Source organism: Erpetoichthys calabaricus, chromosome 8 (assembly GCF_900747795.2).
Source record: "Erpetoichthys calabaricus chromosome 8, fErpCal1.3, whole genome shotgun sequence".
Classification (NCBI taxonomy): domain Eukaryota; kingdom Metazoa; phylum Chordata; class Cladistia; order Polypteriformes; family Polypteridae; genus Erpetoichthys; species Erpetoichthys calabaricus.
Genome location: NC_041401.2, coordinates 184,254,687 through 184,398,865, shown reverse-complemented (window position 1 = coordinate 184,398,865; position 144,179 = coordinate 184,254,687). Strand labels below are relative to the sequence as shown.

At 40.5% G+C, this 144,179-nt stretch overlaps 1 long non-coding RNA gene across 1 annotated transcript; it reads left to right on the top strand.

Moving 5' to 3' along the window:
• Positions 1 to 45,529: 45,529 nt before the first annotated feature.
• Positions 45,530 to 111,837, top strand: LOC127528943 (uncharacterized). Its single transcript, XR_007935620.1, has 2 exons — positions 45,530 to 45,687; positions 111,746 to 111,837. It is a non-coding gene; the product is annotated as an uncharacterized LOC127528943 (long non-coding RNA).
• Positions 111,838 to 144,179: the final 32,342 nt, after the last annotated feature.

Here is a 144,179-nt window from a genome sequence, read left to right as displayed (position 1 = left end):
GCATCAGTCACAAAGTTGAAGTTACACAGAGGTTGGATATTCCAACAAGACAATGGCCCAAAACACACTTCGAAATCTACAAAGGCATTCATGCAGACGGAGAAGTACAATGTTCTGGAATGGCCATCACAGTCCCCTGAGTTGAATATCATCGAAAATCTATGGGATGATTTGAAGCAGGCTGTCCATCAAATTGAACTGAACTGGAGAGATTTTGTATGGAAGAATGGTCAGCAATATCTCCATCCAGAATCCAGACACTCATTAAAGGCTATAGGAGGACAGCGTCTAGAGGCTGTTAGATTTACAAAAGGAAGCTCAACTAAGTATTGATGTCATATCTCTGTTTGGGTGCCCAAATGTATGCACCTGTCTAATTTTGTTATGTTGCATATTGCATATTTTCTGTTAATCCAATAAACTTAATGTCACTGCTGAAATCCTACTGTTGCCATAAGGCATGTCATATATTAAAGGGAAGTTGCTACTTTGAAAGCTCAGCCAATGAGAAACAAAAATCCAAAGAATTAAGAGGGGTTCCCAAACTTTTTCATATGATTGTATATATATATATATATATATATATATATATATATATATATATATATATATATATATATAGATAGATAGATAGATAGATAGATAGATAGATAGATAGATAGATAGATAGATAGATAGATAGATAGATAGATACTTTATTAATCCCATATATATATATATATATATATATATATATATGTGGATAGAGTTATTTTTTTTTACTTACATTTTTCATCAGTATCATTGTTTTTGGGATAATTTTAGATCCTTGTATTGCACTGTCAAACTTGGTACATTTGATAGTGATACTTGCTGCAGTAAAGGCCAACCGTCTTCACTATCCCTCTTGTCTGTGCCCGTCACTCACACACTGGTAAGTTCAGTCATAGCTACAAGACGCTCTTGGCACAGTCTGTGCATGGGATGGAACATAAAGCGCTATATAAATGTAATGAATTATTTATTATTATTATTATTATTACAGTGCACCACACACCCCTTTTTATCCATCTTATGTTGCTGTGCTCACAACAAGTACCCTCTAAGTGCATATGTTGCCTTTTTATCGAACAGAACTTTAACGTTTTATGAAGAGTCTCCTTTTAGCCTGTTCCGTTCATTAATGTTTTATTCTGTGGTGTGTCACAGGGGTCAGTGCTGGGGCCGCTGCTGTTTTTAACATATATAAATGATTTAGATAGGAACATAAGTAACAAGCTGGTTAAGTTTGCAGATGATACCAACATAGGTGGATTAGCAGATAATTTGGAATCTGTTAAATCATCACAGAAGGACTTGGACAGCAGACAGGCTTGGGCAGATTCTGGAAGATGAAATGTAATGTCAGTAAATGTAAAGTATTACATGTAGGAAGTAAACATGTGAGGTTTGAATACTTAATGAGAGGTCTGAAAATCGAAAGTACCCCTTATGAGAAGGAATTAGGAGTCTTAGTGAACTTGGCACAATCAACGTCCAGACAGTGTTCAAAAGCCATTAAGAAGGCTAACAGAGTGTGAGGTTATATAGCGCCCTGATGTGTGCAGTACAAGTCCAAGGAGGTTCTGCTCAAGCTTTATAACGCACTGGTGAGGCCTCATCTGGGTGCAGTTTTGGTCTCCAGGCTACAAAAAGGACATATCAGTGCTGGAAAAAGTCCAGAGAAGAGCGATGAGGCTGATTCCAGGGCTACAGGGAATGAGTTGGGGGGAAAGATTAAAAGATTTTGGAGTCGTAGTGGACTATCAACTGCTAGACAGTGTTCAGAAGTCATGAAGAAGGTTAATAGAGTGTCATGTTATATAGCGCCCTGATGTGTGGAGTACAAGTCACAGGAGGTTCTGCTCAAGCTTTAAAACACTCTGGTGAGGCCTCATCTGGAGTACTGGGTGCAGTTTTGGTCTCCAGGCTACAAAAAGGACATAACAGTGCTGGAAAAAGTTCAGATAAGAGCGACAAGGCTGATTCCAGGGCTACAAGGAATGTGTTGGGGGGAAAGATTAAAAGATTTTGGAGTCGTAGTGGACTATCAACTGCTAGACAGAGTTCAGAAGTCATGAAGAAAGCTAACAGAGTGTCAGGTTATATAGCGCCCTGATGTGTGGATTACAAGTCACAGGAGGTTCTGCTCAAGCTTTAAAACACTCTGGTGAGGCCTCATCTGGAGTACTGGGTGCAGTTTTGGTCTCCAGGCTACAAAAGAACATAACAGCAGTAGAAAATGTCCAGATAAGAGCAACTAGGCTGATTCCAGGACTACAGGGGATGAGTTATGAAGAAAGATTAAAAGAGCTGAGCCTTTAAAGGAGATTAAATGGAGGCATGATTGAAGTGTTTCAAATTATGAAGGAAATTAGTCCAGTAGATCGACACGGTGACTTTTAAGTGAGTTCGTCAAGAACACGGGGAAACCATTGGAAACTTGTTAAAGGGAAATTTCGCAAAAACATTTGGAAGTTTTTCTTCACACAGAGAACCACAGACACTTGTAATAAGTGACCAAGCAGTGTGGTAGACAGCAGGGCTTTAGGGACTATCAAAATTCGCCTTGATGTTACTTTAAAAGAATTAAGTGGACAGGACTGGTGAGCTTTGCTGTGCTGAATGGCCTGTTCTCATCAAGTTTGTTCTAAAGTTCTAAATACTTTCTCATCTGTCTGGCTCAGGTTTACTTGCATTCAGTGTTGTCTTCAGCCTTATCTTCGTCCTCTTGCCTATGACTCTCCCCTGTCTCATACTGAATGCAGTAATCGCACTCTGTCATTATGGCTATAATTTTCCTTATAATTGTTCATGTATTATTACTTTTTTTTTTAATGGTATTGGCAATATCAAGAATGTGTCAAATTAAATAAAGCTCATTTAATTAATTATAGACTCTTTGATTTGTTTCAGGGTCCTGCTTATTTTAACAAAGCTGCAAAATCATGGGCCTAAATCGCTGGGCACACCCTCCATCAAAGGGCAATCCACTTCAGCATAGAGCCAACCCCAATCGGAATATTCCACAACTCTAGGAGATGAAAATGGAGAAAGCCAACAAGATCGGAGGAGCACATACAAACTCTACAAGAGCAGGCAGATTTGGCCCTATTACCCCGGAGTTGTGAGGCAGTAGAAGTAACCTCTGTGCCACCATGCTACTCTTTCGTGTAGTCAGTTTGTTGAAAGAAAAAGGGTTGCCTTAATTGAATTGCTGTTCTATTTTTACATATTAAAAAGGGCATTTTTCTTGGGTTTGCACAAAAATCAACTTTCTTGCATCTGAGCTCATAATACATTAGCAGCTAAAACAAATCTCTTACCGTGTACATCTCTGTGGAGTTTGATCAAATAGCACTGTGCAAACATAATTCATCAGAAGGAAAAGTGCAGAGGCCTATAGATAAAGTAACAGCCGCTCAAAGGGGTGACACTTTGTGTATCTGGTGGTACTGATACCTGTACTTTTTAATGACAGTGTAAGTTTAAGGTTACTCTCTTTCACAGCCATTATATCTTTACTACAGTCAACAGAATTAGGTGTACATGAGTTGCATGTTTGCAGCATTCCTCTCTCCAGCACCGGTGAATATAATTTCCACATGTCTAAAAACAGCAGGGGAAACATTTCCTGTTTGAAATTATGAAAGGTCAGTGCCCTAAACAATAAGTTATACTTATATATGTTTAACTGAAAAGAAAAAAAAAATGCTGGGCATATAAATAGCGCAGGTCGAAGGTCAACAGGAAGCTTATTATAGGCCTGAGACTTCAGCTTTAGAAGAATAGTGGAGAGCAGACACAACAATGTGACAATCAGTCATGTGAAAAAGGCAGGGCTACAGAAGGCAATAGTGCAAAGTTGGGGAACGAATTAAATATCTGAAGATAGACCTTTGATGGAAGAATAGGAAGAAAATCTAAAAGAAGAGCGGGGAAAATCAACGATGCCTAGAACAATACAATACAATACAATTTATTTCTGTGTAGCCCAAAATGACCCAATGGGCTTTCACAGGCCCTGCCTTTTGACAGCCCCCCCAAGCCTTGACTCTCTAAGAAGACAAGGGAAAACTCCCAAAAAATATGAAGGAAACCTTGGGAAAGGCAGTTCAAAGAGAGACCCCTTTCCAGGTAGGTTGGGCGTGCAGTGGGTGTCAAAAAAAAGGGGGTCAATACAAAACAATACGCAGAACAAAACACAAGTAATCCTCAATACAATATAAAAATAAAAAATTACAAGTATGGAGCAGAATTTAACAGTAGATGATATCACATAATATGATTTGGAATGTAGGAATGAATCTAACATCGTCAAACCCTAACAGCTAAACAAAGAGTTCATTAGACAAACACAACTAGGGCACCTAGGCTGGGAGAACAATATTCACTCTTGAAATATAATATACGAGTCACGTCAAGTCAAGTTGGGGAAGCATGCACTGGTACAGTGTGTTGACCAGTGGCGTATTGCGTATAGGCACTGTGGAACTGCAGCACCCCCTATTTCCACTTGATATTATCGATAACATTTAATACAATGAGTCCTTTTTTCTTTAATTCTTTCTTTATACTTGTACAATATATAATCCTTAAGCTTAATGTCAGTAGCCATCCCCCAGTTCATGAAAAAGATACAAAAATCTTTGTATGGAACTGTGCGCTTAACGTGGTGTTTGGCTGTTGTGCGCATGCACAACATGTGTATGTGAATTTCCCCTTGGGATTAATAAAGTATCTATCTATCTATCTATCTATCTATCTATCTATCTATCTATCTATCTATCTATCTATCTATCTATCTATCTATCTATCTATCTATCTATCTATCTATCTATCTATCTATCTATCTATCTATCTATCTATCTATCTATCTATCTATCTATCTATCTATCTATCTATCTATCTATCTATCTATCACTTAAATGTAGGCACCTATGAGAGGAAACAACTATGTATCTATTGAACATGGACGTGATTAGTAGGGGCACACACACCAGTCTATAGAAGGTCCCACAGTACCACAGCTGAGGAAAAACTACGCCAAGAGGTCAAAGGAATTGCCTGCAGAGCTTAGAGACAGGATTGAGTTGAGGCAAAGATCTGGGAAAGGCTACAATCTAACCATCTAATGGACTTTCAAACTGTGAGAAACAATTCTTCTGGTCTGATCAAACCAACATTAGCATTACATCGGTAAAAATCCAGGCACCGCTCATCACCTGGGCAATACTATTTGAAACTGAAGCTTGATGGTAGCCTTGTGGGGCTGCATTAACTCAGGTGGGACTATCTATCTATCTATCTATCTATCTATCTATCTATCTATCTATCTATCTATCTATCTATCTATCTATCTATCTATCTATCTATCTATCTATCTATCTATCTATCTATCTATCTATCTATCTATCTATCTATCATATTGTACCTTTCATCTATCTATCTATCTATCTATCTATCTATCTATCTATCTATCTATCTATCTATCTATCTATCTATCTATCTATCTATCTATCTATCTATCTATCATATTGTACCTTTCATATCTATCTATCTATCTATCTATCTATCTATCTATCTATCTATCTATCTATCTATCTATCTATCTATCTATCTATCTATCTATCTATCTATCTATTTTATAGTTTATATAGTGTATTTACATATCTATCTATTATTTAGTGTCTTTCAAATCTATCTATCTATCTATTCTTATTATAATGTGAATAGTGCATTTGCATATGTATCCATCTATTATATATGGCCTTTCATTTCTATCTATCTATCTATCTATCTATCTATCTATCTATCTATCTATCTATCTATCTATCTATCTATCTATCTATCTATCTATCTATCTATCTATCTATCTATCTATCTATCTATCTATCTATCTATCTATCTATCTATCTATCTATCTATCACTTAAATGTAGGCACCTATGAGAGGAAACAACTATGTATCTATTGAACAGTGTATCTTTAACTGGATTCCTGTTGTGAAAGAACCCGAGTTTCTTGGCAATCCTAGTCAACCAATCAATTTACAAAACTTTGAAACAATTTAATTTGGAGCCTAATATTTCACTTTCCCTTAAAGTTTCAGTTGACAAAATATGGTCCTCCTTCCCCAGTCCACAGAACACGTAGTCACTTACAGCACAGCACATACATATTTGCCTATCTATGACATAGTCCTTTCATTGCAATATATCCATCTATGTAGCTATTTATTTAATTTATAGTGCCTGTCCTACCTCTCTAGTATATAATTCCGTCCATATATACTCTACCCAATGTAGCAAAGAGCCTTGACTGGACTGTCATAGTGGAAAAAAGGAAGCTGCACGCGAGGCTGCGATGGAGAGAGCGCACTGTCGCTCCCGCAGTGCTGACCCTGGCGTGCTGGTGGAAGGTAGTGTTTTTTTTTTTTACTCCACATGTGTTGTGCCTTAAAACCGTCTACCATATTCTTGAATGTGATAAAGTGTAGAATTAGATTATTATCCTGCTTCCAGCTATTCTATTTGATTCATTTCTTTTTCAGTTTCTGAATAAATTTTCCTTTTATATATGTTTGTTTTCTTTTACCCAATTTTAAAACAAAGGCCAAAAATTTTCTGTAGCCGCACTCCCACTAATTTTAGCTACAAGCCGCCACTGGTGTTGACCCACCCACTACATGACAAAACAACTCGGGATCCCGGTTGGCAACCCCCTCCTGGCAGACACACAGTCCAATCCCATCCTCCGGAAATGACCCTCTATCTGCCGCAGCCAGGTGTTACGTGGGTGACCCCTTGGCCTGGTCCAGCCACTCGGGTCTTCAAAAATGAGGATCTTACGAGCCGGATCACCCTGGGGGAAACGCGTCACATGGCCATAGTGCCGTAACTGACGTTCCCTCACAATGCAGGGAATGTGACTCCTCCGGGACTCCATGAGCAACACAAAGTCAAACGTACGGTTCCCAAGGATTTTTCAGGGAGACACAGTACCGAAGGAGTCCAGTCTTCGTCTCAGGTCACTGGATAGTGTCCATGTCTCGCAACCATATAGCAAGACAGGAAGCACCAGGACTCTAAAGACTTGGACCTTCATCCTTTTGCAGAGATATTGGGAGCGCCACACACCCCTTTCCAGTGACCTCATGACCCCCCATGCTCTCCAAATCCGTTTACTGACTCCATAGGAAGAGTCACCAGAGACATGAATGTCACTGCCAAGGGAAACTATAACTCTATTTATTTAGAATTTCAAAAACAAATGACATCACTTTTCTACATCGTCACCTTCCTTTGCAATGCAATTTTCACAGTCACATGACACTCTCAGACACGACCAATTACTACTCCTCCCGCCTTCACCGTTTCCAACGGAAATATAAAAGTGCAGAACATTTTTGAACATCCCTCGTAAAATGTGAACTTATGACATATGTACACATAGGGGACAGTTTGAGGGCTCTGGTGACGGTAATTCTCTGCCACTCCAGAGGCCTGGCACTGTATAATAATAATAATGATAATACATTTTATTTATATAGCGCCTTTCCCATGCTCAAATGAGCATGGGAAAGGCGCTACATAAATAAAATGTATTATTATTATTATTATGATGACACCTTCTGCTTCTCTCCCTCAGCAGACTGGAAGATTGATGGCTTTCCCACCACTCATGTCACTTCCTGTGTCAGACAGCCTGGACCCACCTCTTCCTGACCAGAACGGTCTTAACAGGCAGAACCGCTGTCTTTAGACTCCTATCCATACTCCCGTCTGAAAGGATGCAACAAAACACTTAACCCGCATTTTATTTCTCTTTATTTCGTGACATCAATTATATGGGGTTTGCCTACGGCTGCCCCAAAAGTTCTCATTGTCTTTGCTTTGTGATTAATAAATCAATTTAATTATGGAACCGTTTACAGATTGTAGTAGGCATACGGGATGAACAGGCATTACAGCAGAAAGTCGGGAAGATCTTTTACCCGGATGGGAGACCCCAAGAATACAGAAAGGCATCCCAGCCAAGAGAATGAAGGAGGCTGTACCCGGACAAGGCCAGCCTAGGGGTTAGGTGGACATCCCAGATGGACGTGGTTCCAATACCTTCCCAGGATGGGAGAAAAGGGAAGAACAGTGAAAGTCTGTCACATAGGAATATCTAGTTCCCCCAAGAGCTAGATGGCAGCAGCCCTCCATTCGGGAACCAGCAGGGAATGCTAGGAGATGTAGCCCGGCAATACATCCCTGCTGGGGAACATGTGTGCCAAAATGGGGCGCTGTAGGGAGATGCGCTCCCCAATTTATAGGACTTCCTTATAACCCAGAAGCAATTCCATCGGGCATTGGCCCTGGCACCGGAAACACTCCCGGGTCCTCAATTAAAAGGGACTGCACTCCTTTACCCAGGTGAGTCAGAGCTGGGAGAACATTGAGCAACACTCGACTGGAGGAGGGCAGTGCGGCGGTGAAAGGAGACATGATTGAGAGAATATTTATATAGAGAGAAGACCTGTGTTTGTGCTACTTTGTGGAGGTACTTTGTGGATATTAAACCCATCCATTATTTGAACCCAGGACTTTGTGTATGTTTGTGTTGGGGTTTGGGGTTCGCTAACGGCCCTTTTCCATTACAAAATAAATAAATAAATGACGGTTCTTTCTGGAGCATTCATTTGGATGATTCTTTTGGGAACCTAAACTGGTTCCCCTATGGCATCAATCCGAAGAACTACTTTGGCACCTTTATTTTCAAGAATATACCTATCTGTCTATTATATAGTGCCTTTATGTGTTTATTTATACAAACCTTTTTGTTCATTTTAGAACATTCAAACATTTGTAAACATGACGAGTGTCCTGGCTCAGCAGGAAACAGATAAACTCATTTTTTGAGATGAGCCGAAAGATGCTTGCAAAAGGCAAAACAAAATTACTTGAATATAAGGGAAGCAACTGAAACCTCGATGAGAGTCAAAAAATCAGGCAAGACACGAAAACCAAAGGCAAAGAGAGAGTGTTGTTTGTGTGTTTATAGGATTTATCTGCAGATCTGATCAAGCTTGGTGCAAATGCTGACTTTTTATTCAGCCGTGCCGATGAACTCGAGGTTACGACCCCCGAGACCACGCCCCTAGAAATGCGGGATGCAACCCTAACAACAATTATACAAAATGGCATCTAACATAGAAAAAGCAAATAACACTCTGACATTCAGCCCTGATAATAACAACGAGAACATGACATTCAGTCCAACAAACTTCTCGTTTCGGCTGCTCCCGTTAGGGTTGCCACAGCAGATCATCTTCTTCCATATCTTTCTGCTCTGTCAAACCCACCTCTCATACCACATCCATAAACCTTCTCTTTTCATCTTACCTGGCAGCTTTATCCTTAGCACCCTTTTCCCAATATACCCAGCACATGTCCAAACTAACGCGATCTCGCCTCTCTGATTTTGTCTCCCAACACGGTCTGGGATCGCAAAGCCCTACAACAGATAGTGAAGACAGCTGAGAAGATCATCGGTGTCTCTCTTCCCTCCATCATGGACATTTACACCACATGCTGCATCCGCAAAGCCATCAGCATTGGGAATGATCCAACACACCCTTCACATTCACTGTTTACACTCCTGCCATTGTGAAAAAGGTGCCAAAGCATTCGGGCCCTCGCCACCAGAATGTGTAACAGTTTTTTCCCCCAAGTAGTCAGACTCCTGAACACTCATGGACCGGACTGATATCTGATATATGTGTTCTGTTCTTGGGCGGCACGGTGGCGCAGTGGGTAGCGCTGCTGCCTCGCAGTTGGGAGATCTGGGGACCTGGGTTCGATTCCCGGGTCCTCCCTGCGTGGAGTTTGCATGTTCTCCCCGTGTCTGCGTGGGTTTCCTCCGGGCGCTCCGGTTTCCTCCCACAGTCCAAAGACATACAGGTTAGGTGGATTGGCGACTCAAAATTGGCCCTACTGTGTGCTTGGTGTGTGGGTGTGTTTGTGTGTGTCCTGCGGTGGGTTGGCACCCTGCCCAGGATTGTTTCCTGCCTTGTGCCCTGTGTTGGCTGGGATTGGCTCCAGCAGACCCCCGTGACCCTGTGTTCGGATTCAGCGGGTTGGTAAATGGATGGATGGATGTTCTGTTCTGCAGTGTTGCACATGTCTGCACATTTGACTCACATGCACCTTGTTATATACAGTATTATGTGTCTTTATGTTGTGTGTCGTGGATTCTTTGTTGTCCTGTGTTTTATATACAACCATGGTCCTGGAGGAACGTTGCTTTGTTTCACTGTATGCTGTACTACTGTATATGGATGAAGTGACAATAAATATTCTTGAATCTTGATCTGTCCAACCTGAGCTGACCCTCTAATGTTCTCATTTCTAATCCTGTCCATCCTTGTCACTCCCAATGCAAATCTTAGCATCTTTAACTCTACCACCTCCAGCTCTGTCTCTTGAGCTGGAGCAACTCTTGAGCAACCCATATAACATAGCTGGTCTCACTACTGTCCTGTAGACCTTCCCTTTCACTCTTGCTGATACCCGTCTGTCACAAATCACTCCTGACACTCTTCTCCACCCTGCCTGCACTCTCTTCTTCACCACTCAATCCCCGTTACTCTGTACTGTTGATCCCAAGTATTTAAACTCATTTACCTTCCTTGCATCCTCACCATTCCACTGACCTCCCTCTCATTCACACACATGTATTCTCTCTTGGTGGTCCTACTGACCTTCATTCCTCTCCTCTCTAGAGCAGATCTCCACCTCTCCAGGGTCTCCTTAACCTTCTCCCTACTCTCACTACAGATCACAATGTCATCAGCAAACATCATAGTCCACGGGGATTCCTGTCTAATCTCGTCTGTCAACCTGTCCATCACCATTGAAAATAAGAAAGGGCTCAGAGCCACTTAATCCATGCTAATAGATAGATAGATAGATAGATAGATAGATAGATAGATAGATAGATAGATAGATAGATAGATAGATAGATAGATAGATAGATAGATAGATAGATAGATAGATAGATAGATAGATAGATAGATAGATAGATAGATAGATAGATAGATAGATGCTGCTGCTGGAGTATTATTAATCCCAAGGGGAAATTCACATACTCCAGCAGCAGCATCTATCTATCTATCTATCTATCTATCTATCTATCTATCTATCTATCTATCTATCTATCTATCTATCTATCTATCTGTCTGTCTGTCTGTCTGTCTGTCTGTCTGTCTGTCTGTCTGTCTATCTATCTATCTATCTATCTATCTATCTATCTATCTATCTATCTATCTATCTATCTATCTATCTATCTATCTAGTTCTTTAACTCTACTATGTCAGGTAATTCTCATAATCTAGATATTCTTCCCCTTTCTAAGTTTATCATCCAAATGATTTGAAGGCTAAAATGGATGAGTACTTCTCAGTCCTTCACTTTTTTCTCTTCATTTTCCTTCCAAGTATTTAATTAAACCTAATAGTGCCTGATAAATACACACAGGTGTAAATGGTAACAAGCTAAATGGAGAAATGCAGGTCTTTTTTGTCATTTGCATGTTATTGCTAATTAGGAGCAATTAAAACCAAGAATACAGCCGTTTAAGACTCAAATAAAGTGAAACAGAAGTGTTACTTGAACAGTAAGTGCTTCTTATTAAGCAATTGGGTTGGAGCAAAAACCTGCAGCCACTGCGGCCCTCCAGGACTGTGATTGAGGACCCCTGCTCTAGACGAGAACAGGCCATTCAGCCCAACAAAGTTTGTCAGTCCGATCAACTTATTTCTTCCAAAAAAACATTAAGTCGAGGGTATGTCAGATTTTACGACTGCTGTTGCTGATCTTTTTGCAATTTGAGCAACTGAAAATCGATGGCCGTGACACATTTAGCGATCATGTGCCAACCTTCCAGTAGAGTCATGCTCACCTCTTTTTAGCGTGCTGCATGATGGAGCTCATGCCTTAAGAAGTATGGTGAGTATTAGCTGCAATCTTGTCCCTTTTTTTTCCTTTTGCCTAGTCTGTCCTGGTACATAAGACACAAGACATCAGACAGAATACTAGCAAATCCTTATTAGAATTATTTTCCAGAAACTATGAAGACTCAAAGAGAGGCCAGAGTGCCTTCGTATAGACCAGGGGTCAAGTCCTGGAGGGCCGCAGTGGCTGCAGGTTTTCATTCTAACCCTTTTCTTAAATAATGACCTGTTTTTGCTGCTAATTAATTTTTTTTTGAATTCCTTTTAATTGACTTGCGCTTGAAGACTCTGACCCCTTAATCGTTTCTTTTTTCCTTAATTAGCAGCCAAATAATAATGAGATACAAAGCTTGACCAGCAAACTTTGTCGATCACACAACATCTGAAATTAAAGAAAGGTGAAGGTCTCAGGAATGTTGATCTGCTCAGGTCCCCAAAACATTTCAGTGGTGCTCTTAGACAAGAGAAAATAAAAAATTTTGGAAATGTCTGCTATTGCACAATGAGAGCAGCAACAAGCCATGTAATCAAAGAACGGGTTTAATTAACGACAAGAATTGGCGCCTCATTAACCAACTGGTTGGAGTGAAAATGGTTGGAGTTTGAGGCCCTGACTTAGTTGGTCTTCTGTTGGGTCACTCACATCACATTTCATTTCTGTTTGGGTGCCATTTATGGAAAGGAATCTTAATACATAATTCGCCTGCCTCCTCACTCACTCACTCACTCACTCACTCACTCACTCACTCACTCACTCACTCACTCACTCACTCACTCACTCACTCACTCACTCACTCACTCACTCACTCACTCACGTCCATCCGAAGCCGAATGCGCAGTCGCCTTCTGCGCAGCTGCCCGAAAAACCTTACGAGACCGACATCCAACCCCAACATCACAGCAGGCAGCGGATTTACAGCCGCAAAAATTCAAAGAGAAAGGCGACTTCGATTAAAGCTCTAGAGGCCTGAAAGGCGATTTCGACTACAGCTCGAGGCCTAATTACGCATTCTGATTCAATTATGCATTCATTCAATACACCTATATCAGGTTTGTGGTGCTTATACTTATTACTATTCCATATTGTACTGGAACATTTATCATTCAGTATTATACTATAGGCCTGGAAAATTCATCAACTAACAGTACAAGCCTGTACAGTAATGAGTAAAGCGGACTACAATCATTACAAAACAACTTCTTCGTTACTTATCATTTGTTCTTCATACACTGCTGACACAAACCCGTGCCCGTTTCATCTTACGTTGTCGAAACGGGCTCTTTGTCTAGTGAAGCAATAAAGAGGAACAAGGAAGAAATTCAGAGAAACAAATCTTAAAAAACAAGTCAATTAAAATGAATTCAGAAGAAGTTAATTAGCAGCAAAAACAGGCCACTAATTAAGAAAAGGGTTAGAATGAAAACCTGCAGCCACTGGGGCCCAGTTGGGGATTCCTGGTATGGACCCCCTCCTAAAACACACATTACTCTCTTAATAACAATTATAATTTATTACACTCTTAATAAATCTTTAAAGTTGTGTACTCATAACAGTTACTCCTACATGGTGCCTTTCATATCTATTTTCAACTTACTTTTATGATTAACCTTTAAATAAATGTGCTGGTTCATGAATGAAAATAAACAAAAACACATAAAAGTGACAGTATAAGAATAAGAAATAACATGGGGAAAAAAGTGTAGGGAAATTGAGCTCACACCCTGCCTGCAAGGTGATCTCCGTATCGTCAATAAAAATCAATAAAGTCGATCAGTGTGTTTTGCAGTAGTCAAAGCTCCACTCTGGGAGTCGGCGTGTGATTGAATGAGCTGTCAGCTGGATGAAAGGCCTACTGTTCACTTTATTCCTTGACTTTCCATCTAAAGCTCCATTTATGAACACTTGTTTATACAGTGCCTCATGGTAAGATCTTCCACTTCCTGGGAAGGTTGGCCCTGATTCTCAACTCAAATCAAATCAAATTTTCTTTATCACGCACGATTTTACTCACAGTACAATAAGCAGTGAAATGCTTAGTGGTTAAGCTTCCAAGACTATGAATTAAGTAGAAGGGCATCAAATAATAATACACAACTTATCAATAATATCATTGTGTTAAATGACAGCAATAGCATGCACTATATTAAATTTATAAACATATATAATAACTAGCCATGTGCGCCCAACTACGTTGCGCGTGTTAAAGTTGTCCGTGAAGGGCTCCCTGTTTAAACGCGGCTGCCAGTCGTGAACTGGGCCCTTCGTCGCACAGCATTATGATTTTTTATAAGGGAAACAAAATTACAAAACAAAACCCTTGGACATTGATTCGATAGGAACGGCCTACTCGGAATCACTGTCCGAACAGTAATTATGTGGTGGTGGAGGAGCATTTCTGCTTCTCTCCGTTCACAGTCCGTCTCGTTTTCACGACGCTGTCGTTTCCTCTCACGATCTCTTCTCAACCTTTCTCCAATCTCGCAGGTTGCTTTGCTGCAATCCAAAGAGTAAGGAAGAACCAATGCTTCTTTCTTGAACTCCAAAAGCCGACTGATGGAAAAATCACAGAAGTGTGTCCGACTTATATACTCTGACTGCTGACTCCAAGAAGAGGGTGAACATTCGATTTGGACGAAGTGCTGCCAACGACGGTCGATAGAAACAGAAAAAACCACAGTCTCGACAACGAAGCAGGTGTCAATGCCAGATCTAAACACAAAGCACGGTGTCGACGTCAGATCTAAACACAAAGAGTGCTATCGACAGTGTTTGTAAAGAAAAGTGACAACCAAGGTGTTGTGTATTCAGCAGTACAAACAGCACGTAGTCTCCTTTAGTTCAATCCTCTTTAATCACCACACTCCAACCTCATCCAACGATACTCCCCCTCACTTCCTCTCCTCCTCCATCACTACTACCCTCTACTGAACACAGCAGGAACACCACACAAGGCAGTGAATTCACGGACAAACAAAGATCAAGATCCAAATAAAGATTATATATAAAGATAAATAATCTAATAAATAAGCATGAAAGTTTGTCAGTCCTGATGTCCATCACAATGCAATCACCAGGTGAGAGGAAAAGTAAATAACTTTATGCCCAGCTGGTATAAAACAGACCAGAGGAAGTCGAGAGTCGAAAGTAGTTCCATCCCCCATATGGCAGGGGTGCTCATGTGGCAACCCATTCAGGACACCTGTGCTTGGGAATTGGAGTCTGGAAATGCAGCCCTGTTAGTGTTCCAGGGTGCCGACAGAGGGCGCTGTCAGGAGAGGACCCTCCTACTTTATATATGTGATGTATCATGGAAGCATTCCTGGGTTTGGCTCACATCGGATGAGTCAGAATTGGTAGGCAGCAGGCAACACTCAACTGGAGGAGAAAGGAGGAGGATTTGGTTTAACTTTTTGAGGGCTGAATATTTTTTCCAAAAAACTCAGTTTTTTGAAAAGCACACAATGCATTGGTGTCACACATAGATTAACATAAAAAATCTGTTGCTATGTGCTGTGGCTGCTGTTGGCGCTTGTTTGGCATCTCTGGCAACAGTGGCTGCGCAGGGGTGGCTTGATGGCAAGCAGGAATGCACGGCGGGCTGGCTACCTCTCTGTCTTCGCACAGTAGGTGGGCGACGGTGGCAGTCACAGTGTGACGCAATATGGTTTGTACCTCTTGTTTTCATAAGTGGTGGTCCTCCTAGACGAACGCTGCTGTAAGCATATCAGCTACACGAACATGTTCAGCACCACGATCAGCTGGGGACCGATAGTCTGATGCTGGTACCTCACTTTCGTTTTAGATATCCATTCTCCAGATCACTTGCATCAAACTCAGAGTCTGATTCAGCAATAATACGTAAAACATCCATGGGGTATTTTTGCTTTGCACATTTGCTTTAGTCTCGGGAGATGTTGATGCCATTTTAGAGGCTTTTTGCTCTTCACTACTCATGCACACGCAGGGAATCGAGGTCAAATCAACAAAGCTATGTAACTTTCCTTCAAGCAAAGAGAGTCGAACTAAAAAGTAAGGGTGAGTTTTGTTGCAATTTACAGCCCATTTCCATCCTCTACCCGTGAATTTCGACAAAAGTCAACATCAGCCCTGAAAGAGTTAATTGTTATAATTAATTGTTTGTTGTGGCTGATTTTTGGAAGGGTGATTTTGTGAATGTCTTTGTTGACAGATGAATGAATATCTTTTATTTTATCCCAAAAACATGTTGGGATTTACTGTTCCTGTGGTTTGGGGCTGAGGGGTACCCCCTGGTGGTGACAATGTATAAAGCGGGCCAATATTCTTGAAGTGTATTCTAAAACAGGAGGTAGCAGAGATAAAGATGTTAAGATTTGCACTGGGTGTGATGAGGATGGACAGGATTAGAAATGAGGACATTAGAGCGTCAACTCAGGTTAGACGGTTAGGAGACAAAGTCAGAGAGGTGAGATTGCATTGGTTTGGACATGTGCAGAGGAGAGATGACGGGTATATTGGGAGAAGGATGCTAAGGATAGAGCTGCTAGGTAAAAGGAGAAGAGGAAGACCTAAGAGAAGGTTTATGGATGTGGTGAGAGAGGACAGGCAGGTAATGGGTGTAACAGAACAAGATGCAGAGGACAGAAAGATATACAGTAGAAGAAGATGATCCGCTGTGGCAACCCGTAATGGGAGCAGCCGAAAGAAGAAGAAGAAGGAGGTATGGATAGAGTTGCCAAGGAAGAGGAAAAGAGGAAGGCCTAAGAGAAGGTTTATGGATGCGGTGAGAGAGGACATGCAGGTGATGGGTGTAACAGAACAAGATGCAGAGGACAGAAAGATATGGAAGAAGATGATCCACTGTGATGACCCCTAACGGAAGCAGCCAAAAGAAGAAGAAGAAGAAGGAGGTATGGATGGAGTTGCCAGGGAAGAGGAAAAGAGGAAGGCCTAAGAGAAGGTTTATGGATGTGGTGAGAGAGGACAGGCAGGTGATGGGTGTAACAGAACAAGATGCAGAGGACAGAAAGATATACAGTAGAAGAAGATGATCCGCTGTGGCGACCCCTAATGGGAGCAGCCGAAAGAAGAAGAAGAAGGAGGTATGGATGGAGTTGCCAGGGAAGAGGAAAGAGGAAGGCCTAAGAGAAGGTTTATGGATGTGGTGAGAGAGGACATGCAGGTGATGGGTGTAACAGAACAAGATGCAGAGGACAGAAAGATATGGAAGAAGATGATCCGCTGTGGCGACCCCTAATGGGAGCAGCCGAAAGAAGAAGAAGAAGGAGGTATGGATGGAGTTGTCAGGGAAGAGGAAAAGAGGAAGGCCTAAGAGAAGATTTATGGATGTGGTGAGAGAGGACGATGGGTGTAACAGAACAAGATGCAGACGACAGAAAGATATGGAAGAAGATGATCCGCTGTGGCAACTCCTAAAGGGAGCAGCCAAAAGAAGAAGAAGAAAAAGAAGAAGAAGAAGAAGGAGGAGGAGGAGGTATGGATGGAGTTGCCAGGGAAGAGGAAGGCCTAAGAGAAGGTTTCTGGATGTGGTGAAAGAGGACATGCAGGTGATGGGTGTAACAGATCAAGATGCAGAGGACAGAAAGATATGGAAGAAGATGATCCGCTGTGGCGACCCCTAACGGTAGCAGCCAAAAGAAGAAGAAGAAGGAGGTATGGATGGAGTTGCTAGGGAAGAGGAAGGCCTAAGAGAAGATTTATGGATGTGGTGAAAGAGGACATGCAGGTGATGGGTGTAACAGAACAAGATGCAGAGGACAGAAAGATGATCCGCTATGGCAACCCCTAACGGGAGCAGCCAAAAGAAGAAGAAGACAGTAGGGGCCCTGGCGGTAGACATTGCACTTTATTACTTAGAAGCCAAAACATGTTCTTCAATAACGTGGTGGCTCGTACAGGAAGTGCCCTCATTATGACACATTGGATATTTTTTTGGCTGAGGAAATTCCAAAACGTTGTATGGAAGCAAACACATAGGACTTCCCAGTCTTTCGTTTTTGTATTAATTAATATTAATTCTTTGTGATAAATACAAACTGGTGCAAATGAAAGCATCTTATGTGGTTAGTTTTTTCTTTGTGTGTTATTTGCATTTCATTGTTACATGGGAGCTGGTAAAGCAAAATAAATAAATAAATATCAACTAAAGATTCTGAATGCAGCTTTTTAAAACTGAAAGAAGTAAATGAGCATTCTGAATTTTAACAAGAAAATTAACTAAAATTGAAGCAAAACTAAAAAAAAAATGTTTCATTTGTGGCAGTAATTAGGAAATTGGCTGAATGAACGCGAACAGAGTGTGCAGCCCACCAGGAACAAAACCAGGGACCCCCGTAGTATGGATTTTGATTTTTTTGGGACAATGCAAATAGGAATCTGTTCACCCATGCTGATTTTATTTAATCTGGATACTTTGGGGTTTCTAAATGAGATATGGATTTTATAGATTTATGATTTTATCTGCCACGTCATTAGGAAATGGAAATGACCAAATAAAGCACTACTTTGCATTTTAAAAGAGATGTCTTGAGATAAAGCTCAATGCCCCAAAGCTTTGTGATGTTTTTGTTTCTCTGCAGCCAATAACATTTTCAAAAGACCGAGTCCTCCATGTGCTGGAAATGATCAATCTTGTTGTAATTTGGCTTTGTACCGCAGTTCCTTTTTTGTAACGGGCTGCCAGTTTTGTAGTCTGGCTCAACTGCTAGCTACCAAATGCCTTTCAGTGGTCTTTTGTTGCTGCAGTGCCTCCCCTGGGGCTAAACCTGTCAGACTGTGCCTAGAGGTACAATACACTCTTCAAAATGGACAATTTGTTATTGAAATATGTTCTGCTATAAAGCTTTACATCTAAGGAGACATTTTTTTTTGTAATATACATATGTGTCTCTGAATTTTGTGCATTGCTTATGGCGGTGCTATCACCTTAAACTAAGCAAAGGAAAAGTAAAAGACTTATTTGAAATGGTCAGGATTTTTTACATGCCAGTGATCCGAACTGAGGATAATCTTGCAGAATTTCAATGAATGCGTACGGTATCATATTTACAAAACTGAAATAAATGAAACACACACGCGCACAGAAATGCGGCATAATAAATATTCATGTACTACATAAACCCATAATGTAAAGTTTGGGTGACAGAAATAATAAAATACTGTAGGAATGATGCAAATGTAATTGAATCGGAAGCAAAGCAGTTTTTATATATCCGATTACCAAAAAAGATCCTTCCGTTGTGTTCTAACAATATAGCTGTGTCTTAATGCGCATGCAAGATTATTTTATTGTGATATGATGGAGTATTTTTTTATAAAGCTTTAATCGCGTAAAGATTTTTCCTTTCCTTTTCCTTTTAAAAGTCAAGTATATTCATTATTGTATAGTTTACGTATCATTGTGAAACGGCCAGAAACTGAAATTATAACACAAAGGTAAACTTTATTCAAAAGAAAGCAGCTATTCATGGGTATACAATGTAATTTCAAATAAATAAATTGTAACCTCCTGATCTAATGTGTGGGATTTAAAAAGAGTTCAATTAATTGGGGTGCAAGAGTGTCATAAAACTGTTACGCAAAAACTGATGTGTACGTTTTTTGGACGACATAGATGACCGTCTAACAATAAATATTTAGAGAACGGCACAGAATTGATTGTTTTCTCACTGCTGACGTCCTAAGTGAACACCAGCACAACACTGCGTAAGGAACGGCTTCGGCGCGACCGCCCGCTGAAGGCCACTTGGAAAAGGCGCAAGGCGACTGGCTGGCTGGCTGGCTGGCTGCTCCAGACGGCTTACAAACAAACGGCGACGAGGCCGGCTTTTCAGAAGGATCAAGGAAACATCTACATAACGGAGCTACCGGAAAATATCTACGTGTGTAACTTCTTGTCTGTTGTCTTTGTTTTTAAGCTGTTATCGATAGCGCTGTTTACCATACGGGAACACTAGGGGCGCTGCGCTGCTGCCAACCGATAGCGGCATGTCGTCATTGTAGTGAATGTAAACTACGAGTCTGTTTATGTTGTTTATTCATGATCGCTCTCGAAATGAAGTCAACCCTTGCGGATAATGAAGTACTTCTACTGATCTATACTACACAGCAGTAGCGTAGCCAGAGATATGTTTGTGGGTGGTGCAGCAGCGTTATATTCCACAGTAGAAGTGTCTTCGTTTTTAAACATTTCAGTGAAATTCAAAGCAAACAGTTCACACAAAAAATTAGAGAAAAAGAAAAGGGCAAAAAGGGGGACTTCTAATATTCTGCTTAAACGTCTAGGTTACATTTCTTAAGGTTTCTATGCAGGGCCGGATTTATATGAAAAGAGGCCCTAGGCTATTCCACTTATGAGGCCCTTTCACCTTCCATTTTTAAGTTTGTAAATTATATGAGAGATAATAAAATACGTAATACGTGTTGATCTTAACCAATACATTTTTATGTTTGTTTATTAGTCATATGCGTAGAATTTCTCCTTATTTTCGGTTCAGTGTTTTAGTGTTCACTGTTTTTAGAATAGTGTAATTTTAATTTTGCTAACAATTTGAATGTAGGCCCCTCTTGATCTTGAGGCCCTAGGCTGAAGCCTAGTTAGCCTATAGGAAAATCCGGCCCTGTTTCTATGTATCGTTTTAGGTAACGTTATATACAAAGTTCTATGCAGAAACGATATCTGCTTGACCATTCAGGTTTCTTTCTAGCAGTCTAACTTCAATCTATGAGTATTCTACTGTCACACAGAGTTAACATTATGAACATTCCACTTTCTGTCATTTATAGGGAGCAAAATGGAATCTCCCGCTTCTGTGCTAAGCTATTTCATATTCAAGTTCAAGCTAAGCAGGCTAAGGAAAATTTACCATTATTTGGTATTTGGGTCTTATAGGTGGGCATATGTGAAACTAGGTGGGCGAATAAAATTTCACGCAGATAGGACAGTTTACAGAACTCGATCATCAGCGAACAAACAAAAGAAAACTGAAAATGGATTGGGTAGGCGGAGACTCTAAGTGAGCGTGACTACGGTACTGTTATACAGTGATATCTATCTATCTATCTATCTATCTATCTATCTATCTATCTATCTATCTATCTATCTATCTATCTATCTATCTATCTATCTATCTATCTATCTATCTATCTATCTATCTATCTATCTATCTATCTATCACTTAAATGTAGGCACCTATGAGAGGAAACAACTATGTATCTATTGAACAGTGTATCTTTAACTGGATTCCTGTTGTGAAAGAACCCGAGTTTCTTGGCAATCCTAGTCAACCAATCAATTTACAAAACTTTGAAACAATTTAATTTGCAGCCTAATATTTCACTTTCCCTTAAAGTTTCAGTTGTCAAAATATGGTCCTCCTTCCCCAGTCCACAGAACACGTAGTCACTTACAGCACAGCACATACATATTTGCCTATCTATGACATAGTCCTTTCATTGCAATATATCCATCTATGTAGCTATTTATTTAATTTATAGTGCCTGTCATACCTCTCTAGTATATAATTCCGTCCATATATACTCTACCCGATGTAGCAAAGAGCCTTGACTGGACTGTCATAGTGGAAAAAAAACCCCTCAATCCTAGCAATCCCAGTCCAGTAAACACTTAAGTATTTGAACCAATTTAATTTAGATCCTAAATATCACTTTAAATTAAAGTCAGAGTCATCAAAATATGATCCACCTTTCTTCAATTCATGCAGTAAATGCAGCATAGCATATGTGTAAATATTATTTTCAGGTTCAATACTTTTCATAGATTTTCTTTCTTTCTTTCTTTCTTTCTTTCTTTCTTTCTTTCTTTCTTTCTTTCTTTCACATCATTTCTGAGCTTACCTTTAATGGAACTCTCTTTCTTTCTTTCTTTCTTTCTTTCTTTCTTTCTTTCTTTCTTTCTTTCTTTCTTTCTTTCTTTCTTTCTGAGCTTGTCTTTAATTGAATTTTCTTTCTTTCACATCATTTCACTTTTTCTTTCTTTCTTTCTTTCTTTCTTTCTTTCTTTCTTTCTTTCTTTCTTTCTTTCTTTCTTTCACATCATTTCTGAGCTTGTCTTCAATGGAACTTTCTTTCTTTCTTTCACATCATTTCTGAGCTTGTCTTTAATTGAAATTTCTTTCTTTAATATCATTTCACTTTCTTTCTTTCTTTCTTTCTTTCTTTCTTTCTTTCTTTCTTTCTTTCTTTCTTTCTTTCTTTCACATCATTTCTGAGCTTGTCTTTAATTGAAATTTCTTTCTTTAATATGATTTCACTTTCTTTCTTTCTTTCTTTCTTTCTTTCTTTCTTTCTTTCTTTCTTTCTTTCTTTCTTTCTTTCTTTCACATTATTTCTGAGCTTGCCTTTAACAGAACGTTTTTCTTTCTGAGTTGATTTTTCTTATTTGACATATGAATTAAATATTGCTTTCCTTTTGGGGTGAGTTGGGGTTTTCTTGGTTTGCTTTACTTCTGATATTGTCAATGATTTGTTTGATTCAAAATTCTTTCTTTCTTTCTTTCTTTCTTTCTTTCTTTCTTTCTTTCTTTCTTTCTTTCACATCATTTCTGAGCTTGTCTCTAATTGAAATTTCTTTCTTTAATATTATTTTTCTTTCTTTCTTTCTTTCTTTCTTTCTTTCTTTCTTTCTTTCTTTCTTTCTTTCTTTCTTTCACATCATTTCTGAGCTTGTCTTTAATTGAAATTTCTTTCTTTAATATTATTTTGCTTTCTTTCTTTCTTTCTTTCTTTCTTTCTTTCTTTCTTTCTTTCTTTCTTTCTTTCTTTCTTTCTTTCTTTCTTTCACATCATTTCTGAGCTTGTCTTTAATTGAAATTTCTTTCTTTAATATGATTTCACTTTCTTTCTTTCTTTCTTTAATATGATTTCACTTTCTTTCTTTCTTTCTTTCTTTCTTTCTTTCTTTCTTTCTTTCTTTCTTTCTTTCTTTCACATCATTTCTGAGCTTGTCTTTAATTGAAATTTCTTTCTTTAATATGATTTCACTTTCTTTCTTTCTTTCTTTCTTTCTTTCTTTCTTTCTTTCTTTCTTTCTTTCTTTCTTTCTTTCTTTCTTTCTTTCTTTCTTTCTTTCTTTCTTTCTTTCTTTCTTAACTGCATATTATCACATTGCTTTTTCCCCTGATACATTTTGTCATTCCACTAATTGAATTCTTACTTTTATATTCAGTGATATTTAAAAAGAGTGTCAGTAATGAGGCTGCTCCATTTGTGTGTCTCCATTTAAAGTTTTTTTTTTTTTTTTTAAATTAATTGTAACTTTTCCTTTTCAGAAAATGAAGACATTGCGTCAGATGCTGAATAGGAAATTGCATCAGAAAGAGGAGGTACAATGAAAAATTAGCCCAGTGAATGATCCTCGTCACCTTACAAAGCGTCCAGGATGCCATGCGCTGCTTCCTTCAAGGGCCACTCTCACCCGGCCATCTGAGAGGACGGCTTTCCTGTCATGGAGGTGGAGTGGTGCTCGGTGTCCCTTTCACAGGGTGACTGATGGCTGTTTCAAGGTCTTTCACACCATGTATGCCATTCAACAACAAAAGCACAGATAAGGTAAAACAAAAAGGATTCTAATTGTCTCATCATCCTGCCTGATGTCAGCCTGAAGAACATTCCCCACATTCTCCCTCAGTTGGGGTTTGTTGTTTGTGAGCCTGCAGCAGGACCTAACACTCAACACACAATGATAGATTGGGGGCACTGGTGGCCTGTAAGTGGACACTGACATGGGATTGATTTGTCCCTTTTGTTGTGCTTTCTTTTGCTGGGAGCTCCTCATCACCACAGGGGTCACTGCCCCACACCTGACAGAAATGTAGGCCATGGCCGGCCATGACAAGGGCCTGCAGAAGTGGACAGCTGCCTCAATTAGCACTTAAATATCTCTTGCTGAGTCCTTGGGCCAACTGAAATTATTTTTTTTGTGTTATTTTTCATTTAAAATCAGTGGCATCAATACATGTTTATCGGAAAGGAAAAAAAAAAAACGTTTCATTTTTCAGAGAGTTTTAGAGCAGTTTGCTGAAAAAAATAAGAAAAGCGGAAAGACTTTCAATCCTAAAAAGAATTTTTGCAATTGTGATAAGTAATTATATCTGATCATTCACTAAAATTGTTAAGATTAAAAAGATAGGATACATCTGCCAGTAGGATATGAGTACAGTATGTCAAGCAGCACAATTTGCAGTGAGAAATCCCTTCAGAAGGTGTTGATGTGTAATGTCTACCAATGTCATTTGTTAGTTGATCTACGAATCACCAAGAGCAACTGTAACGCAAGAAACCAGAATAAATAAATACAATTTTAGAATCATTACTGATCATTTTTTTACAACCTAAGCTTTATATACCAGGAGTGGCCAACTCCAATCCTGGAGGGCCGCAGTGGCTGGAGGTCATCATTCTAACTATTTTCTTAATTAGTGACTAGTTTTTGTTACTTCATTTCATGGATTTTCCATTTAAGATTCAGGCTCTTCAGCGGTGGGTTGGCATCTTGCCCAGGATTGGTTCCTGCCTTATGCCCTGTGTTGGCTGGGATTGGCTCCAGCAGACCCCCGTGACCCTGTGTTCGGATCCAGCGGTTTGGAAAATGGATGAATGGATGGATGGATTCAGACTCTTGGGTGGCATGGTGGCGCAGCAGGTAGCGCTGCTGCCTCACAGTTTGGAGACCTGGGTTCGCTTCCCAGGTCCTCCCTGCATGGAGTTTGCATGTTCTCCCCGTGTCTGGGTGGGTTTCCTCCCACAGTCCGAAGACATGCAGGTTTAGTGCGTTGGCGATCCTAAATTGTGCTTGCTGTGTGTGTGTGCCCTGCGGTGGCCTGGCACTCTGCCCAGGGTTTGTTTCCTGCCTTGCACCCTGTGTTGGCTGGGATTGGCTACAGCAGACCCCCATGACCCTGTAGTTAGGATATATAACATGTTGGATAATGGATGGATGGATGGATTCAGACTCTTTAAATCAGGGCCAAGCAACATCGATCCTGGGGTAGCCGCAGTGGCTACCCAATCACTTCATGAGAATTCACTCATTGCTGATGACGCACTTTTGCTAAAGTGCTTCATTTTCGTGGTCTCGCCCATTAAGATTTTGAACCCTGGATTGCTTATTTTCGTGTTAAACAGTTGTATTCATTGTCTGAACTGATCCTTATTAGCAATAAGATGCAAATGACAAGCAGGTCTCCATTTCGCTTGTCTCCATTTCCACCCGTGTGTGTTCATCATTCACTATTTGGTTTCATTAAGCACTAAGAAGGAAACCAAAGAGAAAGAGAAGAACTGGCAACGACTCCTCCGTTTTAGGTTTCAAATCAGTTGGATGATACCTGTATCATTATAAAAGGAAAAAAAAATCTATAATTTAAGAATACAATACAATTTATTTTTTTGTGTAGCCCCAAATCACACAACAAGTGCCACAGTGGGCTTTAACAGACCCTGCATTTTGTCAGCAAAGCCTTGTCTCTTGTGATAGACGTCTGGAGACCTTGCCCCAATGGGACGCCAGGAGTCGGGAAGGACCGGGAGAGGGGCTATATCTCCCCCGGAACGCAAGAGGGCAACCTTCCTGGATTGTATGGGGGCCACAGAGCATGGAAGCTCAACCTTATGGAAGGGTGTGGCTACCACCAGCTCCAGAACTGTGATCCACAGCACTTCCACCACAACCGGAGGTGCTGCCAGAAGAGGAGCTTGATGCGTATGCAACACTTCCGCCACACCCGGTTGTTAATTGGGGAGCACCTGGAGTACTTCCGGGTGAACTATAAAAGCGGCTGCCTCACTCCATTCTGGGAGCCGGAGTCGGGTGGAAGAGGACGAAGCTTACGAGAGAGGAGTGGAGGCGTCAGAAGAGAGAGAAAAAGAGCATAAATGTGGCACTGTGGCTTGTGCTGAAAATAAAACGTGTGTGTTTTGGAACATTTGGAGTCCATGTCTGTCTGTGTCCGAGTTCAAGGTTCACACTCTCTAAGGACAAACCCTTGTAGGGAAAAAATGGAAGAAACCTTGGGAAAGGCAGTTCAAAGGGAGACCCTTTTCCAGGTAGGTTGGGCGTGCAGTGGGTGTCAAAAAAAGGGGGTCAATACAATACAATACAATACACAGAACAGAACAAATCCTCAACACAATATAATAGTGCAATAGAAACATTACAAGTACAGAGCAGAATTCAACAGGAGATGATATCGCATTAGAGGATTTGGATTTGTTCAGAGTCCTGGAGACCTTGGCCATCAAGCTGCCTCCTCCTATTGGCCATTCCACAGCTGAGTCACCACTGGGCCAGCCAATCCAATGAAAGGACCCCTCTACCCGACGATTCCTGCGATCATCCAGTTAAGAATGAACTGACATGGTAGAGTTAAAACACGAAAGAGCCATGAAATTAAATAAGATTTGATAATGAGGACGATTGGCTTCTAATTAAGCAACTGAGTTGGAACAAAAACCTGCAGCCACTGTGGCCCCCCAGGATCAGAGTTGGGCACCCCTGTTATATACAGTTGGTGATTATACTGAGGTGCACTGCAGTTATTAAGATAAACCACAAATGCATTAATCAATTTTTATAAACTTCAATTTTACCTATTCTTTAATCAGATTAAATGTGTTGCTTTTATGGAGGTAAACCCTAAATTAAAGTCAATGCTGATCAGACAACAGCCATCCACTGACCCACCTGTTTTCTGGTGCCACTTACAGTACCTGTAAAAAGTATTCACCCCTTTGGATACAATCTCTTCCAGGATGGCCCAGGAGCACTAAGCTTTAAAGCCTTTTTTTAAATACAGCCAAATTATCTTTACTTACGGTTGTGTCCCACAAATATTCAAATTAGAATATTCTCATTTTCGAAACAAGTAGTGATGAAAGGATATACCTGTGACAGTGCAGTTTTAATAGGATGTTTGTGGCATATCTAGGCAGAGCTGGATTATCCATTGAGCAAAATAAGCAACGTGCTTAGGGTATCATGGGAAGGGGGGCACCACAGAAAATTTTCATTACCAGATTTACTATATAGTGCAAAACTTAACCACGTGCCACAAAATGGGGTACCCACATCAAATGAAAAAAAAACATACATATACATACAAATATATATATATATACATTTTGTTATGTTACAGCCTTATTCCAAAATGGATTAAATTCATTTTTTTCCTCAGAATTCTACACACAACACCCCATAATGACAACTTGAAAAAAGTTTACTTGAGATTTTTGCAAATTTATTAAAAGTAAAAAAACTGAGAAAGCACATGTACATAAGTATTCACAGCCTTTGCCATGAAGCTCAAAATTGAGCTCAGGTACATCCTGTTTCCCCTGATCATCCTTGAGATGTTTCTGCAGCTTCATTGGAGTCCACCTGTGGTAAATTCAGTTGATTGGACATGATTTGGAAAGGCATACACCTGTCTATATAAGGTCCCACAGTTGACAGTTCATGTCAGAGCACAAACCAAGCATGAAGTCAAAGGAATTGTCTGTAGACACAAATCTGGGGAAGGTTACAGAAAAATTTCTGCTGCTTTGAAGGTCCCAATGAGCACAGTGGCCTCCATCATCCGTAAGAGGAAGAAGTTCGAAACCACCAGGACTCTTCCTAGAGCTGGCCAGCCATCTAAACTGAGCGATTGGGGGAGAAGGGTCTTAGTCAAGGAGGTCACCAAGAACCAGATGGTCACTCTGTCAGAGCTCAAGAGGTCCTCTGTGGAGAGGGGAGAACCTTCCAGAAGGACAACCATCTCTGCAGCAATCCACCAATCAGGCCTGTATGGTAGAGTGGCCAGACGGAAGCCACTCCTTAGTAAAAGGCACATGGCAGCCCACCTGGAGTTTGCCATAAGGCACCTGAAGGACTCTCAGACCATGAGAAAGAAAATTCTCTGGTCTGATGAGACAAAATTGAACTTTTTGGTGTGAATGCCAGGCGTCACGTTTGGAGGAATCCAGGCACCGCTCATCACCAGGCCAATACCATCCCTACAGTGAAGCATGGTGGTGGCAGCATCATGCTGTGGGGATGTTTTTCAATGGCAGGGACTGGGAGACTAGTCAGGATAAAGGGAGAGATGACTGCAGAAATGTACAGAGACATCCTGGATGAAAACCTGCTCCACAGCGCTCTTGACCTCAGACTGGGGCGACAGTTCATCTTTCAGCAGGACAACAACCCTAAGCACACAGCCAAGATATCAAAGGAGTGGCTTCAGGACAACTCTGTGAATGTCCTTGAGTGGCCCAGCCAGAGCCCAGACTTGAATCCGATTGAACATCTCTGGAGAGATCTTAAAATGGCTGTGCACCGACGCTTCCCATCCAACCTGATGGAGCTTGAGAGGTGCTGCAAAGAGGAATGGGCAAAACTGGCCAAGGATAGGTGTGCCAAGCTTGTGGCATCATATTCAAAAAGACTTGAGGCTGGAATTGCTGCCAAAGGTGCATCGACAAAGTATTGAGCAAAGGCTGTGAATACTTATGTACATGGGATTTCTCAGTTTTTTTATTTTTAATAAATTTTCAATAACCTCAAGTAAACTTTTTTCACGTTGTCATTATGGGGTGTTGTGTGTAGAATTCTGAGGAAAAAAATGAATTTAATCCATTTTGGAATAAGGCTGTAACATAACAAAATGTGGAAAAAGTGATGCACTGTGAATACTTTCCGGATGCACTGTATATATATATACAGTATATATATATATATATATATATATATATATATATATATATATATATATATATATACGTATACTTATATATAATCCTAAGCTTACAAGTTAAAGATTTTCTGGAATGATTTAATGTTATAGTTTTTGTCACACTTTAAATCAGGCTTATTTTAAAACTTAGATACAGTGCATCCGGAAAGTATTCACAGCGCATCACTTTTTCCACATTTTGTTATGTGAAAAAAGTTTACTTGAGGTTTTTGCAAATTTATTAAAAATAAAAAAACTGAGAAATCCCATGTCCATAAGTATTCACAGCCTTTGCTCAATACTTTGTCGACGCACCTTTGGCAGCAATTCCAGCCTCAAGTCTTGTTGAATATGATGCCACAAGCTTGGCACACCTATCCTTGGCCAGTTTCGCCCATTCCTCTTTGCAGCACCTCTCAAGCTCCATCAGGTTGGATGGGAAGCGTCGGTGCACAGCCATTTTAAGATCTCTCCAGAGATGTTCAATCGGATTCAAGTCTGGACTCTGGCTGGGCCACTCAAGGACATTCACAGAGTTGTCCTGAAGCCACTCCTTTGATATCTTGGCTGTGTGCTTAGGGTCGTTGTCCTGCTGAAAGATGAACCGTCGCCCCAATCTGAGGAAGATAGTAATAAAAATAATTATAAAAATATAATAATAGAGTCAGGCTGGATGCCTTATCTCTACTAAGCATAGAAGCAGTTCTCTTAGCTAAGATTAACATTAGTTTTGAGGATCTGATCAAAGTCTTTGCAATTAGAAAGAGTTAGAGAAAACTTTTCAAATATAAATAAAGTGGAAGTATACAAAAACAACCATTATTATCTTACTTACTTTTGTTTCCTTTCAAAAAATGAAATTTTATTTTACGGTTTATTATTTTTTTATATTTTGAATTAGATACACAGTATATGGGGGCACCAACATCTTTTAAGTCCTTAGGGCCTCTAATGGTCTTTATCTGGCCCGTGTCTAGGAAATAAGAATCTGCTGTTAATGTGAAATTGAACTCCACTTATGTTGCCTATTCACCCCTTTGGAAGTTTTCACATTGTATTGTTATGCAGCACTAAATTCTTGTGGATTTAATTGGGTTTTTTGACACTGATCAACAGAAAAAGGCTCTTTAATGTCAACGTGAAAACAGATCTCTGCAGAGTGTTCTAAATTAATTACAAACATAAAACACACAATAATTGATCACATAACTATTCACGTACTTCAAGTGGGTATTCAGTAGATGGCAGCCATGCCAGCCTTGAGCCTGTGTGCTCAGGTCTCTCTCTGTCAGCTCTGCAAATCTCCACACTGCCATTCTTCTTTGCTAAACTGCTCAAGCCCTGCCAGGTTGCATTGGGATTGTGAATGAAGAGCCTTCTTCAAGCCCAGCCACAAATTCTCAACTGGATTGCCATCTGGACTCTGTCTCAGCCACTCCAGGACGTTCACATTGTATTCTTAGATAGCCGTGGCTTTATGCTTAACGTTGTGGTCTTGCTGGTGAAGCACTCTCCTCCCAAGGCGTCTGGCTTACCTCTAGGATTTCCCTGTATTTGGTATCATTCATTTTACATCTACTTATTTAGCTGACGCCTTTATCCAAGGCAGCTTACAACATTTACTATATAATTGGATACATTTCATTTGTTTTTCCAATTGGAGCACAGACAGTTTAAAGTCCAAAGCCTTAACCCCTACACCACACTGCCTGCCTATTTTACCCTCACAAACCTTCCAGGGTCAGCTGCAGAGAAGCATCTCCACTGCCTCATGCCACCACCACCAGGCTTCATAGATGGGATGTTGTATTTTTGATATTTTGTAAAGTTTAGGTAATGACAATATGCCCAATTTTGGTGTCATCAGACCGTCAAACCTTCTTCCAGCTGACTTTGGAGTCTCCAATGTGTCTTCTATCAATCTGTGAGAGTTCATTTTAACAGTGGCTTTCTCTTGTCTATCTTAAAGACAGACCTCAGTATGTGCGTCTCGGGAACTGCAGCTCTGACATTGTGGTCAGCAACACAGCGCCACAGGGGACTGTACTTTCTCCAGTCCTGTTCAGCCTATATACATCGGACTTCCAATACAACTCGGAGTCCTGCCACGTGCAAAAGTTCGCTGACGACACTGCTATCATGGGCTGCATCAGAAGTGGGCAGGAGGAGGAGTATAGGAACCTAATCTAGGACTTTGATAAATGGTGCGACTCAAACCACCTACAACTGAACACCAGCAAAACCAAGGAGCTGGTGGTGGATTTTAGGAGGACCAGGCCCCTCATGGACCCCGTGATCATCACAGGTGACTGTGTGCAGAGGGTGCAGACCTATAAATACCTGGTTGTGCAGCTGGATGATAAACTGGACTGGACTGCCAATACTGATGATCTGTGTAAGAGAGGACAGAGCCGACTATACTTCCTTAGAAGGCTGGCGTCCTTCAACATCTGCAATAAGATGCTGCAGATGTTCTACCAGATGGTTGTGGCGAGCGCCCTCTTCTACGCGGTGGTGTGCTGGGGAAGCAGCATAAAGAAGAGGGACGCCTCACACCTGGACAAACTGGTGAGGAAGGCAGGCTCTATTGTAGGCACGGAGCTGGACAGTTTGACATCCGTGGCAGAACGACGGGCGCTGAGCAGACTCCTATCAATCATGGAGAATCCACTGCATTCACTGAACAGGATCATCTCCAGACAGAGGAGCAGCTTCAGCGACAGACTGCTGTCACCGTCCTGCTCCACTGACAGACTGAGGAGATCGTTCCCCTCTTCCCCCCCCCCCCCCACTATGCGACTCTTCAATTCCACATGGGGGGGTTAAGCGTTAACATTATACAAAGTTATTGTCTGTCTGTATACCTGCATTGTTATCACTCTTTAATATTTTCTTTATCAGTATGCTGCTGCTGGAGTATGTGAATTTCCCCTTGGGATTAGTAAAGTATCTATCTATCTATCTATCTATCTATCTATCTATCTATCTATCTATCTATCTATCTATCTATCTATCTATCTATCTATCTATCTATCTATCTATCTATCTATCTATCTATCTATCTATCTATCTATCTATCTATCTATCTATCTATCTATCTATCTTTGCCACTTTCCCATAAAGCTGCCACTGGCAATGGACCCAGGCAACAGTGTTTACCCGCAGAGTCTCTCCAATCTACAAAGTACCCCCACCCCAACCCACCTGGCTGTCTGTACCTCATGTAATGACCTTGAGAAATGTGATACTTCATTTTGGCTCACCCTGGACTATGAAACTGCAAGACACGAATTGTAGCTTTTTCTATTTTTTTCATTTTAAAATCCCTGTGTCTATATTTTCTGGGTTGTACTCCTAAATAGATAGATAGATAGATAGATAGATAGATAGATAGATAGATAGATAGATAGATAGATAGATAGATAGATGTGAAAGGCACTATATAATAGATAGATAGATAGATAGATAGATAGATAGATAGATAGATAGATAGATAGATAGATAGATAGATAGATGTGAAAGGCACTATATAATAGATAGATAGATAGATAGATAGATAGATAGATAGATAGATAGATAGATAGATAGATAGATAGATAGATAGATAGATAGATAGATAAGTAGATGTTAAAGGCACTATATAATAGATAGATAGATAGATAGATAGATAGATAGATAGATAGATAGATAGATAGATAGATAGATGTTAAAGGCACTACATAACAGATTATTTGATTTAAAAGGTACTGCTTAATATAATTAGTATAATTTTACAGAAACCGTTATTTATATTTACAGTATGTAATAAACAATCTGGAAATTCATAACAACTTTTTCAGAAAGGGATTGAAATTTAAAATGCAAAACTTCAACAGAGCAAAAAACATCATTAATTTCTTCTTTTTCTCAAAGTTCTTTAACCTGATGTGTAACTTTATAATAGGCAAAATCCAAGTTCATTCTTCTATGAAACAGAACCTTTAACATTAACGTAGCATCAGTGATTAGAGTGTTCTTTATTTTATTATACCTTCTTTTGAAAATTGGCAGTTTAAGTTGGCCTAGCAAAAAGCGCACATTTATTTTGGCTTTTTCTAGACACATCTATTCCAAAAATAAAATAACTTCTGAAAAAGCAATTTCAACAACAACCCACAAAGAAATTTGAATAAAGGTGTTTTTTCTACTGATAGATAGATAGATAGATAGATAGATAGATAGATAGATAGATAGATAGATAGATAGATAGATAGATAGATAGATAGATAGATAGATAGATAGATAGATAGATAGATAGATAGATAGATTGTGAGAAAAGCACTATATAAATGGAATGTATTCCAATGGAGTCAGCACTGTAGACGTATTCCTGAACACACTCATATTGGTTTTCCAACTATTTTACTGGAACGCAGTCAACTTACGTCATTCACAGCTCTGACATCGAAAGTAAATGGAACACAGCAAAAGTCCAGGTTTAAAAAAGAACAACCTGTGTAATCAAAAGTTCAATCCAGTATTATGGAGCTGTGAATCACATCACTAATCACTGAGCCCCTGTGCAACAAATGCGGACAGACGTTTTTATATGATCATGTACATGTATGTTCACTAAATTAATATAATAATAATACTATAAGAAGAAGAAGAAGAATTGATATATGTGTGAAGAAAAGTAAACAGACAGGATCAGGGAGTCATCTTGATGTCACTTAGCCTTATAAGCAAAACTGAAACTGTCACAGTCACCAATGGAGATCCATGCACAAATCTGTCAGCTGGAGTAGAGAGCGGAGGTTACCTCACTCTCCCTGAAGATGGTTTACACTCAAGCCATATTTGAGTTGATATTTTTATTTTTGTCTGCTCTATAGCCATAATGATTCATTTAATGATGTTGCTTATACAGAAATGAAATCCGCACAAGGAGGAAAGACTGCTTGGAGTTGCCTCTGTCACTTTATGTTTAAGCCAGAGGAGCCCACGATCGCTATAGGCTATCCGCTCACCCACTAGGGAATGACGCTCGACTGATTATCATTTTATATTCACAAATCTATCTTGGGATCAAGCGGAGATACTTGTAATATTGCCGCCACACTTAACTTTTCTCTTGATTTAACCCGCTGCTCATCACTTTCTTTGTGTAGCTCGCACCTGATCCTCGTGTCTGGATAAGTGCGGTTGTATTATTGTCCCGCATCACAAATGCTTGTAAGTGGAGTCTGCGATGGCTTAGCATCCTGTCCATACTTCGCTCCTAGTTGCGCTCAAACCCGCAGATGAAGAATTTGGCTGAACGGCTTTGGAAAGGGTTTTTAGCTATTTTCAAATCGAGTCACGTTTGCGTTTAAAATAAAAGACAAACATGCAAATACAAGGAAGACTTTGGAGTATCGACTGCCGGACAAAGGGGCATTCGCACTATTTGGCTGGCTTGTTGACCATCACTAAGATGCTTCTAACAGACCCCATTACATGCACTAACAAAATATAGCAGTTTTGTTAGTAAACCCTATTATGAGTAATACACCTAAAAACACGAATTAGGCAATGCATTCACGACTCCTTTATCCCGTGATGAACGTTAAAAATCAATCGGTGCGAAATAGGCCAGTCTTTTAAAGAGGTGCTGCAAATAAATTAGACCTTCTGTTATTCTACTATTTAGGTTTTATTGGATTGAATTTTCAGGGCAACGGGGATGTCATTAAGTTTTATGATTTGTGATTTGCCTTATATGATGTGTTATGATAAGCGATTAGCCTTTGCGTATGAATGCTTTGTAATAATTATTAGCTGTAGCAACGTAATTCAAAAAATGTTTGTTTTGATAAACTTATTTATAACGTGGATTGTTGTACGATGACTGATTTTATTTATTTATTTGTTTCTTTGTTTGTTTATCTATTACTTTACTCTCTGTTAAATTCTTTTAATGTATTTATTTTTTGTGAAACATGCCATTGCTATGCCTCATACCTTGTTTATACACGGGGCTTTGTGATGCCAGCCTCATCCTCGTTTTCATATCGACTTTCATATTTGAGTCCGCCACAGAATGAGGTGGCGTGTCACTAAATATAAATATGAGGTCAGTTTTTGGCTTCTGAGTCTTCCAAATACTGACACAGACACTTACACTTAAGCACTACAAAGCCAAGGGGTCTTCCTCGCAGAGTACTTTCTTTCTGCAGATCCTCCCAATTAATTTAATATATTGATAAATCCGTCCTTCCATTTTCCAAACCCGCTTAACCAGTGCAGGGTCGCGGGTGAATCTGCAACCTATCCCATCATGCACCGGGCGCCAAGCAGGAACAATCCTTGGACAGGGCGCCAGTCGCTAAGGGCGCGCGCGCGCGTGTTCACAAACACACACGCACACACAGGCGTAGCAGGAGCGAAGTTTCATCGCCAAGCCAAATAAATTAACTAACTACCAAAAAAATAAATACATACATCCATCCATACATATAAACATAAATAAATAAATCACATTCCTCTGACTAATGATATGTTTAAATCTTTCGCATCTCTGGGGCGCGGCAGCATCAGAACCAACCCTGGATCAACTTTAGACACAAACCTGCATTTATATGATGGCAGGTAAGAATTGCTAATTATACTAACACGCTGTGAGATGTGGGAAGAAAAACGGAGAAGACAGACACAAATCGAAATATATTTTGCTATATGTATTCAATATTTCGGGGTTTTATGTTTAGATCGGGGTGCAGGTAACAATGGGTTCAATGTTGTGACTGGAGTGTAAAAGATGATATATTAACTATCTTGGAGGTTTTCCATAACCGATTCAATAATTATCAAAACACCTCAACTGAATCCATTTCATGGTGACCGGCAGCAGAGCAAGGCAAGAGCCAACACTGGACGGGATGCAGGGCACACTACGGTTCACAGCGGAGTTGCCATGTCCTATAACGCAAGCATTCCTGTTCCCAATATATATATATATATATATATATATATATATATATATATTCACGGCATTGTCACAATCTGATTGTATGGGTGGTTACCTACATATATATATATATATATATATATATATATATATATATATATATATATATATATATATGACAATAAGGATCCTATACACACACAATAAGCACGTCTTTAGAATGTTCGAGAAAAGCAGGGCTACCCGAAGAGAACCCCCCTCAGACCGGAGTCCAACTCCACACAAAAGTGAAGCGCCGGTGACCCGAGCCAGTGTCCTGGGGCTGTGAAGCTGCCGCAACAGCGCTAAATGATGCCGCCGTCTCCGCCGCCATTCATCAATTATGTCTTGGCTTATCTTTGAGGTGATCTTTATCTTTCAAGTAGTATTTATTGAATAACAAGATAGACACCAGGTCAAAAGTTAGAGGGTAAAAGCAAAATTTCGTTAGCAAAACAAATACAAAAATAACAATCAACTAAATCCAATTAGCGAGCTTAGTTCCGTCCATTGTGTTTTACTGTTTGTCGATTAATTAAAGTGAAATGTCGCATGAGTTGAGTAGATATTACTATTACTACGCATAATATGCTTTATTTTGCCTCAAATGTTGTCCTGATCAGTTCTCATGCTCACCATTTAAACTCGTCTTCTTTTTCTAATACATTTTAGTGAAGTACACAGATTTTAAAATTAATTTATTTTCACTATACATCAAGATGGACTGTTTTAAACTATTTTAATTTTTATATTCAATGAAATGCTGTTGTTTGGAGCACATTACCACTTGCGGTTTTTGGATTATTAATGATTATTCTGCAAACAAAATAAGTAATTTAATTTATCTTTATATTTAATATTATTAAGGTTAAATCAATCAATTAATCATAACCAATCACAGTGTTTTTATTCATTATACGACAGAGAAGCGTCTTCCATACACGCAATCAAATGAACAATAAGGAGTTGTTAAATTGTTTCAGTGGCATAAAGAGCAAATTACATGTATTTAATTACTTCAATTGGTTATGTTGTGGAGTAACAAAATAATGAAAATTATAGAGTTGCTACTGCTGCATTGTTTTTTTGGACCCCTGTGATTGATTCTCCCCCATGTCACTCTGTGCTGAGTGGGCACAGGCTCCCCATGTCTTTATTTTTCTCCTCTGGGTAACCAACCCAGTTTCTTTCATTCTCTGTGCCCAGTCATGGACTGTCTTCCAATTAATAAAGATATGTCCTGATATGGGTCCTGCTCTGCCACCATAGTCATCATGCCCCCTTCAAAGCAGGTTTGTGTCCTGATGGTACTGAGGGATAGACCGACTGCCCCATTCTAAAACTGTAGGATTGTATGACTCATAAACTGACAAGAAGTTAGCACATCAAACCACAAACCTTGCAAAGCAGAGCCCCATGTGGAGTGTAGCATGGAGAAGGAGCTTTATAGTAGAAGTAACAGATACGTGTATTTAGGTAGAGGCATTAAGGCACTATATACTGGATCGACAGAAAGTCTGAAAGGAGTAAAGGCAGTTAACAACATACTGAGACATCAATACTCTGTTTCTACTCTTATGTTTCAGATTGTGATTTCTGCTCACTCGATGATCAGTTTTATATTTCATAAATTTGCTTATAAACTAAAATGATGTTACATTTTCTCCAAAGAAAATGAATGAAAATAATCAGATTAATTAATTTTTTTATAACTTTGTTTATGAAACTGTTGTCAATTAACTCTTATGTTAATGGTTTCCATTCTTTTTTCCCAATTCTCATCATTTAAAAGAATGTATGAAATGAAAAAAAAAATCTTTCTTTCTTTTTAATTGAACACCCATATAAATAAAGAAACCCCAAAGATCTTACTGACCAGACAGCATGCATTACACACTCAACACAATGACAGATAGCTATGCAAAACTTTATAAAGATACTATAGACAGACAATTAGTAAAGACGGACACTATATGAAAAACAGATAAATAAAGAGCCATGATGCTCACTGCTGAAAGGCACTATATAATAGATAGATAGATAGATAGATAGATAGATAGATAGATAGATAGATAGATAGATAGATAGATAGATAGATAGATAGATAGATAGATAGATATGCAAGACTTTATAAAGATATACTGTAGACTGACAGACAGAAAATTAGTAACGATGGGCATTAAAAATAGTGATAAATAGCTATGATGCTAACTAAGAAAGGCACTATATAATACATAGCTAGACTCTATGAAAATATTGATAAACAATTAGTAATGATGGCCAGTCTATAAAATAGAGATAAATAAACAGCCATGGTGCTTACTATGAAAGGCACTATATAATATATAGCTAGATAGATATGTAAGACTCTATGAAGATATTGATAAACAAACAATTAGTAATGATGGGCACTATATAAAATATAGATAAATAAACAGCCATGGTGCTTACTATGAAAGGCACTATATAATATATAGCTAGATAGATATGTAAGACTCTATGAAGATATTCGTAAACAAACTATTAGTAATGATGGGCGCTATATAAAATATAGATAAATAAACAGCCATGATGTATACTATGAATGGCACTATATAATACTGTATATAGCTAGATAGATATGTAAGACTCTATGTAGATATATGATAAAATAACAATTTGTAATGATGGGCGCTCTATAAAATATAGATAAATAAATAGCCATGATGATCACAAGGGAAAAGCACCCTAAAATAAATATCTAGATAGATATGCAAGACTTTATAAAGATATACTGTAGACTGGAAAACAGAAAATTAGTAATGATGGGCTCTGAAAATAGAAATAAATAGCTATGATGGTAACTATGAATGGCACTATATGATATTTATCAAGGTAGATATGCACAACTCTATGTAGATATATGACAAAACAACAATTAGTAATAATGGGCACTATATAAAATATAAATAAATAAATGGCCACCATTTTCACTAGTGAAAGGCACTATAAAATAAATATCTAGAGAGATATACAAGACTTTATAAAGGTATACTGTAGACTGACAGACAGAAAATTTGTAATGTTGGACACTAAAAATAGAGATAAATAGCCATGATGTTAACTATGGAAGGCATTATATGATATATAGCTAGATAGATAGGTAAGACTCCGTGAAGATATTGATAAACAATTAGTAATGATGGGCACTATATAAAATATAGATAAATAAACAGCCATGGTGCTTACAATGAAAGGCACTATATAATATTTAACAAGGTAGATCTGCAAGACTCAATGTAGATATATGATAAAATAACAATTAGTAATAATGGGCACTATATAAAATATAGATAAATAATTGGCCAAGGAGCTCACTAGTGAAAGGCACTATAAAATAAATATCTAGAGAGATATGCAAGATTTTATAAAGATATACTTTACACTGGCAGACAGAAAATTAATAATGATGGGCGGTATATAAAATATAGATAAATAAAGAGCCATGATGCTTACTGTGAAAGGTGCTTCAGTATACAGTAGCTAGATGGATATGTAAGACTCTGTGAAGATATTGATAAACAAACAATTAGCAATGATGGGCACTATATAAAATATTGATAAATAAAAAAGCCATGATGCTTACTGTGAAAGGCACTATATTAAGGATAGATAAATAAACATGCAAGGCTCAGTAAAGATATGGCTAGGTATTAATAATGGGCAGTATATAAAATATTGATACTATATAATAGATATATGTGAAATATGCTGTTTAAAAATGTAGATACTATTTGTGCTGTTATATTTCAGATTGTGATTTCCACTGAAATGCAATTTCAATTTTTTAAAAAAGCTATTACTCATTTTTGAAATTTGATATAGTGTTTTGGTAGAATAAAAGCAGCAAGAAGATTATGTTTTTCTGACTACACCTATAAATCTTTTAAGGTTAATATGTTTTTGCATGAATTCCTATGATTGTTGAAATACAGTAATTTGTTAAAATACATCTTTCTTTCTTTCTTTCTTTCTTTCTTTCTTTCTTTCTTTCTTTCTTTCTTTCTTTCTTTCTTTCTTTCTTTCTTTCTTTTTAGATTAGATTTTAAACAGACCTTGATATACAATTAAACTCCAATTAAATGTGCATTAACAGGCGCAGGTCTCAGAATATAAAACATTTACATTTGGATCGTCAGATCTGAACGAGTGAGTAATTAAGCTGAAGGCTGGGAGAAGCGTGTCTGTTGTGTTGTTTAAAGCCACTAGACAGTGCTCTTGAACTGATTATAAGGGTGAATTCCCGGCTTGTAACTGAAGTCCTTGGCTAAAGCTCTGGTTCTAATTTGTAAAAGAAGCAGAAAGAATGCAATTTATAACTGTGAAAGAAGTGTACCACCAACACAGCCACTGCTTATGAAAGCCAGTTCTCAAATCTGGTAAAAACATACAGAATATAAATCACTTCCCTGGACGCTGAGAACGCACTGAAGACCACTGAAAAACAGTTGTGCTGTCCATTCATATTTCTCTTTTTTTTTTTCGATTACAATGGGTAATACATAATACGGTGGATTGAAAAATAACTTTTTTCCCATCTTTGTCTGTATGATAGTCCTGCGGGTTCTGCACGTCGCACACATAGTCTTTCCTAATTTGAGAAGAGGGCGAGGGGCAGTGAAGACACAACGTGAATTAGAGAGCGGCAGCACCAAGCATGTCGTTGGTAGAGACGGTCAGTAGCAATATGACGCACCATATTTGTGTGCTTAGTATGCCAAGGATAGATAACTCGTTTTAAATTTGGGACCCTCTTAAAGCCTTTCAGCCCCCCGAATGTTTTATGCTTCTAGCGCCATGGTAGACTGCTCTAGCAATTGAAATTTGCAGATGAGGTGAATCAAAAGCACCAAATGTTGGGCAGGCTTTTTTTATTCTGTTTTAAATGACCAATCTATTTAAATTAATTATTGGCTTTAAATGTGCAGCCTGATCTAATTATGGTTAGCCCCCAGTGGAATAGGAGACACCAGGCAGACCTCATATCCAACAGGGCAGCATTTGAGTGACCAGAACAACACAATGAATTCCTAAAGGATCCGAGGCCTTCTAAGTGCTTTATCAAGCAGAAGACTACAAAACACCAGAAAATGGGTTTAGAGAGGCTTCCGTTTAACTCCTTCTCCGTGATCGAGTCGCACACAATGCCTTCTTTTAAAATCCCTTTCAATCGAGGGCACTAAATGCTGGCCTCTTTCTCTCTCTTTTTTTTTTATCGCTATGTCATTATCATTTAATTACTCGTATTTTACATGTGTGCATGGGCCTGGATTTTCCTTTGTATTTATGCTCTATTAGAAAATTGGACTTTATTTTTGTTTTTTAGTTTGTATGCTATATTTTGTGCATCCTTCAAATCATCATATAAAGTTATTTTTCTTCAAATTTTAACCATGGAATGTCTTTTATTGCATTTTATATATACAAATCCTAATATAAATGAGAAAAATGGCCATACTAATGAAGGTGAAGAAAGCAAATCAATGAAGAAGATTATAATCTGACACAATAAGAAACCTACATTTGTTATCAAAATAAATGATGATTTCGGCACTACCTTGTTATTAATTTGATATAATTAGTGTATTTATTTATTTATTGCTGAGGGAAGCATGCTGTGTGCCAGCGGTGATAAACAGCTTATCGAGTATAATAACATATCACTCCAAAGCCATACGTGTTCAGTCCAGTTCAGGGCAGCAGAATGAGGGCTGGGGGGCTGCAGCCTCTCTCAGAAACACTCAATGTGAAGTGGGACACCATTCCCGAACAGCTGTTTCCTCGTCTCCCCTCATTCTGAAACCCACTTAGGTCAGTTCTTGGTTGCAGAGGCAGCAGTTCTCAATGCCAGGTAGGAAACAACACCAGTCCGTTACGGGGCAAACAGTTTAATGTTCAGAACAAATAATGTGCTGTACAACTAACACAGTGCTTGATTTAACTGCTGTGCGTAATCAGACAATATTAAAGGGGAGGCTCCAAGTAAAATGCAGGTTCATTTTTTGTCATTTTGTGAGGGCTAAGGCTGTGCACCTAACTCAATAGCCGGGCTACTAATAAAAAGCCAGGGTCGCATGGCTTCAGGCCATTGTAATTATAATAAAGTTTATGTACTGGAAGCCACTCAGCAATTAAAGGCAAGTCTCCAGATTATCTTCTTTGAAAGTTGCATCAATAGTTATCTGTAAATAATTTGGGCATGGATCCGCAGTAGTCAGCAGGGGCTCTAATTTGATTTTTACCACATTCATATAATGAATGCCTGCATAATATTTATATTTTAACCACAGACATATTTACTTAAGAAGTCTTTTATATTGCTAACTTATGATATTCCACAAGCCTAAACAACTTTATGAAGAGATAAAGAAAAATAATACTGAATCTAATGTAAAAGAGAAATCAAACACGGGCAACTTATTCTTGTGCCTAATTAGTTAGATCTGTAATTTATGTTTGTTTTTTTCTCAAATGTACCGGCAATTGATTAATGGGAATAAGGCAAACAGGAAGATTGATGTGATTTGGAAGAAATCTTTAATTTCAGTTATACCAACAAACAGCATGTTGTGTTACAACATGTGGAAGCATTAGGAAAACATAGGCTTTCTAAACATTAGACAGTGAAAAAGATAGATAGATAGATAGATAGATAGATAGATAGATAGATAGATAGATAGATAGATAGATAGATAGATAGATAGATAGATAGATAGATAGATAGATAGATAGATAGATAGATAGAAGTGAAAGGCACTATATAACAGATAGATAGATAGATAGATAGATAGATAGATAGATAGATAGATAGATAGATAGATAGATAGATAGATAGATAGATAGATAGATAGATAGATAGATAGATAGATAGATATGAAAGGCACTATATAAGATAAATAGATAGATAGATAGATAGATAGATAGATAGATAGATAGATAGATAGATAGATAGATAGATAGATAGATAGATAGATATGAAAGTCACTGTATAAGATAGATAGATAGATAGATAGATAGATAGATAGATAGATAGATAGATAGATAGATAGATAGATAGATAGATAGATGTGAAAGGCACTATATAACAGATAGATAGATAGATAGATAGATAGATAGATAGATAGATAGATAGATAGATAGATAGATAGATAGATAGATAGATGTGAAAGGCACTATATAACAGATAGATAGATAGATAGATAGATAGATAGATAGATAGATAGATAGATAGATAGATAGATAGATAGATAGATAGATAGATAGATAGATAGATAGATAGATAGATAGATAGATAGATAGTCCCACCTGAGTTAATGCAGCCCCACAAGGCCACCATCAAGCTTCAGTTTCAAATAGTATTGCCCAGGTGATGAGCGGTGCCTGGATTTTTACCGATGTAATGCTAATGTTGGTTTGATCAGACCAGAAGAATTGTTTCTCACAGTTTGAAAGTCCATTAGATGGTTAGATTGTAGCCTTTCCCAGATCTGTGCCTCAACTCAATCCTGTCTCTAAGCTCTGCAGGCAATTCCTTTGACCTCTTGGCATAGTTTTTCCTCAGCTGTGGGACTGTGGGACCTTCTATAGACTGGTGTGTGTGCCCCTACTAATCACGTCCAATCAATTGAATTGACCACAGGTGAACTCCAAAAAGGGTGTAGAAACATCTCAATGATGATCAATAGAATGAGGTGCACCATAGCGTTATTTCAGGTTTCATAGTAAACAGTCTTGTGTCAATGGATTATTTTAGTATTTTATTTTAATAGATTTGCAAAATTTTCTAAAATCCTATTTTTGATTTATGATTTTGGGGAATTGAGCATTGTGTGATGTGGAGAAAAGAATAATTTAAATGATTTTAGCACAAGGTTACAACATAGCAAAATGCGAAAGAAGTGAAGGTGTCTGAATACTTCCTGAATCCACGGTAGATCAATATGAAAGTCAGTATATGAGAGCTATAATGCTGAGAAAAGAGATGCAAAATTTTCTCCATCTGTCTATTACTTTGAGTTCTCTTGCCAGCAAACCAGCTTGTGCATTAGGGCGTTACAACTTTTTTTTGTCTTCTGCACTTTTACTCAAGAAGCTTCTACACCTGATCAAGTCACCTTAGAAAAAGGAATTTGGTCACAGCAAGACAAAGAAAACAAGCAGTCAATTTTCTACTCAACCCATAATACTTCAAATATCACCAGAAGGAAGGGAAGTGACCATTTTGTATGATGCAGGTAGATATGTCAGACTCCTCCACTTTGCCCCAACTGCAGGGAAAGTTTCAGCAGACCAGGAAGGATGGAGGACTGTCCAAGATCTGGTTGCCCTTGAATTGATCAGACCAGAGCAGAGGTAACACATCAGGCCGGTCCATCTGAGAGATCCTTTCAGATCTGCCCATTACCCCCCGTGCTACTGATGAAACTACCAGCAGACAAAATGGCCACATCATTGTAAGGACAGTGAGGGACAGGTTCCATGCTGCTGGCCTTAGAATAAGATAATCTGTCTTTTCAGACCTCCAAGATGTCTGACCCTACAATTGGACGATGCCAGTCATATATAAAACATATTCTTGGAACTTTTCACCTTTTTGTTTATTATAAAACATTAATCGTATTTTACGTTTTATATTTGCATTTTGACCACTTTGCAGAGGTCTATTTGCACTTTGACATTAAAGAGTCTTTTTCCTTTTAATTAGTATGAAAAAATTCACTGTGATTAATGGTTTAATTTTTGTTCTTTATTTTGTCTTATACAATTTCTTGTATTAGGAATTTGTTAGTTTTCGCATACCCCTTGGGGTCAGAGCTCAGGGTCAGCCATTGTACAGTGCCCCTGGAGCAATTGCAGATTAAGGGCCTGGTTCAGTGGCCCAACAGAGTAGGATCTCTTTTTGGCAGTAATGGGGATTCGAACTGGCAGCCTTCTGAGTACCAGCGTGGACCATTAGCCCCAGAGCCACCACTCTGAAATTAAAATCTGCTGTGAGTAATGGTTGTATAGCAAGAAAATATGAAAATGTCCCAGGAGGTGAATACTTTCAATAGGTACCACAGAAAAGCTTATCTGGTAGATTTCTCAACCCCAATGGAACCCCATAGGTGTAAGGCAAAAAAATAAAAAATCCTTTCGTAATCCTCGTTCGAATGAATTATTAACTTGTTTGAGCAAATTACATACCGTATATACTTGCATGGGCAGCATGGTGGCGCAGTGGTAGTGCTGCTGCCTCACAGTTAGGAGACCCGGGTTCGCTTCCTGGGTCCTCCCTGCGTGGAGTTTGCATGTTCTCCCCGTGTCTGCATGGGTTCCCTCCGGGCGCTCCGGTTTCCTCCCACAGTCCAAAGACATGCAGGTTAGGTGGATTGGCGATTCTAAATTGGCCCTAGTGTGTGCTTGGTGTGTGGGTGTGTTTGTGTGTGTCCTGCGGTGGGTTGGCACCCTGCCCGGGATTGGTTCCTGCCTTGTGCCCTATGTTGGCTGGGATTGGCTCCAGCAGACCCCCGTGACCCTGTATTCGGATTCAGCAGGTTGGAAGATGGATGGATATACTTGCGTTTAAGTTCTCCCTCAGATAAGTCGGGGCTTGATTTAATTGTATAGTTTCTGGTATTTTATAATGTCGGTCGTATAAGTCAAATGTGGAAACTCACGCTATTGATCCAAGAGATTATGATACTTTAATGCCCACCTGAGAGAGTAACCACGGGGCACACAGCCTTTTTTTTGTATGTATTGTGCCTATGTGCCCACATAGCACTACCCAAACTATTCTGAAGCGACATTTGCACTGTTTTGTGTTTTTTGTATCTCACACCCTCATATATCTTTTTCGTAAGAGCATCCCTTATCTATGATGGAGCGTTTGATCAGATGAAAATATGAAGCTGGTTTTAAATTAAAAGTCGTTGAAGTGGCGAATGAAATTGGTAACTGAGCTGCTGCAACAAAATTCGATGTGTCTGAGAAACTGATGGCGAGATTGGAGGAAGCAAGAAGATATAAAAAAAATGTGTCGAATTTTTGAACGTGCGTATAAGTCGGGGTTTGATTTTATGATCGATTTTTTTTGGATTTCAAGACTCGGCTTATACATGAGTATATACGGTAATTTATTCGACTGGATTACTTATTTATTTGTTTCCTTATTTCAGTAGCTATTTATTTTTCCAGGTATGCAGTTTATTGAACTGGAACCGGATGAGTATCGCCAGCCAACAGTTTCAATCTGTTCTAACGCTGTTCAGTACCATTATCAACTATGTACCTTTTCTTCTATTAACATTTAACACTGACTCTGGAATATCACATTCTTGGAGAAAATTCCATAAATCTGTTCTCGTAACTTTGTTTGAAACTCATTTCAGAACTTCTCAAAAGAAGCGTTTCAAGCCCGGTTCCTCTTCTGGTTCACTCACTCAAGTTAACACACATCTTACAGTTCACTTAGGGTTCATTGAACTGTATGCCAGAAAAAAACATTTGGGGATCTGTAATAAGAACTGGACAGCAAGGGGGAAAAATAATAATAGGATGTTCAAAAAAATGAATGCAGAACATGGCTCCGTACTACTGAAATATGTGTCAGGGAAAAAAATACTAAAAATATTTTGTTTGAACGAGTCACGTAATTTACCTCTAAAAGTTAGTACCGTATATACTTGTGTATAAGTCGGGTCTTGAAACCCGAAAAATCGATCATAAAATCAGACCCTGACTTATACGCCTGTTCAAAAATGCAACACTTAATTTTTTTTACATCTTCTTGCCTCCTCCAATCTCGCATCAGTTTCTCAGACACATCGAATTTTGTCGCAGCAGCACAGTTACCAATTTCTTTTGCCACTTCAACGACTTTTAATTTAAAACCAGCTTCATATTTTCTTCTGATCGAACGCTCCATCATAGATAAGGGATGCTGTTACGATAAAGGTGTATTAGGGCGTGACATAGAAAAAACACAAAACAGTGCAGACGTTGCTTCAGAATAGTTCGGATATTACCGTGTGGGCACGTAGGCACAATACATACAAAAAAGGCCGTGTGTTCTGTAGTTACCCTCTCAGGTGGGCATTAGCATATCATAATCTCTTGGACCAACAGCGTGAGTTTTCCGCATTCGACTTATACAACCAACATTATAAAATATCACAAATTATACGGTAAAATCAAGTCCCAACTTATTCAAAGGAGAACTTATTCGCAAGTATATACGGTAATTAATTTGGTCAAGTAGTGTACCGTATATACTCAAGTATAAGCCGAGGTACCTAATTTAACTACAAAAACTGGAAAAACGTATTGAATCGAGTATAAGCCTAGGGTGGGAAATGCAGCAGCTACTGGTAAGTTTCAATAATCAAAATAAATACCAATAAAATTACCATACATTAATTGAGACATCAGTAGGTTAAATGTTTTTGAGTATTTATTTCAAAGAAAAACAGTAAACTAGCTCTGTAAGTGGAGAAGAGGGTCAACAAAAACAATATGGTATCTCTCTCGCTCGCTCTCTCTCTCGTGCGCGTTTTTGTGTGTGTGTGCGTCCCTCGCGCACGCGCGTCTCTCTCTCTCTGTACACTCCAGCTTTCTGTCGGGTTGGCGGGGGCAGCGGGACCTGACTCGAATATAAGTTGAGGGTGACGTTTGTCAGGGGTCATGAAAAACTCGGCTTATATTCAAGTATATACGGTAATTCACTTAAACGAGTTAGTAATTTATTCTAATGAGATACTGATTCATTCCAAAGAGTTAATAATTAGTTCAAATGGATTTTTTTTTATTTTGTTGCTTGACACCTACGGGTGCTCCATAAGCTCCAGTTCTTGTAGGCCAAAGTTTCCTTTCTTCACTTTGACATTAAAGTGTCTTTTTTCTGTTGAACGATGTCAAAAAAGCCAAATTAAATCCATTGTGATGCAACGTTCTATAAGTAAATCAGCACAGAATGGTCCATACAGAACGCTCATGTAAATTTCAAATTTAGTGATACTTCAGGTATCATCACTCAGAGGAAGACTTTGCAATACAATACAACCGATTGTACTGTCCAACAACAACAACCTTTATTCCTACAGCACATTTTTATACAAACGATGTAATTCAGTGTGCTCTACAGGATGTCATAGGTACATACAAGGAAAAACAAATTATCATTAGATAAGAAAAATAACGCATTAATAGCATCGCAAAAATAAATAATCTACTCTTATATGAGATAGATGTATAAGTAAGGGAAATGCGGTAGAGTCCTTAAATATAGAATTATTTTATTAAGTCTCTAAATAATAGTCCAATGATAAGGTGAGTTGGTTAGAGGCAATGGTAGCGCTGCTGCCTCTCAGTAAGGAGACCTGGGTTCGCTTCCCGAGTCCTCCCTTTGTGCATATTCTCCCTGTGTCTGCGTGGGTTTCCTCGGGGGCTCCGGTTTCCTCCCACAGTCCAAAGACATGCAGGTTTGGTGTATTAGCGATCCTAAATTGTCCCTAGTGTATGCTTGGTGTGTGTCTGTGTGTGCCCTGCGGTGGGCTAGCAGCCCAGCCCGGGGTTTGTTTCCTGCCTTGCGCCCTGTGTTGGCTGGGATTAGCGCCAGCAGACCCCAGTGACCCTGTGTTAGGATATAGTGGGTTGGTAACTGACTGACTGGTTAGAGTGAATAAAAAAAAAATCTCCAGGGGTTCCAGGCCAAAAGACCACCCAGGCCCCCACTGAGCATTCTACCTAATATAAATGTTCTTAAGTCGTTCTTTATTGCTGTTTTAGGCTTCATCTTAGAGAACCTAACACTGCGGGTCTCGTGGCAGGTTGGGGTTTGCACTTTCATTCAGACATTTAAACCTCACAGATGGCCACACAGGACTCTGATCAGGTGGCGGTGGGTCCTACATTGCACCTGCTGTTACCAGGATGGGCTCCACTTCCTAAGGAGGTTTATAAAATGGACCGATAGCTGAAAAACAAATTTCTACCAATTCATAATATGCTATTTGTATGAACACGTGAACGTGTAAAAAAAAGAAAATGGCAAAAACAGATTAGTAGATTCCTTGAAATACATTTCATTCATTTTGTTTTTTTTCTAATGTATTCCTTCTGGAAACTAAATCTTCAACCCTTTGACAGCGATGATAAAATTTGACATTCCGATAATTCAGAATTAGCCCTTTATTATTACAAATGACTACAGGTTGTCACCAGGTGGCTAATGGAATATTGGAATAAATGCACAATTTTTCTTTGCTCCTGCTGGTTAATAGTTTCTGAATTTTATGTAAAAATATTTATAGAAGGCACATTCCATCGCCTAAATCCCTTTATGGATTTATGTTTCTGCTGAGCTTTACGGTGATCTCACTGTGAGGTTTTATGTGAGGATTGGTCGTTCAAACACTAAAAATAATGATTGTCAATGTTTAAATCACTGGTGACAACTCTGCAATTTACCTTTGTACTTCCTGGAAACACTTTTATTGTTGTTGAGTAATGTCTTTTTTGTATGAGGTAAGAATTGCTTATTTTAAACACACAGACATCCATATTGTCTTTATTTGTGACATTTAATATTTCTTGAATGTAGGAACCCTTTCTCATATTAACACAGAATTATTCTGAGTAGTTCGGTTATTCCATTGAATTACATTTTCATTGTCCTCCAGTTTTTCTGACATTTGATTACATTTTAGAAGAGCGTTCTTCAAGTTGAATGGTATAGTGAACAATAGCCTGGCAATTTAAAGATAACCAGTTAAATACACAAATTTATACAGAGAGGGTGTGCAGTACAGGAAGAGCTTGACTAGGGGGGGACTACAGAAACAGACATATGGAAGGTGAGAGCGGGGAGTGTCAGCCATCTAGGCTTCTTAATTGTGGACTCTTAGTTACCACATCTATGGTGAAAGCTCCCATTGCACTGTTTGTTCTTTTTTTGTCTTGTGAAAAATTGATAAATATTTGTTCAGAAAAAATCAAAAAAGGATATGACAATTTGAGCAAATTAACATCACATTTAATATAGAGGCAGTTGACAGTCAAGAAGAGGGGAGTTAAATAATAATAATAATAATTAAAAATAAGAACAACAGTAATTAGCTTTACTGGCAAAATTAAAATTCATAACTTTGTTGGGGTTGTCTATCTGTCTATCTATTATATAGTGCCTTTCATATCTATCTATCTATCTATCTATCTATCTATCTATCTATCTATCTATCTATCTATCTATCTATCTATCTATCATATAGTGCCTTTCATATCTATCTATCTATCTATCTATCTATCTATCTATCTATCTATCTATCTATCTATCTATCTATCTATCTATCTATCTATCTATCTATCTATCTATCTATCTATCTATCATATAGTGCCTTTCATATCTATCTATCTATCTATCTATCTATCTATCTATCTATCTATCTATCTATCTATCTATCTATCTATCTATCTATCTATCTATCTATCTATCTATCTATCTATCTATCATATAGTGCCTTTAATATCTATCTATCTATCTATCTATCTATCTATCTATCTATCTATCTATCTATCTATCTATCTATCTATCTATCTATCTATCTATCTATCATATAGTGCCTTACATATCTATCTATCTATCTATCTATCTATCTATCTATCTATCTATCTATCTATCTATCTATCTATCTATCTATCTATCTATCTATCTATCTATCTATCTATCTATCTATCTATCATATAGTGCCTTTCATATCATATCTATCTATCTATCTATCTATCTATCTATCTATCTATCTATCTATCTATCTATCTATCTATCTATCTATCTATCTATCTATCATATAGTGCCTTACATTACTATCTATCTATCTATCTATCTATCTATCTATCTATCTATCTATCTATCTATCTATCTATCTATCTATCTATCTATCTATCTATCTATCTATCTATCTATCTATCTATCTATCTATCATATAGTGCCTTTCATATCATATCTATCTATCTATCTATCTATCTATCTATCTATCTATCTATCTATCTATCTATCTATCTATCTATCTATCTATCTATCTATCATATAGTGCCTTTCATATCTATCTATCTATCTATCTATCTATCTATCTATCTATCTATCTATCTATCTATCTATCTATCTATCTATCTATCTATCTATCTATCTATCTATCTATCTATCTATATAGTCATGCATGCGCATTTGGGGACCATCTTCTTGGTTCTGGTGAGGTAAGCAGGTCCACCACAGGGATGAAAAGTGGCACTGACTCTAAATTGATCTTCTTCTTCTTCTTCTTCCTTCTTCTCTGTGGCCAACATAAGATGGCCAAGATGACTGACCCCACCCAACCACCCAGAGAAAGCCCCGCCCCTTCCGGTCTCAGCCCTATAAAGCTGGCCCGCTCTTGGTAGGTGGCGTTAAGAGTACTTGTTGGTTTTGTCTGAGCTGTTTGTCAGCCGTCTTTTTAGTTCATATTATAAGGGGTTACCAGGGTGGCAACCTTTCCTTGGCATTTCAAGTTCTCTCTATCCTGGCTCACATCACATTATATATAAGTATTTGGCTTTCTCTTCTTCTTCTTCTTCAGCAAGAGTGTCACTGTCCTCAGCCAACCATAGCAACTGAACAAGTTGCAAACACTTGTTTCCTCGTTACATTTGGGTTATTTTCATCAAGAGAATCTGAGAAAAGAAAGTATCATTACTTATTAAGTTACGACTAATTACCATAAGAAGGTAGTAAAAATATATTTTTGTTACGAAATTTAAAAATGAACTAAATATGGGACATTTGGTTGTCCCTGAAAGGTCAGTATGGGACAGGGGACAAAATGATCAAATATGGGACATGTCCCTTATATAAGGGATGTCTGGCAACCCTAGTCTTGGAGGCCTAAATTGAACTGGTGATCTGGGCCATCTTTTCTTTTTTTTCACTTCTAGTATCTAAAACAGTATTTGTAATAATGACCTCTGAAGGATCTGTGCTGAGATACGGTCCCTAGAATTAAATTCACAAAAGTGTCTTGCTGTTTTCTTGAGCAAATAAATTCATTCCGCTTTTACTAAATATTTTGCTTCATTTTCATTTTTTCAGTTGCTATTCAACACAAACCATTATCCATTTCCTTTTCTGCTGTAAGCCATATACTGTAAGTGTTCTTGTTTGCTCCAGATGAACGACTACCTGCCTGAAGGGTGTGGTGACATTCCTTTATGATAACAATGAAGATGCACAGGAATGCCATCATTCATTAGGTCTACGCTGTATGTTGAAACTTTTCTAAGCTCTGTTTCCCCACATTCGAGCCTTTCAAGCATGTGCTCCACGTTCTCCTCAGCAATCAAACATGCAATGCTAAATGCCACCCACAAAACTATGCAGCAGTAATCCGGAAAAAAACACCACCAAATGACAGCTATCTCTATTACTTTCATACTTCACATTACAGTATGTCAAGGAAAAGGGTGAGACATATGTGGCCTGCCCAAGGGTGATTATATTATTTGAAAGTTAAGCTTTTTTCCCAGACAATTTAGCTTGTGAGTCTTTTTGCATGTTTACTGCTATTTTATGATAATTTACATCATCCCCACATGCATTTTTGGGCTGAGTGTTGGCTCTGAGGGTAGGGATCTACACTGGCATTCAGAAGGTTGCCAGTTCAAATCCCGTAAATGCCAAAAGTGACTGTACTTCGTTGGGCCCTTGAGCAATGCCTTTAACCTGCAATTGCTCCGTCCTGGGCATGACATTAATCTGCGTCCAGCCCTGCAAACAGGTCCAATAACTAGGGGGTTGGTGGCAGGATTGGCACTCCAGTCACCAGAAATAAACCTCACATTGGTTCCATTCCATCTGAATTAGTGTGGTGCTGAGGTATCACCCGTTGCATGGCTGCACTTGGGTCCTAATCTGGGATCCTGAGTTGGTTTGTCATGAGGTGGGTGCAGCAATGCACTGTATCAGTTCCTGCTCCTAACTTCTCTCTCTAACTCCACATGCATTTAATGAGTAATGGGCAAGGGCTGGATTGGATGGCACTACTGCACAGAGCACACACTGTAAGTGCCCAGAAGACGGATGGGCATCTCGAGGAAGATGTCTTGGAAATGGAAGAATTGCCAGGTTACTACCCAGCCAGAGTGCCTTATAATTCCTGTCCTGGCTGGGATGCTGGAAGGAAGAATGGTTACGTGAGAGCTGAAAGCCAGGAGCAGTTCATCTGCCAAATGAATAGGTGGCAGTGTTCCTCTCAAGTATTCCCAGTTTGGGACAGTTTTGGGGGTACTCTTCTATTATCATGACGCAAATCGTATTATCATGAGTGTCTTCTCGTGACAACTGACGTCCCACGTGCTAGTCCCAGTTTGGGCAGTTTTGGGGGTATTTTTCTATTATCGTGACGCAAATCGTATTATCATGAGTGTAATCTCGTGACGACTGACGTCCCACGTGCAAACTTCCCACATATACGTAGTTGTTCCAGTCAACTATTGTTTCCTTCACCATGTCTAATTGGTTTTCGCACCATTTCACTGATGTTAGCTCCTCACACCATGACTAAATGAACCAAACCACAGTCGCGATTGGTAATCGGGAATTCTCCAGCTGGTTCCCTTGTCAGATGGTGGCACTTGTGTGGCAAGTTTTCCTGGAGCACCTCCACTTTACCCGGTCGGAGAAATATAATTTCATATGGTGGTTTCGGGGACACTGCCTTTCTATAGGAAGAATACCTGTGTCCTGAAGAAAGGACACGGATGTCACTTCTTTCGTTGGTTGTTCCCAAATTTTCATTGTCCTGGGGTTCACTGCACTATCAAATAGATAACGCAAAAAGATTAATGGCAAGGAATTAACTGTCAACATGGCGTGCTGCGCATGCGTGACTCACAGTGGAAGACAATGGGGGAGGCAGCCCCACCGATAATAGAAAAGTACAGTGTTTGGGAATTGGAGTCCAGAAGCTCAGCCGTGTAGGGGTCCTTGGGTGACGGCGTATCAATCAACTATCAACCAAGTTGAGTTACTAACACACCAAGGTTGAATTCTAGAACGTTCAAAACACTATACCCCTTTAATTTACGGTGTGAAACAACCAAAATATTTTTAGAATTCTAGAATGAATGACTGCGGTGGGTTGGCACCCTGCCCGGGATTGGTTCCTGCCTTGTGCCCTGTGTTGGCTGGGATTGGGTCCAGCAGACCCCCGTGACCCTGTAGTTAGGAATATAGTGGATTGGAAAATGGATGGATGGATAGAATGAATGAATAAATAACTACAAACTCTGGAACATACATATCTATGGATTACAGAAGTACAAAGTTTAAATAAAATCAAGCAAAATGAGTCTTATTTTCTACTTTTCCACCGACCAAGGGAATAGTCTTTGTTTTCCTTACAAAATAGGACTGATCTCACCCATTCCTTGCGGACTTTCTTAACTCCATCCAATGCTGGTTGTTTGTTTTTTCCTTTGTCTAGAGTCAGGGAACATCAAGGAAGTGTATTCTGTTATATTAATTATCTGGAAGCTTCTCCAGTCCCCTTAGAACTCCACAACCACTTTGTAATACTTTGTAGTCCTTTGTAATCCTCAAGACAGGTTCTCGCAGTCTACTCTTCAGGCCTGTTTTTCCAAGATGGAGGATCTCCTCTCTCTCTCCTTTCTTTTCCAGTTTTTCTATTATTTGTTTCCCTTCCTCAGGATGATGATCTTCCTGTTAAACTTTCCATCAACATAGAAGTCCTTCCTGTGTTCACCTTATCTCTTTTCAAAGTAACCTCCCCACCCCAATCCCTACCAAGTGTAAAATTCTGGCTCACTGTGTCTTTGTCACAATGGTAGAGGGCACTGCCTCCCTGGTTTCTATATACCGTATATACTCACATATACATTAGGTCTTGAAACCCGAAAAATCGATCATAAAATCAGACTGCCCATTCAAAAATGCAGCAATTAATGAATTAAAAAATGAATGCAGAACAGGGATCCGTACTACTGAAATATGAGTCAGGGAAAAAATACTAAAAATATTTTGTTTGAACGATTCATGTAATTTACCTCTAAAAGTTAGTACCATATATACTCATGTATAAGTAGGGTCTTGAAACCCGAAAAATCGATCATAAAATCAGACCCCGACTAATACGCCCGTTCAAAAATGCAAAAATTAATGAATTAAAAAATGAATGTAGAACAGGGCTCCGTACTACTGAAATATGAGTCAGGGAAAAAATACTAAAAATATTTTGTTTGAACGAGTCATGTAATTTACCTCTAAAAGTTAGTACCATATATACTCATGTATAAGTAGGGTCTTGAAACCCGAAAAATCGATCATAAAATCAGACCCCAACTAATACGCCCATTCAAAAATGCAACAATTAATTTTTTTTTACATCTTCTTGCCTCCTCCAATCTTGCATCAGTTTCTGAGACACATCAAATTTTGTTGCAGGAGCACAGTTACCAATTTCTTTTGCCACTTCAACGACTTTTAATTTAAAACCAGCATCATATTTTCTTCTGATCGAACGCTCTGTCATAGATAAGTGATGCTGTTACGATAAAGGTGTATGATACAAAAAACACAAATCAGTGCAAACGTCGCATCGGAAATAGTTTGGGTATTACCATGTGGTCAAGTAGGCACAATACATAGAAAAAAAAGACCATGTGCTCCGTGGTTACCCTCACAGGTGGGCATTAGTATATTATAATCTCTTGGACCAATAGCGTGAGTTTTCCACAATCGAATTATACAATGAGATTATAAAATACCGGAAGTTATACTGTAAAATCAAGCCCCAATTTATCCACGGGAGAACTTAAAGAAAGTATAAAGAAAAATAAAGAAACCTAACCTAAACCTAACCTAAACCTAACTTAAATGCGAGTATATATGGTATATTGTCGGTTATGCTTCTATCACCCTTCACGCTCCTCTTGTTGAACTTCGGACCCTAGGGATAGGATGTTCTCGCAATCATCCCCACTCTGCCACCAAAAATTAGTAGGGATGAACCACCCAAAGAGCTCTGATGCTTCACTTTCCTGTGGGACCAGCAACCACGCTGCCTCTCCCACACCTGCTGGATGTCCCAGGGAGCACTCAGGAATGATGACGTTGGGGAGGCCCCGCCTCCTGGTGCTCCACACACAAAGACTAAATGTAAAGGGACAGCACATAATTACAAAACCACATATGAAATCAGCATAAATAACATACAGACATGACAGATAATAACTTAACTTTAACAAAATACACAATAAAACATGAAATACACAGAACAGATACATAACACCGTGGCTCCATTTAGGGTTATCATAGAGAGCATAGGGAAAAAAGATTACAGAACTGTCATATCAAACACACACATAACTTGAAATTCATAATACATTATAAAACAACAAATAAAATAATATTGCAAAATATCCAAAAACAATCACATAGAATAACAAAACACATACACTTAATAACATAAAACAGAGAACTGGAGCAGAGTAAAACCATGACATTAGAGAAATGTTCATTAGGATGGTCACTTAATCATGAGTGCTCAACGTATCTTCCAAGGGTATGCAATTCTACACAGTCAGTGCACATCTTTCTTAGCACTGAGAAAAGCAATTCCTGCAATCACGACCCTGTATATGGAAACACAGTTTTAAAATGGTCTGCTAATGCCACATTGTGGTTAACCAACTCCTCTCCTCTAAACATCTTCTTGCTCTGAACTGCAATCATGTAATGGCTCCTTTTTCAAATCTGTATTGCAGTTTCACCTCCTGATGCGATGCCACCAAGTAAGTGTTGTGAAGGCACTAAATGGAGCATACTGTATCTGTTGCTTTCCATCTCTTCTCAATCGGTGTTGAGTTCTTGATCTCTCCATCAATTTCAAACCATGTCTGACAAACCATCAACCACCATCGGGCTTGTCTGCTTGATTGTAAGAAGTCCAGTCCACTTTCACAACACCCAGGTGAAAATAAGCAAAAGAATGAATCAGAGTATCCCACTGCTACGACCAAGTGCGGCTTCCATGGATTCTTCCAAGACTCACCTTAACACCATTTCTAGGTTAATCCTTCTCTTTAAGATTGTAGGTTATAACTATAGATACATTTCTTCTGTTAAATATTTTCAATTTAACAACTAATATTTTTGTCTCAGAAACACCTCTAAAGCGTCATTATAGGTGTTTTTTATTAAATTTTTAATTGGATTTTCTGAAGTGTTTTGAACAATGTATGCATCCATTTTTGAGATTTATTGCATGAAGAATTCAATTCTGTCCTTAGTTGTTATCTAGATGGGTTCTTAAATAAGTTGAATAATTTTATCGTTATACCGTGAAAATAAGTTGTTTATTTACGGGTGTCGCGTCTGCACCTGCCTGTGGCTTGGGGGAAGATTTGTTTTCCAGAAACACGACGGCCCCAAGCATGAATCCAAAGCTACACAAAAAAGGCTTTGAAACAACAATGTTAATGTCCTGGAGTGGCCGAGTCAGAGATCAGGTCTCAATCCAATCGAGAATTTGTGGCTGGACTTGAGAAAGACTGTTCACTCACAATCCCCATGATACCCAACAGACCTTGAGCAGTTTTGCAAATAATAAAATGAAATGGCAGTGTGCAGATGTGCAAAGTTGATAGAGAAAGAGAGACCTGAGCACACAGACGTAAGGCTGTCATGGGTGGCATCTACTAACTGCTGACTTGAATGGGGTGAATACTTATGCAATCAATTATTTGTGTTTTATATTTGTAATTCATTTCAATCACTTTGCAGAGATTTGTTTTTACTTTTGACATTAAAGAGTCTTTTTCTTTGTCAAAATACATCCTATGCATGCAGCGGGACGCATCTTCAGTGATGTATCCTGGGGTGATGGGGTGTTTCGGGTCTTGCAACATCAGATAGCCTCAGCCAGGTGACCCAGCGGGTGATGATCAGGCCCCGACTTGCATTCCAGCAGCTGTAGTTCACAGATCACTCCTCTTTATGCAGATCGGTGTTAAAAAAAAGGCAGTGGTGGCTCTAAGGCTTGGGATCTGCACTGGCAATCGGAAGGTTGCTGGTTTGAATCCCGTAAATTCCAATAGGGACTCTGCTCTGTTGGGCCATTAACCTGCAATTGCTGAGCGCTTTGAGTAGTGAGAAGCGCTATAGAAATGCAAAGAATTATTATTATTCAAATTAAATCCACTGTGATTCAATGTTGTGTAACAATAAATTTTAAAAACTTCCAAAGGGGTGAAATACTTTTTAAAGCCAATGAAAGTTAAGTTATATTTCAAGTAAAGAACAGGTTCAAATTTCCTAGATCTTTTTAAAAGTCCAGAGTCACAGGTATATCCTTGCATCACTATTTGTTTTAAAGTTAAGAATGTTCTATCTATCTATCTATCTATCTATCTATCTATCTATCTATCTATCTATCTATCTATCTATCTATCTATCTATCTATCTATCTATCTATCTATCTATCTATCTATCTATCTATCTATCTATCTATCTATCTATCTATCTATCTATCTAATCCTGCCTACTATACCAAGTTCTATCTATCTATCTATCTATCTATCTATCTATCTATCTATCTATCTATCTATCTATCTATCTATCTATCTATCTATCTATCTATCTATCTATCTATCTATCTATCTATCTATCTATCTATCTATCTATCTATCTGTTATATAGTGTCTTTCATATCTATCTATCTATCTATCTATCTATCTATCTATCTATCTATCTATCTATCTATCTATCTATCTATCTATCTATCTATCTATCTATCTATCTATCTAATCCTGCCTACTATTACCAAATTGTATCTATCTATCTATCTATCTATCTATCTATCTATCTATCTATCTATCTATCTATCTATCTATCTATCTATCTATCTATCTATCTATCTATCTATCTATCTATCTATCTATCTATCTATCTATCTATCTATCTATCTATTCATGGCATTTGTAGTCTGAATCTCGATCTGATTGCGGTTAACGCATGTGATTAGTCTGCCAGTCTGCAAACATCCACCACAGGGTCCTCTCAGTTGCGAGAAGCAAATCTACGTGGATATTTGCAGACTGGCAGACTAACCACATGCGTTACCTGGTAAGTAATCACCCATACAATCAGATCAAGATTCAGACTACAAATGCTGTGAATGTAATTACTCCGATCTCCAGGCTGTCAAATAAACGAACCACACGCTGTGGCATAGTGTAAAGACACTGAACGTCCGAGGTTCGATCCCCGAGAGGGGTGCAGTGGAGTGTGTACACCTGATGAGCCCAAATAAGGGCGAAACACGTGTCGCATACTCTTTGCATTATTTGACGGTAAACTATATAATATAGTTTTTAAATTATAAGCTAAACAATATCAAGAAGTCAGCTTACTGCACTCTGTCTTATGACAGACGCCTGTATGAATAACCTGCCGTTTTACCAAAACATCCTTGTTAGCTTTTAACCCTTAGTAGCTTGCAAGCAGTTCATTTTTCTTTCACAGATTTCTTCACCCTCATGGCTTAGATTTTGTTCAATGATGGGACCTTCAATACAAAGATTTCTAAAATATATTTGCATAAAGCACAGTGACATATTCAACTTATACACTTATTACAACATGTTGCTACGATGTTTGGATACACAAAATACTGCGTAATGCATTGTTATCAACTATTATTTATTCTGATGGTGCCAGCACAACAAAGGTTTTCCTGCATGCGTCCATATTGGTTTTCTGAGTGTTTTATTTGAATGCAGTCAACTCAGCACCAGCTTCCAAGGTTAATGGAGCGCACCTTAAATTTAAAATGATTTGATATCTCTTGCCCTGCATTTACCTGCCAGTGCCTTTCCTCAGATTCCTTGTGTGTCTGAGCCCCACTTGCCTGACGATTCTTCTCTTGCTCACATTCCCGTAAACTGCTCTTCTTAGACTCTGTCAATTTGAGGCCTCTTTCCCACCCCCTGTCCAGTTTTATGCTTTTCGTCTACTGCAAGATTTCATTTATTTGTAGTCTTCTCAATATCTTTCCTTCGATCCCATCTCATCTCTAAGCTCTGCAGGCAATTCCTTGGACTTCATGGCCTGGTTTTTGCTCAACTGTGGACCGGTGTGTGCTTTTCCTAATCAGTCCAATCAATTGAAATGACCACAGGTGGACTCAAACAAGATTTAGAAACATTTCAATGATGATCAAAAGAATGGGATGCACCTGAGCCAAATGTAACTGTCCTAGCAAAGGGGCTGAATTCCTAAAATCTTGCTTTCGCTATGTCATTCTGGGGAGTTGCATGTTGCTTGACAAGGGCAAAAAATGAATTAAAATGATTTTAGCAAAAAGCTGCAACATGAAAAAACTGAACAGGTCTGAATACTTTCTGCAGGCACTGTATCCATCCATCCATCCATTGTCTCCCGCTTATCCGAGGTCGGGTCGCGGGGGCAGCAGCTTGAGCAGAGATGCCCAGACTTCCCTCTCCCCGGCCACTTCTTCTAGCTCTTCCGGGAGAATCCCAAGGCGTTCCCAGGCCAGTCGAGAGACATAGTCCCTCCAGTGTGTCCTGGGTCTTCCCCGGGGCCTCCTCCCGGTTGGACGTGCCCGGAACACCTCACCAGGGAGGCGTCCAGGAGGCATCCTGATCAGATGCCCGAGCCACCTCATCTGACTCCTCTCGATGCGGAGGAGCAGCGGCTCTACTCTGAGCCCCTCCCGGATGACTGAGCTTTTCACCCTATCTTTAAGGGAAAGCCCAGACACCCTGCGGAGGAAACTCATTTCAGCCGCTTGTATTCGCGATCTCGTTCTTTCGGTCACTACCCATAGCTCATGACCATAGGTGAGGGTAGGAACATAGATCGACTGGTAAATTGAGAGTTTCGCCTTGAGGCTCAGCTCCTTTTTCACCACGACAGACCGATGCAGCGCCCGCATTACTGTGGATGCCGCACCGATCCGCCTGTCGATCTCACGCTCCATTCTTCCCTCACTCGTGAACAAGACCCCGAGATACTTGAACTCCTCCACTTGGGGCAGGATCTCGCCACCAACCCTGAGAGGGCACTCCACCCTTTTCCGGCTGAGGACCATGGTCTCGGATTTGGAGGTGCTGATTCTCATCCCAGCCGCTTCACACTCGGCTGCGAACCGATCCAGAGAGAGCTGAAGATCACGGCCTGATGAAGCAAACAGGACAACATCATCTGCAAAAAGCAGTGACCCAATCCTGAGCCCACCAAACCGGACCCCCTCAACGCCCTGGCTGCGCCTAGAAATTCTGTCCATAAAAGTTATGCAGGCACTGTATGACCACAGAAATGACTCAATGTAACTTGACATTAGACATTAATTAACTAAATTTTACATAACAACATGTTGCAGAGAAAATATTAATGACTTCAAAATTTGCAGCTGTGACTTTTATTTTCAACTCAGGGAGAGATCAGGATGAATAAGACAGTGAGAGCCGAAGCTAAGCAAAGCCACTAGTGATTAGTGGGGCTTAAACAGAAAGCCTGCCAGTTCAAATTCTAAACAAGCAATTTCAGGGGTCTTCAGAGGAGCTTTGGTTGAAGGCGTCAGCCAAATAAGAAACAGTTACATTTTTGAAAATATTTGTGCTTTTCTAATGGAGCAAATTATGATTTGATATTTTTAATTTGGCATACCTAGCTGGAAAATAAGCATAAATGCACTTTCAGCATTTTCTGTCTTTATATTTTATTTAAAAAGGGAAGCTGGCCTTCATGGATGTACATAGGTGTACAGTCATATAAGACCAGGTCTTGTGTTGATTTCTGAATTATTTCTTTATCCCTTACAGTGGCACAGTTGTTAGCCCCTCCGCCTCACTGATCTACTGTCCTGGTGTGGAATCTCACAACCAATCGCCGTCTGTTTCTTTGTTTCTGCTTGGCCTTTTCTATTTTCTCAAATCCCAAAAGAGTGCACGTTAATTTCATTTGTAAGCGGGAGTATGTCTAAGACTGGACTCAGACCTGAACTTGAGCTGGATTAATAGGTGTTTCTCAGAATGTGGTGTTATGTTACTTATACTCTCATGAACACATACAATCCATACAGTACATACACTGGATTCACAAAGTATCCACAGTCCTGTGGTTTCTGCACACTTTATTGGACTGCAGATACATTTATAATGAGTAACTATTCCATTTATACTCTCAATCTGCACTCAACAAGCCAAAATGACAAACGTGAATACATGTTTTCAGCAAGGTTTGCAAATTTATTAAGACACAAAATGGCATTGCCTAAGAAAACCAGAATGGTGACAGAATATAAAAATAAAAACAATAATATTCTTCAAAATGAAATTAAAAAGGTAAAATCACGGCAGAAAAGTGTCCTGCATCTTTCGAAAGAATAACATAGACAAAACATAATGACTTAACTAATAGATAGATTCCTAGAGTAGTCTCTAATTATATTTATATGTAATGACTATAACATATCAGAACAGTAATATCAGAATTTTATTATTTCAAGGATAGATAGATAGATAGATAGATAGATAGATAGATAGATAGATAGATAGATAGATAGATAGATAGATAGATAGATAGATAGATAGATAGATAGATAGATAGATAGCAATTTTAGTATAATAGGCATGACAGCAGACATAGGGAAATATACATTCAAGGATAGACAGATAGGCTATGATTATTACAATAGCTTTATTACCTTAATAGCTTTATTAATGTAATTAACTCATAATGGCACAAATAAAAAATACAATAATTAAAAAATAAATAGTAATACAAGAAAAAAACTCTGTTTCACGTACTCACAACTATAAACCAACCAAACGTTTGCCCACCCTTGTATAATAGATAGATAGATAGATAGATAGATAGATAGATAGATAGATAGATAGATAGATAGATAGATAGATAGATAGATAGATAGATAGATAGATAGATAGATAGATAGATAGATAGATAGAGTGCATCCAGAAAGTATTCACAGCACATCACTTTTTCCACATTTTGTTATGTTACAGCCTTATTCCAAAATGGATTAAATTCATTTTTTTCCTCAGAATTCTACACACAACACCCCATAATGACAACGTGAAAATGTTTACTTGAGGTTTTTGCAAATTTATTAAAAATAAAAAAACTGAGAAATCCCATGTATATAAGTATTCACAGCCTTTGCCATGAAGCTCAAAATTTTGCTCAGGTGCATCCTGTTTCCCCTGATCATCCTTGAGATGTTTCTGCAGCTTCATTGGAGTCCACCTGTGGTAAATTCAGCTGGTTGGACATGATTTGGAAAGGCACACACCTGTCTATATAAGGTCCCACAGTTGACAGTTCATGTCAGAGCACAAACCAAGCAAGAAGTCAAAGGAATTGTCTGTAGACCTCCGAGACAGGATTGTCTCGAGGCACAAATCTGGGGAAGGTTACAGAAAAATTTCTGCTGCTTTGAAGGTCCCAATGAGCAGAGTGGCCTCCATCATCCGTAAGTGGAAGAAGTTCGAAACCACCAGGACTCTTCCTAGAGCTGGCTGGCCATCTAAACTGAGTGATTGGGGGAGAAGGGCCTTAGTCAGGGAGGTGACCAAGAACCCGATGGTCACTCTGTCAGAGCTCCAGAGGTCCTCTGTGGAGAGAGGAGAACCTTCCAGAAGGACAACCATCTCTGCAGCAATCCACCAATCAGGCCTGTATGGTAGAGAAAAAGAAAATTCTCTTGTCTGATGAAACAAAGATTGAACTCTTTGGTGTGAATGCCAGGCGTCACATTTGGACGAAACCTGGCACCATCCCTACAGTGAAGCATGGTGGTGGCAGCATCATGCTGTGGGGATGTTTTTCAGCGGCAGGGACTGGGAGACTAGTCAGGATAAAGGGGAAGATGACTGCAACAATGTACAGAGACATCCTGGATGAAAACCTGCTCCAGAGCGCTCTTGACCTCAGACTGGGGCGACGGTTCATCTTTCAGCAGCACAACGACCCTAAGCACACAGCCAAGATATCAAAGGAGTGGCTTCAGGACAACTCTGTGAATGTCCTTGAGTGGCCCAGACAGAGTCCAGACTTGAATAAATTTGTAAAAATCTCAAGTAAACTTTTTTCACATTGTCATTATGGGGTGTTGTGTGTAGAATTCTGAGGAAAAATGAATTTAATCCATTTTGGAATAAGGCTGTAACATAACAAAATGTGGAAAAAGTGATGCGCTGTGAATACTTTCCAGATTCACTATAGATAGATAGATAGATAGATAGATAGATAGATAGATAGATAGATAGATAGATAGATAGATAGATAGATAGATAGATAGATAGATAGATAGATAGATAGATAGATAGATAGATAGATAGATAGATAGATAGATAGATAGATAGATAGATAGATAGATAATGTGTGTGAAGTGCAAAGTGAGTGAAAGCTTCTTTGACAAGAAAAATGGAGTTCAACGTATATAAAGAGAATCCATTGACCTGTTAATGAAATCAACTGTAGACTTGTGTAATGGTGTGAAATAAAGCAGCTTTGTCTATTCCCCCTGGATCTGTGATAATAACTTTATAATTAACCTATTTACATGGTGTCAATATCACAGACAGAGGCTGATACTAATCTCCAAGTGGCCCAAAAGCTGTTGATTCACAGGAGGCTCTTCCCCACTGCTGTTCCGCTCTTAGTATATTTAGATTGTTTTGACCTTTCTCACCTCTGCAGTAATCAATTCTGGATAATGCCATGCAAATGGGGCTAATGATTAGAAAAAAGAAACACACTGCAGATGATTCAGTTTGTTTAGAAAGAAAGAAAGAAAGAAAGAAAGAAAGAAAGAAAGAAAGAAAGAAAGAAAGAAAGAAAGAAAGAAAGAAAGAAAGAAAAAGAAAGAAAGAAAATTGCAGTTACAGATTAACAAAATGAAGGCATTGTTTCAGCAAAAAGATGGATTACCTCTTGGGAATGTGATTAGTATATTTTATGAAATACTTTTGAATTTCTTCTTTTTAAAAGAGAAAAACTAGGATATATTATTCTAACTTAAACTTTTAACTTTAAATATTCAGCAACTTTTTTTTTTTAGTTCACCAGGGCTCTGAATGCATTTATTATAGTAATTATGAGATGAAAAAAAAGCAACTGATATCCTGACTGATTCAAAAGATATGTGTAACAGTCCATGCTATTATTTAAATACATAATTTCCCCTTTAAATTTGAATTAATTGAAATAAAATGTATGCCACATTAGCCACATAATGTGTGTGACTAATCTTTGCCAATTGTATGGCAAAAAGATAAAAATTCTTTTTTCTGTTGCAAGTTAAAGTTAATTAAATTCCTTTTAATTATGCTTTATTGAAAATCTCACATTTTAGCACCATTATGCTCCTGCACTCAGAAAGCTGCAGAGAAAAAAAGACCTTAAAGTAATCCTTTTTTCAGAAGAACTGAACTGTCAGCAAATTCAGGCAAAATTAATTATTTCAGCTTGATAAACCTTTTCATCTATTTGACTCCTTATACAGAAAAGCCAATTAATAATGTCAAACATGCTTTGCCTCTTGGGACGGGCAAGCGCTGATGAGTCTGTTTACTGTAGAGGGGCTAGCAGAATGAGCTCCGTGTAAAAATTTCCTAATCACGCCACACCTGTCAAGCTCAGTCTCATTATCTGTGTACAGAGGGCAAACCTCATTTTGTCAGCAGTGGTTTTCGAAGAACTAACAACTGCCTTGGGAAGCATATAGGACTGTCGGCCAGTAGATGATTCACTTAATTACCAAATCACACCGGCAGAAGTGGATTTATAATGAACTGCAAGGGACTGCTTGGGTCAAAGCCAACGGATTCGGAGCACAAGCCCATTATGTGGATGGCAGACACTGTCAGCAATTGGCGGATGCTCATTTTAAGAATTACGTTTTGGACAACATACGGTGTCTTGAACTATTGCTCCCTGTAGATTTATCCTCACATGTTACCATTGCTGTTTGGATGGCCAGTAGCAAATGAAAATGTAATGAAGCAATTGTAACCACAAGATAACAAGTAGAGAATACCTTTGTTGTTTTTCTTTTTGGGGAGGAAAACAGTAATGTAACAACATTTACAACTACTGTGCTGTCTTCATTTTTTTGCACACATGGAGTTTCTAATCCTAAGGGGGGTGTAAATGCTCAGACAAACCAAAAAAAAGCAAATTTCAACCTTTCATCTCAAACAAGGCAACCTCAAAGGAAGACTGAAACTAACCAAAAGCACGTTCACTGGCCTTCATGTCATTTTGTTAGTGAATTCTCACTGTTAAAAAATAAATTAAAATGCCAGAAATTAGGGAGACCAACAATAGTCCAGGAAAATCTTTTCATTCCTTGCATATGGGACATAGACTATATTGCCGACAAAGTTTTAAATTACTTTCTTATACACAAATAATCAGACTAAACAAATGCAATATGGCATCAAATAAACTCTACATTTGACAATTTGCAGACAAAAACAGCTTATAAATAAATTATTTTTTCATATAATGTAAATATTTCCATATTATCAAGAAACCCTCATTCAGTATGTTAGACCACATTGTGCACATATTCAGCATAACAATGGAATAGCTGGAACAGCAAAAAGTAAATAAAGTCTTCTTTAAAAGATGTTGACAAGATAATCAAGATGTACTCTGCTTGTGCTGCCACTAAATAACTTATGTGAAATCAAAGGGTTATGCAGGCCAATGCCTGTGCGAGAATATTATAGGAACCATGTGTGACAAAGTGCAGGCTGACATTCAGGTCCACCGGTCCTTTAAATTCTGGCCATTGATGAAAAATCAGACAAATCTTATTAAAAAATAAAATAAAACTCCTGCTCTCAAATCTATCTATCTATCTATCTATCTATCTATCTATCTATCTATCTATCTATCTATCTATCTATCTATCTATCTATCTATCTATCTATCTATCTATCTATCTATCTATCTATCTATCTATCTATCTATCTATCTATCTATCTATTGTGGCACGCGGCTAGGGGTGGCACCCAGCCGGGATGCCCAGGAGGACACTAGGAGGGCTCATGCCTCCTCCAGACCATGAGGGGGCGACTGCCCTGGTTTCTTTGGGGGCCATGGGTGCAGAGCTTGGAAGCCCAACCCTGTAGGGGCCCGTGGTCTCCGCCAGGGGGAGGCCCCATGCCTGAAGGACCCGGAACCCCAACATTTCCGCCACCACAAGGAAGTGCTGGGGGAAAGAAGACTGGGAAAACCCGGAAGGCTTCCGGAAGCATAGCCGGCACTTCCGCCACACAGGGGATTGTCTAAGGAGTGTCGGGAATCACCTGGAGCCCATCCGGGTAATTATAAAAGGGGCCGCCTCCCTGCAGACGAAGACTGGAGTCGGGTGAGGAGTGGACAAAGTTTGGAAGCAGGAGAGAGGAGGCGGCCTGAAGAGCAGGCAGAGAGTGAGAGAGGCCTGGACTTTGGGGGAGTTTGGTGCTTGAGGCATTGGGTTGTGCAGCTTATCTATCTATCTATCTATCTATCTATCTATCTATCTATCTATCTATCTATCTATCTATCTATCTATCTATCTATCTATCTATCTATCTATCTATCTATCTATCTATCTATCTATCTATCTATCTATCTATCTATCTATATATCATATAGTGCCTTTCATATCTATCTCTCTGCATTATGCTCAAAATTAAGGTGGCCATTTGAATTTTGAATGGAGTTTAATACTGACATGATATTCTTCCTTTTACTAGTCTGTCTAAAGTGTTAACCTTTTAATGCTGCCTAGATATTTGAATAATTGAAAAAATAAAAATAATTAAAAAAAACTTATCTAATGGTATTTTTTGTGGTTCTTCACTGATTTGTATGGTTCCTCATAGAACCATTGCTTTACAAAGTACCATGTCCTGCTGGGACAGATTCTTTGTATATGAAGTTAGTTCTTTGTGCTGTGAAAACCTTCTGTACAAAAAACTTGAAATCTTTAATACATGGTAGGCTACTTAGCAAGACCCTAACAGGATAAGAAAATATGAACTTAATCTCTGTTATTGTATGCAGTTCCTTTAAAATCTTGACCCACTGGTATTTCACAACAATCTTGGTTATTTACTGTATGGAGCCATTCTTTCTGGAACATTCATGTGGATGGTTCTTTTTAGAACCAAAAATGGTTCCACTATCTATCTATCTATCTATCTATCTATCTATCTATCTATCTATCTATCTATCTATCTATCTATCTATCTATCTATCTATCTATCTATCTATCTATCTATCTATCTATCTATCTATCTATCTATCTATTATATAGTGCCTTTCATATCTATCTATCTATCTATCTATCTATCTATCTATCTATCTATCTATCTATCTATCTATCTATCTATCTATCTATCTATCTATTATATAGTGCCTTTCATATCTATCTATCTATCTATCTATCTATCTATCTATCTATCTATCTATCTATCTATCTATCTATCTATCTATCTATCTATCTATCTATTATATAGTACCTTTCATATCTATCTATCTATCTATCTATCTATCTATCTATCTATCTATCTATCTATCTATCTATCTATCTATCTATCTATCTATCTATCTATCTATCTATCTATCTATCTATCTATCTATCTATCTATCTATCTATCTATCTATGCTATAAAGGAATAAATAGGTCTAATATTATGGCAGCAATTCAGTATAGTTATTAGTTTACATTAATTACAAATATAAAACACAAAATAATTGATTGCCTAACTATTTAGCATGACACACGTAAATCATCACTGAAGTCACAGAATTAGGATGTGAGAGGCAAACCCCTACAGACACAGGGAGAACACGCAGACTCCATATCCACAATTGGGTGTAGGATTCAAAGCCAGGTGGTGGATGTCTGAACTTACATCATCAGCTCTCGTGCCCCTCAGCTTCCACCTCTTTAGTTAAACAGTTGCACGTATTTTTCAGGAGGCTGTTTTTGTTCTGGAGTGAATGTGGATAACAGAAATAAAACATTAGATGTAAAACACTCCAGACCGAGTTTTGATGTGGTCAGGTGAATGAGCTGGCATTGTTTGCTCTTTTTTTCATTTCACATGGTTACAGTCTGTTCCAATAAGTATGATGACTTTTTAAGGAATTTGGCAGGAGATTTATTTCATCATTTTTCAAATTTTATGTTTTTTGGTTAAGTAAAAAGTTTGCTTTTCTATTTGTGAAACCAACACTTTTAAAGCATTACTGGAGTAGTATGTGAAGTTAGTAATCTGGTCTGTGAGGTTTTGACCACTGTTGTATCTAAGAACTGAGCAATGCTGGATTAAGTCCCCCTCAGGCTCCTGGGTGCCTTAGTTCTTTAACAGAGAGCTGACCATTCTTTTAACAATGGAGCTCGTGGACCCCCGGTCGCTTTTGAATTCTGTGCAAGACTCAAGCAGGGGTTTATGTTTGGCTGAAAAGACCCCTTGCTGCCACAAGCCCCTTGGTATGCACCCAGAACATCCTGATGGTAGATACGCCCCCGGATGTGAGTGTGGTGCCTAACTAGAAAAATGTTGCCAGGAGTAAGAATGCCAATGCAGTGGCACTGGGCAGGTCAAAGCTCCGCTGACAGCCACCAACAAGGAGACAGAGACAGAGAGAAGGAGCGACACACAAGAACAAAGAAGAATCTGAACAAATACCAGTGTGGAGCAAGATGTCCTGTATGTGTAGTGTGCACTCCGACGGGGGCAAAGCAGTGGCACCAGCACAAGTGTCATAAAGTCTGTTTGAATCATGTAATCATCCAGGACACTAGGGGGCAGGTAACCAAATTTGTAAAGAGAATGATGTCAGGTAGGAAACACCAGAGGTTCTTTCAGTTCCATTAAGATAGTTCAGAGCTAGACTTAGAGACCCGACCATCAAAGGGCAATAGTTAATAATAATTCTTTACCTTTATATAGTGCTTTTGTCACTACTCAAAGCACTTCAGTGAGTGGGGAGCCATTTCAGTCACCTCTAATGTGTAGCACCCACCTGGATGATGTGACAGCAGCCATTTTTGTGCCACTATGCTCACCACACATTAGCTTTTAGGTGGTGAAGTGGTGAGAGAGCTAGTCAGTTAGAGACAGGGGATGATTAGGGGGCCAGAATGACTAGGCCATGGTGGGAAATTTAGCCAGGACATCGGGGTACACCCAGCTCTTTATGAACGATGCCCAGAGATCTTTAATGACCTCGCAGAGAGTCAGAATGTCGGTTTTTACGTCTCATCTTAAGGCCGGCACCATTTTTACTGCACCGGGAAGCATTGGGATCCACATTCAGACCACAGGGTAAGCGTCGCCTTGATGGTGTCACCACCGCCCCTTCCAGCAGCATCTCAAGCTTTTGCTAGATGGTCTCCCATCCAAGTACTGGCCAAGCACCGAACATGCTGAGCTTCAGGTGGATGACTTCCTCTGAAGTGCATGAACTATGGATCATGGGAGCAAGGACACCTGGAGCCACAAAAAGAAGTTGTACACTAGAGTCCATGATATACGAGGGACATTCAAAAAGTTTCCGCACTGTTTATTAAAAATTTCAAAAACAAATGACATCACTTTTCTACATAGTCACCTTCCTTTGTGATGCATTTTTCCCAGTCACATGACACCCTCAGACACGACCAATGGCTACTCCTCCCGCCTTGACCGTTTCCAACGAAAATATAAAAGTGGAAGGTCATTCCTGAGAAAGAAATGTTTGTGCCTCGCATGTGTTAACCCAGGGATGGAATTTAGAGTCACCTCACTTATAAAAGATGGCTGTGTGGCAGAGTCAGTATCCTAGCTTCGGGGTAAAAGATCAAAATCTTCTTATGCTTCTATAAAGATTAAGATTCAAGCAATTACTTATCTAGTTCATTGTTTTTGATTTTTTCTGTTGTGATTTGGTTTTGGATTAGATTTGTTGCTGGTCTTTTGGTCTTTCTCTTTGTCTACAGACCTTGATTATGCCGGCTCATTTTGATTTTCATTTATTCAAAATGTCACCTGTACATTACAGCGGATTCCAAAAGTATTCAGACCCCTTCACTTTCTGCACACTTTATTGTGTTGTATATTGCATTTTAAATCAATAAATATGTTATTTTTGCCCATCAATCTATACTTGGTAACTTGGTAAGAAAGAGCACCACAGATGCGATGTTTGCTATGAGGGTGTTGATGGAGAAGTATAGAGAAGGCCAGAAGGAGTTCCATTGCGTCTCTGTGGACCTGGATAAAGCATATGAGATGGTGCCTCGAGAGGAGCTGTGGTATTGTATGAGGAAGTCGGGAGTGGCAGAGAAGTACTTAAGAGTTGTACAGGATATGTACGAGGGAAGTGTGACCGTGGTGAGGTCTGGGTTAGGAGTGACGGAGGTGGGATTATCATCAGGGATAGGCTCTGAGCCCTTTCTTATTTGCAATGGTGATGGACAGGTTGACAGACGAGATTAGACAGGAGTCCCCGTGGACTATGATGTTAGCTGATGACATTGTGATCTGTAGCGAGAGTAGGGAGCAGGCTGAGGAGACCCAGGAGAGGTGGAGATATGAGAGGAGAGAAATGAAGGTCAGTAGGAACAAGACAAAATACATGTGTGTAAATGAGAGGGAGGTCAGTGGAATGGTGAGGATGCAGGGAGTAGAGTTGGCGAAGGTGGATGAGTTTAAATACTTGGGATCAACAGTACAGAGTAACGGGGATTGTGGAAGAGAAGTAAAAAAGAGAGTGCAGGCAGGATGGAATAGGTGGAGAAGAGTGTCAGGAGTGATTTGTGACAGACAGGTATCAACGAGAGTGAAAGGGAAGGTCTACAGGACGGTAGTGAGACCAGCTATGTTATATGGGCTGGAGATGGTGGCACTGACCAGTAGCAGGAGACAGAGCTGGAGGTAGCAGACTTAAAGATGCTAAGATTTGCACTGGGTGTGATGAGGATGGACAGGATTAGAAATGAGGACATTAGAGGGTCAGCTCAAGTTGAACGGTTGGGAGACAAAGTCAGAGAGGGGAGATTGTGTTGGTTTGGACATGTGCAGAGGAGAGATGAGGGGTATATTGGGAGAAGGATGCTAAGGATAGAGCTGCCAGGGAAGAGGAAAAGAAGAAGGCCTAAGAGAAGGTTTATGGATGTAGTGAGAGAGGACATGAAGGTGATGGGTGTAACAGAACAAGATGGAGAGGACAGAAAGATATGAAAGAAGATGATCCGCTGTGGCGAACCCTAATGGGAGCAGCTGAAAGAAGAAGAAGAAGAAGAAGAATCTATACTTGGTAGCCCATAAAGACAAAGGGAAAACATCTTTTCAGAAAAGTTTGCGAAAGTATTAAAAATCCCAAACTGAAATCTGTCACTGGAATAAGAGTAAAAGTTTAATATGTCACTGTGCTCTGTGCAAATATATTTTATAAATCTGCTTTTTTCTCTACTCACATGCACAATTGACACAGAACCAGATTTAGCACAGGGGTTCACCATATAGAACTGCTAGGCAAGTATTATGATATAAGACAAGACGGATAGAGACAACTGGAAAAACGTGCAGTCATACTGAGGACTGTTGTATACAGGCAGTCCCCGGGTTACGTACGAGACAGGGACTGTAGGTTTGTACTTAAGTTGAATTTGTATGTTAGTCGGAACAGGTACATTATTTTAGTAAATGGTATTGTTGACCGACTATAACCAAAGAATGATGGAGTTTCACCTCTCTCTGACCATTTTTATTATTTCTACTTTATTTTCCATGGTGATGGGTTTTCTCTTCTTTATTGTATCACCAGCACTTGCATCAGATTTGTGTTTCAGAGACATTGTTGAAGGGTGAAAACAAAAGGTTAAGATGAGCTCTTCTGCACAGCACTGTACACTCTATCACAGCAGGAAGGCACCAGTCGTCAACACGTCTGGTGTACTGACGAGAGACAACTTCCTGCTATGTGCGTAACAGTACAAGCAGGCTGCTATTGAGAATGAATGGGGGCGGCGAGGGGCTGTTCACCACCCGCCCACCACAAAGTCACTTCCACTTGCATGCAGTATGCTGCCTGCAGTGTCAGCCCACGGACAGCGAATAGGGTGCGGCCAAAGACAGTTAGTGAATTGCCCACCACCGCCCCCATTCAACAGGCAGCCACCTGAGGCGCACTACAGTGTTGCCCCCCTGCCACCCCATTCACCCTCAATGGCCTCCGTTAAGCCACAACTGGGTCACCGGTAGCAGCCATCACCAGCCGCCCATCGAGAATGAACGGGGCAGCCGTTCAAGGGACACTGCAAGTGTTGGGTGGTGGACGGGCAGTGAAACACCACCCCCCCAGCCCCATCCAGCATCCATCCAAGTCAGGAGCAGTATCTGTGGCGGCATGATGGACGGGCAGCGAACCACCCCCCTCTGCCCATCAAGCCTGCGTCCTGCACACGAGTGGTCACCGCTTGCTGCACACCTAGCCACCCACTGAGAATGAATGGGGTGCGGCCCCCACCGCCTCATTCATCAACCGGAGCCACCCGAGGGACACTACACTGTGCAGCAAAACCGACCCCCTCCAGCCACCGCTTACAGCGTCCCCAGGCCAAAAATGACAGAGCGGCAGTTACTGAGGAGCCTGCGTCGCATCCCCCAGACAGATGAAGGAGCAGCAGTGGCCCCGTTTGTAAGTCGCCATTCGGCAAACATCCGCCACGGGGCTCTCTTCAGTTGCGAGAAGCAGATCATGGAATGTTGCATAGTTTACTGTCAAATAATGCAAAGAGTACGTGACATGTGTTTCACCCTTATTTGGGCTCATCAGGCGTACTTCTCACAACTGAAGAGGGCCCCGTGGTGGATGTTTGCTGAATGGCAGACCAATCACAAGCGTTACCCGGTAGGTAACCACCCATACAATCAGGTCGGAACTCAGACTATGAATGCAATGAATGTAATTACTCCAACATACAGGCTGTCAAATAAACAAACTACACGCCGTAGCACAGCGTAAAGGGACTTTGTCTCTGACACTGACGTCTGAGGTGCGATCCCTGCAAGGGGAGCAGTAGAGTCTGTACGCCTGATGAGCCCAAATAAGGGCGAAACACGTGTCACATACTCTTTGAATTATTTGACAGTAAACTATGCAACATATATATGTCTATATATCTACACAATTCCACCCGGGGGAGTAAACGTTAACATTATACAAAGTTATTGTCTGTTATACCTGCATTTTTATCACTCTTTAATTTAATATTGTTTTTTATCAGTATGCTGCTGCTGGAGTATGTGAATTTCCCCTTGGGATTAATAAAGTATCTATCTATCTATCTATCTATCTATCTATCTATCTATCTATCTATCTATCTATCTATCTATCTATCTATCTATCTATCTATCTATCTATCTATCTATCTATCTATCTATCTATCTATCTATGGCTCTGAGGCTAGGCATCTGCACTGGGAATCGGAAGGTTGCCGGTTCGAATCCCGTAAATGCCAATAGGGACTCTGCTCTGTTGGGCCCTTGAGCAAGGCGCTTAACCTGCAATTGCTGAGCGCTTTGAGTAGTCAGAAAAGCGCTATATAAATGCAAAGAATTATTATTATATATATATATGTCTATATATCTATATATTTATATATCTATATCTATATATCTATATCTCTGTCTATATATATATATATATATATATATGTCTATCAATATATATCTGTATATCTATGTAACTATCTATATCTATATATCCATCTATACTAGCCATGTGCGCCCAACTACGTTGCGCGTGTTAAAGTTGTCTGTGAAGGGCTCTCTGTTTAAACGCAGCTGCCAGTCGTGAACTAGGCCCTTCATCACACAGCATTATGATTTTTTATAAGGGAAACAAAATTACAAAACAGAACCCTTGGACATTGATTCGATAGGAACGGCCTACTCGGAATCACTGTCCAAATAGTAATTATGTGGTGGTGGAGGAGCATTTCTGCTTCTCTCCGTTCACAGTCCGTCTCGTTTTCACGACGCTGTCGTTTCCTCTCACGATCTCTTCTCAACCTTTCTCCAATCTCGCAGGTTGCTTTGCTGCAATCCAAAGAGTAAGGAAGAACCAATGCTTCTTTCTTGAACTCCAAACGCCGACTGATGGAAAAATCACAGAAGTGTGTCCGACTTATATACTCTGACTGCCGACTCCAAGAAGTGGGTGAACATTCGATCTGGACGAAGTGCTGCCAACGATGGTCGATAGAAACACAAAAAACCACAGTCTCGACAACGAAGCAGGTGTCAATGCCAGATCTAAACACAAAGCACGGTGTTGACGCCAGATCTAAACACAAAGAGTGCTATCGACAGTGTTTGTAAAGAAAAGTAACAACCAAGGTGTTGTGTATTCAGCAGTACAAACAGCACGTAGTCTCCATTAGTTCAATCCTCTTTAATCACCACACACCAACCTCATCCAACGATCCTCCACCTCAGTTCCTCTCCTCCATCACTACTGCCCTCTACTGAACACAGCAGGAACACCACACAAGGCAGTGAATTTGTGGACAAACAAAGATCAAGATCCAAATGAAGATTATATATAAAGATAATTATATGTATATATCTAAATCTCTATTGTCACACACGTGTGAGTAGGAGTCAACTAAAGGGCCTGATTAGTGGCAATTCCACATCTGACCAGGGTGCACTTTCTCTCTCGATCCCTTACAGATCAGTCTCGGGAAATCCCACAAGGTTCCGGCGCCTCTGATGATGTCACTTCTGGCTCTGGTGCTCCTGATGACATCACTTCCTACACTGGCCTTTAAAACTGCCATTTTGTCTTTCTTCAATAGTTCTGTTTCGGACTCAGTCGAGTGAACAACTCTCTAACCATTTAAAAAACCTTTATGCAGCCAAAGGACATTATATGGGTGGCTGGCCCAAACCTTTATTATGTCTAAGTGTCGTTCTTGTCACACTATATATATATATATTTATATACAGTATCTGGCGCCTTATGTAATACCTTTTGTGGTATAATTTAAAAAAAACAAAACAATTAATGTTGCTCTTCTTCGTGCCTTTTGAAAATTCACAGGCTGCCAGAGTAATCTGCCACCATAGCCAAAAAGATATTCAGGGCATAAAAACTGGCAGTTAGCTACTGCTTGCTGTATTTGTGTGGAAGCGACTTATTTTGCCTGTGCATGCAAAACATTCTTCTCCAAAATTATTTTATTTAACTTTATATTTGCTTGAAATCTCATCCAAACTATCATACGTTGTGCAACATATTAAAGGGATAAATTATTCACATTTGTGTTATTTGAAAACTGGTATTTGCATAGACCCCAATAATAAGATCATGGAAATGAACAAACATTGGTCTTCGATTCCTCAAGGTTTTTTATTTTATTTTATTTTTTTTAACACTGTTATATTTTAAAATCTAACACAAATGAAAAAAGCAACAGAACAAACTAAAAAAAGCCTTGTTTTAATATCTTTAGGCATTTGGTCTCCTGTCTGAAAATGAAAGTAAATGCGTTTTAACAAATACAAAGCGAAATGAACACCGACTCCCAGGAGACCCCCAACCATCCTTGGGGTTGGTCTTACTGGTGAAGTTAGCAGAAACAGCTCTTAAAACCACTCATCGGCCCTTGATTTAGAGCATAAAACCAGATGTGTAAAAAATAGCATTATGGCAACCAAATGTGTCCCATACAAAATAAACCGATTAGGCCGTCTTTTCTGTAAAAAAGTAAATTGTATGAAAATGAAATGTGACAAGTTATACTGAATTTTGTGTTCATTTTCAAATTACTAACCAAAGTCCTGTCACACATATCCTCATATTTCAGTGGCGACATACTGTAATTTTGTATGTCACATGTAAGAATCGCTTGATTTACGAGTTTTTGTTTTTTTGCAAGTATTACAAAGAAATAAGTACATTAAGCATTTAACTGTCCAAATTCTAAACATGATTATTCTACTAGAGGTTCATAGAAAATGAAAACCTATCTGTGGTATAGCGGGGTCCGTAGCAATAAATGAATATGCGCTTGGGCTTATGCGTGGTGTAGGAGTGGGTGGTAGTGTGGTGGAGTGACACCAGGGTGTGAATTGGGGTGATCGGCTGAGCAGACATACACGGTTCAGTTGACTGCCTCAATATGACTCCGGAGGTTGAAATTAGCGAAGAGAGGCAGAGTGACAGAGAGAATGAGTTGGGGGGCAGATGGGGGTTGTTGATAGAGAGAGAGGGAGGGAGAGAGACACAGAGAAAGTGTGTGAGTGAGTGAGAGAGAGTGAGAGCAAGAGTGGGGAAAAAAGAGAGAGAGGAAGAGAGAGAGAGTGAGCGAGCGAGAGAGAGAAAGAGTGTCAGCAAAAGAGAGACAGAGAGAGAGTGAGCGAGCAAGCGAGAGAGAGGAAGAAAGAGAGAGGGAGGAGATGGGAAGCAAGAAGAATCAGTAGGAAGAAAGAGGGAGAGAGGAAGAGAGAGAGTGAGTGAGCAAGTGAGTGAGAGAGAGAGACAGAAAGAGTGTGAGCAAGTGAGAGAGAGGGGGAGAAATAGAGAGAGACATGGAGAGAGAGAGAGTGAGACACAGAGAGAGAGAGAGTGAGTGAGAGTAAGAGAGGGGAAGAGAGAGAGAGCATGAGTGAGACAATGAGAGAGAGAGAGAGACAGAGAGAGAGGGGGAGAGAGAGAGAGTGAGTGAGAGCAAGAGAGAGTGAGTGAGTGAGTGAGTGAGTGAGTGAGTGAGTGAGTGAGTGAGTGAGAGAAAGAGTGTCAGTGAGTGAGAGAAAGGGAGAAAGAGAGAGAGTAAGAGTGAGTGAGCAAGCAAGAGAGGGGAAGAAAGAGAGATGGAGGAGATGAGAAGCAAGAAGATCAGTAGGAAGAGAGGCCAAGAGGGAGATAGAGAGTGAGAGAGGGGAAGAAAGAGAGGGAGGAAGAGAGAGAGAGGGAGTGAGCGAGTGAGTGAGAGAGAGAGAGAGAGAGAGAGAGAGAACAAAATAGATAAGGACTGGCAGAGGAGATGTAACTGTAGCTGTGCCAAGTTCATTAACCAGGAGTCGAGGGTATCTTTTAAAAATCCAAGAAGCTCAACAAGAAATATTAAAAAAAAAAATCAGGAATAAAAAAAGTTTGACACTGAAATGCAACTAAAATCAATGGGATGACCAGGAGGAGAGTTATAATACAAGCCAGGAGTCATAACCAGAAGAAGTTTATAAAGATCAGCAAACCCAAAACACGATGAAGAAGAATTGTAGTACAAAAACGTGAATCAAATGTCCCAATCTCTGCATTTTGTAAGAAAGAAAATGTGTAAAAACTTAATTAGAACCCATCAAGCTCGGATACGTACGGTTCCATCCTTCCAGTCTTTAAACCATCACACCGATGACATTAGTTGAAAAAACTTCCAGGCCTGTTCTCTGTAGAGATGAAAGGTGGCTACCATGTCAGAAAATGGTGGTGACTAAAAGTATAGAAAATGAACAAAGAACCATTTCAAAACCAAAAAAACATATTCAATATCCTCAAAGCAACTCTCAAAAGATCTGAAAACAAAGATTGTTCAGTCTCCTGGTTTAGGGGAAGGCTACAAAAAGCTATCTCAGAGGTTTAAACTGTCAGTTTCAACTGTAAGGAATGAAATCAGGAAATGGAAGGCCACAGGCACAGTTGCTGTTAAACCCAGCAGGTCTGGCAGGCCAAGAACAATACAGGAGTGGCATAAGTGCAGGATTGTGAGAATGGTTACAGACAACCCACAGATCACCTCCAAAGACCTGCAAGAACATCTTGCTGCAGATGGTGTATCTGTACATCGTTCTACAATTCAGCGCAATTTGCACAAAGAACATCTGTATGACAGGGTGATGAGAAAGAAGCCCTTTCTACACTCACGTCACAAACAGAGTTGCTTGTTGTATGCAAATGCTCATTTAGACAAGCCAGATTCATTTTGAAACAAAGTGCTTTGGACTGATGAGACAAAAATTGAGTTATTTGGTCAGAACAAAAAGCGCTTTGCATCACAGAAGAAGAACACTGCGTTCCAAGAAAAACACCTGGTACCTGCTGTCAAATTTGGTGGAGGTTCCATCATGCTGTGGGGCTGTGTGGCTAGTTCAGGGACTGGGGTCCTTGTTAAAGTCGAGGGTCAGATGAATTCAACCCAATATCAACAAATTCTTCAGGATAATGTTCATGCATCAGTGACGAAGTTGAAGTTACACAGGGGTTGGATATTCCAACAAGACAATGACACAAAACACAGTTCGAAATGTACAAAGGCGTTCAAGCAGAGGGAGAAGTACAATGTTCTGGAATGGCCGTCACAGTCCCCCGAGTTGAATGTCATCAAAAATCTATGGGATGATTTGAAGCAGGCTGTCCATGCTCGACAGCCATCAAATTGAACTGAACTGAAGAGATTTTGCATGGAACAATGATCAACAATACCTCCATCCAGAATCCAGACACTCATCAAAGGCTATAGGAGGACAGCGTCTAGAGGCTGTTAGATTTACAAAAGGAGGCTCAACTAAGTATTGATGTCCTATCTCTGTTGGGGTGCCCAAATTTATGCACCTGTCTAATTTGGTTATGATGCATATTGCATATTTTCTGTTAATCCAATAAACTTAATGTCACTGCTGAAATCCTACTGTTTCCATAAGGCATGTCAGATATTAAAAGGAAGTTGCTACTTTGAAAGCTCTGCCAATGAGAAACAAAAATCCAAAAAATTAAGAGAGGTTCCCTAACTTTTTCATATGACTGTATTATTTGTACTTAATGGATATTTTTATAATAATAATAATAATAATAATAATAATAATAATAATAATAATAATGCATTTTATTTATAGTGCACTTTACATTTGTAGTAAATCTCAAAGTGCTACATAAAAAGTTTTTTATTATTATTATTTTTTTTATTGGTGCTTCATTTATAGATTATATTAGATAAACTTTATTAATCCCATGTGGAAATTCAGATTTTATGTATTTTCTGTTGTTTACAATCATCTACTGTCTCTTTAAATGAGGTTCTGCTGAGCTGTCTCTGTGGGTGGAGCCCCAAGAGGCGGGGCCACTCTGACATCACCACTCTTGGGCCCTCCCTCAAGCTATTTAAACTAACAGCAAAAGCTGAGAAGTGGGAACCATTATTACTTAAAGGAGTGCTTTTAGCTAGTATCTCTGTTTATTGTCGGATATTCAGAATATTCTTGATCTCTGGCTTTCGTTTAAAGGATTCTGATGACTGGGCTGTGTTTTGGGACTTTGTTTGCTTTGGGACAACTCATTTGTGCTCCTTTTATCCCTCTGAGCCTTGTTTCTGTATTTTTGCTATTTTTGCAAATACAATACAATACAATTTATTTTTGTATAGCTCAAAATCACAAATCATTGTCATCCGCTGTCACACAAATTAATCCTTCTCAATAAAAGTTGCTTGGTTGCCCTTCTAATACAAGCTAAAGGTTGACGGTTACCCTTCTCTTTCTGGATTACAGAGGTAAGTGTTCTAATTTATTTTTGTTAGTAGTGAAAATAGTATTGTCACATGTATAGAGTGTAATGAACTTTCTACTTGCATGTCTGATCACCATGCAACAGAACTCTAGTCTGTTATTATTATTATTATCATTAATATTTTCACATGTACAGAGTACGGTGAAATTCTTACGCGACATCAGCAGAATTTTTACGTTAGAAAAGGAATGGGGAGAAGAATAATAACTAAAGCAAGAAGCAGTGGACCATGATTAGGAAATCTAAAAATAAATGACTAAATCATAATCTAAGGCACAGCCAGAGTTCTTCAACCAGAGATATTTCAAAACAACAAAGGAATTAAAAGTTTGAATTGAATCTGATCAAAGATATCTAGGAGGGCATGACATAAGTATTATACTCTTGACTCTTTACCGAGAGACGGGTCAGCCTTGTGCGATCAGTAGACGCTTCACAGACTCTGTTTAGGTATGTAAGAGGTCGAAGGATTTAGTGTTACGCATTAATTAATTGCCTTTCCCTCTTTTGACTTAGAATGGAGGAGAATCCATTCTAATTGTGGTGTGTGAGGGTGCGGTCTACCTCAATTGCTTCACCAACCTTCTGCAGCTTCGAGCACGCACACCCACGCAGATCAAGCTGGCTGGTTAATTATTTATTTAAAAACAAGCCACTAAAACGTTAAGCCGCAGACCCGCTATACCACAAGCACATTTGTTACACTTGTCACTTCTTGTGGCCGGGTGCAGGAATGACAGTTCCAAGACAACAAAGTAAATTTTTGTTTCTGCTTTGTCTTTCTAGGGTATTGAATGTTGCTTGATGATGAAAAAAATTAATTTAAATTACTTTAGCACAAAGCTGCAACATAACAAAACGTGAATAAAAGTAAAGGGGACTGGATACATTCTGAAGACCCCTGCCCATTATGCACAGAATTCTTTTAAGATTTTTTTGCTATGCCTGAATCATGAGCTTAGCAGACACTTTGGCCGGAATTGTTCTGTGTTGGACATTTATATGGACACAAGGGCTTCTGTTTCGATAGAAAACTCATTCCTTTTTTCAGCCTTTATTCATTTTTGAGGTATATTTGAACCGCTATCTATAAAACAGAATCCATCTGAAACTAAGTCATCACCCCCCTGGACCGACAGAGACAGCCATAGAGCCAGCACTTGGATACCTAAGACTCTGAATAAAATATCAATGAAGAAAGGCTATTTTTTATGTTATTTTTACTCAAACTGAGATATCTTTGGCAGCCTATATTGATGTACATGTGGTAGCATTTTAGAATCATCTTCACCAAGAATTTTATATTTGCCAACAAGCTAAAACTGAAGAATGAGGTTATCTGGAAGAATCCCAATGTCTCAATCCTCTGCACACCCATGAATATATATTAAGGATTAAAAGAGCCGATTTCTTATGGATGGATCGTATCATGGCATGGATTGGCATTTCATTCAGATTTGGCTCCTACTTTGATGTTGCCAGGATAGTCTCCTTGAAATTGAATAAATTGTTACAAAAAACTGCAATGCTTCTATCTATCTATCTATCTATCTATCTATCTATCTATCTATCTATCTATCTATCTATCTATCTATCTATCTATCTATCTATCTATCTATCTATCTATCTATCTATCTACAGTTAGGTCCATAAATATTTGGACAGAGACAACTTTTTTCTCATTTTGGTTCTGTACATTACCACAATGAATTTTAAATGAAACAACTCCGATGCAGTTGAAGTGCAGACTTTCAGCTTTAATTCAGTCGGGTGAACAAAACGATTGCATAAAAAAGAGGCAACTAAAGCATTTTTTTAACACAATCCCTTCTTCATTTCAGGGGCTCAGAAGTAATTGGACAAATTAAATAACTGGAAATAAAATGTTCATTTCTAAAACTTGGTTGAAAACCCTTTGCTGGCAATGACAGCCTAAAGTCTTGAACTCCTGGACATCACCAGATGTTGGGTTTCCTCCTTTTTAATGCTCTGCCAGGCCTTTACTGCAGCGGCTTTCAGTTGCTGTTTGTTTGTGGGCCTTTCTGTCTGAAGTTTAGTCTTCAACAAGTGAAATGCCTGCTCAGTTGGGTTAAGATCAGGTGACTGACTTGGCCATTCAAGAATTTTCCACTTCTTTGCTTTAATAAACTCTTGGGTTGCCTTGGCTGTATGTTTTGGGTCATTGTCCATCTGTATCATGAATCAATTTGACTGCATTTAGCTGGATTTGAGCAGACAGGATGTCTCTGAACACCTCAGAATTCATTCGGCTGCTTCTGTCCTGTGTCACATCATCAATAAACACTAGTGTCCCAGTGTCACTGGCAGCCATGCACGCCCAAGCCATCACACTGCCTCCACCGTGTTTTACAGATGATGTGGTATGCTTTGGATAATGAGCTGTTCCACGCCTTCTCCATACTTTTTTCTTGCCATCATTCTGGTAGAGGTTGATCTTGGTTTCATCTGTCCAAAGAATGTTTTTCCAGAACTGTGCTGGCTTTTTTAGATGTTCTTTAGCAAAGTCCAATCTAGCCTTTCTGTTCTTGAGGCTTATGAGTGGCTTGCACCTTGCAGTGCACCCTCTGTATTTACTTTCATGCAGTCTTCTCTTTATGGCAGACTTGGATATCGATACGCCTACCCTCTGGAGAGTGTTGTTCACTTGGTTGGCTGTTGTGAAGGGGTTTCTCTTCACCAAGGAAATGATTCTGCGATCATCCACCACTGTTGTCTTCTGTGGACGTCCAGGTCTTTTTGCGTTGCCGAGTTCACCAGTGCTTGCTTTCTTTCTCAGGATGTACCAAACTGTAGATTTTGCCACTAAAATTGTAACAATTTCTCGGATGGGTTTTTTCTGTTTTCGCAGCTGAAGGATGGCTTCTTTCACCTGCATGGAGAGCTCCTTTGACCGCATGTTGTCTGTTCACAGCAGAATCTTCCACATGCAAGCTCCACACCTCAAATCAACTCCAGGCCTTTTATCTGTTTAATTGATAATGACATAACGACGGACTTGTCCAAACTAGCCCATGAAATAGCCTTTGAGACAATTGTCCAATTACTTTTGAGCCCCTGAAATGAAGGGATTGTGTTCAAAAAATGCTTTAGTTGCCTCCCATTTTTATACAATCGTTTTGTTCACCCCACTGAATTAAAGTTGAAAGTCTGCACTTCAACTGCATCTGAGTTGTTTCATTTAAAATTCATTGTGGTCATGTACAGAACCAAAATTAGAAAAAAGTTGTCTCTGTTCAAATATTTATGGACCTAACTGTATTATACAGTGTCTTGTCTATTTATTATATAATGCTTTTCATATCTATTTATCTATCAATACCATACCATATGCACTTCAGAAGGGGTCACCCACCTGAAGCTAAGCATATTCAGGCCCGGCCAGTATGTAGATTGGAGACCATCTAGGAAAAGCTTGGGTTGCTGCTGGAAGAGGTGTTGGTGAGGCCAGCAGGGGATGCTTTCCATGTGCTCTGAACGTTGATCCCAGTGTCCCAATGCAGTAAATATGGTGCTGTCCTTCACATGAGACATAAAAATACGAGGTCTTGACTCTCTGTGATCATTAAAAATCTCTGGGCATCTTCCATGGTTCATCCATTCTGGCCCCCTAATCATCTCCTGTCTCTAATTGTCTATCTGTCTCGCTCCTTCACCACCTAACAGCTGATGTGTGGTGAATGTATGGGCACAATAATTGCTGCCACCGCATCATTTAAATGGGTGCTACACATTGGTGGTTGCTAAAGTGGCTCCCCTCTGTCTATGCACTTTGAGTAGTCACAAAAGCACTATATAAATAATGTAATTCATTATTATTATTATAATTTAGTGTCTTGCTTTTCTATAATATAGTGCCTTATCTATCTATCTATCTATCTATCTATCTATCTATCTATCTATCTATCTATCTATCTATCTATCTATCTATCTATCTATCTATCTATCTATCTATCTATCAGGATTAATAATACAATGCAGCATTTATGGTAAATTAATAAATAGAACAATTTTACTGAATTGATATTAAAAGTAACAGTACAGTTTCAAATTAATTTAGGAAATGCAGACAGTACATAACTAGTTTGTATGTAAAGCACACTTTATGATTAAGTATGTGATAAAGAATTGCTTAATGCTTATTGATGAACCAATTTCATCTTGTGCAAAGAATTATTTATAGGAATGCAGATGGAAAAGGAGCTGATATCTCATGATGTGCAAGTTGTGCTGTAGCATCACCTTCAGAGGATCCCAGCAGTCCAGTCCTATTGCTAATGGAAGATCTGGAATGTTTTCATTATAATCTGTCCTCCAGGCACATATTCTGCAAGTGGCATATTGAGTGAGAAATACATTATTCTGTATAATGGAGAAGGATGTCGCTCCAAGGCCTTCTTTCCTCTACAGTCTCAAGATACTTCACTTTTGCCAGTCTTAGTTTACATGACTTTTTAGTAGCTACTAAAACAATCACTGATATTTTTATGTTCTTGTTTATGTAGAGATTAAGCCTATCAACAGCATTCGGTTAAGTCGGAAAGTAAACTTGTATGACCGACTTATCTATTTCAGAGCACTCTCATGTACCAACCTACTGCATCTAATTTAGAAATATCAATTAATCTGAAAACACGCCTTTAGGATGAAGGAGGAAACTGAAGCAGCCAGAGAAAACTGCTGAAATTTTACACCTACTGGAGCACAACAAAAACTAGATGAGAACAGGCCATTCAGCTCAACAAAGCTCATCAGTTATATCCACTTAATTCTACTAAATAACATCAAGTTCAGTTTTGATGGTCCCTGAAGTCCTACTGTCCACCACGCTACTTGATAACTGATTCCATATGCCTGTGGTTCTCTGTGTGAACAAACACTTGCTATCATTTCTGTGATATTCACCCTTAACAAGTTTCTATCTGTGTCCCCGTATTTTTGTTGAAATCATTTTAAAGAAACTGTCTTGATCCACTGGACTAATTCCCTTCATAATTTTAAATACTTCCATCATATCACCTCTAAATCTCCTTTTGCTTAAACAGTAAAGGGTCACGTCATTTAATCTTTCCTCATAACTCATCCCCTGTAGCTCTGGAACTTCCTTGGACTTGTATTTCACACATCAGGGCGCTATATAACCTGACATTCTGTTAGCCTTCTTCATGGTTTCTGAACACTGATTGGTAGTTGATAGTGATGAGTCCACTACGAATCCTAAATCTTTTAATCTTTCTTCATAACTCATCCCCTATAGCTCTGCAGTCAGCCTTGTTGCAGTTTCTTTGGACTTTTTCTAGTGCTGTTGTGTCCTTTTTGTAGCCTGGAGACCCAAAACTGCACCCAGTACTCCAGATGAGGCCTTACCAGTTTGTTATAAAGCTTGAGGAGAACCTCTTTGGACTTGTACTTCACACATCAAGGCACTATATAACCTGACAACATTCTGATAGCCTTCTTCATGGCTTCTGAACACTGGCTGGTAGTTGATACTGATGACTCCACTGCGACTCCTAGGTCCTTCATAGAAGGGATACTTTCAAATTTCAGACCTGCCATTGCATATTCAAACCTAACCATTTTAGCTTCTACATGTAAAACTTTACATTTACTGACAATACATCTCATCTGCCCAAGTCTGGATGCTGTCGAAGTCCCTTTGTGATGATCCTAGATTATCTGACAATCCTTCTATCTTGGTATAATCTATACATTTAACCAGTTTGTAATTTATATTCCTATCCAGATCATTTATATATATTTAAAATTGGCAGCGGCCTCACTACTGACACCTCAGGGACCCAACTCTTAACATCAGCCAGTTCTCATGAGGATCCTCGCGCCATCTCCCTCTGCCTCCTGTGTTTTTATTCCTTCTACAGTGACAGGTCCAAATTATGGAGTTGTGAAGGCAACCCACATTAAGTTTAGTGTTAAAAGGGACATTAATTAGAACGCAAGACATTCTGGTCAAAGGGAACAATAATGGTAGTTTCATGCTTGTTATGAAATGCAGTCGTGCAAAACGCAGAATGGGCACGAGGACTACAAAAATAAGTATAAAGTGTTAAATTTACACCTGGCTTAAATATAAATATTCTTTTTTATGTCTCATTTTTTTAAATTTTATTGTTTATGTTACTATTGTTATTTATCTATAGTATTCACCTAATTCAGGGCCGGATTAAGAGCTTTGGGGGCCCGTAGCACATTTCAAATTTGGGGGCCCTTTTGGTCTGCATCATCTGAAGTTTAGATTCTGAACAGTTCAAACCGGACTAAATAATTATTTTACTCTCGATTATAATAAGAATCTTATAATATTTATGTGAATTTTATGTGTTGGGCCCCTAAAGTTTTGTTGTGTAAGAAATTTACAGTTTAAAAACGTAAAGATAATATTTTTAAAGACCAGTTTTTCAATGCTACACTTTTTCATTAAATATTGGGTCCACCATTTGGGGGCCCCCGAAATTGCAGGGCCCGTAGCATATGCTACATGTGCCTATTGGTTAATCCGGCACTGACCTAATTATATATTTTATGATAGTTTAGTTTCCAAGTGCACAGTTATGCTCTCCTTTGTTCCTTGTATTTTCTGGGTGGTTCCCAAGCAGGCGGGGCCACTGTTACTTTACGGCTCCGGGACCACCCCAGGTCAATAAAGGCAGGCTGGGAATTGCAGTTTTTTGCGGTTCATTCTAATACCCTCTGGCGAAGATGATTTTGTCTTTCCTGTGAGTATTACGCTCTTTATCTTCTTTGGATTTACTGGTTCAAATCAAGTTATATTTGCCACATACAATTATACACACTGTACAAACTGTAACGAAATGCTTAGTTATAGAAGGTCAAGAAAAAAATGCAAATAAAAATATTAAAACTTCTGGCTTGGATAATAAGAGAGCTGCTGCTGTCTGATAACAGGCTTGCAGGTGGCAGGAAGATGAGGTCAGATCTGCCCAGCTGTGCCACAGGTTTACATTTAAAGGCTTTAACATTTGGATAAAGCAAGTCCGGCTTATTGTGTCCACAAATGGAAGATGCTAATAGAAGTTTTTTTTTCACTCTGATGTTCCCCTGCTTACAGTCCCCAGCATTTTAGGATTGTAATGATTCATCATTAGAGTGCTGGTAACAGAGTGAATCTTTTCTATCACCAAGTTAATAAACATTAACAAGGATGATGGAAAAAAAAAAAAAAAGTCGCCACCTGGATTTAACCAAGCAAATAGGTACGAGCCTCCCATTGGATAATTACTGCATGGGCGATTATCTTTCAGCTGGCAACAAGTTATTTATCCCCAACTGGTGCAATGAGTTGCTTCTCATTTCTTAAACAACCATGTCGAAAGACACATCTCGTGGTCGTGGTAAAGATGTTTGTCTGTTTGAGAAGGGTCAAATCATTGGCATGCATCAAGCAGAGAAAACATCTAAGGAGATTGCAGAAACTACTAAAATTGGGTTAAGAACTGTCCAACGCATTATTAAAAACTGGAAGGATAGTGGGGAGCCATTGTCTTCGAGGAAGAAATGTGGCCGGAAAAAAATCCTGAATGATCGTGATCGGCGATCACTTAAACGTTTGGTGAAATCAAATCGAAGAAAAACAACAGTAGAACTCAGGTCTATGTTTAATAGTGAAAGTAAGAGCATTTCCACACGCACAATGCGAAGGGAACTCAAGGGATTGGGACTGAACAGCTGTGTAGCCGTAAGAAAACCACTAATCAGTGAGGCAAACCGGAAAAAAAGGCTTCAATTTGCTAGGGAGCATAAAGATTGGACTCTGGAGCAATGGAAGAAGGTCATGTGATCTGACGAGTCCAGATTTACCCTGTTACAGAGTGATAGGCGCATCAGGGTAAGAAGAGAGGCAGATGAAGTGATGCACCCATCATGCCTAGTGCACCATCATCAATGCAAGATCTTGGTGAAAAATTAATGCAACACTGGATGGAACTAAATCTTGTGACATTGCAGAAGCTTATCGAAACAATGCCACAGCGAATGTGTGCCGTAATCAAAGCTAAAGGCGGTCCAACGAAATATTAGTGTGTGACCTTTTTTTTTGGTGGCAACTTTTTTTTGGCCAGGCAGTGTATTTCCCTAGGCAGTAAAGTGGACAGATTCAGTCAGTATTTCAATGTCTGGTAACACATTTTAGTTTTAATTATAACGTGTTGACTTTTTTGCTATTGCAAATTCACATGAATTTTCAGTCCATCTTCTGCCTTTTCCACTCATCAGTTCCTATCAGATAAACCCATTCAGCCATAAAACAGCTTCTGAATTACAAGGGTTTAAGTCGGTTCACCGCAGTACACAAAATGCCACAGTTCCTGAACTTGCCGCGATTCGCTATGAGATGTGACGGTTCATCCAACTTATTTAAAGGCGATCAAACATTCAACATTGTATGGTGGCAGGGCAGATCTGAGACTTATTCACCGTACTTTTACCCTTTCTGTCCTCGGTGGAGCTGTTCCTCTGATAATATGTAACAGAGCTACTTAGACAACAGCTGACTATGGGAATATTTAATTTGTCCCACTTTACATTCTCAGATGTTGCAGATGTAAGGTAGTCTTCAGATCCTCTTTGCTTACCCTGTGGAATCTCTCATGTATGCAACACTCCTGTGCAACAATGGCGCTATATAGCGCCTGACCCGACACAGATTGGACACGGGAGGCACATATAAAATGAAAAGACTTTTTATTTTTCTTCAGCTGGAGGGTACGTCTTCCCCGTAATCCCTCCAGACACAACACAGTCCCAAATAAAGCACAGTACACTAAGCACTCTTTCTCTCCTGTCTTCCACCACCACTCCTCCTCAGCAAGCTTTGTCCACCTCCACCTGACTCTGGCCACTGAGTGGTGGTCGCTGGCTCCCTTTCATCAGGTACCATGAAGTGCTCCAGGTGCTTGATTGGCGACATCCGGCTGCACTTCCGGATGAGGCGAAACCAGTGCCCAAAAGGGGCCAGCCGCTCCTGTTGCAGCACCCCCTGGCAGCGCCTGCGGAATCCCACAGAGCTGCACAGAACTCCAACCTCCATGAAGCCCTGGGGGAGTCCGAGGCACCGCTGCAACCCAGGGATGCTGCCATCTAGCGTCCAGAGGGAGATACTGGGCTTCCCACCCTTGTCCCCCTGGCAGATGTGGTGAAGGGGCGTCCTGGCCAGGCATGGGTCCCGGCCATCTGTCACACCTGCAAGACACTTCTGCTTCTGTAATGATTCAAGGAATTCTCACGCAATTTAAAACTTCATCATAAAAGGACAGAGTCCAAATCTTAACAATGAATTAATAAATGAATAGTTATTAAATAAAATAACATTTTATGCAAAAAATGATTTAGTTAACATGTTTATTGGAATATGCTTGTTTTGGGACTTGTCTGGCTTAGGATTGCTTTTCATGAACAGCTTTTCTGACTCTTTTCTTTTTTTAAAGAATGCCTTCCTTTTATAAAGATTCCATTTTGCCATACTCTTTACAAACCAGGGGTTTGATGTCATCCTTTCCTTTGTAGGGCATTTTCATTATATTTTGGGATAATTCCCATGTTATTGAATATTTTGAAACCAAAGTGCCATTCAGCCAGGTGTAAGCCAAAGCCCACGTTTCAAGTGGTTACTCAGGGTGCTGGAAGGCGAACTGTATCTCCCCAGGTTTGGTTGGATGCTGACCTATTTTCAGCCCTACTGTATTATAGAGGACTCACATTTTGCCATTTTTGCATTCTGGGGAATCACAACAAAAAAAGAAGGTCGGGATTTAAACTAATTTGCCCAGAAGATGCTCATTTTAACTAAGTCAGGCCCCAAATACTACCTGCTAGCTTCAGCCAACGTAGGCCCCAAAAACAGAGAGCTGACAAAACAACTATAAATATCATAAATATAATAAAAGTCACACAAGAGAGGGGGGTGACTGTAACCCTTTGGCTTGTAGTAAAAAAACAGATGCAAAATCTATGCAAATGAAACATTTATTAACAGAAATAGGAAAATACAACAAATGGCTTCAAAAGAGGCCCAATAGTGTTGCTTAAAGGGCAGAACTAAACAAACCAGTCCCAATATAAGATTCAAAAATAAGAGTCCTTGAAACAAAGTAATCAAAAATCCAGAAAATTCAACACAGATATTCATTAAAAATACTACCACACAAGATGGCCACTAATATATCAAAAAGCCTCACAAGATGGAGGATAACAGCAACCACCCTACAAAGCATCTTTATAAATCGAAGATTATTTAAAGAAATAGCAAATGTGGCCCAAAATGGTAAACACAGTGTCACACACATGCGATTAGGAGACAACTAAAGGACCTGACTAATGGTAATTCCATGCCTGACCAGGGGGCGGCGAGGTGCACTAATTGTCTCTCTCAATCTCTTACAGACCATTCTAGGGAAATCCCGCCCGGTTCCTGCACCACCGATGACGTCACTTCCAGTTCTGGTGCTGCTGCTGATGTCACTTCCGGTCCCAGCACTGCCGATGACATCACGTCCGGTTCCGGCCCTGATGACATCACTTCCTCCTCTTGTATTTAAAAGCTGCCATTTTAAGGCAGCAATTCAGTTCTGTTTTGGACTCGCATGAGTAACAAACTCTGACCAATTTACCTCTTTTGTCTCATCGTGCTTTTTGTGACAATAGCAAAAAAAGTCAAATAAGATTTACCTAACAAGGTAATTCATAGCAAAACACATTCCCACATTCCCCGTTCTATACTTTTGAACTAAAGATCTACCTCTCTTACTCATTCATTGGTTGAGAATCCTGACTTTAATTCAACAGCACAGTACTGTTTGTCATGTACGCCGTGTTTTCCAGTAGTAAGTGTTAATTGTAATTTACTACAAAATGCATACATTTTTTACGTTTTAAGCATACAAATGGATAACTGACATGTGAATTATGCAACACAAGTTATGTGAGAATTTTTTTCTTTTTTCCATCAAAGTTTTTCACATCGTTTCCCGTTATCCATCATTGGTCATTATTGTGTCCCATTCTTCTACAGTACTTTCTCCTTAAAAAACATGAGATTAAACATTATTCTTGGTAATGTAAAAAAAACATATTTTGTTTGGGTGCTTTATTCCTTTAATAGAAAATAAGTCATCAGAATAAACATGAGAAATAATTCACAAATAGCAAAAATGACAATAAAGCAGAAAACAAAACATAATAGCGATAACAAAAATTGTGTCAAATAAGAAAACTTTTAAAGAAATCAAAATTTACATATTCCAAAATTTAACATGAGCCAAAAAAAAAGAATCAAAACACAACTTAACTTTTAAGCCTATCATTAAAATATAATTATTTGTATTCCAGTATAATTACTTGTAACATGCAGCCTGTTTATAATGCATGCCTAATCTGAAGTTGGCAAAGTTTTTATTAAGCTAACGGGAAATTGTTATTCACGTATAAATAAGAGTGCAATCACACAATTCTGACAAAATCAGGAATGACAAACATGGGTGTTGCCAATTGGAAGGCCGAGACCCTCCAAAAAATGTCTTGAAATGTTGCCTGCGATAATCTAAATTATCTGTAATCTAATGAAATAAGACAGAAGAATTCACTTTTCTGCCCGTGCCCTCTGCTCCCCAATGTTTGAAACTCAAGCTGAGAAAATTATAGAAATATGAGGCAAAGGCAAAACGCCACAAAATGAGTTAGAAGATCAAAAATTCAAAACATTGAAAAATGGAAACAAATATGAGCTCACTAAATGGTAACAGAACACAATTATTGCTTGAACCTCTAATGATCTTGGAAAAGGAGATATATAAATAATGTGATTTATGAAGGAGATGAAAAATGCTAAAAGGGAGTAAGCAATAACGTCATCAAGAAGCAGATCAGAGGTCAGAGAACCAGGATGTCAAAGGGAAACCGGTTAACAAATCTAAAAAAATGATAATAAATAGTGAGAGTCAACAAAACCAGTCCAAAAGTTCCAATACGAGAAAATAAAAATTGTTGCAAAGAAATTACTAGTCAAAAAACATATTTGTTGAATTAATCTATAAATTTGAATACATATTCCAGTGTGCCGCCATCTTAAATAGGGAAGAGGCAATGACAACATAATGCTGCAGCATCCTGCCATGTGACTGACAAACATACAGAAAGATGGCCACCCTGGGTCAGTAGCAGCATGCTGTCAACCTAGGACCATCCTGGTTCTTAATAGACAGTGTGCTTCAGAGCTGTGGACTACCAGCAGACCAAGACTAACTGCAGCTGCAATGTGCTTCTTGTATTATTATATATTATTATTATTATTATTATTATAATAATAATAATTCATTACATTTATATAGCGCTTTTCTTAGTACTCAAAGCGCTATCCACACAGGGAGGAACTGGGAAGTGAACCCACAATCTTCCACAGTCTCCTTACTGCAAAGCAGCAGCACTACCACTGCACCACCTGTGAGGGAAGGGGAACAAAGTTGCCTACTAACTTAAGACCACTTTGTAAGCAGATTTAATGGACTTAGTACCATGGGCAATGTTACAAATTTTGGAGCCATTTGTGCTCCTGTCATTGTGAAGCTGCCCGTGTTGTTAGAGGAATGTCCTTAGAAATTGTATCGGTGGCTGGCACATGAGTGAGGAGGACCCTATCCAGCTCCCCACTCCTGACGTCACGCTTCCCCCTCCCCTCGGTGCAAATAAATTGCTGCTGCAAGAGAACTGTGATTCTTAGTGCGATAAGAGAAGTTGCAAAATCAACCGGAATGTTCAAGCAAATTATAGAAAAAGACCTGATCTAAATCCATTAAGATGTTCTTTCATGAAAAGCGGACAGACAGACAGACAGACCGAGGTTAGATTTTATATATATAGAGACTAGCCACATTATTTGTTGAAGACAGGTAAAAGAGTACATTTAAAGATACAGTGGAACCTCGGTTTTCGAATAACTTTGTTTCCGAGTCGTTTTGCAAGATGAGCTAAAATTTTTTATAAATTATGACTTGATAAATGAGCGAGGTCTTGCAATACAAGTAGTATGTATATGCTTTGTCTGCTGAGCGTCATGTGATCACAACTGAGCTGATGGTTCTTCTCTCTCTCTCTCTCTCTCTCTCTCTCTCACTGCGGGATTGTGGGCAATCATCTCCTATTCTTCGTCTGAGTCAGCGTGCTTCACTCATATAGTCAACATCCGTACGAGCGTATACTGTTTACTACAGCATTGTGACTGTGTGTTTTGTGTGTGTGTGTGTGTGTGCGCGACATGCAAGTCCCCGTCTTGCACCCCAAAATACTTTAGCGACACCAGCTTTATTCAGCTTGAAACAGCAACAACACTGTTATTTATTGTAGTGGGATCTGCCGCTCTCCTATACACAGGCACAGCAGTCAGGCAGGGTCGTGGCCAAATAATACTGTGCCCTGCATATTTATAATGTTCCTTGTTCTTTGTATCACTCATTCGGATTTGCTTTTACGGCGAACTGCTACAGCGCTGGGAGACTGCGATTGCTTTGGGACGCTGTTCTGAGTGTTGTCCCATTGGGTGGAATCCCACAAGAGTTTACAAACTCACTCACACCAGCCATGATTCTTTTCAAAGGTAAAGTGCAGGTTAATTTGTTTTATGTATTTTTACTTTATATTTTGTATGAATCATTTTTATATGAATAGTTTTGGGTTGTGGAACAAATCATCTGAGTTTCCATTATTTCTTATGGGGAAATTCACTTTGATATACGAGTGTTTCCGGAGTGTTTCTGGAATCAATTATGCTCTCAAACCGAGGTTCCACTGTATTATGTTCATAAAAATTACTTCTGAACACTTGGAAATTGCAGTTTTTATTTGGTCAGCGCCTCCTGACTCACCCGGTAAGAGAACGCCCCCAAATATGATATACCATTCAATAGGTCTTCATGTCTAGTTATGTAAGACACAGCCTAAGCTCTCATGCATGAAACAAGATATGCAAGACATCAAGCTTTTTGGGGTTCCCTACTATTTTTATGGCTCTCTAGGCCCAAACAAACCCACATTTTGGGCCATTTCTGAAACATATTTTCTGAAACATTCAATACATGTATTTGATTCATTACTGGTGGACCTAGCCCCTCTAAGAGATGTTCCCAGAAGGTTAAAAAATAACAAATTTCAAACATAACCAGGAGGAATATTGTTATGACTATTACAAGGTCACTGTGATTACGAGTATGTTGTTTTTGATCCTTCACTAGGGACCTCAAATCTGAGGGTGGAAAACGACAAATTTCAGACATAAGCATGTGGGGTATTGTTTTAGGTTATTTCAACGTCAGTGATTATGAAGATGGTGTTATTTTTGATTTTTGATTCATTACTTGAGATCTAGACCTCAACTGACCCCTATCAGCGCATGAGAAATGACAAATTTCTATTACAATTGAAAATATTACACTTTAAACATGTAAGCTGAAACACACATTTTAATATTTGAAATACTAGGGGGCTTTGCCCCCGGCTCACTTCGCTTGCCCAAGGTTGTAATATAAATTACTGCAATAATTTTAAATTGTATATGTTTTTAATGTAATGCAATACCACATTACTGAACAGTATGGCACAGTATAGGATTACCTGAAATAAACCCGATCCACTTCTCCAGTGCTCATTCGTCACTGGTCACACTTCAAAAAAAAAAAAATCAAAATATTTATTGTCATTGTGGCAATGAGACATTGTACAACGAAATTTAGGTGCAATTTTCCAATGCAAAAATAAAATAAAAAACAAAACACAATTACTCAAGTTAAAACTATTAAAATTATCCATTCATACATATGTCATATAGCACTTGTCCCTTATCCAATGTTAATTTAGAGCTGTATTGTAAACATGAGAGCGCATTACAGTCGACCCTTGATATGTGACGGGCCTGACATGCGAACAACTTGGTTTACAACCAAAATTTTTGTTTTGAATTACGACCAACATCTTGCTTTACGACCCGAATGCGATCACGTGTATCCGCTTGTGCGATTGTAAACAAACAGCCGAGAGCGTTTGTAAGCATCAGTCAGAGCCCAGGTACATGTGTTTGTGGACGTAATTTCGGTCAGTGCAGTGATTTATATAATTTATTGCTAAGGAAGGAAGAGAAGGTAATGAAGGTAAAGAAAGAGATCACAATTGAAATGAAGAAGGAAATTGTGCGGAAATATAAGAGTGGTGTTCCGGTGACCGATCTCGCTAATATGTACAGCATGTCGAAATCCACCATCTTGACAATTTTACAAAGAAAAGATTTGTATAAGGAGGCTCCTTCTAAACAATAACCACCTTCCATTTCATTCTCCTCCTCCTCCCTTCCTGCAACCCAAAGATGTCAACTTAAATGGTGAGTACAGTATGAAATTGTTGTTTCTGGTAGGCTAGGCACTTTTTATAACTTCTTGGTTAGTACATCAGAAAAATTATTGGTGTTTTGGTAAATTATGCACATTATACAACCCTTTTTTATTATGAAAAGGTTAAGTAAGTGTTGCTGTGGGAGGTTCGGAACGCATTTCCATTATTTCTTATGGGAAAAATAGTCTTGACTTTCAACCAACTTGAGTTACAACCAGCCCTCACGAACGAATTGAGTCTGTAAGTCAAGGGTCCACTGTATATTGTAAACCTGAAGGTGCATTTGGTCAGATTGACCACTTAGTAGCATTCAGCATGGTGATGGCTGAAGGATAGAAACTGTTTCTCAGTCTATTTGTGTTAGTCATTATGGATCTGAAATGTCTGCCTGAAGGCAGGAGTTCAAACAATGCATGTCCTGGGTGTGATGGGCCCTGAAGAATTTTCTTGACGTTCCTGAGACAACAGGAACTATGTAGTTCTTCTAGTGAGGGGAGAGGACAGCCGACTATCCGCTGGGTGACCTTAATGACCCTGTGGAGCTCTTTCCTCTGTGCTACTGTGCAGCTGGAGAACCACGCACAGAGACAGTAGGCCAAGATGCTCTCCACTGTGCAGCAGTAAAAGGACACCAGCAGTTCCTCAGGGATGTTGTTCTTCCTGAGCACCCTCAGGAAGTAGAGTCTCTTTTGCGCCATCTTCACTACCTCAGCAGTGTGTGTTCCCCAGGTCAAGTTCTACCTAATAGTGACTCCCAAGAAGCAGAAGTCTGAGACCCTCTCCACACAGTCCCCGTTGATGATGAGTGGCTGGATGTTGTCTGCCTTCTTCCTGAAGTCCACGATGAGCTCCTTGGTCTTGGCTGTATTTAGGAGCAAGTTGTTATTCCTACACCACGTTGTCAGCCAGTCCACCTCATCCCTGTAGGCAGACTCATTCCCCCCCCACAGAGATGAGCCCAACTACCGTGGTATCGTCAGCGAACTTAACAATTGTGTTACTGTGGTGAGCAGGAATGCAATCATGGATGTAGAGGGTATAGAGCAGGGGGCTTAGCACACAGCCCTGTGGGGAGCCAGTACTAAGGCTGATGGGTGTGGAGAAGTAGGGGCCCACTCTAAGCCTCTGAGTGCGATCACTCAGGAAGTCCTTGATCCAAAGGCAGGTGGAATGTGGAAGTCCTATGTCTGACAATTTGGTCACCAGTCTGTGGGGTAAGATGCACATGGATCACATTACACTTCAGTTGTTAAATACTCTTTACAGACAAAGTCATTACTCAAAGAACATAGCACCTGCTATGTGTAGGTAGCAGTGGAGGTGACACAAGATTACTGATTGTTCAAGAGCCTGATTGCAGTTGGGTAGAAACTGTTCCTGAACCTGGAGGTGTGCGTCCGAATGGACTTTAGTCGCTTCTGTCACAGATGGCCAGGGTTATTACCTGACCGGGACGCCAAAAAGGACCGGAAGGTGGCGAGAATAGCTTCCGGGCCACGAGGGCACAACCACCATGGAGCAGGAGAGGACCATGGGAAAGGAGAAAGAAGATTCTGGCTCGTTGGGACACGTGGCCACCGCCTGGGGGCGCTTTAAACCTCGTGGGACCTGGATATTGTTACTTCCGCCACACTCGGCAAGATGGCGGAGGTACCTGCCAGGGACACCCGGAGTGCTTCCGGGGCAAAGGGCAGCACTTCCGTCACACCAGGAAGTGCTGCCGGATGGACGTCATCAGTCACCTGGAGCACATCCGGGCAGTAATAAAAGGGGCCGCCTCATTACAGTCAGGGAGACAGAGTCGGGAGTGGGAGCAGGACGAAGCTCCCAGGAGGAGAATAGAGGCGGCCAAGGACTGAGACAAGAGAGATATTTGGGGTGATTATTGCTTTGTGCATTGTGTGGTGTTGTGGGACTGTGTTTATTTATGATTAATAAACGTGTGCAATTTATAAAGATGTGGTTTCTGACTGGTGGTGTCCGGGCAGCTATCACACTTCCTAGATGGGAGGAGGGTGAAAAGTGACAGTGCAGGGTGGCTGGGGTCCCGCCTGATGCAGTTCACTTTCCTGAGACAGCATGTAGTGTGGGTGACATGGATCGCAGGGAGCTGTGTGCCCGTCATCTGCTGTGCTGTATTCACCACACGCTGCAGAGCTCTGCAGTCCTGAACTGAGCAGTTGCTGTACCAGGATGTGATGCCTCCTGTCAGGATGGATTCCACAGTACACCTGTAGAATCTGCACAGGGTTGTGGGGAACATCCGGGCCTTACTCAGTCTCCTGAGGAAGTAAAGGCGTTGTTGAGCTTTCTTGACTACTGCCACAGTGTGACTTGACCATTTAAGGTCATCAGTGAGGGTGACTCCGAGGAACCTAAAGCTGCTGACCTGCTCCACAGCCTCACCTCCGATGTAGATGGGGCTGTGCTCCACAATCATCTCCTTAATTTTGCTAACGTTGAGGGTGAGGTTGTTGTCCTGACACCATTTTGCCAGAAGTCTGACCTCCTCCCTGTAGGCCGTCTCATCGTCCTCACTGATCAGACCTATTACAGTGGTATCGTCAGCAAACTTGAGGATGGTGTTAGAGCTGTACTTAGTTATGCAGTCATTTGTGTAGAGAGAGTAAAGTTCTGTACTCATAGTAAAGTGTTTTATTACTACAAAAAATTGTCCATGCATTTCACCAGGTATTGCTGAGCACAAAACGCAAATACTTTCAAATTGCAAAAAACTGTCAAGAAATTACTTGGAAAAATCTGAACCTTTTGTATGACTTTGCTGAGATCTTTCCTGAAGCTCAAGAAGAGACCCCTGTGAGACTACCGGGGGTATTGTCTCTCACGAGAAAAATTAGAGAAGCAGGAGACAAAAGAACATGTCTCCGTTTTATTTCTTTCTGATCTCAGTGCTGTCTAGGAGAAACCAGAAGAATATTAAGGAGATCTCTTTTTTTGATTTTGTCATTCCTATGTTCATCCTTTGCCTTTCCTCTGTATCCTCGTGTGTCTCAGCCTCTCATGCCTGGCGCGTCCACTCTCGATCACGTTCATATAAATGTTGCTTCTCAGATTCTGTCATTTCGAGGTGCATTGCTTGCCTCTTCTTCTTTCTTTGACTACCACCAATGGAAGACAGGCCCCTATTAGTCTGTGTGAAAATATCATTTGTATTCTTGTGAATGCTTCCTATCTTTGAAGGCGACTCTCAGGGTGCCTCCTACGCCTTTACTCCTCCTCTTCTCTTGTTTGGAGCTTCCACTGTTGATTGTGTCATCAAAGCCAAACTGACCAATCAGACCAAAGCCAAGCTGACCAATCACAATGCTTGGAGGGACCGCACACACACACACACACACACACACACACACACACATTTTATTATATAATAAATTTGATTCCCTCCCACTGTTCCAGGTTAGAGTCAAGAAGAGCTGGGGGTTACCCTGGCAGTATCAGGCTGAAGACAAGCAGCGGCAGGGATTGTGCTGCCAGTCGATTATAGGGCACCCTCACTTCACACGTTGGTTCCTTTTAGATGCGCCTTTCGATTATACATGCATGATACTGAGATGTGGGACCAAAAGCAAAGCACGCAGAAAAAATAAACAACCCACACAGACATGAAGGAATGAGGAAACCTCCACACAGACAGAAAATGTGCTGGGATTTTGGCCAATTCTGTCAAGAGATGAGTGGTGGCAAATCTAACCACTGTGTCAATGTGCTTATTATTATTTTTTTTTTTTTATAATACAACTTACACTTCATTGTGGTAGCCTGCTGTATGTACACCATGTTGTCCATTACTGCAGTAAAAAACAATCAGTTCGGTCTCGCAGGCTTTTTCTTCCCCCAAAAGGCACCTTTTTTAATTGAGATTTTTACCATCAAACTCTGCTGATTCGTTCTGACAAGGCAGCGACTTCATTATAGCCATTCTAATAAACAAACAACTCATATTTCCTCCATCAGTTCATCAGACTCATTGCGCTGTCTTTTATTATGCTGCTCTTTTTGACCAAATTATGGTTGGCCTGGACGTCTTTCTGCCATCTGGATTCCATATCCAGTCTAGTTTTAAGATCGGCACCTTTTACATTCGACTTTGTAGCCAAGCCACAGCAGCCTCCTTTTCTTAATTATATTACTGGTTCAAACATCCTTTATGATTTCTTTAATTCGGGTTTTGTCGATATCTGAAATTAAATATCTGTTGCCCTTTCTATGCAGCCCTGTTAACATCTTTATGGTTTTCACAGCAGCCATGGAAAGTGACAGCAACATTGCTCATGTGAAAAGCAGGCTTTGTATTTCACAGCCAACAGTGTTAAAATCGCTGGATGTCGTTTCTCTGCCTTGATGACTTTTCTTTCAGATATACGCAAAACTTATGATCCTCATTTAAAAATTCAGATGGCTGCTTTTGCCAGAATGTTTGCTTTGCCAGATTCTCGCTGTGTGTGTTTAAAGAGGCCCTGTGGCCTTCTCATATCTTACTTTATTAAGTTCTTTTGCTGAGGGAGTAAGCTCATTGACTTTCTGGGAACTTGATCTTCTGAATACATTAATAAATATATATAAAAGCAAACCATGAACAAGTCGCTCCCAACTAAAGTTTAAATGCATTAGCCACATATCTCAGCTTATAAATGATGCAATTTTAATTCATATTTAATTATATTAAATACAAATGTCACGCATGTGTGTCTGTGGATCACCCGTCACACTCATCTGAGGTAAGTAATACCACTCTTGGGTCAAGAGGGGGCGCCTGCGCTAACCTTCTCCTCTCCTGTTAACTCCGTAGTTCAGAGCAGACGCCCACTGACTCCGCCCATTATGGTTCCCCACCTATAAAGTCCACAGCTGCTGGAAGGAGGCATTCAGTTTGGAAGAGACTGGCACCATAGCAGAACGGAGCTCCTTCCACCCATAGGAAAACTTTTATTACTCAAAAGTTGGTTTTTAGTGGCTCATGAGACTTAAAAGAAATTCTCATTCATAATATGTTTCATTTAAGAATCGATGTTGTTACAGAGGTTTCTCCTAAAATTCCATAGGAGAAAACGCTTTGTACAAAATGGAGTCAGGAGATACAATTGAGGTAAAAGGAATCAAAATTGAGAATTTGGTTAAAAAAAAGCATGTGATACTTTGTGAGATCTCGTTCTAATCTCGTTTTGCTCTCTTTTAATAAGACTTCGTCTTGCTAACTTCACTGGACTGATGTGTTTATACAAGAATAATTACAACATTTGAGATACATTTCTTTAGTTTTCCTAATTAGAGCACAGGCAGATTGCTGTGGTGTGAAATTTTTGTATATAAGTTCATAAATATTTTGTATGTTTTAATTTGTAATTTAGACAAAGCAATGTCATATTAGGGTTACATTATTGTTAAAAATAGCAATGATTTGATGGTTAAGAACCCCCCCCTTTAGGACTGAGTCTTTGTAATTTTTACGACAAGGTTGGTGAAAGTGCCTAAAACCAGATTCTCTGCAGGACTCACTCAATCAACAACCCGCATGGAGGCCAACTACCCAGCTGGCAAGCGTCAACTTAACAAATGGCATTGGGGGCAGGTGTGAAACCATTGTGTCGCACCGGAATTCTATTGGTCTGAAGTTGCCTGAAGTCTTTAAGTACCACGATGCCCTATCGGCTGTAGCGTTTCCACAGAGAGTCTATAAATTTGTTTGCTTTACCCCTCCCTCCTTCTCTCACACCATCATCATGAAGGAGCATCTCACACAAAAGACCACACTGAGAAGCAAAACTTGGCAGTCATATTGAAACAGGCATGCGGCCTGTTCAGAGGAAAGCTGACCAAAAATAATGCCTTAACTGGAGACATTTTAAGTACCGTGAGACCCGGGTCTGAACACCACCAGACAAACACCATGTTTTTATAAAAAAAAGCACATGTTTATTTCTCAGATACAGTCCTGCACAGCACACAGTGCTCCCAGCACTAACCACCCCGTACATTGGCCTTTCTCTCCCTGTCCGTGGGCCGCCTTTCCTCTCTTCACGGGAGCTTCGTCCTGCTCCCACTCCCGACTCTAGCTCCCTGATTTTAGGGAGGCGGCCCCTTTGATTCCCACCCGGATGTGCTCCAGGTGCCTGATGACGCTCTTCCAGCAGCACTTCCTGGTGTGGCGGAAATGCTGCCCTTGCACCTGGACGCACTCCGGGCGTCGCTGGAAGGATCTTCCTCCATCTTCCCAGGTGTGGCTGAAGAGCATGTTTCCCAGGATCTCTGAGGCTCGGGGAGCCCCCTGGTGGTGGCCATGGGCCCCAATGGTCCTCTCCCGATCCAGGGTGGTTGCCACCTTGTGGCCCGGGGGGATGCATAAACCACCTCCCGGTCCTTCCAGGCGTCCCGGCTGGGTCTGTCCCCCAGTCTCCGGTGACAGTACCAAACAAGTCTCTGTGCCGCCTGAAACTACACATCAGCATTTATCAGGTTGTATGGTTGCCAATATTCACTTGTACTTGGCTTATTGTTATTATTTCTAAATATCTATATATATAATTCACTAAGTCCATGGCAAGCAAGACGCACGCAAGACAGCCACACCCGCCAACTCACAGAGCCCCGCCCACCAACAATTCACTAAACAGCTGACCATGGTGCGAGAGCGAAAGCATTTGCCAAGAATGTGTTCATTAATCAAGAACAAAAGTCGGAGGTTAGAAGAAGATCACATACCGTCGTAGTTCTGACCATACATGATGCCTACTGGCGATCCAGTGGCATTATTCCCATAACCCGCCGGGCAGCCAACCAGGTAACCAAAGTCTTTGGGTTCCGGGGGCAGTGTGGTTGCAAAGCTGAAACTGAAAGGAATTGACGGAAGGGCACCACTAGGTGTGGAGCCTGTGGCTTAATTTGACTCAACACGGGAAACCACACCTGGCCCAAACATGGCTCACAGGTGCATGCGACTGAGGCGGTGTATGGAAAATGAACAGTCAACGTGACTCACAAGTGCATGTGGACTGTACACAGACGAAAGCAATTCAGGTGAGGAGTTGGGGGCGGACACATGAGCAGGCAGTGCGTACTGAACGATGACGAAGAGATGACTTAAGAAATCGGCAGACTAGAATGGTGGGGGCAGAATGGGAGTCAGACGATCGAACTTGCCTATCTAGTGGATGTAAATGTCCTAACACGGGTTCCGTAGGTGAACCTGCGGAAGGATCGTTACCAGTTCTGCCGACCCGTCGTTGGACGGTTAGGACCCGAAACCTCTCGGGCTCGCTTCCCCGCCCTCTCTCCAGAGTTCCATCTTTGCATTTACTTACAGTCGTATCCTCAAACCCACCCCATTTGGACAACTGTGTCTTTCAGGAAGTGTTCACCCATCAATACATAATTATGCGGTGTATGCTACGCAGCGGGTTGGCTAGTTATCATTAATACACAAGCTGTGTAAGCCTGTGCTGTAAAAAGCCCAGGGTCCTAGAAATGATTGAAATTGTCAGGAAAAAAAAAACGAAATTTAGATAAGGAAGAGGAGGAGGTTAGCAGCACGATCTGATACACCTCATTGCCGGACCCACCACACAACAAACCAACTCAGGATCCAGATTAGGACCTGAGTGCAGCCATGCAACAGGTGACACCTCAGCACCACACTAGTTCAGATGGAGTGGAACAGTGTGAAAATTTTTATGGTGGCTGGACTGCCAATTCTGCCACCAACTCCCAGGTTTTTCCCTGCCAGTTGGCGGGCCTGCATGCAGGGCTGGATGCGGGTTAATGCCATACCCAGGACGGAGCAATTGCAGGTTAATGGCCTTGTTGCTCAAGGGCCCAACAGAGCAGAGTCCCTTTTGGCATTTACGGGATTCGAACTGGAGATTTCAGGTAATTGAAAGGAACTACTCTGGAGATCTCTCTCCTAGGAGGATTCGTTTTGCTGATATACTCGCCTCACTTGTGCATTAGCAGCGGGAGAAAAAGTAAAAAGGATACCGTTTTGCTGATGTTAGCAGCTAAGTGACTTTGTCTTTCTTCGGAGGTTTCATTTTACTGACGTATTGGCCCTGCTTGTGTTATTAGCAGTTAAGTGAGTTTTCTGTTTCCTCGGAGGTGGAGCCCTTACCCCGACTTCACCTCTCACTTCCGAGCCAGACAGACAGACACACACACTTCCACACGGAGATGTTTATATATAAGATTATTTTAAGTGTAACTTAACTCCTGCTTGTCTTTTACTACACCTAATTGTCTGAGGTTATAAATGTAGAAGGGAAGGTGGGGTGAGGTTTTAAAGTACAATACCTTATAAACAGTGGTAACAGTCTGTGAGATCTGAGGCATTCTGACAATGGTTACATATTAATAATACAGAAGGGGAAAGGAGAGTAATAGAGAACTCTACCAAGACAAAACACAGATCAAGTAGCTTTCTTGGAGTCACACAATGGTGTCAATAGTGGAACTGGAACCCACAACCTCAAAGCTTGAAGCCCAAAGTCTTACCCACTATTCCACACTACCTGCCTTTTCTTCCAGAATGAGTTTGAACTAATTGGAACACAGCAGTAAAAATCAGAGCAACTAATAGTATTATTCAGAAACTACTGTCCATACATTTCACCATGTACTGTATTACTGAGCAAACAATGCACTTTGAAATTGAAAAAAAAAAATGTCACGCAGTACTTGGGCGATCTGAGTCCATTGTGTAACCCTTGTGGAGGAGGAGACCCTTGTGAGACTACTGGGGTGCTTTGTTTTAGGAGAAAATTCTGAGAAGAGGGAGATGAAAGACAATGTCTCCATTTTATTTCTTTCTGACCTCATTGTTGTAGAGGAGAAACCAAAATTATATCAAGGAGATCTCTTTTTGGATTTGTCTTTCCTATGGGACCAGGAATGAATCAATTTACTTAGCCAGATGGCTTTCTTATTTTGACTGTTCTTTTGAACATGGTACTGGCACGCATAGCGCCCCTATTTTTTAGAATGGATTAATCAGGGACAACTGGACTGGCCTGCGGTGGGTTGGCACCCTGCCCGGGATTGGTTCCTGCCTTGTGCCCAGTGTTGGCTGGGATTGGCTCCAGCAGACCCCCGTGACCCTGTGTTCGGATTCAGCGGGTTGGAAAATGGATGAATGGAACTGGACTGGCACCCCAATATTTATCTTTGGAACTTGCAGTACTTTACCCGACCACACTCTTTAGTTTTGGTACTGCAGAAATGCATCCATTACATATTTCCTCTTATGTAACATACCCTAATTAAGGGTTTTTTAGTCTTCTTAGCACTTATAAAATACCAGCAGATGAGTTATCCACTTCTGTGCTGTGCGGCATATTGACATGTTGGTAAAATGATTTGTTAATATGCAGGATTCACAGGCCTTATACTAAACATGTAAGATCAAGAGAAATGTGTCACGGCTCGGTGAGAACTGGGCGACAGTCAACTCAGCGAAAAGACAACTCGGCGAAAGACAACTCGGCGACATCCTTTACTAGTTAGGTAATAGTTAGGTTCAAAGAGATTTTTTAATTATATTTAAATGACAACATGATTTAAAATGTTGAAAATAAATTTATATAATTGACAAACTAACTTTATTCTGCAGATGGAAGAAACTCTACAGTATCTTACATTATCTTCTGCAACCAAAATTGCTAATCATTTATATAAATTGTATTGATTGTAATTGTATGATAACGTTATTTAGAATACAAAAGGTGACCTGCGAGTACGGCTTAAGGAATATCTTTACCGTCAACATATTGGGACTCTCATAAAGCAGGTGATTCTGTGGATTTTCTGCACCCTACATTGTCATTTAAATATCATTAAAAAATCTCTTTGAACCTAAGTATTACCTAACTGGTAAAGGATGTTGCTGAGTTGTCTTTTCGCCAAATTGTCTTTCACCGAGCTGTTTTTTCACCGAGTTGACTTTTCGCCGAGTTGTCTGCCACCCAGTTGTCTTTTCGGCGAATTGTCTTTCGGCAAGTTGTTATTTCACCGAGTTGACTTTTCGCCGAGTTGTCTGCCTCCCAGCTGTCTTTTCGTCGAGTTGTCTGTCGCCCAGCTGCCCCTGAACGATGTGTCACAGTTAAGCCACCACAGACCACTCCAAAGTGAAGTGTTCTTAGCAGGCCTCATTGCAGAAATGAAGAAACTCTTTGATGATGCTTTGTAAGTGTTATGAAGACCCAAAGAAGTGTTTGTTAGGGTCTTGTTACATTAGAATAAATGAGTGATAAATGCTTTTTTGTCAGTACCTAAGCTAAAATTTGACCAAATTACATGATTCTGAGTTGGTTTCTTTTGTCGAGGTTTCACTGGACACTCACCTGTGGCTTTTGTTTTGTTAATAGTTTTTCAGTTATTTCATTCTTCCCTTGCTAATTTCTCCATAGTTGTGGTTAACTTCTTAGTTTTTTTTCTGTTAGATGTTATAACGTACGCCTGTGTCACACTATACAACTTCATGTTGTAAATAATGTCATATTTATCCTCCTTGCCACCCTCTCTGTCCGTAGCATCACTGGTTTGAATCCTGCCTCTCAGGCAGATCTTCTGGAGAGGAAAAATGTCAAAGGTGCATCAGGTAGGCACAGTGGTGTTCGGGGACTGTCTTTATAATAAAAGAACACCCTGACTCCGGTGGTGATGGGTTGAATTATTACTAGGTCACCATGATAACTGCCAAACAAAGAAGAGAGATAGCTTCTTCTTCTTTCGGCAGCTCCTGTTAGGGGTTGCCATAGCAGATCATCTTGTTCCATCTCTTCCTGTCCTCTCCATCTTGTTCTGTTACACCCATCACCTGTATGTCCTCTCTCACCACATCCATAACCCTTCACTTAGGCTTTCCTCTTTTCCTCTTCCCTGGCAGCTCTATCCTTAGCACCCTTTTCCCAATATACTCAGCATCTCTCTTCTGCATACGTCCAAACCAACGCAATCTCGCCTCTCTGACTTTGTCTCCGAACCATCCAACCTGAGCTGACCCTCTAATGTCCTCATTTCTATAAAGAAGAGAGACACACATCTCCAAAATCAGCTGTCTCTTGCTTTTTTCAATCCCGCAAGAAAATTTAAGTTCTCAAAGGTTGATCTTTGATGGCTCATGACACTTCACAGAGATTCTCATTTATGTTTCATTTAAGAATCAACTTTGTCACAGGTGTTTCTCCTAAAATTCCTTAGGAGAAACAGCTTTGGACACAAAAGGAGACATGAGATTGAGTCTGCTAGCTACTGCGGTTACTGCATAATTTTCAAATTTACTTTTACTTTTTCGATTTACTCTCATATATTGTATTGTCTGAGCAGTTGGGTTTGATTTTTGGTCAGTTTTTTCATCATGCTTTCAAGGATTTCTTTTGTTTTTTTCCTTCATTAATTCAGTATCTCGTTTTAATTGACTTGCATAAAAATGTAGTGTTTTTCACGTAGCAGTTCTTAATTTGTTAATTATTTTCTGGTTCTTAATTAATAACTTAATGAATAATTTTTTCTTAATTAAACAATTATCCATGCTAGTTGTTCCGAGATTATCCCCTCCGTTTTCAGTCTTTCATTCATTCTCCCTTTCATAACACTTGCTGTCAGGATAGTCTCCTGCTCCCAGCAACGCCAGACTGAATTAATGTTATGTTATGCATTTCATAATTACACACAGCGTGTGACCAAAACATCCTTGCACCACAAGCCGTGGTCGAATTTGCATGAATTTTGTCATACAGAACAGGTGACTCATTAATAGGAAAACTGAACTGGTCCAGAATGGAGCTTTAGCTTTGGGGGCCAGTTGTAACAGCTAAGACCTGCATGGCTGATAAGACAATGGCTGTGCTGCCATGGCATGGGATCATACAGGTGCTCAACCTGTCCAAAGTGACTATAAAGAGGCACAAAAGATGCACATTTTTACAGCACACACGGAGTTGCCTGGGGGTTGAAAGTGAATCGTAAAAACAAAACAAACTAAAATGGATCAAATCAAATTTAATTTGATGATTACACATTATACATCCAGCACAACAGGCAGTGAAATGCTTAGCTGCTCAACTCCTTTGACTGTGCTGAATTTCGAAAATCATGAATGGAAAAAAAATTTCAAGACACTGCTTGGAAGATTGGAGTCCACTGAGATCTCTGCTGAAACTCAACTTTCTCCCTCATGAGACTACTGGGGAGAAAAATCTGAGACGCATGAGACAAAAGACAATGTCTCCATTTTATTTCTTACTGATCTTATTGTTGTCTAGGAGAAACCAAAATGATGTTAAGGAGATCTCTTTCTGGATTGTTCTTTCCTATGGGTGGGTGAAGGGGCGAAGCAGTTGGGCATGCGCCCAAAGTGCTAACTAAGTGCCATGTCTGTGAACACTACCCGCCTTTTCTTCCAGAATGAGTTTTATCTAATTGGAGCACAGCAGTAAAAATTATACCTATTTAATAAATAGTATTATTCAGTAGTAAGGACTACGGTTTTGTAATCATAGCAAAGTGTTTTATTACTACAAATAACTGTCCATACATTTCATCATGTATTACTGAGCAAACCATGCAAATACTTTGAAACTACAAAAAAAAATGTCATGTAGTACTTGGAACAGTGTTGTGCGTGAACGAGTTCAAAAGAGCACGTTCATTCAACAAGCTCATTTTTCTAAGAACGGTGAACGTAACGTAACGTATTTGCAAGTGAAGAACTTGAACGTGAGCTAGTTCGGTTTTATGTGACATTCTGGATCTGGTTTAGATCCAGATTAAACGTTTTGCCTTACTCTGTAATGTAGGGGGTGAAGCCAAATCCGAATATGGCATTTGGATAAGCACAAATAGTGGATTTTTACGAATAGGCTACTTATTTTGTATGAATTTTTTGCCATTTATTTGTATTCAGAAAAAATAATGTAAAATCAAATTGGCACTGTCTGTGTCTTCCTGCTTGTGCTTAAGCTGTACCCCCGCTAACACGAGCATGTGGTGAAGCTCTGCTTTCGCTTTTAGGAAAACGTTGTAGTTCACGAGGCCATTTTATATTTTTCCCCGTTGGACATGCAATATGTGATGTGAATTCTGACTGGCAGTGTAATCAGTTATTTCACCTACATGCTGGTTCCACAGTCACTATTTGTGTCACACAGTTGGAAATAGAGTGGTCATTTAAATGTATACTTGCATCTATTTAATTTCTTTTTTGTCCGGGAGGATATCAGCATATATGGTTATACGTGTGTGTTGCTAGGTATAACTCAATAAAGTGTATTTAAATAAAAAAGTCATCATAATTATTGTATTTTATTCAAAAACACTGTAATAGCCTAATATAAGGCATGCAAAATTGAAAAATGTAAACTCATGGGTCATTTATTCTAACTCCTTAAAAAATACAAAATGACCTGAACGTGAACTAGTTAAAAATTGAAATGGTGAACTATGAACATGAATTTATTCATTTGAATCTGTGGGAACTGAACTTTGAGTGACTTCTTGTGAGGTGTGAACTTGCACAACACTGACTTGGAGTCCATTGTGTAACCCTTGTGGAGGATGAGACCCTTGTGAAACTTCTGGGGAGCGTTATTTTAGGAGAAAATTCTGAGAAGCGGGAGACAAAAGACAATGTCTCTATTTTATTTCTTTCTGACCTCATTGTTTTCGAGGAGAAACCAAAATGATATTAAGGAGATGTCTGCTTGGATTTGTCTTTTGTGTGAGACCAGAACAATTTACTTAGCCGAATGCCTTTCTTATTTCGACTGTTCTTTTGAACATGTTACTGGTACGCATAGCGCCCCTTTTCGTTATTTTAAAGCACGGTTCAAACGTAGCGGCAACAGGTGATGATTGGAGAGTGGAAAATCCTGTAAACGGTTCGCTGAAGAAATGTAAAGTTTGTATTAACGGTTTCCGGTAGCAGTGCGGGAAGAGGTGAATAGGGAGCGCTCCCTCAGATGAAGACATTTCCAATCCACAACTCACACAAACAGGTGGGTACAAGACAGACCATACAGTATATCCAAACAGGAACAGTAATCCACAGTTAACTACAGCTAATCCAAACAGGTGAGTTCAGCAACAGAACAGACAGATAAAAAACAGTTCCCCTCATGTCTTGTTGGTTCCTCCATTCTTCCCAGCAGCCCCTTTACGTCCTCTGCTGACGTCTATAAGAGCAACACCCTTGGGGCAGTTGGGATATGAAGTCCTTACCTCCATAGCACTGTCTGCACACTAGCTTAAATATCCTGTGTGTTTTTATCTTTGCCTTTCTTCCATAAACCGGTGAAACACCAGGACACAGTGGTTGTCTTCCCAAACTCCTCAACTCTAGTTCAGAGTTCTCAGATGCTTAAATGATTATTAGAAAACTGGACCTTGATCAGTTGGAAATTGGTGTAAAAATCGGTGCCTGTAACATCAACAATTCGTAATACACGGATGACACCACCTTGTTCACAGAAAATGACAGACGTCTTCAACAGCTCAAGTTCAAAATGAGAGTGTGTCCTCTGGCCTGCATCTGGACATCAAAAACACCTAAAATCATGATAACAGTGTATGGGGCAATAAAAATAAAATTTGACGATGGAAAAATGGAATAAGTTGAAACAATTTATTTCCCTGTGATCCAAAATCAACCGATGTGGTAAATCATGGCCTCAGATCAAATGAAGCCTAACCTTGGGCTGAAGTGTAATAATGAGTGTGAACGAGATCTGGAAAAGCAAACATGTCAGTCTCGCAACTAAATGTAGACTTGTCTGTGCCCACTTTTTATAATTTGGGGTTTGCTTAAAAGATTTTTAGGATTTTTTTATGCATAGTTATGCTTGATTTTAGGGTTTTTTCTTAGCCAGGGAATTAAATTCTGACTTGATTATCTTAATATTTTTGTTAAAATTTATATAGTTTTGCGGATTGTGTTGTCCACTATCTTGAATTCTTAATGATCACCGCTGTTTTCCTGTCCCGTGTTGCCAGTATCATGGCCTTAGAGGTCGTAACATTTTGGTGATGAGCACCGCGGGTTAACAGGTCGGCTGCAGACATACTTTCTTATCCAATCTGGAGATTCAAAACCTCTTTGAGAACTTTGGCTAAAATGCTTTCTCGTTTGTTGCTTTTTGGTACAGATCTCTTGCTTAGCTTTCTTTTCATTTTTAGCTTGTCACTCCATCAGAGCTCTTGGAGGTGTCTTGATGGTCTCCCTCACTGGACTTCTTCTGTTTGCACGATCACTCAGTTTTTGTGGATGGCCTCTTCTAGCAGATTTATAGCTCTGCCATTCTCCTTCCACTTCTCAATGGCTGATTTAACTGGATATTAAGTGACGGGGCTATTTTTCTGGTCTCCATACCCTGACGTGTGCTTTCCACAGAGTTGCTTGAAGTGTTCTTTGGTCTTCATAGTGTAGGTCAAGCCTACCATCCTGACTCATCACAAGTTGGCCCTTTCATAGACACATTTAGTACCATCAATATAACCCCAGACAGATCACCTCCATCGAACTACCGTATATATTCTTGTGGATAATTTCCTCCGCGGATAAGTCGGGACTTGATTTTATCGTATAATTTCTGATATTTTATAATGTCAGTCATATAAGTCGAATGCGGAAAACTCAAGCTATTGGTCCAAGAGACTATGATATGCTAACGCCCACCTGAGAGAATAACCATGGAGCACAATGCCTTTGTTTTCTATGTGGGTGCGGCAATGCGCTGTATCAGCGTGTGCTCCTAACCTCTGTCTAACTCTATTGAGCCCACGTGACCACACGGTAATACCTAAACTATTCCTAAGCAACGTTTGCACTGATTTGTACTGCAACGTTTGCACTGATCATGAGAGTATCCCTTATCTATGATGGAGCATTCGATCATAAGAAAATATGAAGCTGGTTTTAAATTAAAAGTCAAAGAAATTAGTAACTGCGCTGCTGCAACAAAATTCGATGTGTCCGAGAAACTGATGCGAGATTGGAGGAGGTAAGAAGATGTAAAAAAAAAAAAAAATGAAGTGTCGCATTTTTGAACGGACGTATAAGTCGGGGTCTGGATTTATGATCGATTTTTTGGGTTTCAAGACCCGACTTATACGTGAGTATATACGGTAATTGTGGGACTTCTAAAATCAGTTGGCTGTCCCGGTGATAATTTAGTGGTGAATTCTTAGGCCATCAGTGATTTTGTGTTTTATATTTGTCGTTAACTGAGACCACATTACAGAGATCTGTTTTCACTTGTTTTCACCGACCCAGCACAGAGAGACAGGGAGGCACACGTAAAAATACAACAAATATTTAATTTTCTTCAGCTGGGGGACATGTCTTCCCTGTTCCCCTCAGCCACAACACAGTCCCGCAAAGCACAAACAAGTCACCAACAGTGTTCACAAGCATACTGGTCTTCACCACCACTCTTCCTGGCAAGCATTGTCCTGCTGCCGATGGTGGCTGCTGGCTCCCTTTTATAGCCCACCCAGAAGTGCTTCAGGTGATTGATGACCTATATCCGGCTGCACTTCCATGTGTGGCTGCATCCCCACCCACACGGGCTCAGGAAGCCATGCAGCTCCCCCTGGCATTGACCACGGTTCTCAACAGGGCTGAGTTCCAGAGTCCCATATCTGTGGCCCCAATGAAACCCAGGGGGGCTGCCACCAAACGTTCCAGGGGAAGTAGTATGCCGCCCACAGATGTTCCCCCAGACCAAGTGTCGAAGGGGCGTCCTGGCCGGGTATGGAATCTGGCCGTCTGCCACACACTTTAACATGTCAAAAAATCCAAATTAAGTTCACGGTGATTCAATGTCGTATAAAAATAAAATGTGAAAACTTTCAAGAGGTGAATACTTTGTATAGACTGTGTTCAAGTGATTTCATTGTGTGACATGCAGGTTAGGTGGATTGGCGATTCTAAATTGGCCCTAGTGCGTGCTTGGCGTGTGGGTGTGTTTGTGTGTGTCCTGCGGTGGGTTGGCACCCTGCCCGGGATTGTTTCCTGCCTTGTGCCCTGTGTTGGCTGGGATTGGCTCCAGCAGACCCCCGTGACCCTGTGTTCGGATTCAGCAAGTTGGATGGATGGATAGGCCAAAATTCTCCACAGTTTAAGTAACAATAAATATACAGTAGAAAATGTTGGCAATTCCAGGGAAAAACTGGCTAAAAATTCACTAAACAGACAATTTTCTTTTTAGTTTTTTGAACAATTAATGGATGCATAGGCCGGAGAGGATAGCTTCAAAATTATTATGCATTTAAAGCAACAGAGAGAAAACAGATATACAGTAAACACTCCCTCTTATATGTAAGAAGCTCCTTTTTTGCGTAATGTCAAGAAAAAGACTTCTTCTAAATTTTGACAAATCCTTTGTGGAAGACAGAGACAGCCACCAGTGTCCGCTGGCAAAATAACAAAGAGGAGAAATCTGACAGATATACTTAGAACTGCCCGATACAACTGTCTTTACAGTTAAATTAATAACCACCCATTCCCACCAAAACTATTTTAAGTATTTGTGGTTCTACACAAACAGAAATGTGTACAGTGACATTAGCAATTATGCAAAGTAAATAAAGCTGCTTTTCACATGCCAAGTGCTGTCTGCATAACATTTAGCACAGCACATGAAATAATAAATGAACAGATACAGTATGCAGATGGTATCCACTTAATGTGAAATCACGTTGCAACACTTTAGTTGTAATGTTCACACAGTGCCCACCCAGTGAAACCGAGTTTGTTTTAAAGCAGTTTTCACATTTCCCTGAATTTTTTTATTGTCCCTTTCTGTAAATATCTACATCCATTTCTCTATCTCTCTATTTATAAAGGAATGCAATGATTCAGACGAATGCAGCAGACTATGTATACACTCCCTGGCCACTTTATTAGGTACACCTTGCTAGCAATGGGACGGACTTCTGAGTCCAGTCAACTCATTGTCATGTTCAAGAAACCAGTTTGAGACGATCTGAGCTTTGTGACATGGCACATTATTCTGCTGGAAGAAGCCATCAGAAGATACTCAGAGTAGGCTGTGACATTTAAATGATGGTACTAAGGGGCCCAAAGTGTGCCAACAAAATATCCCCTACAGCATTATACCACTGGCTGCTTGAACTGTTGATACAAGGCAGGATGGGTCCATGTTTTTATGTTGTTCACGTGAAATTCTGACCCTACCATCTGAATATTGCAGCAGAAATCGAGACTCATCAGACCTGGTGGCATTTTTCCAATCGTGTATTGCCCAATTTTGGTGAGCCTGTGCGAATTGTAACCTCAGTTGCCTGTTCTTAGCTGGCAGGAGTGGCACCCAGTTGTGGTCTCCTGCTGCTGTAGTCCACCTGCTTCAAGGTTTGACATGTTGTGCATTCAGAGATGCACCTCGATTGTAACAAGTGCTCATTTCATTTACTGTTGTCTTTCTGTCAGCCAGTCTGGCCATTCTCCTCCGACCTCTGGCATCAACAAGTCATTTTCACCCAAAGGACTGCCGCTCACTGGTTATTTTCCCTTTTTCAGACCATTCCCTGTAAACCCTAGAGATGGTTGCGCGCAAAACTCCCAGTAGATCAGCAGTGTCTGAAATACTTAGACCAGCCTGTCTGGCACCAACAGCCATGTCACATTCAAAGTCACTTCAGTCCCCTTTCTTCGTCATTGTGATGGTCAGTTTGAACTCCAGCAGGTCGTCTTGACAATGTCTACATGCTGAGATGCATTGAGTTGCTGCCATGTGATTGGCTGATTAGATATTTGCATTAACGACCAATTGAACATGTGTACCTAATAAAGTGGCAAGTGAGTGTGTATATAGAGGGTGAGCCAAAATTATGTTAACACTAATGGTACTGCTATGTATATACTTATACAGTATACAATTTTTGTGGACAATTTATGTGCCATATATGGTACATGTGTTGAGCATGATGGCGAATAGGTTGAGACATTCCTGTAAATCTTCTTGCACATATGAAGTATGTTTTGTGAATAAATTGTTTCTGCCATTCAAATGTTAATATAATTTTGACTCACCCTGTACATGCATATATACAGTTGGGTCCATAAATATTTGGACAGAGACGTTTTTCTAATTTTGGTTCTGTACATTACCACAATGAATTTTAAATGAAACAACTCAGATGCAGTTGAAGTGTAGACTTTCAGCTTTAATTCAGTGGGGTGAACAAAACGATTTCATAAATCGTAAAATGTGAGGCAACTAAAGCATTTTTTGAACACAATCCCTTCATTTCAGGGGCTCAAAAGTAATTGGACAAATGAAATAACTGGAAATAAAATGTTAATTTCAAATATTGGTTGAAAACCCTTTGCTGGCAATATATATACTGTGACAGATTAAGGTCTCCGTGACCCCTTGAACTCTCAGACTAGACGTCAGACACTAGGTAAAAGTCCAAATATTATATTTATTAGGACAATAACGTGCACAAAGCACCCTCTTCTCCACAATACTCAATAAATCAATAATAATACAATAATCCTCCTCACTCCCAGACGCGTTGCCACCCTTCCACCCAGCTCAGCTCAACGTCTGAGATTTCCCATCGTCCTTTCATATCCCCTGACCCGGAAGTGTTTCTGTCCAATCAGTCCACAGTTCCTTTTCCCTTCCGGGTCAGGGTAAACAGTCCTTTTCTTCACCCCGGGAGCACGTCGTTCCTTCCTGTCATGTGACCGTGACGTACTCCCGGGTTATAGGGCACATAAGAGTCCACGAGCCCCCTTACTCCCGGTGGCCCCCAAGGTATCCAGCAGGGCTGTGTATAAAAACTACATAGTCCATGAGGCCCTGCTGGAACTCGGGGCCCGTCCACGCTGCTGGGAGAGCTCCTCCTGGCGGCCTGGGGGTGAGGGCCGGAGTAAAAAACCGACAATCCTTCACAATACACACACACACACACAGACTAGATAGATAGATAGATAGATAGATAGATAGATAGATAGATAGATAGATAGATAGATAGATAGATAGATAGATAGATAGATAGATAGATAGATAGATAGATAGATAGATAGATAGATAGATACTTTATTAATCCCAATGGGAAATTCACATTCTTCAGCAGCAGCATACTGATACAATAAATAATATTAAATTAAAGAATGATAATAATGTAGGTGAAAAACAGACAATAACTATGTATAATGTTAAATGTTAACGTTTACCCCCCCGGGTGGAATTAAAGAGTCGCATAGTGTGGGGGAGGAACGATCTCCTCAATCTGTCAGTGGAGCAGGACAGTGACAGCAGTCTGTCGCTGAAGCTGCTCTTCTGTCTGGAGATGATCCTATTTAGTGGATGCAGTGGATTCTCCATAATTGATAGGAGTCTGCTCAGCGCCCATCACTCTGCCACAGATGTTAAACTGTCCAGCTCCATGCCAACAATAGAGCTTGCCTTCCTCACCAGTTTGTCCAGACGTGAGGCGTCTTTCCTCTTAATGCTGCCTCCCCAGCACACCACCTCGTAGAAGAGGGTGCTCGCCACAACTGTTTGATAGAACATCTGCAGCATCTTATTGCAGATGTTGAAGGACGCCAGCCTTCTAAGGTAGTATAACCGGCTCTGTCCTTTCTTGCACAGCGCATCAGTATTGGCAGTCCAGTCCAATTTATCATCCAGCTGCACTCCCAGATATTTATAGGTCTGCACCATCTGCACACAGTCACCTTTGACTATGCAGTAGATTGCACACTTTACTGTGCTTTAGAGTTCAGTTTAAACGGATACATTTGCCAATCCATCTAAACTCAATAACCCTTAATGAAAAAAGTGAAAACATGCGCTCGTACAGGTTTACAAATTCATTAAATTCTCTCTTTCAATTCAGACTCTTTGCTGTGGCACTCCAAATTGAGCTCAAGTCCATCCTGCTTGCTTTAATTTTCCTTGAGAAGTTTCTAGAACTTGATTGGAGTCCACCTGTGGCAAACTGAATTGATTGGCCATCATTTACAAAGGCCCACGTATACCTGTGCATAGAAGGTCCCACAATTCACACTGCATGTCAGGATAAAACATCAAGCTATGAAGTACAAGAACTCTGTTTAAATTTGTGGTGAGGCATAGAAGAGGAACAAGGTTATAAATCCATTTCTAAGGTTTTCAGTGTTCCCAGTAGCACAGTGGCCTCAGTAATTGCACAACAGAAGAAGTTTAGAACCACCAGGATTTTAACTAGAGTTTGCTTTTACTGAGTAACTGGGTAAGAGGAGCCTTGGTCAGGGAGGTCACCAAAAACCCCAAAAGTCACTCTAACTGAGTTGGAGAGGTCCTGTCAAGAGGATGGCCATCTCAGCAGCAATCCATCAGTCAGACGAGTTGCAAGGCAGGTGCTCCAGTCCATCACAAATCTCACTGATGTGTCCAACTCAATTGAGCCCTCCTGGGACACTTGAGGTTTATCAGTGAACACATTCTGCATGGTTTGAATTCCTGGAAGAAAACAAAGCAGACAACATGCAGACTCCGCAGAAAGTGGTCAGAATTTGTACTCAGTCTTCTGGTAAAGCCTAGTTTATACTTGAACCTCATTGCTGGGTGCCAGGCGGTGAAAATGATGTTGGATTTGGAGATGCACCCCAGCACGTGGCCAGCGTGGTGGTGTTCTTGGCATGTGCTACATGCAGAAATTTTTCTAAGTGTGCAGCGTAGTGTGTATCCAAAATGGTGAGGCTGGTTATGTGGGTGCCAGAATGATAAATGAAGGGCTAAATATAAGTCATCAAATGCAAGGAAGATCTACAAGAACATTTGAAATGCATTTGCTCATCATGTTGGTCCCCTATTCATGGGAATATTACACTCACTCTTCCTTCACTGTTTTTGGTCAATAGGTCTGACACTCCACCTTCTCCTTTTCTTTCTCCTACTCTCGGTACTAGCAGATACAAGTCTTCTTCCATCTGCAGAGTCTCACATCTTCTTTTGTAACAATGTTAGCTATGTGACACTCACCAGACACTGTCACTTACAGACAGTGCAGCTATAGATGTTGTGAGAGACGGCCAGCAGCTTATCCCGGCCAACACACCCAGACCTCTACGATGGAGTCCTCCCTGCAGCATGGAGGTGCCCTGGATTCCCGCAGGGCATCATGGGAGATGGAGTTCGACTTCACAGCCCTGCTGGGTGCCGTGGGTGCCATCGGGTGACGCAGCAGGAAGACGCAGGGGTTTTTATTTTCCCTATAGCCCAGAAGTACTCCCAAGTCATGGGGATGGAAGAACAGAAGTACTTCTGGGCTGAAGAAAAATATAAAGCTTCATCTGACCCGGACGTGCTATTGAATCACATGGACTGAAGGACAGGAGCACTTCCAGGTCAAAGGACTATTTAAAGGACTGATGCAGACCCAGCAAGCTGAGCCGGAGTTGGGAGGGTGTGTGACAGAGCTGCTGGGAGAGGAGGATTGTATTATTGTGATGTATTAATTATTGATTTATTGTTTATGGTGGTGGAGGTGCTTTGGGGCACTTTGAAAAAGAAAATTAAAATACTTCAGTGTGCTTTTAAACCAATGTCTGCATTGGTCTGTTGGGTTTCACGGGGCAACAGCGCCCTCAAGCGTCCAAATATTTACAAAGTATCAACGTGTTTTGGTCGCTCCCCGCGCATGCGCTTGGCGGAGCGGTCTGCGTGTCGGCTTCAAGTGGTAAGTATAAACCAAACTTAAGAACTCCTCTGCCACCTTCCTTGAACAATTTTATTCAAAATGAAACCACTCATGTGATCAAAAAGTGCAAATAAATAGAAACTATAAATATATGCTTCTCTTCCCAACCATTAAATTACCCTAACAACAAACAGCTGATTGGCGTCTGCTTTGGAGGAATTCTACCAATTTGTGTAATGAACTGTAGGAAAGACTAAAAGGGAAGGGACAACCCATAATCATTTAATTAAACACAACTATTTGAGCTTTTTGCCAGCCCCTTGGACACAATTTCCTTAGGCCCCCTCATTAAACTCAAAACTTTAAGCAGTGCTGTAGCATTCAAGTTCCCTTTAAACTAAAGTTCTCCAGATTACTGAACTACAGATTTTATCACCTTGTCACTATAAGGCTTCACTAAGTCAACACCACTTATTCCCGCCAGAATGAGAGCGGCAACAAGTGTTGGAATTAAATAACGGGTTAAATTAACAGCAAGAATTGGCTTCTCATTAAAAAAACTGGTTGGAGTGAAATTGGCTGGAGTTTGGTTGGTCATCTGCTGGCTCTTTTCATATCTCATTTCTTTTTGGCTGCCATTATATGAAGAAAAGAATCCATCTTACTAAACCACAGTTAATATATGCACGGCGGACGCACCGAGGCGCATGCGCACTGCGGCCTTGGCGCCCGCTCCAGAGTCCAGAGTCAAACGCAGCGTCTTTCCAAAAGGCGGCGGCTTCCCAGAGTCAGTAGGTGGCGCCCGAATAACACAACCTCTGAGCGCCCAAACAACACAACCTGTACAGTCAAACGCAGCGGCTTCCCAAAACGCGGCAGATTCCCAGAGTCAGTAGGTGGCGCCCAAACAACACCACCTGTAAACTAGACTTGCTCTAATCCACTGTGCCAGTAATGTAGATCACATAACGGTCATTCAGTTTGGTGCCCGCCCCAGAGTCCACAGTCAAACGCAGCAGCGTCCCAAAACGCGGTGGCGCCCGCCCCAGAGTCAAACGCAGCGACTTCCCAAAACGCGGCGGTTTCCCAGAGTCAGTAGGTGGCGCCCAAATAACACAACGTAATGCGCCGTGGCGCCCGTCCCAGAGTCAAACGCAGCGACTTCCCAAAACGCGCCGGTTTCCCAGAGTCAGTAGGTGGCGCCCAAATAACACAACGTAATGCGTCGTGGCGCCCGTCCCAGAGTCAAACGCAGTGATTTCCCAAAATGCGCTGGCTTCCCAGAGTCAGTAGGTGGCGCCCAAACAACACAACCTCTGAGCGCCCAAACAACACAACCTGTACAGTCAAACGCAGCGGCTTCCCAAAACGCGGCAGATTCCCAGAGTCAGTAGGTGGCGCCCAAACAACACCACCTGTAAACTAGACTTGCTCTAATCCACTGTGCCAGTAATGTAGATCACATAACGGTCATTCAGTTTGGCGCCCGCCCCAGAGTCCAGAGTCAAACGCAGCAGCGTCCCAAAACGCGGTGGCGCCCGCCCCAGAGTCAAACGCAGCGACTTCCCAAAACGCGGCGGTTTCCCAGAGTCAGTAGGTGGCGCCCAAATAACACAACGTAATGCGCCGTGGCGCCCGTCCCAGAGTCAAACGCAGCGACTTCCCAAAACACGCCGGTTTCCCAGAGTCAGTAGGTGCCGCCCAAATAACACAACGTAATGCGTTGTGGCGCCCGTCCCAGAGTCAAATGCAGTGATTTCCCAAAACGCGCCGGCTTCCCAGAGTTAGTAGGTGGCGCCCAAACAACACAACCTCTGAGCGCCCAAACAACACAACCTGTACAGTCAAACGCAGCGGCTTCCCAAAACGCGGCAGATTCCCAGAGTCAGTAGGTGGCGCCCAAACAACACCACCTGTAAACTAGACTTGCTCTAATCCACTGTGCCAGTAATGTAGATCACATAACGGTCATTCAGTTTGGCGCCCGCCCCAGAGTCCAGAGTCAAACGCAGCAGCGTCCCAAAACGCGGTGGCGCCCGCCCCAGAGTCAAACGCAGCGACTTCCCAAAACGCGGCGGTTTCCCAGAGTCAGTAGGTGGCGCCCAAATAACACAACGTAATGCGCCGTGGCACCCGCCCCAGAGTCATACGCAGTGATTTCCCAAAACGCGCTGGCTTCCCAGAGTCAGTAGGTGGCGCCCAAACAACACAACCTCTGAGCGCCCAAACAACACAACCTGTACAGTCAAACGCAGCAGCTTCCCAAAACGCGGCAGATTCCCAGAGTCAGTAGGTGGCGCCCAAACAACACCACCTGTAAACTAGACTTGCTCTAATCCACTGTGCCAGTAATGTAGATCACATAACGGTCATTCAGTTTGGCGCCCGCCCCAGAGTCCAGAGTCAAATGCAGCAGCGTCCCAAAACGCGGTGGCGCCCGCCCCAGAGTCAAACGCAGCGACTTCCCAAAACGCGGCGGTTTCCCAGAGTCAGTAGGTGGTGCCCAAATAACACAACGTAATGCGCCGTGGCGCCCGTCCCAGAGTCAAACGCAGCGACTTCCCAAAACGCGCCGGTTTCCCAGAGTCAGTAGGTGGCGCCCAAATAACACAACGTAATGCGTCGTGGCGCCCGTCCCAGAGTCAAATGCAGTGATTTCCCAAAACGCGCCGGCTTCCCAGAGTCAGTAGGTGGCGCCCAAACAACACAACCTCTGAGCGCCCAAACAACACAACCTGTACAGTCAAACGCAGCGGCTTCCCAAAACGCGGCAGATTCCCAGAGTCAGTAGGTGGCGCCCAAACAACACCACCTGTAAACTAGACTTGCTCTAATCCACTGTGCCAGTAATGTAGATCACATAACGGTCATTCAGTTTGGCGCCCGCCCCAGAGTCCAGAGTCAAACGCAGCAGCGTCCCAAAACGCGGTGGCGCCCGCCCCAGAGTCAAACGCAGCGACTTCCCAAAACGCGGCGGTTTCCCAGAGTCAGTAGGTGGCGCCCAAATAACACAACGTAATGCGCCGTGGCACCCGCCCCAGAGTCATACGCAGTGATTTCCCAAAACGCGGCGGCTTCCCAGAGTCAGTAGGTGGCGCCCAAATAACACAACGTAATGCGCCATGGCGCCTGCCCCAGAGTCAAACGCAGCGGCTTCCCAGAGTCAGTAGGTGGCGCCCAAACAACACAACCTGTTCACTACACTTGCTCTAATCCACTGTGCCAGTAATATAGATCACATAACGGTCACAGACTCTAACCCAGCAGCTTCCCAGACTCAGTGGCTGGCACACGAACACCACAACCTGTAAACTACACTTGCTGTGCTCCACTCTGCCAGCAGTCGGTGTCAGCAAAGGCAACGGAATCACGTCTCCACAAAACGAGACCGCTTTAGTACAGATATGCTTATGTAATTAAATGCCATTTCCCCAGACGCACCCACCCTCCATGATATGTCATCCATCCAAATATCGGACAGAACAGAAACTGATTGCCATTCTTGGATTTCCGATTCGCTAGCGAATCGCGGGCTTACTTGTCAATTCAGAGATCTGAATCCTTAAACATAGGGCTATTAAGATGAAGGGAAAAGGAGTTAATTAGCAGTGAAAACTGGTCACTGATTATGAAAAGGGTGAGAATGAAATCCTGCAGCCACCAGGACTAGAGTTTCCACATCCCTAGTGTAAAACCAGACTGTTCCAGTTGTTGGTAGGTGAGCAAGTGATCATGGATCCTATTGAAGATGACTCTAGGAAGGACATTACCCAGCACAGAATGCATTGTCATCCCCTTGTAGTTGTTGTGATGATGCGGGTTCGTTGCATGCTCCCATCTTCTGTCCAGGAGCCCTTGAACCCAACACCGTCGGTAATGTCACCGATGAGTTCGCAGTGAGGCACTACAATGGAGCAAGGGGATGGTGTAAAAGTGAAAAGTGCTTTTATTAAAAACAACAACAAAAACAAAGTATCCAAATAAATAAGTGCAGTGACTTTCAAATCCTTAAATTAATAATCCCAATAAAACAGTTGTGGAGGTTAAAAATATAAAAAAAAAACAATCCTTTAAAACGAGGTTAAAACGATGCTGGAAGCAGTCTCTATAAAAACAACAAAGCCCGGTGTCTTCTTTACCTGGCGGCTCCCCTGCTTCTCCCATCGGGCTTTGCAACAGGAGCGTCGCCATACCTGCAGCTGACCTTCTTTCCTCTCTACTGCTGGTCGGTTTACCTCACCGATCCCTGGCTCCGGTAGGCTCCACCAAACAGCGACTTAGGATCCCCAGCGACCAGGGCTCCCACGCTGGGGAATACACGTCCCAAGTCCCAACTCCCGCTGCCTTCCCGGCCTTACGCGGCCAGCCGTCCTTCATCACCGGTCACTCCGGCTCCTTGTTCGCTCAGCTGGAGCGACCGCTTCCTTCTGCCCCACCGAGTGACGGCCAAACACCCCTGCTAGGGCTCATAGTCCAGTTGCCTGCCTGCGAGCCTTACTCACTCACACCGGCTCTCTCTCTCTCTCTCTCTTCCTGCTCTCCTACAACCTCCGTCTTTTTTTCTTCTTTCTTTTCTTTCCCACAGCCGCCTCGTGCTTCTATATATGAAGAGGACGTGGCGGCTGTGACAAATCAGCAGCCCCAGGAACAATCACGGATGCGGACGGTTTCTCACCTCTGCACTTAGGCGAGAAATGCCCACATCACGAATTCCCCTGGAACCACTTGAGCCACACAACCACCACGCTCCCTCGCCAAGCTGCAAGCACGGCGATTATTTATTTAAAACCAGCCTTTTGACGTGAGCCGTGGACCCGCTATACCACAGCTGTCACAATCCACGCGATTACCCTTCCCTTTCCAGATAGGGACACCAAGTCTCGGTTTCCTGTCAGTTGGGATGACACCCATCTCCCAAATGGAAGCAAAGATTGCTTGCAATGCCAGGAGGACGGCCTTACCAACAGCCTAGAGAAGTTCAACCCGGATACCACAGATCCCTGCAGTCTTCCCTACCCTCGGCTGGTTCACCACATTTGCCATCTCAGTGAGACTGGGTGGTTCACAGCTAATTGGAAGGTCAGCCTCAAGAATAGCGTTAATCATGAAATGGCAATAACATCATTAAGTGCGCCACTGCCCCATTGGTCTGTTGACCACGGGCTCCACTGCATGATGTGCATACAGGTGCTGGTCATAAAATTAGAATATCATGACAAAGTTGATTTATTTCAGTAATTCCATTCAAAAAGTGAAACTTGTATATTAGATTCATTCATTACACACAGATTGATGTATTTCAAATGTTTATTTCTTTTAATTTTGATGATTATAACTGATAACTAATGAAAGTCCCAAATTCAGTATCTCGGAAAATTAGAATATTGTGAAAAGGTTCAATATTGAAGACACCTGGTGCCACACTCTAATCAGCTAATTAACTCAAAACACCTGCAAAAGCCTTTAAATGGTCTCTCAGTCGAGTTCTGTAGGCTACACAATCATGGGGAAGACTGCTGACTTGACAGTTGTCCAAAAGACGACCATTGACACCTCGCACAAGGAGGGCAAGACACAAAAGGTCATTGCTAAAGAGGCTGGCTGTCCACAGAGCTCTGTGTCCAAGCACATTAATAGAGAGGCGAAGGGAAGGACAAGATGTGGTAGAAAAAAGTGGACAAGCAATAGGGATAACCGCACCCTGGAGAGGATTGTGAAACAAAACCCATTCAAAAATGTGGGGGAGATTCACAAAAAGTGGACTGCAGCTGGAGTCAGTGCTTCAAGAACCACCACACACAGACGTATGCAAGACATGGGTTTCAGCTGTCGCATTCCTTGTGTCAAACCACTCTTGAGCAAGAGACAGCATCAGAAGCGTCTCGGCTGGGCTAAAGACAAAAAGGACTGGACTGCTGCTGAGTGGTCCAAAGTTATGTTCTCTGATGAAAGTAAATTTTGCATTTCCTTTGGAAATCAAGGTCCCAGAGTCTGGAGGAAGAGAGGAGAGGCACAGAATCCACGTTGTGTGAGGTCCAGTGTAAAGTTTCCACAGTCAGTGATGGTTTGGGGTGCCATGTCATCTGCTGGTGTTGGTCCATTGCGTTTTCTGAGGTCCAAGGTCAACGCAGCCGTCTACCAGGAAGTTTTAGAGGACTTAATGCTTCCTGCTGCTGACGAACTTTATGGAGATGCAGATTTCATTTTCCAACAGGACCTGGCACCTGCACACAGTGCCAAAGCTACCAGTACCTGGTTTAAGGACCATGGTATCCCTGTTCTTGATTGGCCAGCAAACTCGCCTGACCTTAACCCCATAGAAAATCTATGGGGTACTGTGAAGAGGAAGATACAATACGCCAGACCCAACAATTCAGAAGAGCTGAAGGCCACTATCAGAGCAACATGGGCTCTCATAACACCTGAGCAGTGCCACAGACTGATCGACTCCATGCCACGCTGCATTGCTGCAGTAATCCAGGCCAAAGGAGCCCCAACTAAATATTGAGGGCTGTACACGCTCATACTTTTCATGTTCATACCTTTCAGTTGGCCAACATTTCTAAAAATCCTTTTTTTGCATTGGTCTTAATTGATATTCTAATTTTCCGAGATACTGAATTTGGGACTTTCATTAGTTGTCAGTTATAATCATCAACATTAAAAGAAATAAACATTTGAAATACATCAGTCTGTGTGTAATGAATGAATCTAATATACAAGTTTCACTTTTTGAATGGAATTACTGAAATAAATCAACTTTGTCATGATGTTCTAATTTTATGACCAGCACCTGTATAGGAAAGGGGTGACAGTTCTTTACATTTAAAATGAAATAAATCTGCAGACCTTTCTGAAACATGCTTTCAGTTTCTTGTTACGTGTTACTGAGTTTAGATTGTTTAGCAAAAATGGCAACTGTATCCATTTCAAATTAAATCTTGTAAGAGCTCAGACGGACCACGGTAAAGAGTTGGGGCACCACCCCGCATGACTGAAAAGCAAACAACAATCAATAATTGCAAAGAATGTCTTTTCAGATGGGAGTTCAACATGTGAACTGACTAAATGATGAACTTCCAGTCATATGTCCTTCCAGCAGGAAGAGGCGGGTGCAGGTGGACAGACCTCGGAAGTGATGTCAGAGATGTTACATCTGTCAATCATCCAGTCTGCAGAGGGAGGACGAGAACAGGCATTACAGCATGGAGCGGTGGGAATGACAATCACCAGAGCTCTCAACCTGTCCCCTATGCGCACAACGCCATGAAGTTTGCAGAGATTGAAGGGGTCTTTATACTTTCTGACACCACTGTATTTTTCAGATATCATGCCATATATTTAATTTTATTTTCAAGGGGAGGAGTGCCAAATTAACTTAAGAGATGTATTGTGATCAGAATTATAGCTTCATCTGGGCAGGACAAGAAAACGAGAGGGACTTTGCTTTACTTCACTCTGGAAAGGGGGAAAGCACCCATAGCTTATGACACCCAGTTTTTACGGTAGACAGTGTCTCTTACAACAGAGCCTCACTCGCCACCTTTTCTCATTAGCCTGCGCCATATATCTCCTTGTTTAATGATATCGTTGTGTTCTCCATCTTTGGACAGGGAAAGCTGTAGCTTAAATAAAAGAGCAGCTCTCATTTCCTCAAAAGATTAGAGCTGGAGGAGAGAGACACAGTGGGCCTTCTCATGCTTTAATCTTCACACAGACCGGTGTAAGAGTGTGACCTTTCACCCTTGAGAGATTTCACGGATTAAGGGTTCTTTTATGCCTGCACCTAGCAGCTAATCCAGCACTTTTCACTTAATGTTAAATAAGCATTTCCTGACTTATCTTTTAATTCTAGCCAACACAATGAATCTCACTTTAACCTTTACCTTAGGATTTCCATGCTATCGTATCGGAGCCAGTCAAACAAGTCCACTGAAAGCAAGCAATGGAAAGGAAATAAATTAAAAGCTACTCCTGTTTATTGTCACTCTGCATATTGTAAAGCCGCTGCAGGGAGTTGCCATGGATATCGCAGAACACGTTACACTAGCGCACTGTAAAATAACATCATCCATGCAAGTTCATTTTTAGATGATAAGAAATTCCGAGGGAAGTGAAATTTAAAATGATGCGCATTTTCTGTTGTTTGTTTGTTTGTTTGTTTTCTTAGGGGGTCAACTTTTGTGGAAGAAATGCCATCATTGTTTTTTTGTGCTATATGAATGAAAAGGCAACAGGACAGGATGAAGTACCAGCAGAAGTGTGGAAGAGTTTAGGAGAAGACGTAAATGTGTTGTGGGATGAAGATCTATGAACAAGAGAGGAGCAGAAGAGATAGATAGATAGATAGATAGATAGATAGATAGATAGATAGATAGATAGATAGATAGATAGATAGATAGATAGATAGATAGATAGATAGATAGATAGATAGATAGATAGATAGATAGATAGATAGATAGATAGATAGATAGATAGATAGGGGAAATTCACATACTCCAGCAACAGCATACTGATAAAAAACAATAAATTAAAAAGTGATAACAATGCAGGTATACAGACAGACAATATGTTTGTATAATGTTAACGTTTACCCCCCGGGTGGAATCGAAGAGTCACATAGTGTAGGGGAGGAACGATCTCCTCAGTCTGTCAGTGGAGCAGGACGGTGATAGCAGTCTGTCTCTGAAGCTGCTCCTCTGTCTGGAGATGATCCTGTTCAGTGGATGCAGTGGATTCTCCATGATTGACAGGAGTCTGCTCAGCGCCCGTCGCTCTGCCACGGATGTCAAACTGTCCAGCTCCATGCCTACAATACAACCTGCCTTCCTCACCAGTTTTTCCAGGCATGAGATGTCTCTCTTCTTTATGCTGCCTCCCCAGCACACCACCGCGTAGAAGAGGACGCTCACCACAACCGTCTGATAGAACATCTGCAGCATCTTATTGCAGATGTTGAAAGATGCCAGCCTTCTAAGGAAGTATAGTCGGCTCTGTCCTCTCTTACACAGAGCATCAGTATTGGCAGCCCAGTCCAATTTATCATCCAGCTGCACTCCCAGGTATTTATAGGTCTGCACCCTCTGCACACAGTCACCTCTGTTGATCACGGGGTCCAGGAGGGGCCTGGGCCTCCTAAAATCCACCACCAGCTCCTTGGTTTTGCTGGTGTTCAGTTGTAGGTGGTTTGAGTCGCGCCATTTAACAAAGTCCTTGATTAGGTTCCTGTACTCCTCCTCCTGCCCACTCCTGATGCAGCCCACGATAACAGTGTCGTCAGCAAACATTTGCACGTGGCAGGACCCCGAGTTGTATTGGAAGTCCGATGTATATAGGCTGAACAGGACCGGAGAAAGTACAGTCCCCTGCTGCGCTCCTGTGCTGACCATAATATCAGACCTGCAGTTCCCGAGGCGCACATACTGAGGTCTGTCTGTAAGATAGTCCACAATCCATAAGCCACCAGGTATGAATCTACTCCCATCTCTTTCAGCTTATAAGGAGAAGGGTGATGTTCAGGACTGTGGAAACTATGGAGGGATACAACTGATGTGACACACAAGGAAAATATGGGAAAGGGTTATAGAAAGAAGGCATTGGGAAGAGACCACCATAGGGGAGGAGCAGTTTGGTTTTATGCCAGGTAGAGGTACAACTGATACAGTGTTTGCATTGAGACAGATGATAGGACGCATCAAGAAGAACAAAAAGGTTTGCATATGGTGGTCCTTGATTTGGAGATGGCTTATGATAACATATGCTGTTAAATCAACTGAGTTGAACGATAATGAAAATCGCCAAAGGCTGCAAAGAAACTCTGAAGGTATTTGCGTATGCACTTGATGAGAGTCCTTAATGCTAGGATGCGGTCAATGGTAGACTTCTTAGGTATAAAACAGGGATGTCCAAATTCATTCCTGGAGGGCTGCACTGGCTGCAGGTTTTCATTCTAACTATCTTCTTAATTAGTGACCAGTTTTTGCTGCCAATTAACTTCTTTTATCTTAGTTTTAATTAATTTGACTTATAGCCTTTAGATGAGGAGAAGAAGTAGTAAATGTGTTGTGGGATGAAGATCTATGAACAAGAGAGGAGCAGAAGAACCCATTTATAAGGAGAAGAGTGATGTTCAGGATTGTGGAAACTATGGAGGGATACAACTGATGTCACACACAAGGAAAATATGGGAAAGGGTTACAGAGAGAAGGTGTAGGGAAGAGACCACCAGAGGGGAGGTGCAGTTTTTGTTTTATGCCAGGTAGAGGAATCAAGTGATGCCGTCTTTGCATTAAGACAGCTGATAGGGAAGCATCAAGAAGAACAGAATGGTTTGCATATGGTGGTCCTAGATTTGGAGATGGCTTATGATAGAGTGCCACGTCAAGCAGTCTGGAGGTGCATGAGAGAGAAATGAGGAGCAGAGAAGAGTGTGAGGATTGTATGAGGGAGTGAGGACTCGGATTAAGAGCGCTGTTGCGGTAACAGACAAGATCCCAGTTAGAGGAGGTCTGCACCAAGGATCTTTTTGAAGTATTTACTTCTTTGATCTGGTTATGGAAGGGTTAACTTAGGGGATAAAAGACCAATCCCCCCGGTGCAGGCTTATTGATGATGGCATTGTATTGTGTAGCTCCAGAAAAGAGGAAGTGGAAAAGAAGTTGGAAGAGTGGAGAAGAGCTTTGGAGGATAAGAGAGAGAGAGAGCAGGCACTGATAATCCCACCACACGACGAACCACCATAGGAACGGAAAGCAATGGGTGACATCTTAGCACCACACTAGTTAGCTTGGAACAGTGTCAGGTTTTTACAGTGGCTGGAGTGCCAATCCTGCCACCAACCCCCAAAGGACAAGTGTGTTGAAGATAAATCCCACATCCAGTTGTGATGGTCTGTATGGAGTCTGAAGGGTCTCCCCGTGTCTGCAGATTACTTTAGTTTGCCTCCCACATCACCTAATCCTGTGACTTCTAAAATCTCTTGGCTGCCCCTGTGTGTCATGTGAAATACTTATGCAATCAAATATTCTATCTATCTATCTATCTATCTATCTATCTATCTATCTATCTATCTATCTATCTATCTATCTATCTATCTATCTATCTATCTATCTATCTATCTATCTATCTATCTATCTATCTATCTATCTATCTATCTATCTATCTATCTATCTATCTATCTATCTATCTATCTATCTATCTATCTATCTATCTATCTACATATTTTTATTGTTACTAAAGTGCTACTCTGCTGATCTAGCTGTCTTTCTCATGGGTGGAAGTCGATTTGTTTCAAACCAGTTTTGTTAAACTTGAATGTTTTTTGATTTTAATAAAATAAAATATAATAAAAATAAAACAAAAGAGCAGATAAACTTAAATACCTCGAATCAGTGGCAGCCCAAGGTGGAACATTACATACAGAGATCACCCGTAGAGCGCAGTGTGGATGGAACAATTGGAAGAGGATATCAGGAGCGTTGTCAGTCAGTCAGTCAGTCAGTCATTGTCAAACCCGCTTAGTCCTGAGCAGGGTCACAGAGGTCTACTGGAGCCAATCTCAGCTAGCACTGGGAGAATGGCAGGAACAAACTCTGGATAGTGTGATTGAAAATTTAAGGTATAGGTGAAAGGTCAGGTTTTTAAAACAGTGATAAGACCAGCAATGATGTATGGAGTTGAGACCTGGGTAGTAGATGGAGTGCAGGAGAAGAAGTTCAACATGGCAGAAATGAGTATGGGGAGACGGATGTGTGGACAGAAAAAGAAAAGAGACAATCAGAGCTATAACAAAAGAAGGAGAGACATCTAAGAAAGTACAGGACAGTGGGATGGACAGGTAAAGAAGTGTGATGAGGAGAGATAATGAATATGTGGGCAAAAGAGTGATGGGAATGGAAGTCCAAGGTTAGAGAAAGTGAGGGAGGCCAAAGCAGAGAGGTGGATGAATAAAGTAAAAGAAAAGCTGAAGGAAAAGATTCTGTCTGATGCAGAGTAGTAGGACCGAGCTGTTTGAGGAAGGCTAATGAAGCAGATCAACCCTACATAGAAGTGGGGAAACATGAAGAAGAAGAAGAAGATGATGAAGAAACTGAACCAAACCTATGGAATCTAGTCCCAAATATAGTCAGGTCAAATGGCTTTCTTGTCATACCATCAATACACCACATTGCAGTATAGACTGGTGCTAAATAACTTACCCCAGGGCTGCAGTGCTGCACATACATAGACACAGGAAGAGAAGAAGTGAACTTTACTATTCATACTTTGCAATAAATAAATAAATAAATAATAGTTTCAGGAGGTACATCTAGGAAGATTAAGACAGAGGTAACATAGTACGTCTCTCTCTCTGCCATTTTTCCATTCATGGAGAAGTTGCTCTCAGCTGCCATATGTCTGCCAGGCCATAAGCACTTGAGCATGGGAAAGGTGCTATAACAAAAAAAAATATTATTATTATTATTACTTATATTTTATTCACTGCGGTGGGTTGGCACCCTGCCCAGGATTAGTTCCTGCCTTGTGCCCTATGTTGGCTGGGATTGGCTCTAGCAGACCCCCGTGACCCTGTGTTCGGATTCAGCAGGTTGGAAAATGGATGGATGGATATTTTATTCAGATGATGAACTGCTTAAGAAGAGCATCAAATGCAAGTACAAGTTTATGTCTGAAACTACACACCTAGCACCATGAGGTTGTATGGTTTGCAAAGCCACATTCTATTTGTTTTTTGTTTATGACACTACTTTTAATATTAAGGTCTATGTGGTGAAATCACTCAAGAACTCCAAATGCCTTGATGTGCACCTAGAAGCTGACATGATGGGACAATTAACACCACTTCTATGGCCAAGAAGGTGCAGCAGCAGCTCCACTTCCTTTGGTAACAGAGGAAGGCAAAACCCAATTTCTACTATTGTCACGACATTCTACAGGGGCCCTGGTCTCCCCTAGACTTTCTCGTATACTCAGATATGAGGATAGATTTTTTAGGAGTAAACTGCAAGACAATGATTATATTTTTATACCAGTAACGGCATACTGCATGATAACGTGCAGTGAATACACTTGACTTATAGTTTCCATCCTCTTTCTTTCTCTGTACATTTAGCATTTGTTTGCTCAGAGGTTGATGTGCTTGCTGCTTCCTGAGCAGCTCTTCTTTTCTCCACCCTAGCGTCTCACTTCTTCTCTTCTTCTATGAGCATCATTTCGCATTAACACTGATTAAGTCAGGGTTTGTGTTGCAATAACTTAGTATGTTTTTCTTAATTTTTTCACTTAAGCCGGCACTTAAATCATTTCTGAGGCAGATTGAAGACTTAAGATATGAAGATGTAGAGGAAGTGATGGCGAAGGTGGTAGGGATGAGAATGCACTGTCGAGAGTTGATTCTACAATAAATAAAAATAAAAAGAGCAATAAAAATCATCACCCCGAAAGCAGGCAGTAGAGGTCACGTAGTATATGTGTACCAAATTTGAGTTCAATAAGTCAAATGGTTTGCGAGCTACAAGTGATTTAAAATCCTGGACAGACAAACGAACAGCCACGGTAGCGTACTATATAAGAAGATTAGGTACAGTACATTAAAGAACTGTCAACAACAAATCAAATCAAATTAATAATATATTGAACAATTGTTACAAAAGTAAAGTTGAATAAATCGGACTCTGCAGCTACATGAATAAAAGGTAAAGTACCACTTCCAGTTAGTGGAAATAGCCCAAAAGTTGATAGAAATCCATGTTTTGTACTTGTATGCAAAATTTGGTTGACTTAAGTGAAAGCATACTCAAGTTAACATGTTTACACACAGACGCACACACACAGACAGACATAATTCCAAAAATTTTATTTTCGTCTAAAATGTCGAGATTCATTAATATCTCGAAATCGAATTTTTGGACAATTCCAATACTTTCTCTATACTTCGTATACGAGCAGCAGTAGTAAATGTAACAAATGATGAATATAAATAAACTACTAGGAGAAGATCTGCAGGGAGGTGGGCAGCACAGAGTTTGTACAGCCAAGGGTTAGAAGCTGTGGCAGAACCTGGCAGGACTGGTTTGAATGCTACAGAACCTTCTGGAAGAGTGGGGCACGACAAAGAGAACATGGGAAGGGTGACAGTGGGCCTCCTCAATGCTTTACAGATGCAACGCTTGATAAAGATGTTTTTTAATGGAGGGAAGGGAGGGCCCAATCAACTTTTCTGCTATGTACCCTATCCGTTGTAGGAGTTTGCCGTAATAGACACTGTAGTTTCCAACCAGATGGCGATGCGGATGGTCAGAATGCTCTTGATGGAACCCCTGTAGAATGTGGTGAGAACTTTAGGCTTGAAATGCTAGGCTAGGAAGTGGAGGTGTTGCTGTGCCTTCTTGGCTTTGGAAGTGGTGTTAATTGACGAAGTAAGGTCATCTGTCAGGTGCACACCAAATAACTGCTGCCCTTTACCAATTCTATCTCAAAGCCCTCAGGATGGGCCTTCCCGAAGTCAACAATGATCTCTTTCTCTTATTCACTTTAAGAGACAGATTGTTGTAATTACAGCAGTCTGCCAGTCATTGTATCTCCATTCTGTAGGCTGACTCATCCCAATTTTGGATGAGTCCCACCACCATTGTGTCATCTGCATACATAATGATGATGTTTTATCTGTACAGAGCCATACAATTGTGCGAACAGATGTGTTCTGAGTACTTAGCCTTTCCGGGTACGATTGCTCTGCATGATGGTGCTGGAGATGGCGTTTCTGCTGTCAATTGTCTCAGGCCTTTCTGTCTAGAAGTCCAAGTTCCAGATGCTTAGAGAAGCGTTGTAGCCTAGCAGACTCAAGTTCCCTATGAGCTTCTGAGGGATGATTGTGTTGATTACTGAACTGAAGTTCATGAACAGCATTCTAGCATCAGTGCCTCATTTGTCCAGATGGGACAAGGCCAGATGAACAGGAGATGATATTGCACCCTTGTGGGAATGGTTCGGGTTTATGGCAAACTGTAGAGGGTCATGTGACATGCAAAGTATGGCTTTCTGATGACCTAAGACAAGCCTCTTGATGCACTTCATGATGACAGGTGTGAGTGGTATAGGGTGATATTTTGTCACTATCCTGGATTTTTTCAGGACCTTTGATGCCCATAGATCTGACGTTGCTATTAGTAAGTACTATATCTCAAACTGAATAGAAACAATATTTATAGAGGCAACCACTGATCTTGAAAGACCGTGGCATACTATATGTACCCATGGATGACACAGAGAATCATGAGGTGCTTAGTGTGGCTCTATATCTAATTTATGAGTGACCATGTTGCTGCCTTGGGTTCATTCCCTGGATTACCTTTCTCTGTGCTCTCTCTTCTTTGTTCCAATTTCCCACACTTGTGTAACGTTCACACATATTTCAAGTTCTAATTTTAGTTTTTGATCCTTGTGTTGAAGACATGCGACAGCATCAAGTGTTGGACTCCACGCCAGGTTTGTTCCAACACCGCCATTATAGTAGAGTGCATGCCTTGCCGCTGAGATCGAATTTGATTTAATACTCTTGGTTCCATTGCAAGGGTGCATCTACAGGGTTGATCTGCTAGCCCTGCGTCCAACCATCCTCCTTTCTCAGTCAGGCTTGGGACCGTCCTGCAACAGAGTGGTCTGACTGGGTGCCTAGCCAGTGTGGACCACTAGGGGGCATACCAGCCACCCTACCCAACACAGACAGGCAGATACAATTACTGTTCGGCACACACACTTTCATTTCCTTCTTTTCTGCATGGGCAATGCTTTCCCCCGTTCCCCACATTCACTGCACAGTCAATACGGCACCAATAAACCAACACAGTCCCGTCTTCTCTTCCTTAGTCTACTGCCACCACTCCTCTCCCAGCAAGTTTCATCCATCTCCTCCAGACTCTGGATGTGCAAATGGAGTGAGGCGGTCCCATTTATAGGGCACGCGGAAGTGCTCCCGATGCTCCCAGATCTTCTGGCAGCACTTCCGTGGGTGGCGGAATTGCTGCAACCCAGGGCTCAAAAGCTGTCCAGGTGCCCCATGGTGGTGACCACGGGGCCCAAAAGGGTTGAGCTTCTAAGCTCCAAACCTGTGGCCCCACTGTGAGCCAGGAGGGTTGCCCTCTCTTGTTCCGACGGAGGTATTGTCCTCTTCCCCAGTCTTTCCTTTACAGGGGCATCCCAGCTGGGCAAATGTCCCGACCATCCAACACACCAGTCACATACTCTGACTTTCTATACTAGAGATCGAAAGGGAAGAATCATCGGAGTCACCCATCCAAGTATTGGTCGACGACGTTTCAAGATCTGACAATACTAAACCTCAACAGGATTAAAGTAAAAAATGCTGCTATGGACAGGAATGCCATACAATGCAAGAGGAACTAAGTCTTTTCTCTGCTGCAGCTTGATTCAGTGTGTTGTTTCTGTTTTGATGTCATCTCCTCCCTCCAGTAAACACAGTCAGTGGTCACTACCCATGGACTTCATGTCACACTTGCAGATGTCTTTTGGCGACCTTGTCCTCTGGTGCCAACAGCCAGCTCACCGAACAAGAGGTCCTTGGGGGAATCTTTCCCTCAGACATCCAGTTAGACTTGGACAATCCAGTGAAGTCAGCGCTGCATCATGAAGATCTTGGCACATGTAAAAGGACCACCTTTATGCCAGCTATTGTCAAGAATGCACCTGAGGTTGCGTATCCAGGATTTGCTGCCATACAGCAGAGTGCTGAGCATGCAGGCACTGTAGGTGTCCATCTTGGCGCTAAGAGTCACGTTGTTCCAGACTCTGTGAGTCCAGTTGGCAAAAGGCTGAGGCAGCGTGGCTCAATCTCTGCATCCAGGGAGGAGGGAGTCAGGAACCATGGAGCCAAGGTAGGTGAACCAACGCAACACTTCCAGTTCGTCTTCGGAGAGGTTGATAGAGAGTGCAGACACCTTTTGCCCATCACATTGGTCTTCTTCAGACTGATGATGAGGCCAAAGACCCTGGAGATGCTGTCGAGAACTGATCCATCAGACTCTGCAGTTGTTCTTGTGAGAAGGAGGTCAATTCATCATCATCATCATCAGCATACAGGATGTCCCAGATGAGGACCTGTCAGACGTTGAAAGGCTGAATAGCTGACAGCACTTAGCTCAGTGTGACAGTATCATCCCAAACAGACTTCTTAGAATTTTCTATTTCCTGAATTTGGACAATCTTCTACTATTTTTTCTTAATGTTTTTTTAATTATGCTAAATTACAGGGTGTGACTTTCTGCTACAAGTGAACACTAAATCAAAGTGTTTCTTTTTGCAGTCATTTAGCAATGGAAACTGGCTTTTTCTCAGTGTACCTTTACACGAATGGAAATTCAAAGAATTATAAATGCAGTATGCAAAAATATATATATATATATATATATATATATATATATATATATATATATATATATATATATATATATATACAATATATATATATTTGACATATCTATTTTTTTTAACAGACTTTGTTGAGGTTGCAGGGCAACAACAAAGGCACAAGATAGGGATTTCATCCAGATGGGAGGCCAGGCAATAGCAGGACACAGCATTCACACAGACAAAGAAGAAGAACAAATTAATCATTCCACTCAATCTAACATGGGCCCTGGATACAGACGGTGGGGGGATTTTAGAAGCCCCCCCTGAGACAGTCAATGAAAACCTCAGGGAATTTTGCAAATTACAAATAGACAGCAATGTAAGGAGGCATAGAAGTCAGGGCCCGTAAGGTGTGACACAGCACTGGCCAGGATGATTCTGTGGGGTCCTGAGTAGAGACAACTTTACATTTCATTTATCAGTGGCATTGTACGGGACAGTAATTACAATTTGTCTCAATTGCTTAAGCACAGTGCCCAAAATAAAAGCCACATTTTCAATCAAGACAGTAACTCAGCCTGCAAAACCATAATGTGTTTTGCCAACCTCTCCATTTTCACTGCTAAACTGAGTTCTCCAACCAAAGGACGAACGGGCGAATGAACGGGCATCCCAGCTGGTGTGGACCCCCACTCCCTTAACTAACGAGGGAGAGAATGGCAAAATCTCCTTTCTGTGCCAGGACCTGGATGTGGAAGAAAATTACAGCAGGGCGGGCATCCCAACAGCCACCGAGTGGCACCCGGGATGGACTTGAGAACCAGGAAGGACAGCACAGTGGGTAACTGTCTGCTATGGGCAGAGCGTCCCCCTGTACCCTGGGTAGCAGAATCCCATATAACAAGACTCATTATGGATGCCTGCAAGGCAACATGGGATTGATGGTCTCATGACCCTGCCCTGTCAGGTTCTATGGGGGCCAGATAGAGAGGGCACAAGGACTGTGTTATTACTAGTAGTATTATCTCATGTACAGAGCATAGTTTAAAAGTGGCATGCATGTCCAACCAACATGCAACACGTCAACACTCTACAGCACCACGATAAACAAGAACGTAATAAAAAACATAAATCTGATTTACCAAATAGTAAACATAACCCAAATTATCTGATGTACTCCTTGCCTCTCTTTCTGTGCTCTCATGCCCCATTCGGTTTTAGTAAATAGTGAAACTGTCCAACTTAATTATTAGCTTTCAATATGGCATTTTAATGGACAAATCTGCAGTGTTAATTAATCAATACAAAACTGAATATGTGTAATGAATGAGCTCAGTAGAAAGTAACTTCCATTCTAATAAGCTGTATGAATTTCATTCACATCATCACTTAAAACAATGTGTAACAGACTCCTTAAATACTCTGTCAATATTAGAGGCTCGTTTTTCATTCTGCTATTTCATGGGAGGGTTAAGGTCAAGCGTTATTCCTACAGGATATACAAATGCTTCAGTCGTTCTCTTCTCTTCTGCCCCCATGCAGAAATGAAGGTTTGACTTTCACATTCTTTACCTACCGCCTGCTTGCTGAGTAAGATTCCTGAATGATTTGCATCACATCCTATCACATCTTATTAGGAAGAGGCTATTATTAGTCACATCTGTCTGAGTCTTGGATCTTCTCCCAGCATTCAAAAAAAGGAAAAAAAATCCTGCAAACAGATTGATCCAAAGTTAACATGAGTATCTGTGTAGCACAGGGGAAAGGAAAGAGCATGGAGAAGATGATTAAATAGAAATACCCGTGAACACGCTAACCTGATTACTGTAATGAACACTGGGAGAATAGCGTATCCACCATTAGGCAGACTCAAAAGGATCTATCTATCTATCTATCTATCTATCTATCTATCTATCTATCTATCTATCTATCTATCTATCTATCTATCTATCTATCTATCTATCTATCTATCATAATATTAATAATAATAGTTCCATTTATATAGTGCTTTTGTCACTATCTATCTATCTATCTATCTATCTATCTATCTATCTATCTATCTATCTATCTATCTATCTATCTATCTATCTATCTATCTATCATAATATTAATAATAATAGTTCCATTATATAGTGCTTTTGTCACTATCTATCTATCTATCTATCTATCTATCTATCTATCTATCTATCTATCTATCTATCTATCTATCTATCTATCTATCTATCTATCTATCTATCATAATATTAATAATAATAGTTCCATTATATAGTGCTTTTGTCACTATCTATCTATCTATCTATCTATCTATCTATCTATCTATCTATCTATCTATCTATCTATCTATCTATCTATCTATCTATCATAATATTAATAATGATAGTTCCATTTATAAAGTGTTTTTGTCACTATCTATCTATCTATCTATCTATCTATCTATCTATCTATCTATCTATCTATCTATAATAATAATATTAATAATAATAATTCCATTTACAGTATATAGTGCTTTTGTCAGTATCTATCTATCTATCTATCTATCTATCTATCTATCTATCTATCTATCTATCTATCTATAATAATATTAATAATAAAAGTTCCATTTATATATTGTTTTAGTCACTATCTATCTATCTATCTATCTATCTATCTATCTATCTATCTATCTATCTATCTATCTATCTATCTATCTATCTATCTATCTATAATAATATTAATAATAATAGTTCCATTTATATAGTGTTTTAGTCACTATCTATCTATCTATCTATCTATCTATCTATCTATCTATCTATCTATCTATCTATCTATCTATCTATTATATAGTGCTTTACCTATCTGTCTTCTTTTAAATCAGAATATAAGTAAAGTGACACTTTGTTAAAATACTGTATTTTATTCATACCGTATTATTATTTCCAGAAGCAGTTTAGCTGCATTCCTTTAGTGATCTTAGATATATACTTTCATTTCAACAATATAAATAAAAATAAATTATTTTTTAAAATAAAATTGTGGTTGGTAGTAAAGGATTGTGTGTAAGTTATGAAGTAAATATATTAACAGGTATTAATATTTTTCATGTGTGCTTATAGAGTTTTTATTAATATAAATACATACGATTTTTCAAAGTATATTAATATTTACAGTTCTCTTAGATATGAAAGGCACTTTTTGATAGATAGATAGATAGATAGATAGATAGATAGATAGATAGATAGATAGATAGATAGATAGATAGATAGATAGATAGATAGATAGAGTTCTTTATTTATTAATCATCTCATCCTGAGGCTGACAGGAGGCCTTCCATGGCAGTCAGAGGTCGGCCCCCCGTTCAGGGTTCACATAGCTCGGTTTAAAGTTTTTACCACACTGGCCACCTGTCCAGAGTGTGGGAGGTAAGAGCAGTAATTACGCCAGATACCAGAAGGGGATCCTCGGGAGTCTCAGGCCTTTCACAAAGTGGAAACCAATAGCAATAAAACCGTGAAGAAGAAAGTCAGAATGCTGAGAATGCAGAAGCTCCAGATGCCACATTGCCACGGTGTCATGTGTTGATGCATGCCAGGCTAAAGTCAGACACCTTGCACGCTGCACCTGCACTTTGGATAAAAATAAACAAAAAAACACTTGTAGAATTTTTTTTCTTTTCAAAGTTTAACTCGTTCCATTTAATGCATGCCGTATGATAAAGCAGATTAGGGTGTTTCTCTCTCACTGCTTGCAGGCTTTTTCTTCTCTGGAACTGAACTTTTTTGAAAATCTCATCAGGACTCCACATGATTTTCTTGCAAACAAAATAAAACGTTTCAAATTATTTTCTCACTGTGGCCCAGTGCTTTAGTTTTCTGAGGCCCAAGGATGTCAGTTTATTTATTTTCATCGACTCTCTGAGTGACCCTGCGCCAGGCACTTGACCTACATGTGATAACTTTCTCAAACCAGTTCAAGTCATAAGCCACTTTAGGCCCGTGGGGGCCGCAGACTATCATTATAGCATTTAGTGCAAGGCTGAAACTGAACAGGGCACCAGTTCATCATTCTGATGTGTCCTCCATCACTCACATGGGGCAAAGCGAATTCAGTTCTTTTGGGGGGCTGACCTTGTCACTACATAGTGAGGAGCATAACATGTCTAATCCAGTTAGTACAATAGATCTATGTAGAACAACAACATTTTTCATCATATTTTCATTATGGCCAGCTAATGTCCCCCTCCAATGAAAATACTGTGAGTTGTGTATCCACAGGCTGGGCATTAAACTAAAAGAAGTGGGAGTTCAGGGGTAGAATTAGCTCAGATGAAGGAAGCAAATGGTGATGACGAGAGGAACCTCATCTGAAGTTTGTAATGTTAACAGTCGTATCCCTCAGGGGTCAGTGCTATTTTTAATATATATATTGTGGCGGGCAGCTGGAACCTTTACCCGGCCGGGACACCCAGAGTGTGGAAGGATCAGGGGAGAGAGCATTTTTAGGACAGTTTCTCCCCCAGGCCTATAGTGAGCAGCCCCCCTTGGTTTCCAGCAGAGGAGCTCAACCCTGTTGGAATCCATGGCCGCCGCCAGGGAGCACATGGATCTTTCTAGGGCTTTATTTGGCTACAATTCCGCCACACACGGAAGTGTGGCCGGAAGAAGCTTGTTGATAGCTAAAAAAAGGGGCCAGTCCCCACCATTCGATGGCCAGAGTCAGGAGGAAGAGGACAGAGAAGGACAGGCGGCAAGAATGGACTGTATGTTGGTGTGTTGCGGTGTTGGTGATATGTGCACTTCATCTTGTAAATAAATACATGTAATGTGGCAAAATCTGTCTCCTGCCAGTTTGTGTGTCCGGGTTGGCTTCACTTTATATATACAGTCATATGAAAAAGTTTGGGAACCCCTCTTAATTCTTTGGATTTTTGTTTCTCATTGGCTGAGCTTTCAAAGTAGCAACTTCCTTTTAATATCTGACATGCCTTATGGAAACAGTAGGATTTCAGCAGTGACATTAAGTTTATTGGATTAACAGAAAATATGCAATATGCATCATAACAAAATTAGACAGGTGCATAAATTTGGGCACCCCAACAGAGATATGACATCAATAATTAGTTGAGCTTCCTTTTGAAAATCTAACAGCCTCTAGACGCTGTCCTCCTATAGCCTTTGATGAGTGTCTGGATTCTGGATGGAGGTATTTGTTGACCATTCTTCATACAAAATCTCTCCAGTTCAGTTCAATTTGATGGACAGCCTGCTTCAAATCATCCCATAGATTTTCGATGATATTCAAGTCAGGGGACTGTGATGGCCATTCCAGAACATTGTACTTCTCCCTCTGCATGAATGCCTTTTTAGATTTCAAATTGTGTTTTGGGTCATTGTCTTGTTGGAATATCCAACCCCTGCGTAACTTCAACTTTGTGACTGATGCTTGAACATTATCCAGAAGAATTTGTTGATATTGGATTGAATTCATCCGACCCTCGACTTTAACAAGGGCCCCAGTCCATGAACTAGCCACACAGCCCCACAGCATGATGGAACCTCCACCAAATTTGACAGCAGGTAGCAGGTGTTTTTCTTGGAATGCGGTGTTCTTCTTCCGCCATACAAAGCGCTTTTTGTTTTATAACCAGATAAATCAAATTTTGTCTCATCAGTCCAAAGCACTTTGTTCCAAAATGAATCTGGCTTGTCTAAATGAGTATTGGCATACAACAAGCGACTCTGTTTGTGGCGTGAGTGCAGAAAGGGCTTCTTTCTCATCACCCTGCCATACAGATGTTCTTTGTGCAAATTGCGCTGAATTGTAGAACGATGTTCAGGTACACCATCTGCAGCAAGATGTTCTTGCAGGTCTTTGGAGGTGATCTGTTGGTTGTCTGTAACCATTCTCACAATCCTGTGCTTATGCGCTCCTGTATTTGTCTTGGCCTGCCAGACCTGCTAGGTTTAACAGCAACTGTGCCTGTGGCCTTCCATTTCCTGATTCCATTCCTTACAGTTGAAACTGACAGTTTAAAATTCTGAGATGGCTTTTTGTAGCCTTCCCCTAAACCAGGAGACTGAACAATCTTTGTTTTCAGATCTTTGGAGAGTTGCTTTGAGGATCCCATGCTGTCACTCTTCAAAGGTGAGTCAAAGGGAAGGAAGCACAACTTGCAATTGACCACCTTAAATACCTTTATATCTCATGATGGACACACCTGTCTATGAAGGCTTAGTGAGCTCATCACACCAATGTGGTGTTACAAGTAATCAGCATTGAGCAGTGACAGGCATTCAAATCAGCACAATGACAAGGGGACCCACATTTGTGCACAGCCAGTTTTTCACATTTGATTTAATTTCATACAACTAAATACTGCGTCACTAAAAATCTTTGTTCGGAAAACACCGCAGTACTCAGATGTTCCTACGAAATGAAAGACAGACCACTGTTATCTTTTTTGTTGAAAGGACAGTCAATGATTATGCAGGCTGAGAGGGGTTCCCAAACCTTTTCATATGACTGTACATATTTCAATAATTTGAATAGCAATATAAATAACAAGCTGATCGAGCTTGCAGATGATACCAAGCTTGGTAGATTGGCAGATAATCTTAAATCTGTTGAATCATCACAGAGGAACTTGTACATCAGACAGGCTTAAGCAGATTTGTGGCAGATTAAATTTAATGTCAATAAATGTAAAGTATTACACATGGGAAGTGAAAATGTGAGGTTTGAATACACAATGGAGTTGAGTCCGAAAATCAAAAGAAGAACTTGTGAGGAGGATTTAGGAAGTGGATATTTGGACTTCAGTCTTCAAACATTATACACTTCATGTCAAACTTTTGTCGTTAGTACTACAACATGAAAAAAGTTTGTATTTTAGGTATGTGTTCAACATTTAGGTCATGCTACACTTACATACATCTTTGTAGACACGGAAAACGCACATGAAATGCATGTGTTCCAAATAACGATATATTATTTTCTCTTTACAGCTCCCGGTATCTCACTCCCAGATTAACAAGGCTTGAGCTCGGAGAGCTTTTTGCGGTTTCTGTGGCGGTGAGAGGATGGGACAGCAGGCTGCTTGTGCTGATCGACACATTTACAAAACAAAAGACGCTGACAGAGAGGTGCGAACGGATTTAAGGTGGGCTGCATTTACGAATTTTTTCGTAGGCTTTGGTAATTCTAGCGTTTATCAGTCAGTCAGTCAGTCAGTCATTGTCCAACGCGCTATATATCCTAACACAGGGCCACAGGGGTCTGTTGGAGCCAGCACAGGGTGCAAGGCAGGAACAAATCCCAGGCAGGGCACCAACCCACCGCAGGGCACACACACACACACACAAAGCACACACTAGGGACAATTTAGGATCGTCAATGTACCTAACCTGCATGTCTTTGGACTGTGGGAGGAAACCGGAACAGAGAACCCAGGTCTCCTTATGGCGAGGCAGCAGCGCTACCGCTGCGCCCCATTGTTTAACAGAGAATTCTATATCTGTGCCAACAGCTGCGCCATCTTATCACCCCTGATATTAAATCAATTCTGCTTTAAAATCCCATTTAGCAGGCACTGTGCTGTAGTGCATAAGGCTTTGAACTTCACATCATTCAGACTTTCTGTGTGGAGTTGGGTGTAAAAGAATAAATAAATGAAAACGTGTGTGCACAATCGTACAGAATCTTCTTTTGCTAAGTCGCCTTGGGTTAAGGCGTCATCTAAATACATAGAAAGAAAAGGAACTGCAGAGTAAGAAAGCGGGCCCACATTCAGGCTTGGGCCTCAATAACACATTACTGTTTTTTTCTGAATACTTTGAAAAGTGATACTCACAGAATATTATTAAAAACAAGAAATGCTGTATTTTTAGTTAAATTAAAATTCTTTGATTTTTTTTTTTCATAAATCTTTCCAACTTTTGCTTGCCACCAGTCCAGCTGCCAGCTTGCTTTGGTAACATCCAGCAGAGAGTGGAACAGTTTTCATAAAAAAATAACAGAAACAGAATCCAAATATAATGTACAAAGTCACGAAAGCAAATATTAGAATGCATATAATTAAAAAGGAGCAAAGAGGAAATCTGGACAAAACATGTGTTTCTATTATACGTATTGCACTGGATTAAACTTTGTTTTCTGCTATGCATTGATTTAGGCGGATAGCGGCAATGCAGAATGAAACAGGGGCCGTTCAGAGCCACTTTGTCACCTGTTACTAGAGTATGACAGCGTGTACGGTGGTACTGTCCCTCCGTCTAGCCATCCATTATTAATATTACAGGCTGTTTTTATAAAAAGAAAGGAGGCGCTGTCTTGGAGCACTTCAGCCACAGTCTCATTGCACCTCTCTGTGCTTAG